This window comes from Pantherophis guttatus, chromosome 4 (assembly GCF_059756535.1).
Source record: "Pantherophis guttatus breed Tessera chromosome 4, ASM5975653v1, whole genome shotgun sequence".
In the NCBI taxonomy this organism is placed as follows: domain Eukaryota; kingdom Metazoa; phylum Chordata; class Lepidosauria; order Squamata; family Colubridae; genus Pantherophis; species Pantherophis guttatus.
The window spans coordinates 10,316,559-10,460,737 of NC_142066.1; the positions used below are offsets into that span (position 1 = coordinate 10,316,559).

General features: G+C 39.2%; 10 protein-coding genes across 10 annotated transcripts; 4 read left to right on the forward strand and 6 right to left on the reverse strand.

Moving 5' to 3' along the window:
* Positions 1-2,635: 2,635 nt before the first annotated feature.
* On the reverse strand, positions 2,636-10,319 carry LOC148113711 (vomeronasal type-2 receptor 26-like). The gene is made up of 4 exons (XM_087893305.1): positions 10,242-10,319; positions 8,362-9,213; positions 6,570-6,696; positions 2,636-3,534 (listed from the first exon to the last, which is right to left on the reverse strand). The coding sequence occupies exons 1-4, from the start codon at positions 10,317-10,319 to the stop codon at positions 2,636-2,638; spliced, it is 1,956 nt and encodes a 651-aa protein (XP_087749431.1).
* A 9,823-nt stretch (positions 10,320-20,142) lies between these two features.
* On the forward strand, positions 20,143-25,519 carry LOC117660144 (vomeronasal type-2 receptor 26-like). The gene is made up of 4 exons (XM_034408218.3): positions 20,143-20,958; positions 23,008-23,235; positions 23,832-23,958; positions 24,627-25,519. The coding sequence occupies exons 1-4, from the start codon at positions 20,158-20,160 to the stop codon at positions 25,517-25,519; spliced, it is 2,049 nt and encodes a 682-aa protein (XP_034264109.3). The 5' UTR covers positions 20,143-20,157.
* A 4,684-nt stretch (positions 25,520-30,203) lies between these two features.
* LOC117660143 (vomeronasal type-2 receptor 26-like) lies at positions 30,204-54,596 on the forward strand. Its single transcript, XM_087891737.1, has 6 exons — positions 30,204-30,494; positions 31,556-32,419; positions 33,355-33,495; positions 48,124-48,210; positions 52,318-52,444; positions 53,690-54,596. The coding sequence occupies exons 1-6, from the start codon at positions 30,204-30,206 to the stop codon at positions 54,589-54,591; spliced, it is 2,412 nt and encodes an 803-aa protein (XP_087747863.1). The 3' UTR covers positions 54,592-54,596.
* A 4,159-nt stretch (positions 54,597-58,755) lies between these two features.
* LOC132711320 (vomeronasal type-2 receptor 26-like) lies at positions 58,756-61,684 on the forward strand. Its single transcript, XM_087893306.1, has 4 exons — positions 58,756-58,893; positions 59,035-59,895; positions 61,038-61,133; positions 61,667-61,684. Exons 1-4 carry the CDS (start codon positions 58,756-58,758, stop codon positions 61,682-61,684), a joined length of 1,113 nt encoding a protein of 370 aa, XP_087749432.1.
* Positions 61,685-63,695: 2,011 nt separating this feature from the next.
* Positions 63,696-64,650, forward strand: LOC148113712 (vomeronasal type-2 receptor 26-like). Its single transcript, XM_087893307.1, has one exon. It carries the CDS (start codon positions 63,751-63,753, stop codon positions 64,648-64,650), a length of 900 nt encoding a protein of 299 aa, XP_087749433.1. The 5' UTR covers positions 63,696-63,750.
* Positions 64,651-71,935: 7,285 nt separating this feature from the next.
* LOC132711322 (vomeronasal type-2 receptor 26-like) lies at positions 71,936-79,204 on the reverse strand. The gene is made up of 6 exons (XM_060689993.2): positions 79,125-79,204; positions 77,677-77,980; positions 75,543-76,379; positions 73,976-74,203; positions 73,647-73,773; positions 71,936-72,837 (listed from the first exon to the last, which is right to left on the reverse strand). The coding sequence occupies exons 1-6, from the start codon at positions 79,202-79,204 to the stop codon at positions 71,936-71,938; spliced, it is 2,478 nt and encodes an 825-aa protein (XP_060545976.2).
* Positions 79,205-84,066: 4,862 nt separating this feature from the next.
* On the reverse strand, positions 84,067-92,914 carry LOC132711323 (vomeronasal type-2 receptor 26-like). The gene is made up of 6 exons (XM_087893308.1): positions 92,646-92,914; positions 89,943-90,153; positions 88,886-89,746; positions 86,967-87,194; positions 86,277-86,403; positions 84,067-84,967 (listed from the first exon to the last, which is right to left on the reverse strand). Exons 1-6 carry the CDS (start codon positions 92,912-92,914, stop codon positions 84,909-84,911), a joined length of 1,755 nt encoding a protein of 584 aa, XP_087749434.1. The 3' UTR covers positions 84,067-84,908.
* A 12,444-nt stretch (positions 92,915-105,358) lies between these two features.
* Positions 105,359-113,002, reverse strand: LOC148113713 (vomeronasal type-2 receptor 26-like). The gene is made up of 6 exons (XM_087893309.1): positions 112,923-113,002; positions 111,479-111,770; positions 109,333-110,196; positions 107,472-107,699; positions 107,142-107,268; positions 105,359-106,333 (listed from the first exon to the last, which is right to left on the reverse strand). The coding sequence occupies exons 1-6, from the start codon at positions 113,000-113,002 to the stop codon at positions 105,432-105,434; spliced, it is 2,493 nt and encodes an 830-aa protein (XP_087749435.1). The 3' UTR covers positions 105,359-105,431.
* Positions 113,003-118,484: 5,482 nt separating this feature from the next.
* LOC148113714 (vomeronasal type-2 receptor 26-like) lies at positions 118,485-130,743 on the reverse strand. The gene is made up of 6 exons (XM_087893310.1): positions 130,580-130,743; positions 129,406-129,681; positions 127,616-127,907; positions 122,723-122,950; positions 122,395-122,521; positions 118,485-119,460 (listed from the first exon to the last, which is right to left on the reverse strand). The coding sequence occupies exons 1-6, from the start codon at positions 130,741-130,743 to the stop codon at positions 118,559-118,561; spliced, it is 1,989 nt and encodes a 662-aa protein (XP_087749436.1). The 3' UTR covers positions 118,485-118,558.
* Positions 130,744-134,704: 3,961 nt separating this feature from the next.
* On the reverse strand, positions 134,705-142,496 carry LOC132711299 (vomeronasal type-2 receptor 26-like). The gene is made up of 5 exons (XM_087893312.1): positions 142,490-142,496; positions 140,862-141,033; positions 138,193-138,298; positions 137,121-137,247; positions 134,705-135,673 (listed from the first exon to the last, which is right to left on the reverse strand). Exons 1-5 carry the CDS (start codon positions 142,494-142,496, stop codon positions 134,772-134,774), a joined length of 1,314 nt encoding a protein of 437 aa, XP_087749438.1. The 3' UTR covers positions 134,705-134,771.
* Between the last annotated feature and the right edge of the window lie 1,683 nt (positions 142,497-144,179).

The following is a 144,179-nucleotide window of genomic DNA, read 5'->3' on the forward strand; positions in this document are numbered from 1 at the left end:
TTCTTCTGAAGAGCAACAAACAGAATACTATATCTTGTAGTGGATGGCATGCTTTTTTATGGTATGGAAGGAGTACGGTACATAGATACTTTCAACGACACTATGTGAGGAATGTCAGACTATTAATGACTGGGAAGACATAGTAACAAGGTCAGCCAATGAATAGGCATAGCAACTAAGGCAGCCAATTGGGAGCTGAGGCAGACTGGAGCCAGGGCGTGTCTTAGTCTGCAGCTTCTTTATTCTGTGCAGAGAAAGAAAAACTGAAACCAGTGTGTGCTGAGCTCTCTGCTGTACTCTGTGTGTGAACATGTCTGCTGATCTGAGCTGAAGAACCACTGTTGGTATTGTAAATATACTTTATGTGTTATTACGAATATAAAGAAGTTAATGAATCAGTTATCTGTGTGTGCTTCTGGATTTGATTTTTGCAAGAAACTCTGATAAGGAATGCTTTGCATTTCTGGTTCTCCACAATGGAAGCATTGATAATATCCAAATCTTATTAACTTGGAAAAAATGTATTTTTTAAAGACGTTTTAAATGAGAATGGTGACCTTAAAACTAGACAACAATTACAAAACCAAGGGGTGGATTTAGTTTGGTGGCCATATTTCCAAATACAATCAAGTTACCAGAAAGATGTAAAAACATGGGGTTTCTATAAAGAACCAATAACACTTGATAAGTTCTTATTAGGGACAGATGAAAAACTGATTTTAAAAATATAGAATTATTTATTAAGTTATAAAATGGAAGAGGAACAAGTCAAAGAAACAATGATTGTATGGGCAAATTTTTTTGGTTACACTATAGAATTGGATAAATGGCAAAAACTTTGGGATAGGAACTATAAACTGACAATGGCTACTGCATATAAGGAAAATCTTTATAAAATGTTTCATAGATGCATTTGCCACCGGCAAGATTGGCAAAAATGTTTAGTAATATGTCTGCCAAATGTTGGAAATGTAATCAGACCCCAGGTACTTATCATCATACATGGTGGACTTGTATGAAAGCAAGAAAATATTGGAAGAAAATACATACTTGGTTGGAAAAGGTGATTAAACCATAAATATTTTTGTTGGGTATAATAAAGGATTATGATAAAGGGACTATATATATATATATATATATATTTAATTTGATTTATATGCCGCCCTTCTCCGGAGACTCAGGGCGGCTTACAGTGCATTCAGCAATAGCCTTCATACTTTTGTATATTTATACAAAGTCAGCTTATTGCCCCCACAAACTGGGTCCTCATTTAACCTACCTTAGAAAGGATGGAAGGCTGAGTCAACCTTGAGCCTTGGAGAGATTCGAACCAGCAGTAAATTGCAGGCAGCTGTGTTAATAACAGGGTGCTTTAAACCACTGTAGTACCAAGGCTCTTTTTATATTTAGTTTTGCATGTACTGACAGCAGCAAGGATTGTATTTGAACAATATTGGAAAAATGAGAACACTCCATCAGATGAGGATGAAATTCAGAAAATATTAGATTGTGCAGAGATGGACAGATTGACTTTAAAAATAAAAGACAAAGAAGACACAGAATATTACTTGATATGGAATAGATTTTATGAGGTAAGAGGTTGAAATTAAATGAAGAAAGATTATTGCTATATATGAAATAAATATAAATATAAATATAATTATAAATATGCCAATGTAATTAACAGAATTATAAATAAGCTAATATAAAAAGAAATTTAGCCAAAACTATTCTGTTATATTATTACTATTGTTACCAGTATATGTGTTAATATTTCTTCTTGTTCTCTTTTTGTTTTTCTTTTGTAAATGATATACCCTGACAATACACCATATTCAAAATGTTCATGAAATAAATAAACAAACAAACAAACACACACACACACACACACTACATCATGATATATCCACAATTTGTTTTTTTTTTCACAATTCCATTGTGAATTGTGAAAGGTTACAGAGGAACAATGTATACCAAAGCAAATTAAATTTTATATGTACATATACGGCAAGTATATGCGTCAAATAAAGGACAAGACAGAAAGAATCCAGTTCACATCACCTCATTTCACTACATTTCCAATATTTTTAAAATCAGTTAATAGGTCACAATGGAAATAGAATGATAACTGCTTGTGACCTACACATTCAATTAAATGTACCAGATTCAGAAACTTTTTAAATTTTACATTTCAAAAGAACCTTAAACAATTGAAAACTGATATCCCATGAAACTGTACCAAATACATGTTCATGAAATGTTAATCAGCTTTTTACTTTATTGATACAGTGATTTATGAACAAAAAGTATAAAAACCATGAAAGAGTTTGGATATCCTTTGAGTCAATATCTGAAATCCCCTAACAGTATTAAAGAAATCTAGATTCTCAAAATCTTCTTCAGGTGAGGTGTTGAAGGGGTGAGAGGGGTTAGGTTAAACAATCTTCAAAAATATTTGAAAATGCAGCAGCATGAATACTCCTTTTAGAATGGGTGACATTAATAAATATTTATAATCATAATAATCTTCCAAATATCCTCCTTTCACAGAAATAACTTCTATATGTTTCATTTACACAGCAAATAGGCTTTTTATTCTTCTTTGTCAGTATAGCAAGAAAAAGTCTATGATGTACTAATTCCTCTTTATTAGTTGCTCCCTGTGGTTTAGCTGAGGCCTGAAAACAATGATGTAGCATTTTGGCAAGAATATGCATCCCAGTAAAGCAGCACTGGAGGACAAGATGGAGAAGACCTCCACAGCTACCATTGCTTTTCCTTTTGTGCTCAGATAGGCTGGAAAGAAAGAGATCCACACACTGCAGAAGGCCAACATGCTGAAGGTGATGAACTTGGCTTCATTAAAGCTGTCAGGTAATTTGCGGGCAAGAAAAGCCACAATAAAGCTAGCAATGGCCAAGATACCCATGTAGCCCAAGACACAATAGAAGAAGAGAGCTGACCCCTCATTGCATTGTAAAATCATTTCTTGGAGCTCTGAGTGCTTGTCCAACTCAGGGAATGGGGGAAATGTTGACAACCAAAGAATACAAATACATACTTGTAAAAGAGAGCATGAGAGGACAATAGAAAAAGCCAATCTTTTCCCCACCCATTTCCTCATCTGAGAACCTGGTTTAGTGGCCATGAAAGCCACAACCACAGTAATAGTTTTAGCCAGGACACTAGAAATGGCCAGTGAGAAGGTGATGCCAAAAGCTGATTGTCGGAGAAGGCAGGTCGCTTCGCCAGGTTGGCTGAGGAAGAACAAAGAGGAGAGAAAACAGAGCAGAAGAGAGACAAGGAGGGTGTAGGTGAGGGACCGGTTGTTGGCTTTGACAATGGGAGTATCCCTGTACTTAATAAAAGTTCCAAGAACCCAAGCGGTCAAGAAGAAGAAACAAAGAGCTGTTGAGGTTAAAGCAATTCCTAGGGTTTCTTCAATATTTAGAAAGACCACCGGTTTCACAATGCATTCTATCTTTTCCTTATTTGGGTAGTGATCTTCTGAACATTCAAAACAGTCATCCATATCTGGGGGGAAAAAAAAGTCAAGGAATTTGTCATCTATGCATTTCCGAGTTTTATTTCAGAGTGGGAGTCACCTGTTATTTGAGTTGTTTCCAATCATGCTCAGTTTGATCATGTTTCTATGTAAGTGCAGTTTTAATTCTATTGTATCATTTAAGATTGGCATAAAGGAGTGGTGCTGTGGCCTAGAGGTGGAGCTCTCGCTTCACAATCAGGAGGCTGAGAGTTCGATCCTAGGTAGAGGCAGATATTTCTCTCTCTGGGCACAATGAGAATATATCTGCTGAACAAATGCATTGGCGTCAGGAATAGCATCCGGTCAGTAATTACTCTGCTAGCATCATTCTGTTGCCCAAACTCCACTCCACAAAGGATTATGGGGTTGTTAAACAATGATCATGTTGATTTAAGATTGGCATAAAATAAAGTACAATTACTCTTAAAATGCAGCCGTTCTAAGATTTTTGAAAATTACTACAATGTAGACAATTTCCAAAAATGGAGAAGAAAACTCTGATGATGGGTGTAAAATTTGAATAACAGAAGCAGATGGAGAACTTATTAGATTCATTCCAATATAATTCATTTAAACCCTCTAGCTTTTTTCCTTCCTAGAGTGAGTAAACTAGGAAACATCAATATTTTTATTTTGAGCAAAGCAAAAAAAAAACATTGATTTACTTTCGATATTGCTGTTGTTCAGTTGCTAAGTCATGTCTGACTCTTTGCTACCTCATGGATCATACAACACCATCCCCCCCATCCTCCACGGCCTTCCTGAATCTGCCCAAACTCATGCCCAGTGTGTCAATGATCTTATCTAACTAACTCATGCTCTTCAGTCCCCTTCTCCTTTTGCCTTCAATCTTTCCAATGACTCCTGTCTTGTCATTTGGTGGCCAAAGTTTTTGAGCTTCAGCTTCAGTACCTGTCCTTCCAAAGAACAGTCAGGGTTGATTTCTTTTAGGATTAAACTTTTAATATAGGGGGAAAGTATATTACTGTGTTCCAATGAATTTTGTCCTGACTTTTGTGATGCTTCTGTATTCTATGAGGAGAACATTAGTAGGTAGATGGAAGGATGAAAATGAATGGATACAACAATGAATGGATGGTAAAAACCATGAATGAAAACTAATCAAGGAGAGGAGCAACCTGGAATTAGGATAAACTTCCTAACAGTGACAATTAACCAGGGGAACAACTTGCCATCAGAAGTTGTGGGGGCTTCATCACTGGAGGTTTTTAAGAAGAGACTGGACAGACACTTGTCTGAAATGGTATAGGGTCTTCTGTTTGAGCAGAGGGTTGGATGAGAAGACCTCCAAGGTCCCTTTCAGCTCTATTCTGATGTATTAATTAGGTTCTACAGGTATAATATTGTCTTATATGAATATTTGATCCATTTACAGATCTTTCCTTGTCTATTGAAGCTTCTTTTGTTTCCCATACTTTCACGTTTTCATAGAAGATAAAGTCCAGAAAATGGCAGATCAAGTGACAGTTAACAATTAATAGAGTTGGAAGGGACCGTGGAGGTTTTCTAATCCAACCCCTGCTTGGTCCTGTAACCCTATACCATTTCAGTCAAATAGTTGTCCAATCTCTTCTTAAAAGAAGGCAAGGAGCCCTGGTGGCGCAGCAGACTAAAGCACTGTTATTAACATCAGCTGCCTGCAATTACTGCAAGTTCAAATCTCACCAGGCTCAAGGTTGACTCAGCCTTCCATTCTTTCTAAGGTAGGTAAAATGAGGACCCGGATTGTGGGGGCAATAAGCTGACTTTGTATAAATATACAAAAGTATGAAGGGTATTGCTTAACGCATTGTAAGCCGCCCTGAGTCTCCGGAGAAGGGCGGCATATAAATAAATAAATAAATAAAGTTGTTCAGTTAATTGTTCTAACTATTAGGAAATTTCTCCTTAGTTCTAGGTTGCTTCTCTCCTTGATCTTGTACCAACCATAGGTCCAGGTTTATAAAACAAAAGTTTACTGAGTCTTAGAGAAAATAACAAATAATACAAATAAGTTTAAAATGATAGATAGATAGATAGATAGATAGATAGATAGATAGATAGATATTTTTATTTATTTTATTTTTTATTTTACCTCGAATTTATATACTGCACCTTCTCCTGAGGAACTCAGGGTGGTGTACAGCCAGATAAAAACATACAATATAAACATGAGATGATAGATGATAGATAGATAGATAGATAGATAGATAGATAGATAGATAGATAGATAGATATAAATGTAGATGATGTAGATATAGATGTGGATGTAGATGTAGATGTAAATAGATATATAGATATAGATAGTTATAGATTATTGAGCCATAGAGTTTATATGATGACATCAGAGGTGGGTTTCAGCAGGTTCTGACCAGATCTAGAGAACCAGTAGCACAAATTTTGAGTAGTTTGGAGAACCGGTAGTAAAAATTCTGACTGGCCCCACCCCCATCTATTCTCTGCCTCCCGAGTCCCAGCTGATCGGGAGGAAATGGAGATTTTACAGTATCCTTCCCCGCCATGCCCACCAAGCCATGCCATGCCCACCAAGCCACACCCACAGAACCAGTAGCAAAAAAATTTGAAACCCACCACTGGATGACATGATATCTATCTATCCATCCATCCATCCATCCATCCATCCATCCATCCATCCATCTATCTATCTATCTATCTATCTATCTATCTATCTATCTGCATCCATTCATCTATCTATCATTTATCCATCCATCTATTTATCATCCATCCATCCATCATCATCCACCCACCCACCCACCCACCCACCCACCCATCCATCCATCCATCATATAGAGTCTATGGTTCAATGCATGTACAGCTTGTGTTTATATAGGAAACATGATCTGCAAAAACCTCAAGGGCAAATGGATTGTGATTCACAGGTAAGGAAATAAATATTTGCCCTGAAGTATTCATAAATCTAATAATCATATGCATCCCAAAGTAACATGTTACAATTTGCTTAAGCATATCTATTGAAAGCTTCTTGGAATGTCTAACCTACCCATTTGATTTGAAATCTTCCCTTCCAAACATTGAACGCAGTCATAGCAACAGAATTTTTTTTCTTCATCTCCTTTCTTCCAATATCCAGGGGAACAATGATCATTACACCGAGAAAGTGGAAGAACCTGGTGATAAACATAAAAAGTTTTGAAAAGGGAGATCTTTAAAACAGTTTCTGATTTATTTATTTTTTTCCTTTTTGGAGGCAGATATGTTTTTACTACCCAACGGGCTGCTGAATTTTATCATCTTGGATTTATACTGTGCATTAAAAAGATGTTTGAAATTACAAGGAAGTGTAAGAGGATCTGTTTGAAGAGGGGCAGAGCAAGTAAATAAATTGGCATGATGGCAATGTTAAAATCATAATAGCAGTTTGTCAATGTTGTAAATGAACCTTTGTAACAACATGCCTTTTTTCCCCCTTTCAACAACAGAAATCAGATTTGGAAAGTGACTATCTTCAATATGGATTAACAGACAAAGAGCAATAGAGCATAATCCTATGCTCCATGGCATAGGACCTAGTTATCTTCGAGACCGCCTGCTGCTACCGACGGCCTCCCATCGACCTGTGCACTCCCATAGAGAGGGCCTCCTCAGGGTGCCATCAGCCAAACAATGTAGGCTGGTGACCCCCAGGGGGAGGGCCTTCTCTATGGGGGCACCTACCCTCTGGAATCAGCTGCCCCCAGAGATAAGGAGAATCCAAGACCTCGGTGCCTTCCGCCGTGCCCTTAAAATTTCCTTTTTCCAGCAAACCGGGCTGGCCTAACATTTTTTAAATGTTTTAATTGGTTTGTTACTGTTTTTAATTATGTGGCCAAATTTATATATATCTTTTAATGGTATTTTAATATTTGTAGTTTATGTTTTTATGTGGCTGTACACCGCCCTGAGTCCTTAGGGAGAAGGACAGTATAGAAATTCAAAAATAAATAAATAAATAATGGATCAAGATACAATTTGTGCAGGTTTTACACAATCATGATTACCTACTTCGTTAAATCCAGGGTGCCAAAGGATTGTCTTCCTCTCAATGACGAGTTCTTTTCCTTCTGGAGCATTGGATCGTAACTCCCCAACTTTAACTCTCTGAAAAGATCTGTTCGGAAAAGTGATCATGTTGACAATGTCAAAATCACCTTGACCTTCCCTTTTGTCTTTAAAGAAGACTCTTTCTCCAGCTGAGTTGTTAAAAGAAATCCTTTGAAGAAATTTGTGGAGCTACTTGAAGAAGGATAAGAAAAAGGGATTCCAAAAGAAAGCAAATTATTAGGGATAAAAGGATTAAAACTTCCATTATTTTACTCCCAGTTTCCAGGAAATGGGGGAAAAATGTCTTTCTAACTTGAAATATAGAAGAAGAAAATGTCAACCCACATTAAATGAAGTTTGGAATTCACTTTGTTTGTACAAGTAAATGATGACAAGTATTTTAAGCTCAACAATTTTCCTGGTAGTTTACGTTATGTCTAAAAACTAACATCATTTCATGAACATAGTGCACATCTACTGATAAAAAAAGAATTGTCATAGCCTTTAAATTAACAGTCCAACCACCCTGTCTCCACTAAATTGCAAAATACTAATCAGAAAAATGAAATCTCCACATTTTAGAAAAGTGTATTCTGTAACTTAGAATCACCTCTTATACCATCAGCTATGTTGCCTCAATATTTCTATTGATATGCCAGTATAGACCAGAGCAAACAAGCCATGATCAGCAGTAGAGGAGAATGACTATTCACTAAAACAAAAGATAGTTAAAGCATCTTTTGAGACATTACCTGCCAAGGCTGAAGATCTGGAAATTCAAACCTTTGAATCTCTCTCTTTTGAGATCTTGAACTCACCGCTTCATGCATAGAATGTGCCACTGCGTAGACAGCATTATAGATACTGTAGCTTTGGCCAGTCATCTGCAACTCAAACAGAGACGCAGGCTGATTCCCCAAACTCTCTTCCCCACTACAAATTTCATCATACATTAAGGATGATTCTTCATTTGAAAATGAACAGTCAAACAATTGCTCCCAAACATTTTGAAAAAAATCATTTTTGTGGGTTGAAGGTTTGATGACTTGAAGAAATTCTTTGAAGCCTTGAATGTCTCTTGAGTGCACTGTAAAGGAAAGAGCCCCGTGGAACATCTGGAGATCAAAACCTCTTTGAAATGCTGTCAGTATGAAATCAATTGGGTCCATCAGGATCCAAACCTTTCTAAAGTATGTGCTCTCTTTATCCTCTAGATCACACAGAAACACAACAGTTCTGAGCCACAAAATTGTAAATGATTCTCCATAGACGAGAAAAGCATTTGCTTTGTCATCTATCAGTTTATTACAGATAATTGAGTTTCCTTGAAGTAATTCAGACACATTTTCCAAATTAACTAATTGTGGAATATTTTGTGAGAAAGCTATGCAGATGCCACTCTGGGAAAGCAATGACTGCAGTTTCTGGAAGAAACGTTCTCCTTTATTAGTATCAAGATTGAAGACTCCTATCCACGTCCATCCAAAATGAAGAAGAAGTTGTATAACTCCAGTGTACTGATGGTCCTCATTTGGAACCATGCAATAAAGTGAAGATAACTTCGTAGTCTGGAATTCTTCTTGGGCAAAAGAGCCATAAGTCAACTAAACTAAAAAAAAGGGAGAGCCATTATTCATGAGAAGCAAGGGGGAAATAAGGGAAAAAATAATTGTTTGCCAGATGTAATTTGAATAAAGATGTCCCAACACTGAAAATTTCTCCCAGTTATAGATAGATTATGAAAGATGAACAATATAAGCAATAAAATTTCAAAATAAAATATTTTCTCACCTATGCAATACAACTGGATTATGAACAAAAATTAGCATCTTGATATAGAGTTCTCATGAACACCTGGAAGGTAGCTAAATCTGGACAGAAGCTACCTAGAAGCAACCAAGGAGAGAAGCAACCTAGAACTAGGGACACATTTCTTAAATCAACCAATGGAAGAACTTCTCTTCAAGTGGGTTCTCCATCACTGAAGACTTTCAAAAATAAACTGGACAATCATTTATCTGAAATGGTATATGGTCTCCTGCTCAAGCAGGGATTTGGATTAGAAGACCTTCAAGGTCCCTTCCAACTCTATTGTTCGATATTCTATGTTCTTTAGAGCTAGACTATTGAACTACCTTCTGCTCTTCTTTGTAGCTGCCAGAATAAAACATTTAAGCATGAAAGGCTATCCATAAGAGTCTGGAGAAACAGTTCAGTATGTTCTCCTTTACTGCTTTTTTTATAGAGATCTCCAAAAAGACCCAAGTGCACCAATCGTCCAACAATTCCAGAAAAAACAGTTGAGTTTTATAGTAAACTATTTTTATCAGACCCCAATGAAGACATAGCAAGGAGAGGTACCATCTATTGCCAGATAGTGGTCAAAAGACAAGTTTAAGGTTGTTCTCTAATTACACATTTTCCATTTTAATCTTCTGATCTGTGATCATGATAAAAGATTTTGATTTTTAAAATTGCATTACCTTGAGCCAAAACACTGCATTGTGGAATCAAATTACAGAAGGATTGCAAAGTGGACTTCGGTGAAGTCTTGCAGAAAGGCATGGAAAACATCTAATATCTAATATTCATTAGAAGTCAAAGTTTCTCTCTTGTCCATTGCCCAAATTACCTGTGGAATTTTGTAGACATTTACACTTTCTGCCATATAAGATGATGTATCTGAGCCTAATCCTCCTATGATGGCCATGAGATTCTTCTGGCTATCACATTTGTAGTTAGGGACAAATTCCTGGGATTTGAAAAGCAGGTCCAGAGTGGTGCGATAGGTCATCCTTGGATTGTGATAACTATCATAGATGTGGAACCCAAGAGTGATGTTAGGTAAGATCTGGGAGTCCTCATTGATCTCCTTCACAGCAAAGGCCAAGGCAAGGACGTGCTGGTAGAATTTGGTTATTACACTGCAAATAGGTTAAATACCCCAGTTGAAAAATGATTCTACAATTCTTGTAACATTTCTATATGAAGAAGAAGCATTTCTGTCTCTTACTGAAGTAGATAGCTGACAGGTTTTCTAAAACCCTCAATAATTAATGCAGAATTTAAATGTACTTCTTACACAATATTTCTATGATTTGCAACAGATACGTACTACAACAATATAGTAGCTTTTTTCAAGTTACCACTTTTATTGTCTATCCACATAATACAAATCTGAATATGAATAGATCATGTAGACCTTTTTAAAAATACCTTAATCTCACTAAATGTTCCTCAAAGGACTTCTTGCATACATTTTACAAGAAACCCTTTAACATAATATAATGGAAATTATTCCTTCTCCCACACCCAAATACACTTGAAAGACAAACAGGGTTAGATAACATTACAAAACCCAGCATTTATGTCCAAACAGCTTTTAGTTATAGAAGAAAGTTTTGGAGTATTTGGTTAAGATTAGAAACTGTGTGGAAAGTAAAGAAAACCCTTACAGTGGTAAGCCATAACCTTTTAAAGACGGATGCTCCTTAAATTTAATTTCATAAAAGTGGTAAACAATGTGAGACACCATCCCACCAAAGATAAGGCCACCAGGCTGGTACCACTCGTGTGGAACAAGGAAAGCATCACTTGCAGGGCAGCTCAGAGTCACCACTTTGTTCATCAGGAATACCAGAAGAAGTAACTTCATGACTCTCTGCTTGGGGAGAAAATATCTGGGTCTATCATTGAAAGAGACGTTCTGGCCGAGAAGGCAGGAGATAGAGAATGTGTGGAAGTGAACCCCAGAGATTCAGCATTAGCCCTTTCCTGCCTCCATGTGGCTCTTGAAATATTTATGTGGATTGTTTCTCACTTCCTATTCTTTTCTGCACAGATCCTTTGTTGTGTTGGCCTTCTAGAATAATGCAGTGATTTCAGTAATTCATAAGGGACATAATTACCATTGAACAATAGGCAACCTGACAATTTTCTTTATGTAGCCGATCGACATCTTTCTTTTAGATAATGTAATGCATGACTGAGACTGAACCTGTTTTGAAAATACCTGGAGAAATAGCATTGGACACTTAGTGGGTTAAGAGTTGATATTGTACTTTGTATTTTTATATTATTCTGTACATACATGCATACATACATACATGCATCCAGTATACATACTGGATTTGTAAATAATATTTTCCTTTGTATATAATATTATGTCATGGTACTTTATTGCAAACACTGTAAAACACTAGCATGCTGAAAGTGAAAAATTTGGCTTCATTGAAAACGGCAGGTAATTTTCAAGCAAGGAAAGCCACAACGAATCTTCCAATGGCTAAGAAGCCCATATATAGCATATTGATTGTGTAACTCTGTGCATTCTTGCCTCCAGCCTCAGATGTATATTTTTCTATAGCCCTTGGGATATGCTTCTTAGCTATGGAAAGTAGCAATCCCACAACCAATTGTCATTTTCCTCTGTGTGTGTGTGGGGGGGGGGGGTCTATTGGATGACATGGTCAAGTTCAGAATGAAAACTTTCCATTTGGCTTCTTGAAAAATCCATCAAGGCTTAGGGGTCGATTTTACAATTGGGATCTGCACAACTCATGCCTGTGCTGTCTTCAAGGGAAATTCGTTAGTGCTCTTTTGTTACAATGCAATGGTCTACTATGCATATTTCTGGAGACAAAACATAAATCAAGATTATATTTCTTACTCCAACTGGAAGTGGAGTAGAAGGTAATCTTAAAATTCATGAACCAAGAATACATCTTCAACCAATGCCACTTTCCTTTGTCTTTTCCTGCTCTGTCATTCAAATAGACATCTGTCTGATGTGGTTGGCTAACTCTCCCTCTTTCCCCGATTTAAATATGAACTTCATTATTGGAGAAACCATCAGGCATTGTAATGAAGGATTTTCAACAAAGTTTTATCTTGTCCTAGGCTACAAGGGCTTCCTAGCCATTGGAAGATTCATTCTGGATTTCCATGCTTGAAAATTACCTGCTGTCAGGTGTGCCTCCGTTCAAAACTCAAGAAAGGAAAACCCCAACTCCATGTTTGTAGAGAAAGGTACTTTTATTTAGTATGAACTGAATGCAATGAAAGGAAAGCAAAGTCTGAGGCAATAGGAGAGAAAATTACACATTGAAAGTATCCCCAAATCCCTCCTCCCAAGGACCCAAGTCAGCCGTGGGTTTCAAATTTTTTTACTGCCGGTTCTGTGGGTGTGGCTTGGTGGATGTGGCTTGGTGGGTGTGGCTTGGTGGGCATGGCAGGGGAAGAATACTGTAAAATCTCCATTCCCACTCCAATCCAGGGGAAGGTTACTGCAAAATCCCCATTTCCTCCCGATCAGCTGGGACTCGGGAGGTAGGAAATATATGGGGGTGGGGCCAGTCAGAGGTGGTATTTACCAGTTCTCCGAACTACTCAAAATTTCCGCTACCGGTTCTCCAGAACTGGTCAGAACCTGATGAGACCCACCTCTGACCTAAGTTGAATGTCCAATCCGCATCTTCCCAAGGTGTCATGTGGGGTGCTTCTTCAAATGGTCCCATCTATCTGGTGTGCCGGAACGGTTGACCTTGACTGCTATCAGCGCTCCCTGCAGCTGCTACAAAGACAGTGAGAATTTTCCTCCCTTTCATGAGACATCTACACCAGCTCACTTCCCCCCTCCCAAATACCCATTATAATTCCCCCTCCCATTACTATGGCAGCCGAAAGCAAGCAAGCATCATACAGGCTGACACCTGCCAGTTTCAATGCAGCCAAGTTTATCACCTTCGGCATGCTAAAGTTTTGCAATGTTTGGATATCCTCACCTACATAAGCTCCATGGGGAAAGACATGGTGGCTGTGGAGGTCTTTTCCATTTTGACTCCCCAGTACCAGGTTATTGGCTTGCATTTTTTTCTCCTAAATGCTATATCATTGTGCTGAAACCTCATATGACTCACAAAGAGCAATTACTTAAGAGAAAATAATAAATTTATTATGCCTATACAGTTATTTGCTAACCCATTTATTTGTATTTGTTTCCTTCATTTATTCTCCACTTTTCTACTCAAGGTAGTTAACAACATTTTAAGTAAATAGTTAAAAAAAAACAGAGATGATAATTAAATATCAAATAATATATAACTCATTTCATATACATTACAAAATGCTAACTTTGCTTATCTCTAATCTGGAAAGTTGACCCCCCCCCCAAATCGGGTGTCTATATTAGATTGATTGTTAAAATGAAAGGCAGAATGGCAAATCAACCTGATCTTCTAAATCCGTTTAGATAATCAAATCATAACAAATTAATGATCTTCATCTATAAAATAGACTGATTGTATAGAACTGATTTGCACATCTGTAATGGGAACTCTAAGAACCAAGATAATACTGTCAGAGAGTTTGCAGTGTGACTACTATTACGAGACAACCCAGGAGCAAAACACAGCACACAGAGACTTAGACATTTAACAGTGGTTTATATACAAGACATATACAGAAATATATGTGGTTGCAAATACCTTACAAGCAATCAATCTTCTTCTTAACTCTACATGGAGAACTCAGTAATGAATACTGGACACAAAGAGAGAGAATACGCCCTCTCCTGGCTGAAATTTATAAACACCTTTTAAAGGGGTAAAAGACTTGTGTGGACCCCTTCAGAGTCTTAAACTGGCTATACCAATGCTGATTCATTCTCATTGCATCAGCCTTACATTTCATTGGCTTTACAATTGCATTAGCCTTACATTGGCTGGTCAGCTGTAAATTACCCTGACAAATACTGTGTCTATTCCCACATAATTTCTACTGAAAATACCCTTCAGCTCATGATAGATGTGTTCATCACTTTGCTGCCAATCTATCTTTGTGATTTTTTTGTTTTGTTTTGTTTTTGGTCAACAGTTTCCAGAATTGAACTGAAAAGTGAATTAATGGATAGGGATGATATACAGCAGGCCTGGGAAATATTATAATTTGTTGCCTCAATTTGAAGAATACCTGTACAAGACTCTTGATTTTGTATATCACTGTATATCACTCCAATTGGTTGGGGATATTTCACTCTCAGACACTAGTGGACCTATATGAGCAAAGATGAAAGAAAATACTTCACTGAATCCTGGTGGAACTTAAAGGCATCAGCTCTTATAGGCTCAAAGGACTGAACTTCCCACTGCCACTTTTAACTGTTTGATTCATTAGGGTGGGTCCTTTCTCAGTTTTTTTTCCTCTGACCATTAAGCAGGGGTGAAATGCTCCCAGTTCGGACTGGATCACTCGATCCGGTAGCGATGGCAGCAGGTGGTTCAGAGAACTGGTAGCAAAAATCACTGCGCACCCCCCACCATGCCCAGCTGAGCCACATGATCATCAGAAGCTTTTTTTTTTTAAACTTTCAAAAGCATTTTTTCTACAACCTCTTCGGATGAAAAAAATGCTTTTAAAAGTAAAAAAAAAAAAAGCCTCTGATGATCGTGTGGCTCAGCTGGGATCGTCAGAGGCTTTTCAAAGCATTTTTTTCTGCAACCTCTTGGCCGAAGAGGTGGTTAAAAAAATGCTTTGAAAAGTCTCTGATGATCGCAGCTGAGTTGCCTGATCATCAGAGAGGCTTTTCAAAGCATTTTTTAAAGAGCCTCTCTGACGATCCCAGCTGAGTTGCCTGATCGGCAGAGGCTTTTCAAAGCATTAGAAAAAATGCTTTGAAAAGTATTTTTTTTTTCAAAAAAGGTTGGCCACGACCACCCAGTCACATTACCCCCCCACCACCAAGCCACGCCCACAGAACCGGTAGTAACAAATTTTACATTTCACCCCTGCCATTAAACCACTGGGGGCTTCTGGCTCTCTTATCTGATCCTTTCGTAAGGAGCATCTCTTTCCCTCATTCTCCAATTCACATTTTCCATTACACAGCAGTGGAAAGGATCAAGATGATGGTTGTAATCTCTCTCTCTCTTTCTCTCTCTCTCCCCACAACACACACACAAAAACACACATACATATATGCACAATATATACATACATGTATATACACAACTATATATATATATATATATATATATATATATATATATATATATATATATATATATATATATACATACACACACACATACTGTATGTATATGCATATGTATATGTATATGATGTATATATGTGTGTATTTCTCTTTAGCCAGGTTCTTCCTACATAAACCAAGATTTTTCTGCAGCCCTAGTTCAGTGAAATCCCAAGGGATTTAGGGATTTAGTTTCCCAAGGGAACTAGGGCTGCAGAAAAACTTGACATCACTCACATTGAGGGGCACCTCACCTCACCCAGCCTCTCCTCACCATGCCCAGCCCTGCCTCACCCCTCCCCTCCCAGCTACTCTTGCCATGCCCAGTTACTCACCCTACCGCCCAGGTGGGTAAGTGGCAGGGTGGCCAGGTGAGCAGGTGGGCGGTGAGGTGAGGAGTGGCTGGGAGGGGACGGGCGAGGCATGGCATGGCGAGACATGGCGAGGCACGCTATTTAGCCGGTTTGCCGAACTGCACAAAAAGTTAGCTACCAGTTCTACCGAACCTGTGTGAACTGGCTGAATCCCACCAATATATCTATCTGTCTATATCTATATCATCTATATCTATATCATCTATATATATCTCTCTGTTGTGTGTGTGACATACAGATTAATCTACCATTATCCGACATCAAAAGAGCAAATACGTGTGTGTGTGTGTGTGTGTGTGTGTGTGTGTGTGTGTAAGTGTGTGGGTGCATAAAATAAAATTTACTTTTATTTCCAAAAGAGGAGGAAGCAATTTCTTGGATGGGCAATTCAATTTTTTGTTTTGTTTTGTTTTTAAGCCAGTTATAGAGGAAATGTTCAGTAGACATTTTCTACTAATATTTCTAAAACCAGGGAAAATGTTTAGTAGATAATTAACTTTCCCTTGAAGAGTCCAAATTACTATAATGAGTTTACCTGCTTAAAGCTCCAGAGATTTTCCAGAAAGCAGTGAAAATTAGAAAGCATGGATGGAAGAGGTTATAAACTAATCATGGTCCCCATAAAGAACTTGGGGTGGTGGGAAAGGGGAAGAGTTAACAGGACTATTGGGTTCCTTTACTCCAACATCAGAATTGATCAGATCAATTTCAGATTTGGGTTGTAGAAATCTCAGTCATTACCCCAACAGATGTCTGTATGTCCATGGAATTTTAAGATTAATTTAGATTTAAGATTTCTCTTAGGAAGTGTGTTGGGAAAATCTAGTATGTTAAATCAGATCCATTGGTGTGGGTTGATATGTTGGAGACCTCTTTTAGAAGATTTTTGGGCTGTTGATGTATTATTCTTCCTGGTGTTCCCAGTTATCAAGGTGAATACACTCAACTGTCCAGAGGTCGACCCTTTTCCTATTCTACATGAATGGTACCAACCAGGTGATGTCATTATTGGAGGGGTGGTTTCACAAAACCTCTATCCCTTCAATGAACATTTATTCCAACGACATCCATTTCAGGAACTGCATGGAATTTCAAAGTAAGCAGGTCCTACACGTTGTTCCCTGAAATGACTACCTGTTTATGCTAAGCTTTTCTCAATGTCCACATCAGATTCTTTGATTTACAAGGGTCTTAAAGAAGGCAGCTGAAATTATAATATAGACCAAGCATTTATTGAATTTTTTGAGATTTCAAATCCCCACCTCTCTGTACTAATGAGAGAATATTTATTCTATTTTGAAATATTTATTCTATTTTGGGGGAAAAAAGTGATGCAAACATGAATTTGGATCATCAAGGGATACCTAAATTATTAATAGTAGAGAACATTTGTAGCTCAGATTCAACTGTACTGTTCTTGGTGCTCTGTTGTTTTTTGCAGCTATTTTGTTACTTGATTAGATAATATCTTTAGTGTCCTGATGAGCATTTCAAACCACTGAATATGTTACCTTCTTACTTGGCAAAATATCTGAAAGGAAACAAAAATGCTCAGAGAGCACCACAGTTTCCACAATATCTAGAATGTACAGTAGTGGCAAAAATTGTGGAAACCTTTTGGGAAAAGTGTATTTTCTAAAACTAGCTAATAACACCACTTTTTTTTTGGAGTAGTACCATAAAATTGTATATCAATGGAAAGATAATTTAATCAAGAATGTAATGCAAGAACTTTTATGAAGGATTTGCTATTAAAGTAGCAGTTACAGTATAAAGAAGAAAAGTGAAACACGTAGAAAAAAAGAGATATGCAAAAATGATCACCATAGAAAACACGAGATACCCAAAAATTATCACCATATCAGTTAATACTTAGTTGGGTAAACTTTAGCATGAATTATGGCCTTACAACATCTTCCCATGGAGTGAACCAAATCTTTTAGTTCTGCAGCTGTTATAAGGTGAAACCAAGATTGAATGATTGCTTCTATTAACTGGGTTTTATTGCTGGGTCACTTCTGACTAACAAGTTTCTAGAGTCGGTTCCATAGATTTTCAAATGGGTGAAGGTCTGAGCTATTCCCAGACCATTCCAGCAGTGGAATATGATTATCTTGAAACTCTAAAAGAAAAAAAAAGTGGCGTTATTAGACATTGAACCTCAAAAGTACACTTTTCCCAAAAGGTTTCCACAATTTTGGCCACTACTGTAAATACATGAATGTGGGAATTCATAATATAAGAAGAAAATGTTCAAAAATAGGAGCTTCCTATTATATAAAAGAAGTATAAAATGGGAAAAACGTTCTTCCCAATTACCAGATTTCCAAAGAAGGAAATGGACGGGAAAAAATGGCTAAAAGAATGGTAAAATAAAGAAGTGGAATCAGTTTAGTTTCCTCTATATGAAACAGGGCACACAATCTTTCTCATTGGTCATTAATAGAAATCCTAAAAATATTAAGTAGCCTACTTTTTAATGAATGACTTCCATAATACAGTGTATAATGCACAAGAAAATTTGAACCACGATATTTTGAAGCAATATAAAAGGAATTTAACTTGATTTAATTTAATTCCAATCACAGGTATAAATGGCTATTCTTGATGATCCACTAATTTATTCACTGCAAAATTATTTTCTAAAAGACTTTTTTATTTGCAGTCTGATCACAAAATTCTATCAACATGTCCTTTCTTTGGTCTTTACTGTCAAGGAACTCAATGAGAATCCAGAAATCTTACCCAATATTAGTCTTGGGTTCCATATCTATGACAGCTACAATGATGCAAGGCTGACTTGTCGGACCACTCTCGATTTACTTTTCAAATCAGATAGATTTCTGCCCAACTACAGATGTGGGCTTCAGAAAAATCTCCTGGCCATCATTGGAGGACTTGGATCAGATACTTCATCCCATATGGCAGAAATTGTAGCGTTCTACAAAATTCCACAGGTGGGTCAAAGGGATGAGAGAATTTTTATTCTTCTTAATTAGTTAAAAAAAATAAGAGCCTTCTTAAGTATACATTCTCATGTGTTTATCCCCACAAAAACACAATTGGAAGCAAATCTGATTGCACACTTAACAAGAGATTAAAAATAAAATATTAACTTGCACTGGTGAAGGTGGATTTAAACCTGCTGGTATTTGATCATGTTTCAATTAGAACAAACAATGACAGCCACTGAAATTCAACTGCATTCTCACAATTCTCACAATGTTTTATTGGAATTCTTTTATAAATGATAAGGTATATGGCAGTCTAGAAACATGACATATGAAATAATAAACAAACAAACACCTAGGTAAACATCCAAGAAGCAGGTAAAGATTTAAGAGAGGAATTTGGGAGGCAAGTCAAAAAAAAAAACAAGAATAGCAATTAAAGTATTGAAGCGGGCAAGGGACGATGGATAGATGATTTCTTTTTTTATTTTTATATTGTTGTTTTTATCCACTCTTCTTTTTTCTTATTTTCTTATTTTAAAGCATAGCAATTAAAGTATTGAAGCGGGCAAGAGATGATAGATGGATGATTTTTCTTTTCTGTTGTTGTTCCGAGTTGTTTTTCCTTTTCTGTCTCTCTCTCCTCCTTTTTCTTTTTTTAAGTAGGTGACTAGAAGTTAGATAAGAAAGAAAGGAAAAGTCTCTTAAGAAAGGGTGATATGATTAAAAGCTAGAATAAGTGATAGAAATAAGAAAAGGGGGAATATAATTATATACATTTTTATATCATAAAGTAATAACAAGAGAAAATGTGGAATAATTGAACAATGATAGACTATAACTTAATATAAGTATGTATTATTATTAGAAATATATAAGCGATTGAATGTAAGGATTATGATTAACTTGATTAATTTTATTTGTATTAGAATGTATGACACTTGGATGCCACACTGTTCACACATTGATTTGATATTTTGATAAAAAATAAAAAAACCTAAAACAACCACAACAAAAAATAAACAAATAAATTTGACTAGGTTTTAAACTAATTCATGAAGAGGAAGAGACAAAACAAAACAGAACACATTATCCAAATCCTCTGATGAATATTCTTTCCTTTTCTTTTAGTTGCCATATGGATCCTTTCCCCCAAAAGAATTTCGTATCAGTAGGTTATCTTCTTTTTATTTTATGGCCCCAAATGAGGGTCCTGTATACATTGGGATTATCCGATTACTTCAACATTTTGGATGGAAATGGGTTGGGCTCTTTGCTGTGGAAAATGAGAGTGGAGAACACTTTTTGAAGAAGCTACAGGTGATGCTTTCCCAGCATGGAATATGTCCAGCCTTCATAGAAAGAATCCCTCTGCTGCTTCCATTGGATGACATCCATACATTTAGCGATAAGATGAAAAGTTTGTATATACATCTCACTGACATTAAAGCAAATGTATTTATTCTCTATGGAGAGTCTTATACACTTCTCTGGCTCATATCACCCATATTTCTAAGCGATCCTGAAGATAAATTAAATGCATCCCTTAGAAAGGTATGGGTCACAACAAGTCAAGTTGACTTCATACTCATAGGAAGTCTAAAAATGTGGAATCTCCAATTGTTTGATGGGGCCATTTCTTTTCAGATACATTCAGGTGACGTTCTAGCATTCAAAGAATTTCTGAAGTCCATAAAACCTTTGTGGAGACAAAGAGATGGATTTCTAAAGGATTTTTGGGAACAAGCATTTGACTGTTTCTTGTCTAATTCAGAAATACCAGCAATGGACATGGAAAAATGTACTGGGGAGGAGAATCTGGACAGTCTTCCTGGACCTCTCTTTGAAATGCAAATGACAGGTCATAGTTATAGCATTTATAATGGTATCTATGCTGTGGCTCATTCTTTGCAAGCCTTACTATCAAAAGAATCCAGTCAGAGTAAAATATTGGTGGATAAAATCCAAGAACTTACAGATCTACCACCTTTTAAGGTACAGTTGTCCAAAAACTCTGAAAAGGTTTACTAGGAAATGGTTTTTTTTAATAAATCATTTTTTCCTAAATGATTAGTAAATCACAATTAACTTCTTGGTAAGCTAAAGATAAAATGGGATAGACAGCATTACCACCAGATGGATTTGTAACTGGCTGGCAAATCATGCTCAATGTGTAGTCCTCAACTGAAATGCATCTAGATGGAAGGAAGGAAGCAGCGAGTACCCCAAAGTTCTGTTTAAGCCCAGTACTCTTCAACCTCTTCGTCAATAATTTAGATGAGGAAATAGAAGGGGAACTCATCAAATTTGCACACTAGCCAAATGTGTTCACTATTCAAGATTCAAATGCATCTTGACAGGCTTGTACATTGGGCCCTATCTAACAAAATGGAATTCAGTGTAGAGAAAAGTAAGATTTACACTTAAGCAAGGGAGAAGAAAATCAAATACATAGCTATATGTCAGGTGAGACCTGGCTCAATATCATTAATTGTGAAAGGGATCTTGAAGTCCTAGTAGGCAATCTTTTAAATATGAGACAGCAGCGTGCAACAGCAGCCTGAAAAGCCAATGCAGTCCTAGGTTGCATTAACAGATGAATAGAATCAAGATCACATGAAGTATTAGTATTGCTTTATAAAGCCTTACTATGACCACTTTTAGAATACTGCATCCAGTGGTGGAGTCTAAAACATATTAATAATGTGGTTTGTCTAGTCTAGTGAAAAGAAGGACTAGGGGTGATATAATAGCAGTGTTCCAATGTTTGAGGGGCTGCCATAAAGAAGGGGAGGGGGTGTCAGCCTATTTTCCAACGCACCTGAAGGCAGGACAAGAAACAATGGATGGAAACGAATCAAGGAGAGAAGCAATCTAGAACCAAAGTGAAAATTCAACAATTAACCAGTGTACCAGTTTGCCTTCAGATGTTATGAGTGCTCCATCACTAGAAGTTATAAAAAGAGACTGAACAGCCCCTTGTCTGGAATGGTATAGGATCTTCTACATGTACAGGGGTTGACGTCCAAGATCCCTTCCAACGTTGTAATTCTGTTATTCTATTAAGATGAGCTTAGTCTTATTTCCAGACACAATATATCATTCAAATAGCTACGATTAAATCAATCAACATATGATAAACACATATGGAAAATACTGTTCTTCTGCATTTTGGTTAATCCTACCTGTTGTGGTCCACCAGCAGCCTGCGGACCTGGCAGCGGAGTCAGATAGTGAGGAGGCTGGGGAGGACTATGGGCCAGTCCTGGAGTCAGGGGAAGGCCCGGACGAGGGCTCTGTGTCCGAGACAGAGACGGGACTAGGGCCATTTGGGAGCGATGTGTGGCCTCTGGAGACTTCAGAAGTGGATAGCAGAGAGGCAGAGGAACAGGAGGAGCCTGTTCCTAGTGCACGCATGAGAAGAGCTGCCAGAAGGCAAGAGCAGCTAAAGCAAAAGGGACAACTTGGGAGTAAGGCCAAGAGATGATTGGCCTCTCCCAGAAGGCTTAAAAGAGGAGCAATGGCTCTTGGGATCTTTGTACAAAAGCAACATTGCTACATTTGTTTCTTGCCTGTGTCATGGGGTTTTGCCAAGAAAAGCCTTTGGCAGAGTCCCAAAGAAGACAAAGTTTTGTGATAAGGCTGAACGACTGTTTATGAAGGATTTGTTTTGGACTTAATTTGGACTAAACTGAGAATGAAGTAATTCTCAGCTGCTCTAATAAAATATGTTTGTTTAGGACTGATTATGTCTGGTAATAACTACTTGTAGGTCACAACACTACCACTGGGTTACATTCAACTTTCTACCCAAGAAAAAATATGTGAAATACTATTCACAGTAATACATTTTTTTTCTATCCATGAAAATGAAAAGCATCGTGCTCATTACTGTATATAATAATTATCTCCATGATAATTCTTGGCATTTATCATATCAAGCTGCATAAAGAAATTTGGAAAGAAGGGGGAAATGTCTCATAGAATGTTTTATCCCTCTATTTTTTTAAACTTCCTCTGTTTCTTCTTTTTTTTTTCAAGTAGCTGCACCCATTTCTTCAGAGCATTTCTTTCAACAACTCAGCAGGAGAAACAGTGTCTTTTAACGAAAAGATGGAAATTGCAGGAGGATTTGACATTGTCAACGTGATCACTTTTTCAAACAATTCCATTCAGAGAGTGAAAGTTGGAAGATTAGATCCCAATGCTCCAGAGGGAAATGAATTAATTATTAATGAAGATATGATTGAATGGCATAAAGGTTTTAACCAGGTATGGGTATTTTTGAAAGGAAAAGATTTCATTTAAAATGTTTCCAACCAATCTCTGCTGGCCACAATTCTTCTTTTGTTGTTGTTAGTTGTGAAGTCGTGTCTGACCCATCGCAACCCCATGGACAACTTTCCTCCAGGCCTTCCTGTCCTCTACCATCCCCCAGAGATGATTTAAACTTACGCCAACTGCTTCGGTGGCTCCATCCAGCCACCTCATTCTCTGTCGTCCCCTTCCTTTTTTGCCCTCAATCTTTCCCAGCATTAGGCTCTTCTCCAGTGAGTCCTCCCATCCCATCAGGTGGCCAAAGTATTTGAGTTTCATCTTCAGGATCTGGTCTTCTAAAGAGCAGTCAGGGTTGATCTCCTCTAGGACTGACCGGTTTGATCACCTTGCAGTCCAAGGGACTTGCAGGAGTCTTCTCCAGCACCATAGTTCAAAGGCCTTAATTCTTTGGCGCTCAGCCTTCCAACTTTCACAACCATACATTGCAACAAATTTTTTTATAGGATGACTAATTTGCTGTATTGTCAGCTGAAGAAAAAGCTTAACAATTTACAAATTACCGCTGCATTTGTTTTTCATGTTATCAACAGGTTCTTCCAGTTTCTCTGTGCAATCAATACTGTCACCCTGGATATTGGAGGAGAAAATCTGAAGAGAGCATTTTTTGCTGCTATGATTGTGTTCCATGTCCATGGGGAAAGATTTCAAACAAGATAGGTCAGTTATGAAGTCCTTCAATTTTTGGAGACACTGGCTGCAAAAAAATGTTTTGTCAAACAAGTTACAGATGTATGTGTCAGGGTTCTGACGGATGCCCTAATTTAATCATGAGCCTGGAGCCAAGCTTCAAAAGAAATCCAGTTATTTATTAGAAGCTTCATGTCGGCACGTTCCAAGTGAAGCCAATTCTGACCCCACATAATTTATGACCCAATCTTGACCCTGTTTCCCTCCTCCCCCCCAGGGTGTATCATCAGTCACATTCACCAACGGAGCAATTTCGCGGGTTGTAGAGATCACTCCCCTCCGGCTGCTGTGGGTAACCCTGGGAGACAGCCTTGAGAGAGATATGTCTGGAATCTGCTTTCTTTTGGTTGCTGTGCTGCTTCGCTGTTTTCCCATTCCCCTTGCCTATGGCAACTTGAGAGCAGGCCATGGATGTTTTGCGAGTTGACAGTGTGTATCTATTTTTTTTCTAAAGATGAGGTTTCCCAACCTGTAAACAAGGAAGAAGCATAATCTCTATAAACCTCAGTTAATAATAATTTGTCAAATTTGAGAATATTATGCCAACTTGCAGAATCCTAGCATTCATACATACAATCTCTTCTCTTATAACATTTTTTATGTCAGTAAATGACTTCCTTTTTGATTTTTTTATCCAGATACAGAAGATTGTTTCAAATGTCCTGAGGATCAGTATCCAAGTGAAACGCAAGATCGATGCCTTAACAAAACAATGAATTTCTTGTCCTTTGAAGAACCTTTAGGGATCAGTCTCGCCTCAGCTGCTGTTTCCTTTTCCTTCATGACAATCAGTGTGCTTGGAATTTTCCTTAAGCGTAGAGATACCCCCATTGTCAAGGCCAACAACCGAGACCTCACTTACACATTACTCATCGCCCTTCTGCTCTGCTTTCTCTCTTCCTTGTTATTCCTTGGTCAGCCAGAGAAAGTAACCTGCCTTCTACGTCAACTGGCATTCAGCATCATCTTCTCAGTTGCTGTTTCTTGTGTGTTAGCTAAAACTATTACCGTGGTTGTAGCTTTCATGGCTACTAAGCCAGGTTCTTCAATGAGAAAATGGGTGGGGAAAAGATTGGCTCTTTCCATTGTCCTTTCTTGTTCTTTTTTTCAAGCAGGTCTTTGCATTCTGTGGCTGACAACATCTCCTCCATTCCCTGAGTTAGACATGAATTCCCTTACAGAAACCATGATTTTGCAATGCAATGAAGGCTCCACCTTCATGCTTTATTGCGTCCTGGGCTATCTGGGCTTCTTAGCTATTGCCAGCTTCATTGTGGCTTTTCTTGCCCGTAAATTACCTGACAGCTTTAATGAAGCCAAGTTCATCACCTTCAGCATGTTGGTTTTCTGCAGTGTGTGGATCTCCTTTGTTCCAACCTATCTGAGCACCAATGGGAAAGCCATGGTGGCTGTGGAGATCTTCTCCATCTTGTCCTCCAGCGCTGGGTTATTGGGATGCATCTTCTTTCCAAAATGTTTCATCATCGTGCTGAAGCCAGAACTAAACACCAAGAAACAATTAATAAAATAATGTAATAAAATAAGGTTATTGAAGCATGTGAAAGAGTGGTATGGTGGCCTTTTGGTGAAGATTGATGGTGAAGGTTGAAAGTTCAATCCTAGGTAGTAACAGATACTTCTTGCCTAAGGCACAAAGACAAAAATATCTGCTGTGAACTCCATGTGGCATCAGGAAGGGCATCTGGCCAGTGAATGCTCAGCTCCATCTTGTTGCTCTAAGTCTAACCTGAATTATGCTATTACAGGGTCATAAAAAGTGAGGTTTTTCTTTTTCACGATATCACATGAAAGTTATATTTTTTCAAGGATACCGAGTTTAAATGAGATGGATATAATCAGTTAAGAGTTAATTAAATAATTAATTGGGGTTTCTGTATCTCTTAGTTTTTCATGACAAAAAGGATTACAAAACTGTCTTAGAGGAAATGAATATTTTGTCATTTCCATATACGAAACTCCAATTTTCCTTAGATAAGAAAAAGAAATGAATTGAAAATGAAACCAATTTTAATGTAGGTGGTTTGTAGTTCCACCAGCTATTTGGTACATAACATCAATTACATCACTGAAAGTCACTTAAGGAATCTCTCTTCAAAATGGCTTCTCCGTGCTGGCTTTCTTTTTGTAAAATAAATGATGGCATGGTGCAATATGTCATGTGTTGTCGTTCATCTGAGGTGGTATTTATCTACTTTTAAGAACTGCTAAGGGCCAGATAATTTGTTTGTCAGGTTCCGATTGGAAATAAGGACTCCAAACACAGAAGATGGTTAGAACCTTGTTTATCCACACAGCACATACTGACCACCACAATGGAACAAAGGAGAATATAGTTAGAGCTCCCGCTCTGTGCTTCCCACCACCTTTTAAAGTTCTCACCCCAGCATTTACTTAGCCCCACCCCCGCACGGAACCCCGGACCTCATGACCTAGAAGCACTTCCGCTCAGCTGGGTGCTACATCGTCCTGAAGCATCTGGGTCCATTCTGGGCATGCTGTGGTGACGCTGCGGCCCACACGACAGTCCTGGCCACTCCCAGATGATTGGGCATATGCAATGCCATCAGGAGGCACCTGCCTCTCACCCAGGCGTGCAGCAGCAAAAGTGCAGCTCCCAAGTCAGTCCTGGCCACCTCTTAGCTGATCGGGCCATTTGTGGTTCCTGAAGGCAGGCCCAGCAGGCGGAGGTGGTATGCAGCCACAGCCGCAGCCAAGTTGTCCCCCTGGCTAGCCCATTGCGTCCCCACTGTAATGGCAGCCTCAGACCAGACTTGCTGGGGCTAACATTGTTACTATATCCTGATGCTTAAAACCATAGAACTCAAAGAGAGTATATTCTCTTTTTCACATCATTGTACAACATATGAAACATCAAAAGAATGTATGAATATATGAGCTTCCAAGTCTGTCCAATACTTGTATTAATTCATTCAGGATTGATATTTGGGGTATGCTATAGTGTGTCATTGGTATGAAGATGACATACAGCTCCCATTCCCTGTCAGATCTGAGCCATAGATATTGTAAACACTTTGTGTGTCCTTCAACCACTTTGAGTACACAGTGAATTGCACTGTTACAGATAGTGTAGAATCCCACAACTGTCTGTAAACAGAACCAAGAAATACTATACTCATAGTTAATGCATGCAGTTCTTTGACATAAGAAATTAAACTAATTCCAATATATTTTGGAAGTGTTAAAAATGAAATTGCTTTATCTATTGTAATCCCATTTAAATGATTGAATAGGGCAGAGTGGTAGGTATAAAGGAAAATTATATGGATTGATTGGTGTTCTCGGACACAAATCCATATCCTCAAATGTCTTTGCATTCTGAATGAAGTAAAATAATTATTTTTATTTAATTATTCAAAGAAGTTTTCAATTGACTGGTACCTATTATTTGACAAAGATAAAAGGAGATGCTACCAAGTACACAAATTTACACTCAACATGAAAAGGTTGAATAGGTAATTAATTCTCCCTGGAATTGTCCAGATCAATATAATTTGTCTATCTGCTCAAAGCTCCAGAGGTTATTTAAAGATGAGAACAAACCCCCAAATATGTTATAAACTAATCTGAGTTCCATGGGGTGTTTGGAGTTCCATGGGGTGTTTGGAGTTCCATGGGGTGTTTGGTATTTGTTTTTCATTTTACCAGAAAACTGCAAGATACGAGCTCTGGAAATCTCAGTCAGTCAGTCAGGACTCAAATTGTATCTCTGCCAAAGTAACATTTTGTTTGATAATTTTCTCTTAAGAAATATGCTGAGAAAAGCCACTTTGCTAAATCAAGTAATCTGTCTTGGTTAATACAGAGAACACAATTTTTAGAAGAATTTTTTTGCTGCTGCTATGTTGTTCCTTCTGATATTTTCATCTATCATATATCTAGTGAATACTCTAAAGTGTCATGCAAATCCTTTTCTGGTTCCGTATGAATGGTACCAGCCAGGTGATATTCTCATTGGTGGGATGACTTCTCAAATCATATACATTTTCAACCAACAGTTGTTTGAAGAATATCCATCTCAAAAGCTGTTTAACATTCCAAAGTAAGCAAGAGTCTAATGTTACATTGCTTCTTGTCAGTTGCTCTGAGTACAGCAAAAATAACAAATAACAGATAACATATAACAGCTTGTGTATCTACAAATAACAACAGGCTAAAGAAGATGAATAAAGACCTTACACAACCTGATTATTTCCCAAGTTTTCCTAGAGTGTCTAAAGATAAAGATAAAGGTAAAGGTTGCCCTCACACATATGTGCTAGTCGTTCCTGACTCTAGGGGGCGGTGCTCATTTCTAAGCCAAAGAGCCAGCGCTGTCCGAAGACGTCTCCGTGGTCATGTGGCCAGCATGACTAAATGCCGAAGTCGCATGAAACACTGTTATCTTCCCACCAAAGGTGGTCCCTATTTTTCTAGTTGCATTTTTACATACTTTCGAACTGCTAGGTTGGCAGAAGCTGGGACAAGTAACGGGAGCTCACTCCATTACGCGACGCTAGGGATTCGAACTGCCGAACTGCCGACCTTTCTGATCGACAAGCTCAGAGCCTTAGCCACTGAGCCACTGCGTCCCTTTAGTTAGAATGTCTAACTCCAGACAAAGTGAGATTTTGAACTTTTATTCTTTTTTTTTTTAATTTTAAAAATGCACAAAGTGACTGTGTAGAGTTTAATTTTGGGAAGTGTTTTAGAACTTCTAATTGGTAAACATGAAGAAATTTCATACTTCATGCATACAGGGGAAATTGACTATAAGGTAAAGTATCTGTGCGTTGTCTCTCTAATCTAGTCCTCTGCCTGATTTGTTTTAAATGAATTTTGATGAGACTTCAGGTTCTTCTTTTCCATCTTTGTTCCATAAATAAGAATACTCTCTTCTTGACTTTGGTAGGATATATATTGTTAGAAACTACATTTTCTTCCTATCTTATATATTTCTGTAACTAAGACTTATGTTCTGCTAAAGTTACCAACTCCGCTTCAATTGTCTTTGCAGATGTTGGTCATCACTATTCAAATTGCCAACTAGTTGAATATGATGCGCTACTGCATAACATAAAATACTGTAAGGCTTTTAGAATTGCTAAAGATGAGTTAGGTCATGAAGAAATCAGGGATAGGGATCTGACGGATCATGGAACAGCTTGCCTTCAGTAGTTGTGGGTGCTTCATCACTGGAGGCTTTTAAGAAGAGACTGGATAGCCACTTGTCTGGAATGGTATAGGGTTTCCTGCCTGAGCAGTGGGTTGGACCTCCAAGGTCCCTTCCAAACATATTATTCTGTATTCTATTCTGCATTGTGATTCATATTAAGGTAAAGGTAAAGGTTCCCCTCGCACATATGTGCTAGTTGTTCCTGATTCTAAGGAGAGATGCTCATCTCCATTTCAAAGCTGAAGAGCCAGTGCTGTCTGAAGAAGACTCAATGGTCATGTGGCCGGCATGACTAAATGCCAAAGGTGCACGGAACGCTCTTACCTTCCCACCAAAGGTGGTCCCTATTTTTCTACTTGTATTTTTTTTTTACGTGCTTTCAAACTGCTAGGTTGACAGAAGCTGGGACAAGTAACAGGAGATCACCCTTTTACGCGGCACTAGGGATTCGAACCACTGAACTGCCGACCTTTCGATCGACAAGCTCAGCATCTTAGCCGCTGAGCCACTGCGTCCCTTGCATTCATATTACTAGATTCATATTACTAAATTCATATTACTAGATGGAAAAAAAATTAGCCATGATATCCCTCTACATTACAAAATTACAAGAGGGAAAACCATTTTAGCCAACCCAATTTTTAGAAAGACAATGAAAAAATATGTAGGAACTGGCACAAAATTCCAACTTTAAATAACATTTCTTTGAAAATAAATATGCATATATTCCCTGGGAACAGAAAATCTTCACATCTATCCTTCTCACAGAGTTAGATCTTTTCTACTGATCTTGGCCTTAAAACCTAATCCTTTATAAAATGTGCATGTATTTAATTTGCTGAAGATAATGAACTATCTTATTTTCATTAAACCATTTGGACTATTGTTAAGGGTGATGTTTAATTTTGAGATATCAAAAAAATGGTTTTCTGAATCCAATTAAAATTACAGGGGGAAATGAGACTTCAACCAATTTTCTTACTGAAGGGTTGTTTTTCCAAATGTTTCCTTTCTTTGCAGCATGATCCCAAAGTTCTACCAGCATGTCCTCTCTTTGGTCTTTGGTATAAAGGAGATCAATGAGAATCTACAAATTTTGCCCAATGTTACCCTTGGCTTCCACATCTGTGACAGCTACTACAGTGCCAGAATGACCTATCGGACCACTTTGGACCTACTTTTCAAATCAAATAGATTTCTCCCAAACTATAAATGTGTCTCTTCTAAAAATCTCATAGCCATCCTTGGAGGACTTGAGTCTGATACTTCATCCCATATATCAGACATTATAGAATTCTACAAGATACCTCAGGTTGGTTGAAAAGCAGGGAGAATTTTCTTCTTCCTTTGTAAAATAATCAAAGTGTCAACTCGCAAAGCATCCCTGGCCTGCTCTCGAGTTGCCATAGGAAAGGGGGGATGGGAAATTGATGAAACGGCATGGCAGCCAAAGACAGATGCACATTCCAGACTTATCTCTCTCAAGGCTGTATCCCAGGGTTACTTACAGCAGCCGGAGGGGAGTGATCTCTACAACTCGTGAAATTGCCCCGTTGGCAAATGTTATTGATGACACACCTTGTGGGGAGGTGGGAAAGAGGGGCATGTAAATTACATGGGGTCAGAGCTGGCTTCATTTGGGAACGTGCCAACATGAAGCTCCTAATAAATAACTGGATTTCTTTTGAAGCTTGGCTCGAGGCTCATGATTTAATTAGGGCATCTGTCGGAACCCTAATACAAAGCTCAAGCAATGTACATGGGATCCCTAATCCTAAATTTACTTACCAAAATAACAATCTCATTAGCAAGTTTCAGCTAAGACTTGAGCATTTGAAAATTCATTTAAAAGTAGAATCTCTTCCATCTTCGGGCACCAGGTCTGAACTCCAGAACTTATATCATATGATCATAAATCAATAAATTGATACTACAGGAACATATTATTTTTATTTAACTTTACATTGTGCTGACCAGTTCCTTCAATTGTTCCAATAGGCATAAAGAATAGCAATAATATATCTGTACCACATCATAGAAGATAGAATAATAGAGTTGGAAGGGACCTTGGAGGTCTTCTAGTCCAACTCCCTGATCAAGCAGGAGGTCCTATGCTATTTCAGACAAATTGTTGTCCAGTCTGTTTTTGAAAGCATCCAGTGATGGAGTGCCCACAACTTCTGAAGGCAAGCTATTGCATTGGTTGATTGCTCTCGCTGTTAGGACATTTCTTCTAAGTTCAAGGTTGCTTCTCTCCTTGGCTAGTTTCCATCCATTGTTTCTTGTCTTACCTTCGGGTGCTTTGGAAAATATTTTGACACCCTCGTCTTTGTAGGAGCCTCTCAAATATGGAATCTTTATACTTTCTTTTAGCTCACATATGGTTCGTATCCCTCAGAAAGTTTTTCTAGAAATAAGGTACCTTCGCTTTACTTCATGGCCCCAAATGAAGGTCCCCTATATATTGGGATTATCCAATTGCTTAAATATTTTGGATGGAAGTGGATTGGACTCTTTGCTTCTCTGAATGAGAGTGGCGAACAATTTTTGCAGAAACTACAGTGGATGTTTTCCCAGAATGGAATCTGTCCCGCCTTCATACAACAAATCCCTGGAATACCCCATCTGGATAACTTGGATAATTTTTTTGATACAATGTCCAGCATTTATAGACACTTCGCCAATCATAAAACAAGTACATTTGTTATGTATGGAGATACTTTGACTCTTGTGTGGTTCACATTTCTCATATTTTTTAGAGACCCCCAAAATAAAGAAAATGCATCCTTTAGAAAGGTATGGATTACGACAAGCCAAATGGATTTTATATTAACAGGCATTCAGAAGAGTTTCGATCTCCGTTTGTTCGACGGGGCCATTTCCTTTCAAATTCAGTCCAAGGAACTTCTGGGGTTCAGGACATTTCTTCAGACCATAAAACCTTATTGGAGGCACAGAGATGGATTTGTAAAAGAGTTTTGGGAGCAAGCATTTGACTGTTTCTTTCCTAATTCAGGATCGCTAACAATGGATCATGAAAAATGCTCTGGGGAGGAGAACCTGGGCAGTCTTCCTGGACCTCTCTTTGAGATGCAAATGACTGGTCATAGTTACAGTATCTATAATGGTATTTATGCCGTGGCTCTTTCTTTGCATACCCTACTATCAAGGAGATCCAGTTGGCAAAAAATGACACCGGATAAAATCATTCAACTCCAGGATCTCCAGTCTTGGCAGGTATTATCGCTATGTAACACTGTTTTGTTTTTTTTTATTCATTGGAAAATGTAGTACAAAATGATTGGGTTGGTTCAAAGTGCTAAGATTTAAGTGAATAAATCATGGTTTGATCATCTAACCGTGATGAGCAGTACACAGTTCTTTCACAGTCTGCAAACCCTATCAAGTGGATTGTGCCCATATTTCTTCTCAACATCACACACTGTTGTTTTACACATCTTCAGGGATAATACATTGTAGGTTGACAACTTGTTCTGTGAATGGAATTTGTAAAAACTTAAATGTTTAAAGAAAGAGCCAATACAGTGTAATGATTAGGACACCAAGCTAAAAAGCCCAGGAGTTCGAGTCCCAGTTTAGGCACAAAGTCAGCTGTGTCTGCCATTGATTTACTCTCAGGTCTAGGGAAAAAAAGGACAGTGAATTGTGTCCAAAAATCTTGTCGAAACTGACTTGAAGGCACATACCTCCCTCTCAAAAAATGAAGTCATGTTGCATATTGTCCTTTTTTGGTATATCAACCTGATTGATCTTTCATAGACAAAAGTATATTAAATATCTGGAAGCCTTAGTTCATTTTCTGTCATCCAGATCATGGTTGTCTCAAAGGTGCTTTTTCAAAAGGCAACTGGAATTTTTTTTTTTTTGAAGACATTTCATTTCTCATCCAAGAAGCTTCTTCGGTTCTTCTTCAGAGCCTCAATGACTCTCAGAGAGAGAGCTAATGACCAGATGAATGCAAGGAATATAAATCCTTGCATTCCTCGCCATTCAGTCAGAACTGAAGAAGCTTCTTGGATGAGAAACAAAATGTCTTCAAGGAGAAACAAAATCCAGTTGCCTTTCGAAAAGATATCTATGAGATGACTTAGCTCTTTGGTTTCCACATCACTATTCTTTCAATTCCCTGTTTCTTACTATTTTTAAAACAGCTCCATCCATTTCTTCAAGACGTATCTTTTAACAACTTAGCTGAAGAAAGAATTTTTTTTAATGACAAAAGGCAGGTAACCGGAGGATTTGACATCATCAACATGATCACTTTTCCAAACAAATCATTCAAGAAAGTGAAAGTTGGAAGATTAGATCCCGATGCTCCAGATGGATACCAATTGACTATTAATAAAAATAGAATTGAATGGCACAAAAGCTTTAATCAGGTAGGATCGATAACATACTTTGAAAAGATGTTGTCACTTTGTTCATTAGAGACCTGAAATTTCTATTTTTATATGCAATGTAATCTCATCCGCATTCAGCAGAATTATATAATACAGACTTAGTATAGGAGGTGACCAGGCTGAGCCCAAGGGAGGAGTCAAATGTGTCATAAGTCACGAGTCCCTGCATATCCACAAGAGATCTAAGTTCAGTATACTTTGAATCAGGGGTGAAATGTAAAATTTGTTACTACTGGCTTGGGGGGGGGGTAATGTGACCGGGTGGGCGTGGCCAACTTTTTTTTTTTTAACTTTTCAAAGCATTTTTTTCTAATGCTTTGAAAAGCCACGGACGATCAGGCAACTCAGCTGGGATCGTCAGAGAGGCTTTTTAAAAAATACCTCTCTGCCGATCAGGCAACTCAGCTGGGATCGTCAGAGAGGCTTTTTAAAAAATGCCTCTCTGCCGATCAGGCAACTCAGCTGGGATTGTCAGAGACTTTTCAAAGCATTTTTTTTACCACCTCTTTGGCCAAGAGGTTGCAGAAAAAAATACTTTGAAAAGCCTCTGACGATCCTAGCTGAGCTGCGTGATCATCAGAGGCTTTTTTTTTTACTTTTAAAAGCATTTTTTCGTCGGAAGAGGTTGTAGAAAAAAATGCTTTTAAAAGTTAAAAAAAAAGCCTCTGATGATCGTGCGGCTCAGCTGGGCATGGTGGGGGGGGATGGGCCGCAGGGATTTTTGCTACCAGTTCTCCGAACCACCCGCCACCATCACTACCGGATCGGGCGATCCGGTCCAAACCGGGAGCATTTCACCCCTGTTTTGAATGCCTTTCTTATCTCCCACCGATTTCTCTTGACAGTTAGTTGGTCAGATTCTTGTAGGTAGCTTAAGCTTGCAATAAATCTTTATACTCGTTTGAACTGCCCGAATCTCCTGATTTCCCCTTGATGCTTAGTGCAACATTACGTTTCTATTTTCAAAATAAAATGATCTAAAACTGTGCATGTAAAATTTGTGTATATTTAACAAGAGCTTCTTTAAATGTGAATGAGCAGTCAGATAAAAATGATTTCATAGACTAATACAGCCACATCCCTTTTTAAAACAATAATATATATTTATTAAATTTCCAAAGATTAAAATACACAGTACAAAAAGAAACATAATACACAAAAAAGCAAGAAAAAAAAAACACACACAGACACAAAACAAAAAATATAAACAACCCAAAACAAACATATCAGAATTTCAATACTAATAACAACTTTTCTGCATCAGTATCTCTAACCTATTTAATCTCTTTACACAAATTCTACTTCTAAATATCTCTATCTTAAACTTACATTTTTATTTAAATTATCTTGATTTCTATTTACAATTCGATCTTGTAACAAAAGCATCCCTTAAATTTTATATTTACTCTCCAGCCAGGAATACCATTTATTCCATAAAAAATAGTACTCGGGTGTCCTCCCTCTCCGTCATTTCCATAGATAATCTGTCCATCTCTGCACATTCGTATATATATATACGAATGTATATATAGCCACATCCCTTTTTAAAGGGATATGTAGTTTACTTCGTTTACAGATGAATAAAAGAATCAAAGCCTATCCTTATTAAACAATATTCATGTTATTTGCAGGCTCTTCCCATTTCTCTTTGTAATGAGTATTGTCACTCAGGATATTGGAAGAGAAGAATGGAAGGGGAAAAGTTCTGCTGCTATGACTGTGTTCCATGTCCAGAAGGAAAGATTTCAGACAACATGGGTCAGTTGATGGATGTTTGAAACAAATGTGTGGATCAGAATTAATAAATCATCATGCTAGGCATTTAGCTAGACCAGTGGTTCTCAACCTGTGGTCTTTGGACCCCTGGGAGGGGTCAACAATGTCATCACAGAGAGTCCACAAAGGCCTGAAGAAATGTTATGGTTTAAGTCTTGGTGGTCCATGGCCATAGTCCGTGGCATAAAAGGAGGTCCATGGCGAAGAAAAGATTGAGACCCACTAATCTAGACTATGGCTAAGGGTGGTCTTTCCCAGTCTGAAGCTCAGGAATGAATGGTAACCCACATTTTCATGTTTTTTTTAAAAAAAATAAAAATAAAAAAGTCATAGGACTTTTGAGGTTTAATTCAAATACCGTATTTTCTGGTCTGGACTGAAGAAATGGATATAGTCCTCATTTTATTTATTTATTTATTTATTTATTTATTTATTTATTTATTTATTTATTTATCTATCTATTTATCTATCTATTTATTTATTTATTTATTCATTCATTCATTCATTCATTCATTCATTCATTCATTCATTCATTTATTTATTTATTCATTTATTTATTTATTTATTTATTTATTTATTTATTTATTTATTTATTTATTTATATGCCGCCCTTCTCCGGAGACTCAGGGCGGCTTACAGTGCGTTAAGCAATAGCCTTCATACTTTTGTATATTTATACACAGTCAGCTTATTGCCCCCACAAACTGGGTCCTCATTTAACCTACCTTAGAAAGGATGGAAGGCTGAGTCAACCTTGAGCCTTGGAGAGATTCGAACCAGCAGTAAATTGCAGGCAGCTGTGTTAATAACAGGGTGCTTTAAACCACTGTAGTACCAAGGCTCTTTATTTATTTATTTATTTATTTATTTATTTATTTATTTATTTATTTATTTATTTATTTATTTTATGCAATTTATATGCCGCCCTATCTCCGAGGACTCAGGGCGGCTCACAATGATAAAATGCATAATTCCTGCCAATATAAAATTAAAATCCCAATTTAAAACATTTAAAAAATTCATTAAACACCCCCCCCCCACAGGCCAGGCTGCGGAACAACCAGGTCTTCAAATCGCGGCGGAATGAGCAAAGGTCAGGGGACATCTGGAGCTCCAAAGGAAGTTGGTTCCAGAGGGTGGGTGCACCCACAGAGAAAGCTTTCCCCCTGGGGGTCATCAGCCAACAATGTCTGACCGATGGCACCCTGAGGAGGCCCTGTCTGTGGGAACACACCAGGCAATTGGGGATTGTTGCTGGCTGCAGGGGGTCTGACAAATATCCCGGGCCTAGGCCATGAAGGGCTTTGTAGGTAATAACCAGCACTTTGAACCTCACCCAAAGGGCAACCGGTAACCAATGCAAGTCGCGCAGGAGGGGTGTAACATGGAAGTGTTGGGACGCTCCCATCACAACCCGTGCGGCCGCATTCTGCACCAGCTGAAGCCTTCGAGTGGTTTTCAAGGGCAGCCCTAGGTAGAGAGAGTTGCAGTAGTTGAGACGGGAGGTGACCAGCACATGAGTAACAGTGTGTAGGGCATCTTGATCCAAGTAAGGGCGCAACTGGCGTGCAAGGCAAACCTGGGAAATGCCCCCCTGGCCATGGTTGTTACATGATTTTCCAGAGACAACCGTGAATCCAGGAGAACACCCAAGTTGTGAGCCCTATCCACAGGGGGTAACACTTCACCCCTGATGGTCAACGATGGAAGATCTGGATAGGACCAAGATGCCAGTACCCACAGCCACTCGGTCTTGGCGGGGTTGAGTCGGAGCCTGTTCCTCCCCATCCAGGTCCATACCACTTCCAGGCAATGGGACATCACGTCGAGGGCATCACTGGCCTGGCTTGGGGTGGATATAAAAAGCTGGATATCATCAGCGTACTGATGATACAGCACCCCAAAACCACAGATGATCTTCCCAAGCGGCATTTTATTTCTGCTCTCTCCTCCATGCATTACTCTGAAGCTGTTGAGATATACTTTCGGCCAAAAATGATATATTTAAATTTTTAATACATGCAAACAATGGAAAAATGAATAAAAGAAGGGAAACTCTCTCTCTCTCTCTCTCTCTCTCTCTCTCTCTTTCTCTCTTCTATCTATCTATCTATCTATCTATCTATCTATCTATCTATCTATCTATCTATCTATCATCTATCTAACCATTTCATTATCTATCATCCATCCATCATCCATCTATCTATCTATCTATCTATCTATCTATCTATCTATCTATCTATCATCTATCTAATCTAATCTAATCTAATCTAATCTAATCTAATCTAATCTATCTCTTATTAAATATTATTTATTTATTGGTACTACTATGTTAAGAAATTGATGCTGATTTCTTCTTTTCCAAGAACAGAAGTGGAAAATGTCTCTCTGCATCATGAACCTCACAGTATTTGGGTTTTGTTCATCTTCCCCAAATAACATATAGTTGATTCCTATTTGTTATTCCAGAAAATTATTTTATTGTTTTATCTTTGTTATGAAAAGAACCACAAATGGTTACATGTAAAAGTTATCAATTTCAATAATTAATTAGCCTTAACAAACCCAATCCCATTGGTGCCATCAACCCAAAAGATGATCTTCAATGAATATTTATTTATTTAAGAAAATGTGTATGGCCACCCACTCACTTTCAGTAAGTCTGGGTGGCTTACAAAAATGAAAAAACAAAAACAAAAAACCATATACCAACAATAAAAAAGAAAAATCCATCTCTTATAACATTGGAATGTAAGGACATATGTAACTCAACCCAGATGAAGCAGATAAGTACTAGATAACACAAGAACAGAATTGGAAAGGACCTTGGAGGTCTTCTAACCCAATCCATTGCCCAATCAGGAAACCCTACACCACTTCAGACACATGTTTGTCCAATCTCTTCTTAAAAACCTCCAGTTGGAGCACCACCCAACTTCTGGAGACAAGTTGTTCCACTCATTAATTGTGCTAACTGTCAGAGAATTTGTCCTTACTTCTAGGTTGTTTCTCTCCACGATTAGTTTCCATCCACTGCTTCTTGTCCTTCAGGTGCTTTGGAGAATAGCTTGACTCCCTCTTCTTTGTGGCAGCCCCTGAGATATTGGAACACTGCTATCATGTCTTCCCTAGTCCTTCTTTTCATCAAACTGGACATACCCATTTCCTGCAACTGTTTTTATGTTTTAGCCTCCAGTCCCCTAATCATCTTTGTTGCTCTTCTCTGCAGTCTTTTTAGAGTCTCAACTCTAAAGAGGTAGCTCTTTAGAGTCAACAGGTAGCTCTTTCATTTTTATATTGTGGCGACCAGAACTGGATGCAATATTCCAAGTGTGATCTTACCACAAGGCAACCACCTAGTTATGAGACAGCTTTTCTCTGTATTTCCAGAAGTAAATAATAATCAAGAAATCTGACTTTTCTTTTTTCTTTTTTTTTACTTTTCCTCTAGAGATGGAAGATTGTTTCAAATGTCCTGAAAATCAGTATCCAAGCAAGGAGCAAGATCAATGCCTGAATAAAACAATGAGTTTCCTCTCTTTTGAAGAAACGTTAGGCATTTCTTTGGCATCAACTGCTGTTGCTTTTGCTGTGATAACAGCCTGGATTCTCGGAACTTTTATGAAGTACAAAGATACTCCTATAGTTAAAGCCAACAATCGGGACCTCACTTACGTTCTCCTTGTGGCACTTCTGCTCTGCTTTCTTTCTTCCTTGATGTTTCTTGGTCAACCAGGGAAAGTCACCTGTTGTCTTCGGCAACCAACTTTTGTCATTGTCTTTTCAGTGGCTGTTTCTTGTATTCTGGCCAAAACCCTCACTGTGGTTATGGCTTTCATGGCCACCAAGCCAGACTCTAAGATGAAGAAATGGGTAGGAAAAAGGTTGGCCCTTTTTATTGTTCTTTCCTGCTCTCTTTTCCAAGCCAACATCTGTATCGCATGGTTGGCAAGCTTTCCTCCATTCCCTGAGTTAGACACGCATTCCCTTATGGAAACCATGATTTTGCAATGCAATGAAGGTTTCACTGTCATGTTTTATTGTGTCCTGGGCTACCTGGGCTTCTTGGCTACTGCCAGCTTTGTTGTGGCATTCTTTGCCCGTAATTTACCTGACAGCTTTAATGAAGCCAAGTTTATTACTTTCAGCATGTTGGCTTTTTGCAGTGTGTGGATCTCTTTTGTGGCAACCTACCAGAGCACTAGAGGAAAAGCCATGGTGGCTGTGGAGATCTTCTCCATCTTGTCTTCCAGTGCTGCCTTATTGGGATGTATCTTCTTCCCAAAATGCTTCATCATTGTGCTGAGGCCAGAATTGAACAACAGAGAACAATTAATTAATAAAAAGAAATTAAGTCATGTAAATATCATTTACCAATAACATTGTCAGGTTTAAATGTAGAATATGAGTATCCAAATAATGCATGCAGAATTATTTTAGTTTAACCAAACTTTGAAAATCATACAGTTAAATATGTTTCCTAATGTACAAGATAATCCATTCTTCTGTTTTCAAGAAGTAGAAATTATTTTTTATGAAATTTATTTACATACATGATTTGAAGAGAAAGCAGCACATAAATTTGAATAAAATCAATAAACATTTCGTTTCTGTCTTAACTCCACCAATTATGGAATCCAACCCCCAGCATTAAACTGGGAAGCTAAAGCTTTAAAACAGAATAGAATTAATTGAATCGTTGCATTATTTCCTTTCTCCTTTTCTCTGTTGTCATGTGTATATCAGGAAGTATTAACAGAGAGAAGTCAACTAAAGGATCAGTCCAGCCTGCAGAACTCAAATAATAGAAAGTTAAAAGGTGGCATTTCAAAGAGTGGCTCTACATTGCATGTATCTTCTAGTGCCAGGTTACAGACATGACTTGATGAATAAATTTATCAAATTTATTCATCAAATTTATGTAGGTACTAATCTCGCAAAAGAGTGACTCTGAGTGGCATATAATAAAAGGTAAAGGTAAAGTTTTGCCTGTCTGGTCATGTCCGACTCTAAGGCTCAGTGCTCATCTCTATTTCTTGGCTGAAGACATTTTCCATGGTCATGTGGACAGCATGGCTATACACCAAAGGTGCATGGAACCCTATAACCTTTTAATCTACTCACATTTGCATGCTTTTGAATTGCTAGTTGGGCAGGAGGTGAGGCAAGGACAGGAGCTCACCCTGTTGTGTGGTGCTCAGGTCTCAAACCTGGATTGTCAGCTGGAGAGCTCAGCATCTTTAACCACTGATCATCATAATCAGGGGTGGCTTCAAAGATTTTAGCAAGGGGTTCTCTGCCTGGTTGCTGGGTGGAGTGGCCATGGTGGGCATGGCCGAGTCGGCCTCCAGCACCATGGTGGGAGGCGTTTTTGCCCTCCCGGGCTCTGGGGGCTTTCCTCAAGCCTCCGGGAGGGCAACAACGGAGGCTGGAAATGGGCCCATTTCTGACCTTCCTGATCTTCCAGTAGGCACATTTTTCTTCCTCCCTGAGCCTCCATGCATGCCCTGCATTTACCTGCATCTAAAATGGGCCACTTGGGGACTCCTGAGAGAGGCGGGGTGGGCGTGGCCAGCCAGGAGTGGGTTTTGGGGGGGTCTCCAAACTGCACAAAATCTTAGCTAGAGGTTCTCCCAAACCCCTGAGAACCCCCAGCAGCCCACCCATGATCATAATCTCCCCATAATAAAAATAATAATAACAGTTCAAACAATATAATTATACAGAAAAAAATTAGAAAATCATGATTAAAGGCTAAGAGAGGGTTAAGGAATAAGGAACAAGAGGACCACAAATATATGTAAAGGAGGGGAGGGGAGAAAGTGTGAACTTTAGAAGAAACTGTTGTTTCTGGTGGTGCAGTGGACTAAACTACTGTTAAAGTAGTATTTAGCTGCCAGCTGCCTGCAATTACTGCGAGTTCAATTCTCACCAGGCTCAAGGTTGACTCAGCCTTCCATCCTTTCTTTTTTTTCCTTTTTTTTTTAAGTTTTATTGACATAAACAAACATAAAACACAAATACATGTAAACACTTATACATTAACAAAGAGTCAATCGACTAACTTCTAGAAAACCTTCGCATCGGTGATTAATGTCCATTTAACCAATTTTCCTTAATCATACTATTTACAAATTCACTTGCTTATACCTTGATATATTCATTGAAGTTCAGCAGTATCTTTCTACAATCATATTAACCATTTATTTATACAATCCTACGGCTCATCTCATGTATCTATTTCTACAATTCTTGAGTTATGTTCTCCTAATGTCCTATGTTGTTGGCCCTATCCTTCTTTCTAACCATGTGTACCATTTTTGCCAAACTAAATAAAAGTCAGTGTTCTCTTTATCTTGGAGCTCTTTTGTGAGCCTATCCATCTCTGCGCATTCATTCATTCAATGAGGACCCGGTTTGTGGGGGCAATAAGCTGACTTTGTATAAAATACAACACCGCTTAGGGGCGGCCAAAAGCCCTACCAAGCAGGTATATACAAAAAGTATGAAGGCTATTGCTTAAAAGCATTGTAAGCTGCCCTGAATCTCTGGAGAACAGCGGCATATAAATCAAACTAATAAACAAACAAACAAACAAACAAATAAATAAATAAATAATAAAATGGAAATGTATGTTTCGTGTTTGTTTCTGTTTTTAAAGGAAAAATAATAAAAACATTTTAAAAAAAAACAAAAACATCTCTTGTGCTATACAGTTCAACATGAGCGACAATTGCTTTAAATTTTTAAGACGTTTCCCAGTGAAGGAATTCATTGGAAGCTCTTTTATTGTTGTAGCCATTGAAGAATCTGATAAGGAAATATACCTGAAAGAACGACCCAACAGGTCATGATTGTATTTTATGTTCTTAATTAAGAGAGTTAAACCGAATATTTCATCTTTCTTTCTGTGTCCAAGTCAGAGGTGGGATTCAGATATTGTTACCATTGGTTCGCTGTGCGTGCATGCGTCTTCCACACATGTGCCTGGCCTTCCGCGCATGCACCCGGCCTCAAAAATGTAGCTAAATAAGATGACCCAGTGCTGGGGTGGGTGGGTGGGCAAATAAGTGCTGGCAAATAAAATAACGTCTGCTACAGGTTCGGGCAAACCGATCTGAACCGGCTGAATACCACCTCTGGTCCAAGTGTATAGATTATTATTTTTTTTAAAAAAAAAAAATCTATTCATTAACGTTATTTTTGCCATGAGGAGCACTTTTCCTCCAAAGATTAGGGTAGCCCTGACCCTATTGGTTTTGAAGGGTCACTGGTGCTCAATGGAGATTGGTTGTTTCCTTGTAGACATTTCTTTTATTGGTACATGCTGGCTTTTTCTAAAGCTCTGAATATCTGGTTCTGTCCATCAGTGTGCAGTCCTATAACTTTACAGAAATATTTATTTATTTATTTATTTATTTATTTATTTATTTATTTATTTATTTATTTTATTTAATAAAATTTATATGCTGCCCTATCTCCGAGGACTCAGGGCAGCTCACAACAATAAAACAACCAGTTAAAAATATAAAATACATAATATATAATTTATATTAAAAAAACCCAAATCTAAAAACCCTCACAGTCCAGGCTGGGCAATGTAAACAACCATGTTTTTAATTCGCGGCAGAAGGTGCGAAGGTCAGGAGCCAACCGGAGCCCCAGGGGAAATTGATTCCAGAGGGTGCACCCACAGAGAAAGCTCTATCCCTGAGGGTCACCAGCCAACACTGTCTAGCTGATGGCATCTGGAACAGGCCCTCCCTGTGAGAACGCACCGGGCGATGGGCAGCTGTTGCTGGCAGCAGATGGTCTGCTAAATATCCTGGGCGTAAGCCATGTAGGGCTTTATAGGTCATCAGCAGCACCTTGAATTGGAGGGCAACCGGCAACCAATGCAAGTCGCACAGGAGGGGTGTAACATGGGAGTATCGGGACCCTCCCATCACAATCTGTGCAGCTGCATTCTGTATCAGTTGAAGCCTCCAAGTGGTCCTCAAGGGCAGCCCCATATAGAGAGCATTACAGTAGTCAATGCAAGAGGTAACTAGCACATGAGTAACTGTGCGTAGGGCATCTCAGTCCAAATAGGGGCACAATTGGCAGACCAGACAAATCTGGGCATATGCCCCCCTGGTCATGGTTTTATATGATCTTCTAAGCTCAACCGTGAATCCAGGAGGACACCCAAGTTGTGCGCCCTGTCTACAGGGGGCAAAATTTCACACCCTATAGCCAGCGATGGAATCCCTCCTTCGAACTGAGATGCCGGTATTCACAGCCACTCAGTCTTGGCAGGGTTAAGCCAAAGCCTGTTCCTCCCCATCCAGATCCTTACCACTTCCAGGCACTGGGACATCACATCGAGGGCATCACTGGGCTGGTTCGGGGTGGATATAAAAAGCTGGGTATCATCAGCGTATTGATGACACCCCACCCCGAAACCATGGATGATCTCCCCCAGTGGTTTCATATAAATGTTGAACAGAAGGGGTGAGAGAACAGACCCCTGAGGCACCCCATAGTTGAGGGGCCTCATGGTCGATCTCTGCCCTCCTGCCAACACAGCTTGCATCTGACCTGAGAGGTAAGAGGAGAACCACCGTAAAATGGTGCCTCCCACTCCCAACCCCTCAAGGCGCCGCAGCCGGATACCATGGTCGATGATATTGAAAGTCGCTGAAAGATCTAATAGGACCAGAACAGAGGAATGACCTCTGTCCCGAGCCCACCAGAATCATCCACCAGTGCGACCAATGCCATCTCCGTGCTGTATCCGGGCCTGAAACCCGATTGGTACGGATCAAGGTACTTCGCTTCATCCAGGGCCACTGGGAGCTGACATGCCATCAAGTCTCAACAACCTTCACAAGGAAGCGAAGGTTGGAGACCGGACGAAAGTTGCTCAAAACAGCTGGATCCAGGGCAGGCTTCTTGAGGAGGGGCCTCACCACCGCCTTCTTCAAGACAGCAGGAAAGCTACCCTCCTCTAAAGAAGCAGCTATCACCGCCTGGATCCAGCCACATGTCACCTCCCGAGCTGAATAAACCAGCCAGGAGGGGTGTGGGTCCAGTACACATGTGGCCGCACTCAACTTCCCCATGATCCTGTCCACTTCATCTGGGGTAACAGGATTGAACTCTTCCCAAAGCACAAGACCCGCTTCATCGTCTGACCCTGTCCAGTCAGAGTCCAAGCCATCCCAAATCTGAGCAATCTTGTCCAGCAGATACTGGCCAAACTCCTCAGCTTGCCCTCGCATTGGGTCTTCCCCCGCCCTCTGATTCAAGAGGGAGCGGGACACCCGAAACAGGGTGGTCGGGCAAGTCTCTGCGGACGCGATGACATCGGAGAAATAGCGATGTATAGATACACCTCGCCCCCATGCCTCTGGGAAGAGATCCTACATATGTCATCAGGGTCATCTACAGATTGCTAAATCAGGATCCTGCTAGAACACATGATGTTACCTAGATTGGGTAATGAAACATATGCCAGAAAAGTGGTATATGTAGAAGAGTGGGGGGCATCGTTCTGCGGTGGTTCTCCTCCTATCTCTCCGACTGGACGCAGTTGGTGTTGGCAGGGGGGCAGAAGTCAACCCCAAGGTGCCTTGTTTGTGGGGTGCCGCAAGGGTCGGTCCTCTTGCCCCTTCTGTTCAACATTTATGTGAAGCTGCTGGGCGAGATCATCCGTGGCTTTTGGGTGGAGTTCCATCAGTACGCTGACGATACTCAGCTGTACATCTCCACCCCAGGCCATCCCAATGATGCCCTTGAAGTGATGTCCCGGTGCCTGGAGGCCATGCAGATCTGGATGGGGAGTAACAGGCTTCGACTCAACCCTTCCAAGACCAAGTGGCTGTGGCTTCCGGCATCCCGATATAGCCAGCTGGTGCCATCGCTGGCTATTGGGGGCGAGTCATTGGCCCCCATGGAGAGGGCTCACAACTTGGGCGTCCTCCTGGATGCACAGCTGTCTTTAGAAGAGCATGTGATGGCTGTGGCCAGGGGGGCTTTTCATCAGGTTTGCCTGATTCACCAGTTGCGTCCCTTTCTGGATCGGGACTCCTTATGCACAGTCACTCAGGCACTCGTCACTTCCCGCCTGGACTACTGCAATGCTCTCTACATGGGGCTCCCCTTGAGGAGCACCCGGAGGCTCCAACTGGTGCAGAATGTGGCCACACGGGGGATTATGGGAGCGAGGGGGCACTCCCATGTGATGCCTCTCCTGCGTGACCTGCATTGGCTTCTGGTGGTCTTCCGGGTGTGCTTCAAGGTGTTGGTTACCACCTTTAAAGCGCTCCATGGCATTGGACCTGAGTATTTGCAGGACCGCCTTCTGCTGCCGATAGCTTCCCACCGGCCAGTACGCTCCCACAGAGAGGGACTCCTCAGGGTTCTGTCAGCCAGGCAGTGTCGGCTGGCGACCCCCAGGGGGAGGGCCTTCTCTGTGGCAGCATCTGCCCTCTAGAACGACCTGCCCCCGGAGATAATTATGATACCAGATCTCTGAGCTTTTCGCTGTGCCCTAAAAACCTTTCCTTTTCACCAAGGAGGACTGGTGTAACCCCCCCTTTTTTTTGAGATGTTAGATTTTTAACTGTCTATGGGTTTTAGTCAGGATTTTAAATTTAGGCCAAAGTTTTGTAATTCTTTTAACAAATTTTAAATTTTGTATTGGGATGTTTTTATTTTGGCTGTGCACCACCCTGAGTCCAGTAGAAGGGCGGTATACAAATTTATTTTAAAAAAAAAACAGAAAACTTCAGAGTAGCACCAAGGATCCCTCAGTTCCACCCTGAGCTACACATATTCTCCTATTTTGGTATCCTGTTCTCTGTCAGCACTTGTCCCTGTATCCTATATTCTGAATTAAAATAGTTAAATCCAGTACATCATCTTTCTTTCTGTGTCCATGTATTTATATTATTGTAAAAAATATCAACTGATCTTTAAAATTATTTTTTTATTTGAGAAAGAGGGGGAACACTTTGTCAAATTGACAATTAACAAGTAGATAGGTTTTCTAAGGCCAGCTAGGAGAAAATATTTTAATAGATAATTAACTCTTCCTGGAATTGGTTCAAATTACTATCGTGTATTTATTTGCTCAAAGCTCCAAAGATTTTCTAGAAAGCAGTGAAAAAGCAAGTTTGAAAGGGGTTATAAACTAATCCAAAGGAGACTTGGGATGGTGGGAAGAGTCCCACAGGACTATTGAGTTCAATGTCTCCAGCATCCGTTCTTTCTTTGATCAGACCTATTTCAAATCTGAGTTGTAGAAATCTCAGTCATTACTCAAGCACGTGTCATATCTCCATCAAAATGAAAAGTTTAGATTGATGCTTTGGTCTCTGGACGTGTGTTGGGAAGATCCAGAATGCTAGATCAGATCCATTGGTGTGGCGTGATATGTTGGAGACCTCTTTGGGAAGATGTTTTGGCTGCTGCTGTGTTATTCATTCTGATGTTCCTAGTGATCAAAGTGAATGCACTCAAGTGCCCAGAGGTTGATCCTATCCCAATTCCACATGAATGGTACCAACTAGGTGATCTCCTCATTGGAGAGATGACTTCACAGATCCTCTATTCCTTCAGTGAGCATTCATTTCATGAACATCCATCTCAGGAGCTCTATGGATTTTCAGAGTATGCAAATCCCACACTTTTTTTCACCTAATGATTCCTTGTTTCTTTTCTTCAGTTTTTTCTAGCTGACCACACCTGTCTCTATGAAAAAAGATCCATAAAGAAAGCAGATGAAAGCTTTATCAGATCAAGTAATCACTTTAGTTTCTGAGAGTTTCTGGCTGTAGATTTTGTTTCCCATCATTTTTATTTTAAATGTAATGTTATGTAGGTTAAACATGATGGCTAAATAGCTAGATTGCAAATCCCTAAGAATTTTTTTGAGTAAGCAAAATCCACTCTTTTCTTCGTGTAATGATTCCTTGGTTGTTTTTTTCTCAGTTATTCATATCTCTATGAAAAAAGGTCTGTGCCTTGGTAGTACTAGGGTTTAAGGCACCCTGTTATTAAGCTGCTTAAGACCAGCTGCCTGCAATTACTGCAGGGTTCGATGCTGTTGACATCGTTAATTTGTAATTTCTTTCCCATAACTACCGATATTATTGAAGACAACAGAAGGATTCTATTTAGTTGTGTCAGCTATCTTTCAGTCTTTACCATGTTCATAGCAGCCTTATGTCTGTGAGAATTGAATGAAATGAAAAATGGGTGGGAAGTCACAAGAAGATCAGTCAGGTGAGGCTTACTTAGAAAATGAGGAAGAGATCAGAGAGGGAATGTGATTTTGGAAATCTAGTTCCACATCATTTCCTAGGCTTTGTTTGACTGGGGAAAAACTTGCTGCAATTCATTTCTGTCATTTGACTATGACTCAGAAAAGAAGAATCTGACCCTTTGAATTATTCCCCCAAATGCAGAGGGCAGCAAACAGGTTCTCAAGAGGTTGGAGAAATATTCTTTCCATATATTCAGAGTTTCTCATTCAAAAGCTTACTACTACTAAGACAAAATAACTGATATCTTTCTATTCTTTGTTTTCTGTTTTTTTTTTAATTCCCAATAATATAGCTTCACAAATTTCTTAAAGGCATGAAATTCAATAATTCTCTTGGAGACGTCATAACATTTTATGATCAAAAAAACATGGAGGGTGGATTTGATATCGTCAACATAATCACTTTTCCCAATTCCACTTTCCAGAGACGTCAGATTGGAAAAGTGGATCCTGATGCTCTCAAAGGACAGGAATTAGTCATTAATGAGGACATGATAGCTTGGCATAGGTCATTTAACCAGGTATGGTTTCCAGAGGTTTTTGTGAGGAGATACCATTTTCATATGGATTGATTTGGCTTGGAAATTTACTGTTCTTCTTCTAGGCAACCCAAGAGAACTAAACAGATTAAAATGAAATGACATTTTTCCACTTTAATTGTTAAACCCAACTGCAGTAGTATTGTAAACAATATTTATTATTATTTATATTGATTATTATTATATGACCATGCTCATATGGATAAATTTGAAAGAAAATACATGCATTTAAATGACTATATTTCCTATATTTCCTTAGTTGAGTAAACCTTTGATGTGATTTAAAGCAAATTTGATTCACTCATTCCTTCTGATTAAGTGGATGAATTGATGTAATGAATCACATATTCAATTTCTGGTATCTTACAAAATTGGAAATCCAGATCTAGTATGTTCACATTCAAACAACAGATTTAAGGTTGATCTGAAATACATTCTGAAATCCTATTTATTTCTTGATCCTTTTATACATATTATGAATTGGATGTTTCTTTTTGGTCTTGGTCCGAGGGAGGCCACTGTTCCTCAGACGGCCGGATGTGAGTCCCTCCTTGTGAAGTGGGGTCATGGGGTGCAGATGGGCCTGCTGGTTACGTACCTGGCTCCCTGCCACGTGGCAGCAGCCTTGCCTGAACTACTCAACCTTATAGCCGCGGTGGCGATTGATACCCCTAGGCTTATGGTCACGGGGGACTTCAACCTGCCATCTGTCGGTGAGGCGTCTGAGGTGGCTCAGGAGTTCATGGCTTCCATGACGGCCATGGACCTGACCCAATTAGTTCATGGCCCTACTCACATGGGGGGAAACACGCTGGACCTGGTTTTTGTCTCTGGTCAGTGGTTGAGTGGTCTCGAGATAGGGGATATAGCGATCGAGCCCTTGTCATGGTCAGATCACTCCCTCCTTCGCTTTGACCTTCGAACCGCCACACCCTGCCACAGGGAGGTGGAACCTATGAGGTGGTTCTGCCCCAGGTGCCTGATGGACCCAGATAGGTTCCAGACAGAGCTTGGGCCATTTCCTGAGGCTCTGGCACATGGCTCGACTGAAGACCTAGTGGCTGCCTGGGATAGGGCGGCCGCTGGAGCTTTGGACCAGATCGTGCCTTTGCGCCTCTAACCCGGCGTCGATCTCACCTGGCTCCCTGGTTCACCGAGGAGCTGAGGGAGATGAAACGCTGGAAAACACCTGGAGAGCAGTTGGAGGGCCAGCCATTCTGAATCTGACCGAACACTGGTAAGGTCTCATATTAAGACCTACCTGGTGGCAATAAAAGCGGCAAAGTGTAACTATTTTTCCGCTCTTATTGCGTCATCAGATAATCGCCCGGCTGCCCTGTTTAGGGTGACCCGCTCCCTGCTCCACCAGGAAGCACGGGAGGACCCCTTGGAGGGTAGAGCCGAGGACTTTGTACAATATCTGTATGACAAAATCGCTCAGATTCAAGAAAATTTGGACTCTGACTGGGTAGATTCGGGAGGGAGGATGGAGGCAAGTCTTGAGAATATTACCTGGGAAGAGTTTGATTCTGTGACTCCGGAAAACGTGGATAAGATACTGGGCAGACTGAGCGCGGCCACATGTTTATTGGACCCGTGTCCCTCCTGGCTGGTGCTAGCCTCTCGGGAGGTTACACGAGGCTAGCTCCAGGGGATTATAAATGCTTCCTTGAGAGATGGTGCCTTCCCCGCCACCTTGAAAGATTTATAATATCTTATAAAGATATTAAGAATTGTTGTGCATGGCAATTTTGTAAGAAAGTGGGTGGAAATAGGTTAGTTTACTGATTGATTAGTTTAAGAAAAGGGATGTTTAAGTGATATATTTAGGGGAGTGGAGGAAATGGATAGAGTTGAATAAATGTTAAATTAGGATTTATGGGGAAGGCTGCTTTGAAATGTTATATTAATATACACAAAAGATTAAATGTTAAAGTAGGATTTATTATATAGTTTTAAAGTGGAAGGTTGTTTTGAAATGTTGTAATAATATACGGATATAAGTTTGGGGGAGGAGAAAAAGGGCAGATTATTGCTAAATTGGGAGTTATAATAATATTATGCTAAATTAGAAGTTATCATACAATGTTATAGTAGAATGCTTTTTTTGAAATGTATGGTAAAAGGGGGAAGTAACAATATTAATATTTTTAGTAAGTAAGGGTCAGTATTTAGAGGAGGGAGTAAGGGGATGGTAAAATATTATGTAATCTGTTATGAATTAGGTTTTTGTTTTGAAGAAGTCACAGGGGGGGATGGGTGGTGAGGGGGGGTTAGGGAGGAGGGGGGGGAGAAAAAAGGGGGAAAATTTGTATTTGAAAACTTTTTCAATAAAAAAAAAAAAGAAAGATGCGGTGGTGAAGCCTCTCCTCAAGAAGCCTTCCCTGGACCCAGCAGTGTTGGCTAATTACCGTCCAGTCTCCAACTTTCGCTTTGTTGCGAAGGTTGTTGAGAGTGTGGTAGCGTGACAGCTCCCCCAGCACCTGGATGAAACGACGTATCTGGATCCGTTCCAGTCGGGCTTCAGGCCTGGGTACAGCACGGAAACAGCATTGGTCGCATTGGTAGATGATCTCTGGAGGGCCCAGGACAGGGGGTGCTCCTCTGTCCTGGTCCTATTAGACCTCTCAGCAGCTTTTGATACCATCGACTATGGTATCATGCTGCACCGGTTGGAAGAGTTAGGGGTGGGGGGCACTGTGTTGCAGTGGTTCTCCTCCTTTCTCTCTGATCGGTCGCAGTCTGTGTTGACAGGGGGGCAGAGGTCGACCCCGAGGCCCCTTGTATGTGGGGTGCCACAGGGGTCGGTTCTCTCACCCCTTCTGTTCAACATTTATGTGAAGCCGCTGGGTGAGATCATCCGTGGTTTTGGGGTGAAGTATCATCAATATGCTGATGATACTCAGCTGTACATCTCCACCCTGGACCACCCCAATGATGCCCTTAAAGTGATGTCCCAGTGCCTGGAGGCTGAACGGATCTGGATGGGGAGGAACAGACTCAGGCTCAACCCATCCAAGACCGAGTGGCTGTGGTTTCCGACGTCCTGATATAGTCAGTTGGTGCCATCACTGACTATTGGGGATGAGTCATTGCCCCCCACGGAGAGGGTTCGCAACTTAGGCGTCCTCTTGGACTCATGGCTGTCTTTAGAAGAACACTTGGCGGCTGTGGCGGGGAGGTCTTTGATCAGGTTCGCCTGATTCACCAGTTGTGTCCCTTTCTGGATCAGGACTCGTTAAATACGGTCACTCATGCCCTCGTCACTTCACGCCTAGACTACTGTAATGCTGTCTACATGGGGCTCCCCTTGAGGAGCACCCGGAGGCTCCAGCTGGTCCAGAATGCGGCTGCGCGGGTAGTTATGGGAATAGTATGGCGCTCCCATGTGACCCCCCTCCTGCGCGACCTGCACTGGCTCCCTGTGGTCTTCCGGGTGTGCTTCAAGGTCTTAGTTACCACCTTTAGAGCGCTCCATGGCTTAGGACCGGGGTACTTACGAGACCGCCTTCTGCCACCAATAGCCTCTCACCACCCAGTACGCTCCCATAGAGAGGGGCTTCTCAGGGTGCCGTCAGCCAAACAGTGTCGACTGGCGGCCCCAGGGGGAGAGCCTTTTCTGTGAGGGCACCCACCATCTGGAACGAGCTCCCCCCAGAGATACAGAGGATTCCGGATCTGCGCACTTTCCGCCGTGTCCTCAAAACATTCCTGTTTCAGCAGGCCGGCCTGGCCTAACTTTCCCTTCATATTGCTTTTGATTTTATTTAAAACTGGGATTTCTTGAATTATCTAGGACCAGAGTGTTTAGTATATTTTAATTGGTTTTTTTAACGTTTGTATTAAATGTGTTTTTATCGTTCGCTGTTCACCACCCTGAGTCCCTCAGGAATAGGGCGGTATATAAAATAAATAAATAAATAAATAAATAAATAAATAAATAAATAAATAAATAAATAAATAAATAAATAAATAAATACATAAATAAATACATAAACAAATAAACAAACAGTGAAACACAATTAACAACTGATTTTTATTCAAAACAAGAAATCCTCATTTTCCAACATCTTTGATATTGAAAACCAGGTGCTCCCCATCTCTGTGTGCAATGAACATTGTCAGCCTGGTTATCAGAAAAGGAAGAATGAAGGGAAAAAATTCTGCTGTTATGATTGCATTCCATGCCCAGAAGGGAAAATCTCAAATACAATAGGTATGTTAATAACATCTCTAATTTTGTTGCCATAGAGATGAACTTGACATATCAGCCAGAGTGCCATTACAAACAAGTACCCAAACTATATGGGTATTTTTGAGAAGGTATTCTGCAGCATGCTTGACTGGTCTTTTTTCCCCAATTACTTGTTTAGGGATTATTCTACTTCTATAGCGATTATTCTCTATATTATTTATGTTGTTTTGTATTTTCTGTTGTGGATTGCACCAGGAAAGCTAAACCAATTTTGTTGTATATATTATATACAAAGACAATAAAGACTATACTGTACTGTACTATATTACACTACACTACACTACACTACACTACACTACACTACACTACACTACACTACACTATACTGAAGAATCAAAACCAGCTCTGATTTTCCCACGCAAATGTTTGCTTAGTTAAACAATAGTTTCCCATTCTCCCCATCCTCGGGTGAACACATTGTCCAATTATGAGACATTCTTTTGTTATGGAAATAGTCCACCTCTTTCTCAAGTACCTACAGTGGTGACCTTGATGTTTTCCAAGATCTCATGATCCATGCACACATTCTCAGCATTCTATTTCCCTCTTCCCTCCCCGTAGTTCATTGGCAAGTTGTAAAGCATTAGATTTGAAAGAAGCAAAGTGATTTAATCTTGACCATTTATTTAAAAACAAATAACAACAACAATAATAATAATTTATTTTAAATTCTAATTATTTCCATTTCCCAACTACATTTATTATGCTCCATTTCCATATTATGCTCTATTTGACTTCTTTGGAAAATCCTTGTTATTCACTTTTTCACCAGAGTGTGCTATATGTACATTCAGTTTTCCCCGATTATAGGAATGAACACAAAAATGAACTTTAAAAGGAATAAAGAAAGGAAAAAAATAGAAAATAAAATTATTATGTAAAAATAATATCTTGCACCATTAGAATATTTTGTTTCTGATGTAATTTGTCCTTGAAATATGTGTAAAATATTGATCTTTTTGGAATTACCTCCTTGATAGTTTGTCCTATGTTTTCACTTGAAATTTAGGGAAAACATTTCATTTTCACACATTTACTTGCTTTCAATGTCCTGGAGATCTGTAATCAAATTATAACAAAAAGGAATGCATCGGGAAAACAATTAGCGACTTGTCTTATAGAACTTTTAGGAATCAGTTTAGCCACTGTTGCTACTCTACATTTATTCACTGCAACCTGGGTGGGTTCTTTTCCCCCCAATTTCAGACATGGTAGCTTGTGTCCAATGTCCAGAAGATCAATATGCAAACCAAGAAAGAAATGGATGTCTCCTGAAAAGGATAAACTTCCTGTCTTATGAAGAACCTCTAGGGTATAGTTTAGCTTGTCTTGCTGCTGTGTTCTCCCTCATTACAACATGGGTGCTGGGAACTTTTATTAAGCACAAGGACAGCTCTATTGTGAAAGCCAACAACCGGGATCTCACTTACACCCTCCTCATCTCCCTTCTCTTCTGCTTCCTCTGCTCTTTGCTCTTTCTTGGACAACCTGGGAGAGTCACCTGTCTCCTCAGACAGTCTGCATTTGGTCTCATCTTCTCATTGTCCATCTCTTGTGTGTTGGCCAAAACCATCCTTGTTTCTCTTGCCTTCAAGGCCACCAGGCCAGGATCTCGGATAAGGACATGGGTGGGGAAAAGACTGGCTGTTTCTATTGTCCTTTTCTGTTCTCTACTCCAAGCAAGCATCTGTATTGTGTGGTTATCCACCTCTCCCCCATTCCCAGAATTAGACATGCATTCAACAACTGAAGAAATGGTCCTACAATGCAACGAGGGGTCAGTTGTTATGTTTTATTGTGTCCTGAGCTATATGGCCCTCCTTTCATTTGCCAGCTTCATTGTGGCTTTCCAGGCTCGTAAACTGCCTGACAGCTTTAATGAAGCCAAGTTCATCACCTTCAGCATGTTGGCTTTCTGCAGTGTGTGGGTCTCTTTTGTCCCAACCTACCTGAGCACCAGGGGAAAAGCCATGGTGGCTGTGGAGATCTTCTCCATTTCGTCCTCCAGTGCTGTGCTTCTAGGATGCATTTTTTCCCCCAAGTGTTATATTATTGTGTTTAGGCCTGATTTAAACAACAAGGAACAATTAATAAAGAGACATTCTTGAACATATTTTTCTTTGCTTGATTATGTTTTTAAGTTAGTAAGAGTAAGATTCATCAAAATTAGAAAATATTTTTTAAGTTATCCATATTAAAGGGTCTTTAATGTTCTGATTTACTTGTAACTCTTAAACCTGGATTTAGGGGAAATCTGCATTAGGGAAACATTTAAGCTTTTCTCCAATGATATTCTAGGATGTGTCACAAATGTAGTGTGGGAAGACTAGAGATTTTTGAGAACCAGAGAGAAACAATTTTATAATCAAGCATTGATAATTTTCCAACTGTCCTCATATATATTCTGGGCTGACACAATTACTTTTCTTGAACTATCCATTGAAAATGCGAGTATAATGATGAAATTTAAAATGTGAAGTTGAATTCACACTTCTTTTTCTAAGTGAAAAGTTAAGGGGTGTCTACTATATAGTCACAGAAGTAATATAACATAATGTAATGTAAAAAACATTTCTTTTAAAATCAGCAATTATTTTTATTAATAAAGAAAGCAAACAAAATTTATCATCCTGAATCATTATTGGCAGGATGATCTAACACATGTTTGGTTGAGTTTGTTCCTTGTTCACTACCAGCAGCAGTCTGGATATCTGTTGTCTTATTTTATCTCCTTCACAATAAGACAATAAGATCTGTTGTCTTATTTCATCCATACTTATATCCGCTTATCCATCAAGTACACATGGGTACGATCCAAACTGCATGACACAATGTATCTTATTGGTGTTGATGTTATTGTTTACTATTGTGATTGGTATTATCTTTTAATATTATTGTAAATAGATTCTTGACTCTTGCTGGTCTATGACCGTAATAAACTTTATATTCTATTCCATGAGATGTAAAACATTACATAGGTGTGATCCAATCCAGAACCTCAGTTTCCTCCCTATTCCAAGCAGTTAACGTCATGCAACTAATCAACTTAAAGAGCCTGTAGCTTTATGATACCCTTGTGGGTGCATTAGTCAACCATGGGTAGATTGATCTCTTAGATTTAGCCTCACCGCAGCTGAAAGTACCTGATGGTAATCAGGGCATAATATGACCATGACAAGAGAAACACCAAGAGGCACCACCCCCGCTCGAATTTTAGATTTTATTGTCACTACTCCAACAGAAATACCCAATCAAGTATGCCCCCACAGTCTCATTATCAGGCCCTGAATGATTTGGGATAGGCCCTCTACTAGGGAAAGCAGATTAAAATCCCCAAAGACCATGAGTTTGTCAACCCAAAAATGAAGTCAAGAAGGTCAGGTTGGGAGGCTACAACCTATAAGGGAGGCTGGTGCAGCAGCAACAATGCCTATTGATCCCAACCTATTGAACAGGTTTCACATTCAAGAATCTGTGGTGGAGCATCCTTCAAGTCTTTAGAAACTCCTGGCTGGTGATCATTATACTGCCACCCGTGCCTTAGATTTTCCATTGATGTCACACCTGAAGCTGCGCATATCTCCTAAAGTTCCACCCATCCTTCTGGACCCAGACTGGTCTAAGTAATACATGTTTCAGATGACCCAATCCCTTCTTGGGGGGAGTAATACCTAAAGGGTCCTTGCACATCATCTGGACAATGTCACTCAAATTAGCTCCATGTTGGACTTCAATTTTAAAAGCAGGATCTGTGAGGTGTGGGGGTTTGCAAGGTGATGTGAGAAGATTTTGAGCCCATGGAACCAGAGGAAATGGACAAGACCCTCTCGGCTGCTAGTTTAATCACTTCTGTATTAGCTCCATTCCCCTCCTGATTTATTAAAGCTGTGTGCAAAGGAAGATTGGATTGAGTCTGGTGAGAGTTAACTTTCCTTGATAGAAGGAGTGGTCTCAACAGCTCTTGAAGAGAGAGTAGTGTGCCCCCTCCTTAAAGGAGCATCACTCAACCCAACCAGGCTGGACAATTTTCACCAAATTTCCAACCATCTCTTTTTAGAGATCAGAGGTGGGTTTCAGCAGGTTCTGACCAGTTCTGGAGAACCGGTAGCAGAAATTTTGAGTAGTTCAGAGAACTGGTAGTAAAAAGTGTGACTGGCTTCGTCCCCATCCCCATCTATTCTCTGCCTCCCAAGTCCCAGCTATTGGGAGGAAATGGGGATTTTGCAGTAACCTTCCCCTGGATTGGGGAGGGAATTGAGATTTTACAGCATCCTTCCCCTGCCACGCCCACCAAGCCATGCCCACCAAGCTATGCCATGCCCACCAAGTCACACCCACAGAACCAGTAGTAAAAAAAATTGAAACCCACCACTCTTAGAGATGAGTATTGCAGGAGTGGTTGCATGACAACTGCAAATGATCTTGGATGAAGTGGATTATCTAGACCCCATTCTACCTGAAGGGGTGTGAAAAAATGGTCTTAAGTCACTTTTTCAGTGCTCTTGTAAGTTTGACCAGTCGCTAACAGAATGGTTGTAAGTTGAGAACTACCTTAGATGGACGTTTCAACCAAACCTTGCTTTCTTTAGAAGAAGCTACTCCTGAGCTACATCCTGTTATCTATGTATGAAATACTACAATCCCACCTAAAAAAGGCTCTGCTCTCTATATAAAATACTGGGAAATAATTCCATCGAAGTATGAACTTTACTAAAGAAATAACAACTGTAAATATGTTTCTGCGATTTGGGGTTTGGTTATTTTAAAAGCTGAATTTACAGAGACAATCTGTTTGCAAAGCTAATGATGGCTGCTCTTCCAGTAAGAAAAGATTGCTTCTGGGAGAAACTGGGAGAACAATTGTGTCTAATTTTTACTACTTCATTATTTACGTATTATATCATTTCTTTTAATGACAGATGACATTCAGAGCGAAAAATGATGCTCTCCACTGGAATTATTTTAGTGACTGTAATTTGTTCTCTTGGGTAAAGATGCAAACATCTGAAGCAGAGACAAACAATCTGTTAATGAGAATGAGAAAGTATATAAAGGTTTTATCCCCATAGAGAGTTGTGAACAAGAGTATGAACTGGGAAGGGTAGAGTCTACTTTTTCATTTGCTTCAAACTGTGGTCTTCAATAGTACCAGGGAGCCACCCTTTGAGCAAAGTGTGCTGTGGTTTTGAGAAGTTTAGTAAAGGACGTGTATCGAACTACATTCTTGTTTTATATTAGTAGTAGCAAAGTTCTTCAGAGATGTATTCAGCCAGGTTAATATTTGCTAATGCAGGATTTTGAAGACAGTGAAATCAGATCCATCCATCTGCCCAGATGTTTTTTCTTCTTCTGTTAATGATCCCAATAGTCAGAGTGAATAGTTTAGCATGTCATGTGGGGGATTCAATACCTACTCCGTATGAGTGGTACCAGCAAGGTGACGTCATTCTCGGAGGGATGGTCTCTCTGATACATTGCCATTTTAACGAAGTTACATTCAAGAAGCATCCTTCTCAAGAATTTTTTGCATTTCAAGAGTATGGATTTTCTATCTTCTCCTCTATATTAGTTAGGAATCTTTCAATGCATGAACAGAAAAAGAGAAAAGTAGACTGTTTCCTTACATAATGGCAATTTTTTCTCTCTGAAGGTGTGTCTACATCTCTGGAAATCCAGACAGCTTTTAATGAATGAAAATTCTGTCTGCCAAATGTGCAAAATTAGATCAGGTAACCTAGTTTATGTGGTGGAAGAGTGCTAGAGAGAAATAGCATGGGGTTTTCTCTAACATCAAGCCTACAAGATGAGACCAAGCTATTATATCATTATAAGACTTTATTTTCAGTTTGTAGGGTAAGAATGAAGAACCGTTTTAGGTTTTGAAATAGGAGGACATTTTATTCATGAAAACTGATGATAGGTTGATTGATTCAGCGACCATGCTATTCACAGACAATATTTCATTATGACAGAATTGTCAATTGACATAAAACATCCCTATCTAAAACATAGAGAGGGGTAGAAGTTATCAATATATTTAACTCAGCTAAAGCAACAACTGTTGTTGAGACATAAAATTTCCTTTAAAGTTAACTTCTGAAAAAGTGATTTTTTGTTAACACTTTGTAAGTTTTATTTACAGGGTCTTAACAAAATTCTACCAACATGTCCTTTCCTTGGACTTTGCTGTGAAGGAGATCAATGAGAATCCACAAATCCTGTCTAATGTCACCCTTGGCTTCCATATCCATGACAACTATTATCACCCAATGATGACGTATCGGACAACCCTGGACTTACTCTTCAAATCCCAGCAATTTGTCCCCAACTACAAGTGTGACACTATGAAAAATGTTATGGCCATTATTGGGGGACTCACCTCTGAAACGTCATCCTATATGGCAGATATTGTAGGTTTATACAAAATACCACAGGTAGACATTTGAAGAATAGACATAAAGCAGTTACCTTTCAGCTTACAATGAACTTACTAAAGAAGTTAAATATGTTACTGGCAATATCTTTCCACAAAAATGTGTTTTTCCTTTTAGCTGACTTATGGTTCATTTGCCCCTCGGAATAGTGATAACAGTGAAATGCTATCTTCATACTCCATTGTCCCAAATGAATCTTCTCAGTACATTGGGATTATCCGACTGCTTCAACATTTTGGGTGGACCTGGATCGGGATCCTTACTACTGATAATACGAATGGAGAACGTTTCTTGCAGATCATGGAAACCCTCCTTTCCCAACATGGAATCTGCTCTGCTTCCATTCAAAGAATTCCGTACTTAACACAATGGGATAAATTGTATTTCATGATTGGAAAAGCAACAGTTATTTATAACAGCATAACTGATGAGAAGATCAATATCTTTATTGTGTGTGGAGACTCTTTGACAATTGCATGGGTGACTACTTTTATATTCATTCTTGATCCCGGAGTTGGGCAGAGTTCTTTGGGGAAAGTGTGGATCATGACTGCCCAGATTGATTATGTCTTAACAGGAATCCAAATAAAGTGGGATCGACAGTTATTTGATGGTGCCATTTTTTTCACAATCCACTCAAAACAAATTCCAGGGTTCAAGGAATTCCTGAAGTCGATAAAACCTCCTTGGATTCAAGAAGATGAATTTTTTCCACTTTTCTGGGAACAAGTATTTGATTGTTCATTACCATCTCCTTATTCGATTCTAGTGGGCAATAGCACTTGTACCAGAGAAGAGATGCTGGGAGAACTTCCTGGGTCTCTGTTTGAGATGGAACTGTCTGGACACAGCTATAGTATCTATAATGCTGTCTATGTATTGGCCCAAGCTTTACATACTCTCTTCTTACTTCAATCTAATCACAGGCATTTGAGGAAACATAAATTATTAGAATATAAAGATACGCAGCCATGGCAGGTGATTTGTGTTATATATATGATTCAAACCGGGAAGAAGCAACTATTAAAATAATTCGTCCTTTGATAAAATTTATATTTATTTCTTTATTTCCTTACCTTGATATGTTTTCCATTTTACTCCCTGAACAACTTCAGAATGCAAGGATTAAGTCTTAAATAAAGTAAGATCCAGGTCCTAGTTTTTAAATTCCTATATCTTTTTAGGTATTTTTTTTAAAGAGCCTTGGTGGTGTAGTGGACTAAAGTGCTGTTAAGTAATACTTAGCTGCCAGCTGCCTGCAATTACTACGAGTTCAAATCTCACCAGGCTCAAGGTTGACTCAGCCTTCCATCCTTCCGAGGTAGGTAAAATGAGGACCTGGATTGTGGGGGCAATAAACTGACTTTGTATCAGCTTATTATAAAAAAGTATACTTTATACTTTGTATAAAAAAGAACATCGCTTAGGGGGCCCCAAAAGCCCTACTAAGCAGGTATATACAAAAGTATGAAGGCTTAACGCATTGTAAGCCGCCCTGAGTCTCCGGAGAAGGGCGGCATATAAATTGAACCAATACAATAAATAAATAAATAAATTTTACCTACCAATATTATTGAACACAACAGAGGGATTCTACTTAGTTGTGTCAGCTATCTTTCAGTCTTTACCAGCCTTATGTCTGTGAGAGTTGAATGAAATGAAAAATGGGTGGGAAGTCACAAGAAGATCAGTCAGGTGGGTCTTACTCAGAAAATGAGGAAGAGATCAGAGATGGAATGTGATTTTGGAAATCTAGTTCCACATCATTTCCTAGGCTACGTTGAAGTGGGAAAAAGAACATGCTGTAATTTACTTCATCTGTCATTTGATTATGACTCAGTCAGAGATATCTGATCCTGGAGAAATAGAGAAATAGAGTTTCTATGCTTTCAGAATTCCTCCCTCAAAAGTTTACTATAACTAAAACAAAATTACTGATACCTTTCTATTCTTTGTTTTCTATTTTTTTTTTATTCCCAATAATATAGCTTCACCAATTTCTTAAAGGCATGAAATTCAATAATTCCCTTGGAGACATCTTGACATTTTATGATCAAAAGAACATGGAAGGTGGATTTGATATCATCAACATAGTCACCTTTCCCAATTCCACTTTCCAGAGACTTCAGATTGGAAAAGTGGATCCTGATGCTCTCAAAGGACAGGAATTAGTCATTAATGAGGACATGATAGCTTGGCATAGATCATTTAACCAGGTAGGGTTTCCAGAAGAGTTTTTGTGAGGAGATACCATTTTCATATGGATTGATTTGGCTTGGAAATTTACTATCCTTTTTTTTTTTTTTTTTGCTTTAATTTATATGCCGCCCTTCTCCGGAGACTCAGGGCAGCTTACAATGCATTAAGCAATAGCCTTCATACTTTTGTATATTTATACAAAGTCAGCTTATTGCCCCCACAATCTGGGTCCTCATTTTACCTGCCTTTGAAAGGATGGAAGGCTGAGTCAACCTTGAGCCTGGTGGGATTTGAACTTGCAGTAATTGCAAGCAGCTGATGTTAATAACAGTGCATTAGTCCACTGTGCTACCAAGGCTCTTTTCTTTTCTTTTAGGCAACCCAAAAGAACTAAACAGATTAAAATGAAATGACATTTTCCCACTTTAATTATTAAAAACCAGCTGCAGTAGTATTCTGAACAATATTTATTATTATTTATATTTATTATTATTACATGACCACGCTCATATGGATAATATGGGTTCGAAATGTATTATTCTCTTTCCAGGCAGATCCTGAGGAATAACTAGATCAAAAATACATTTTTCCACTTTAATTGTTGAAAACTAACTTCACTAATATTATGTATTAGACTTAGCGAACTAAAAATATGAAAGAAAATAAATGCATTTAAATGACTACATTTCTTTAGTTGAGTGAAACTTGATGTGATTTAAAGCAAATTTGACTGACTCATTCCTTCTGATTAAATGGATGAATTGATGTAACGAATCACATATTCAATTTCTGGTAACTTACAAAATTGGAAATCCAGATCTAGTATGCTCACAGATTTAAGGTTGATTTGAAATACATTCCGAAATCCTATTTATTTCTTGATCCTTTTATACATAGTACAGATAGGATGTATCTTTTTAGTGTAACAGTGAAACACAATTAACAAATGATTTTTATTCAAAATAAGAAATCCACATTTTTCCAACAATTTTGATATTGAAAACCAGGTGCTCCCCATCTCTGTCTGCAATGAACATTGTCAGACTGGTTATCAGAAAAGGAAGAATGAAGGGAAAAAATTCTGCTGTTATGATTGCATTCCATGCCCAGAAGGGAAAATCTCAAATACGATCGGTATGTTAATAACAACTCTAATTTTGTTGCCATAGAGATGAACTTGAAATATCAGCCAGAGTGCCATTACAGACAAGTACACCATGTGGGTATTTTTGGAAAGGTATTCTGCAACATGATTTCAGCTAATTAGTTTTCAGGTTGCATATTCATTAATTTTTATTTGGAAACAGCAAAATGATGGTAAAATATAAAACATCTAGATATATTACAGTATCTGAAAATGGGATAAACAATTAGATCATCCTCTTTTCACGAGCCCATAATCCCTTCAAGGGTGAAATCTGGGCAACTGAATGGAGCTGAGTGTTTACTAGCTGGATTCCCTTTCTGTCACGAATGCAGAGTTTTTTCAGTAGATATATTCTCATTGTGCCCAGAGAGAGAAATATCTGCCTCTTCCTAGGATCGAACTCACAGCCTCCTGATTGTGAAATGAGAGCTCAACCTTTAGGCCATCGTGCCACCCAAACTCTAAACAATGAGATTTTTAGAATTTTGTTTATTTATTTAGAAATGGTATGTGACAAAAATAATAATAACAACAATAATAATATATTTTAAATGCTAATTATTTCCATTTCCCAATTACATTGATTATGCTCCATTTCTGCACTGCACTTTTGACTTCTTTGGAAAATCTTTGCTACTCATATTTTTCCTAGAGTGTGCAAAAAATGAATATAGATGAATATAGCCCTAAGTCCAGTATTTTATTTATGGGGATAAACACAAGATGAACTTTAAAAGAAGTGAAGAATGAAAAATTAGAAAATAAAATTATTAAATAAAAATGATGTTTTGTAGGATCAAAAAATTCTGGTTTTGATGTAGTTTGTCCTTGAAATATGTATAAAATATTGATCTTTTTGGAATTTCCTCCTTTTTTTTTAATTTGATTTATATGCCGCCCTTCTCCAGAGACTCAGGGTGGCTTACAATGCGTTAAGCAATAGCCTTCATACTTTTGTATATTTATACAAAGTCAGCTTATTGCCCCCACAAACTGGGTCCTCATTTTACCTACCTTAGTAAGGATGGAAGGCTGAATCAACCTTGAGCCTGGTGAGATTCGAACTTACAGTAATTGCAGACAGCTGGTGTTAATCACAATGCTTTTAGTCTGCTGAGCCACCAGGCCCGGTGATAGTTTGTCTTCTCTTTTCAATTGAAATTTGAAAACATTTCATATGCACCAAGACAAATTCCTTCTGTGTCCAATCATACTTGGCCAATAAAAAAAATCTATTCTATTCTATTCTGTTCTGTTCTGTTCTGTTCTGTTCTATTCTATTCTATTCTATTCTATTTCATTTTCACACATTTATTTGTTTTCAATGTCCTGGAGATCCATGAGCAAATTATAACAAAAAGGACTGCATCATGAAAACAATTAGTGATTTCTCTTACGGAGAACTTTTAGGAATCAGTTTAGCCACTGTTGCTACTCTACATTTATTCACTGCAACCTGGGTGGGTTTTTTTCCCCCAATTTCAGACATGGTAGCTTGTGTCCAATGTCCAGAAGATCAATATGCAAACCAAGAAAGAAATGGATGTCTCCTGAAAAGGATAAACTTCTTGTCTTATGAAGAACCTCTAGGGTATAGTTTAGCTTGTCTTGCTGCTGTGTTCACCCTCATTACAACATGGGTGCTGGGAACTTTTATTAAGCACAAGGACAGCCCTATTGTAAAAGCCAACAACCGGGATATCACCTACACCCTCCTCATCTCCCTTCTCTTCTGCTTCCTCTGCTCTTTGCTCTTTCTTGGACAACCTGGGAGAGTCACCTGTCTCCTCAGACAGTCTGCATTTGGTCTCATCTTCTCATTGTCCATCTCTTGTGTGTTGGCCAAAACCATCCTTGTTTCTCTTGCCTTCAAGGCCACCAGGCCAGGATCTCGGATGAGGACATGGGTGGGGAAAAGACTGGCTGTTTCTATTGTCCTTTTCTGTTCTCTACTCCAAGCAAGCATCTGTACTGTATGGTTGTCAACCTCTCCCCCGTTCCCAGAATTAGACATGCACTCAACAACTGAAGAAATGGTCCTACAATGCAATGAGGGGTCAGTTGTTATGTTTTATTGTGTCCTGAGCTATATGGCTCTCCTTTCATTTGCCAGCTTCATTGTGGCTTTCCAGGCTCGTAAACTGCCCGACAGCTTTAATGAAGCCAAGTTCATCACCTTCAGCATGTTGGCTTTCTGCAGTGTGTGGGTCTCCTTTGTGCCAACCTACCTGAGCACCAGAGGAAAAGCCATGGTGGCTGTGGAGATCTTCTCCATCTTGTGCTCTACTGCTGCGCTCTTAGGATGCATCTTTTTCCCTAAGTGTTACATTATTGTGTTTAGGCCTGATTTAAACAACAAGGAACAATTGATAAGAAGAAATGCTTAATTATCTTAGTATGATACTTAGTCTTATTTAATATTCATCAAAATTAGAAAATATAGAAATAGAAAATATTTTTTTAATTAGCCATATGAAAGGGTCTCTTGTGATTTACTTGTATCTCTGAAATCTGCATTAGGGAAAAGTTTAAGTTTTTCCCCAATGATAATCTAGGATGTCTCACAATTATAGTGTGGAAAGACTAGTGATTTTTGAGAACCAGAGAAAATCATTTTATAATCAAGCATTGACAATTTTCCAGCTATCCTGCTTTATTTTCTGAGCTGACACAATTACATTTCATGAACTATCCATTGTAAATATGAGTATAATGATGAAGTTTAAAATGTGAATGTGAATTCCCACTCTACATTAGAAAGTTTATTTTTTAAAAGTGAAAAATTAGCCGCGTCTACTATATAACCACAGAAGTAATGTAAGATAATGTAATGTAGGTTCAATATATACATTTCTTTTCTAATCAACCAACTATTTTAGTAGTAAAGCAAGCAAACAAAAGTTATCATCCTGAATAATTATTGGAAGGATCATCTAACACATGTTTGGTTGAGTTTGTTTCTTGTTGAGTACCAGCAACAATCTGGATGTCACTTGTCTTATTTCATCTCCTTCAGATCTTCCCTGAATCTCAGGGAGAGAAGAGATCCCTGCAAGGTGAAAGATTACATATGCATGATCCAATCCAAAGACTATTCCAAGCATTGGCCCATGGTTCATATGGACCATGCAGCTAATCAGTTTGAATAGTCCATGCTTCCATGCAGTTGATAGTGCTGCCAAAGAATCCGATGACAATCATGGCATGATATTACCAGGCAATAGACAAGGGAAACACCAATAGCCCCTGTCTCCCAAATTTTAAATCACATTGCTACTGCTCCAACAGGAACATCCAATGAAGTATGTTACCATTGTCCTATGTCAGACTCTAAATGATCAGAGATAGGCCTATGACAACCATGGTAGCCATGAACTCCTATGCCACCTCAGAACCCTCTTCTATGGAAAACAGATTAAAATCCACCAAGACCATGAGGTTGATCAACTCCACTGTCAACCCAAAAATGGAGTCCAGAAGATCAGGTTGGGAGGCTGCTACCTATGAGGGAGGCTGGTGTAGCAGCAATGATGCCAACTGATCCCCTGATCCCAACTATTGAACAGGTTTCACATTCAAGAATCTGTGGTGGAGCACCCTTGAAGTCTTTAGAAACTCCTGGCTGATGATCACTATACTGCCAACTGTGCCTTAAATTTTCCATTGAAACAGATACAGATTAAAAGAGTTGGAAGGGGCCTTGTAGGTCATCCAGTCCAACCCCCATCCAAGCAGACTCTACACCATTTTTGACAGATGGCAGTCCAGTCTCTTCTTGGAAGCTTCCAGTGATGAAGCTCCCACAACTTCACAAGGCAACTTCTGTTCCATTGGTGGATTGTTCTCATGGTCAGAAAATTTCTCCTTATTTCCAGGTTGAATCTCTCCTTGTTCAGTTTCCATTCATTATTCCTTGTCTGGCCTTCATGTGCTTTGGAAAATAGCATGATCCCCCCCCCTCCTCTCTGTGGCAGCCCCTCAAATATTGGAACACTGCTATCATGTCTCCCCTGGTCCTTCTCTTCACTAGACTAACCATGCACATTTACTGCAACTGTTCATCGTATGTTTTAGCTTCCAGTCCCCTAATCATCTTGGTTGCTCTTCTCTGCACTCTTTCTAGAGTCTCAACATCTTTTTTTATAGTTTGGTGACCAAAACTGGATGCAGTACTCTAGGTGTGGTCTTACTAAGGCTTTATAGAGTGGTATTAGTACTTCCCTTGATCTTGATTGTATCCCTCTGTTCATGCAAATTAGGATTGCATTGGCTTTTTTGGCTGCTGCCACATACTTTTGGCTCATATTTAATTGGTTGTCCACTAAGACTCCAAGATCCCTCTCACATTACTGCTATTAAGCCTGGTTTCACCCAGTCTATATGTATACTTTTGGTTTTTCTTGCCTAAGTGTAAGACTTTACTTTTCTCTACACTGAATTTCATTTTGTTAGATAGGGCTCAGAGTTCCAGTCTGTCAAGATCCATCTGGATCTTGAACCTATCATCTAGGGTGTTGGCTATTCCTCCCAGTTTAGTAGCATCTGCAAATTTGGTAAGTTCCCCTTCTATTCCCTCATCTAAGTCGTTTACGAAGATATTGAAGAGTACTGGGTCAGGACATAACCTTGTGGTACCCCACTGCTTACTTCCCTTCATGTAGACTACTCATATGTACAGATTGTCAGCCAGTTACAAATGTCACACCCGAAGCTGGATATAACTCCTAAAGTGCACCAGTTGTGCCCATTCCTGGGCTAAGAGCAGGGGTGGATTCAGTATGGTATAAATAATACATGTTTCAGGTGACTCAGTCCCTTCTTGGAGGGAATAATACCTAAAGGGCCATTGGACATCTTCTGAACAATGTCACTCAAATTAGCTCTATGTTGGACTCCAACTTTAAAGCAGGATCTGTGAGGTGTGGGAGCTTACAAGATGACCTGGGAAGAGTTTAAACCCAGGGATTCTGAAGTAGTGGACAAGGCCCTGTCAGCTGCTAGTTTGGTGACTTATTTATTAGATCCATTCCCCTCCTAGCTTATTAAAACTGTGTGGAAAGGGATGCAGAATTGGGTTTGTGTCTGGATGGGGTGAAACCAGATCTGACTCAATCCTAGTAAGATGGAATGGCTGTGGGTACTTGGATCTTCTGGAAACAAGGTTCTTCCATCTCTAGTTTCTGGATGAGGTGGCATACCCAGACAGTCCCATTGCTTCTCCTAGACTCACAGCTCCAACTTGAGGAGCAGGTGGCAACTGTGGCTGGGAAACCTTTTATACACCTTTAGGAAGTGGACCAGTTGTGCCCCTTCCTGGGCTAAGAGCAGGAGTGGGTTCTACTTATCTTTACTGCCAGTTCGCAATGGGAGCCCGCTTGGGTGCGTGCTTCTGTGCAGAAGCTTCTGCGCATGCACAGACCACCCATGATGACATTGTGATGGGTCGGCAGAGCCTCCCACCAGTTTTACTATTGGTTCTAAAGAACCGTACCGTACCAGAAGCAACTCATCACTAGCTAAGAGGCCTTGCTCACCATCACCCATGCCCTTGTAAGCTTCTGGTTAGATTACTGTAATGTGTTCTACATGGGCCGAGCTGAGGATTTTGTACAGTATCTGGATGATAAAATAACTCAGATTCGGGAAAACTTGGCCACTGACTGGGTTAGTTCAGACAAGATGACTGAGGCAGGCCTTGAGAATGTTATCTGGGAGGAGTTCGATCCTGTGGCTCCCGAGGACGTGGACAGGATCTTGGGATGGCTGAACGCCACCACATGTTTATTGGACCCGTGTCCCTCCTGGTTGGTGCTGGCTTCCCGGGAGGTTACACGAGGCTGGCTCCAGGGAATTATCAATGCTTCTTTGAGTGAGGGTGTCCTGCCGGCCGCCTTGAAAGAGGCGGTGGTGAGGCCTCTCCTCAAGAAGCCATCCCTGGATCCGGCTGTTTTGGCTAACTATCGTCCAGTCTCCAACCTTCGCTTTATTGTGAAGGTTGTTGAGAGTGTGGTGGCGCGACAGCTTCCACAGTACCTGGATGAAGCTGTCTATTTGGATCCGCTCCAGTCCGGTTTCAGACCTGGGTACATCACGGAAACGGCATTGGTCGCATTGGTGGATGATCTCTGGAGGGCTCGGGATAGGGGTTACTCCTCTATCCTGGTCCTGTTAGACCTCTCAGCGGCTTTTGATACCATCGACCATGGTATCATGTTGCGCCGGCTGGAGGGACTGGGAGTGGGGGGCACCGTTTTGCGGTGGTTCTCCTCCTATCTCTCTGACCGGTCGCAATCCGTGTTGACAGGGGGGCAGCGGTCGACCCTGAGGCGCCTTGTTTGTGGGGTGCCACAAGGGTCAGTCCTCTCGCCCCTCCTGTTCAACATTTATGTGAAGCCGCTGGGTGAGATCATCCGTGGTTTTGGGGTGGAGTTCCATCAGTACGCTGATGATACTCAGCTGTACATCTCCACCCCAGACCATCCCAACGATGCCTTGGAAGTGATGTCCCAGTGCCTGGAGGCCGTGCGGGTCTGGATGGGGAGAAACAGGCTTCGACTCAACCCTTCCAAGACCGAGTGGCTGTGGCTGCCGGCGTCCCAGTATAGCCAGCTGACGCCATCGCTGGTTATTGGGGGTGAATCATTGGCCCCCACAGAAAGGGCCCGCAACTTGGGCGTCCTCCTGGATGCACGGCTGTCCTTAGAAGGGCATATGACGGCCGTGGCCAGGGGGGCTTTTTATCAGGTTCACCTGATACACCAGTTGCGCCCCTTTCTGGATCAGGACTCCCTACGCACAGTCACTCAAGCACTCGTCACTTCTCATCTGGACTATTGTAACACTCTCTACATGGGGCTCCCCTTGGGGTACACCCGGAGGCTCCAACTGGTGCAGAATGCGGCCGCGCGGGGGATTATGGGAGCGACTGGGCGCTCCCATGTGACTCCTCTCCTGCGCGAGCTGCATTGGCTTCCGGTGGACTTCCGGGTGCGCTTCAAGGTGTTGGTGATCACCTTTAAAGCGCTCCATGGCTTAGGGCCAGGGTACTTACAGGACCGCCTTCTGCCACCAATAGCCTCCCACCGGCCAGTTCGCTCCCACAGAGAGGGCCTCCTCAGGGTGCCGTCGGCTAGACAATGCTGGCTGGCGACCCCCAGGAGGAGAGCCTTCTCTGTGGTGGCACCTACCCTTTGGAACAATCTACCCCCAGAGATACGAGTGATCTCCGACCTCCGGACCTTTCGTCGGGCCCTAAAAACTCATCTCTTTCAGTTAGCCGGTCTCTCTTGATTTTATGATTTTATGGTTGGTTTTAAATTTTGATATGGATTTTAAATTGATAAATTTTAAATTATGGGCCAAATTTAATTATTTTAAATCTATTTTTAATCGTATTTATGTATAAATGTTTTTATTTTGGCTGTTCACCGCCCTGAGTCCGAAAGGAGAAGGGCGGTATAGAAATTCGAATAATAAATAAATAAATAAATAAATAAATAAATAAATAAATAAATAAATAAATAAATAAATAAATAAATAAATAAATAAATAAATAAATAAATAAATAAATAAATAAATGTGGCTGCTCTTGAAGTGCATTTGCACATCGACCTCTACTCTGTGAGTTGTACTACTTGCAAGTGTATTTGTAGATACAATTCAAGGTGGTATATTTGTCATCTTTAAAGACCTACATAGCTTGGGACAGGATTATCTGAAGAATCTTTTTTTCCCCCAAGAGATTCCCATTCAATACAACAGATTAGGCATGCTGCAGATTCCTTAAAGATATGGTCAGCCTCTATGATACTTGCTTGCTATCTGCTGCCATAGTGACGGGGAGAGGGGAGGTTGGCTTTTGGGTGGGGGAATGTGAGCTGGAGAGAGATTGCCCTGTGTGAAGAAATAGGGAGGACTGCTCCTATGTTCTACTGTGGACTTGTTTATGCCCAGTCAAGGTCAACTATCTTGGAATACCAGATGGATGAAAACATCTGGAGATGCTGCCCACATGACACCAATTGGGATGGGGATTGGATATTTACCCTGGGTCTTTGGGGGAGGAATTTGGGGATACTTTCAATATGTAACTTTCGCACCTTTTGCTTCAGATCTTGCTTTTCTTTCGTTGCTATCAGTTCAAATTCAGTAAAAGTACCTTTCTCTACAAAAATGGAGTTGGGGTTTTCCTTTCTTGAGTTTTGAATGGAGGCACACCTGACAGATATACTCCATAATATACTGAGTATGTATACCATAGTATACACTCAGATATTAAATTGGATCCATGTTGGTTTTTTGCAAAGCTTTAAAAATATGAATATGTATCCTGGGACTAAGAAAGTGTTAAGAGATGCATTCCTTGGCTTTACTAGTAGTTGTTTAATCATCAGGGCTGCTATTTGTAATTATTTATTTTGCAGATGTTTTTATTATTTCAACTCTTTTAAAAATTGTTTAAATGTTTCAGAATGAATGAATAAATAAATATAAAAATGAGATGATCTATCAAATCACTTGTTTTCATTAAACTCCACTACTCTTCCCTTAACTACCACTAGTTTTAAACTCTTGGCTGCAGTGCTTTCATACTCTACCAAATGAAGTACCACATTCACACATTTTTTTTATGATGCTAACTTTCTAAGTGCTTCTATTTTTTTAATCCAATAAATTAAGCAAACAATAAAAATAAATTACACCTTGTTAACTTATTTTAAACCAAGGGAGAGTCACCAACTCAAAATCTATGTCTAGACTTTGTCCTTTTACTAGACATTAAAAGAGGATCCAAAAAGAAGATCCTTGAATAATAATAAAAAAGAAAAAAATAATATTGTATTTCTGTTTATTAAATTTGCATTAAAATCTGATTTTATAGAATGGAAATAGAACAGCATAGCAAAAAAGATTTATGTTTCAGACATAGAAAAACATGTTTCAGAAATTTTATGTCTTTCTTTCTTTCTTCATTCTTTATAAGACAATCTGAACTGAGTGCACAATTAGTGCTTACATATTGTATAATGTAAGAACTTGGCAATACACTGAGAAAAATATATCATCAGAGTTATTATGAATAAATAAATGCTGAGGCAATAAATTTTATAAATAAATAAAAATATTTTATTATTACTTTTATTAATTGCTCCCTGTTGTTTATCTTAGGTCTCAGCACAATTAGAAACATTTAACAGAAAAAGATACATGCAAGTAAAGCATCGCTGGAGGTCCAGTTGGAAAAGATCTCCACAGCTACCATGAATTTTCCTTTTGTGCTCAGATATGTTGACGGAAAGTTGACCCACATCCTGCAAAAGATGAACATGCTAAAAGAACGTGGATTATCAGAAGCTGACAGATAATTTAGAGGCAACAAAATCAATCATGAAGCTGCCCAGGACCACAAGGCCTATATGCTGGCCCTTACCAACAAGAAATGGTAAAAAATGAAAATTGACCTCAGTTGCATTGTAGAAAATTGACCTTTGTTGTATTCTCTTCTTCAGTAACTGGGGGCACAACTAATTTAGATAATGGAGGAGAGATCACAGCCAGAAAAAAGAAATGTTGATATGGAATGGAGGATAGGAAGGAAAATTGAAAAGACCAATCTTTTATTTTCCTTTGCTAATTTATTTCTCCTGTAAGTGATAAAAATGTAGACCTAATTTAATTATTTCGTTTGATTAGTTGGTGTCTTCTATTAAGTTCTGGCTTCAACACAATGATGAAGCATTTTGGGAAGAAAATGCATCCCAATAACCCAGCACTGGAAGACAAGATGGAGAAGATCTCCACAGCCACCATGGCTTTTCCTTTGGTGCTCAGATAGGTTGGAACAAAGGAGATCCACACACTGCAGAAGACCAACATGCTGAAAGTGATGAATTTGGCTTCATTAAAGGTGTCAGGTAAATTACGGGCAAGGAAAGCCACAATGAAGCTGGCAATAGCCAAGAAGCCCAGATAGCCCAGGACACAATAGAACATGAAGATGGAGCCTTCATTGCATTGCAAAATCATGGTTTCTGTAAGGGAATTCATGTCTAACTCAGGGAATGGAGGAGATGTTGCCAGCCACAGAATGCAAAGACCTGCTTGAAGAAAAGAACAAGAAAGGACAATGGAAAGAGCTAATCTTTTCCCCACCCATTTTCTCATTGAAGAATCTGGCTTAGTAGCCATGAAAGCGACAACCACGGTAATAGTTTTAGCTAACACACAAGAAACAGCAGCTGAGAAGATGGTGCCGAATGCTGGTTGCCGGAGAAGGCAGATTATTTTCCCTGGTTGACTAAGGAATAACAAGGAAGAGAGAAAGCAGAGCAGAAGGGCAATGAGTAGTGTGTAAGTGAGGTCCCGATTGTTGGCCTTGATGATGGGGGTATCTCTACGCTTAAGGAAAATTCCGAGCACACTGGTTGTCATGAGGGAGAAGAAAACAGCAGCTGAGCCCAGACTGATCCCTAAAGGTTCTTCAAAGGACAGGAAACTCATTGTTTTGTTAAGGCATCGATCTTGATCCTTGCTTGGATACTGATCTTCAGGACATTTGAAACAATCTTCTGTATCTGGATAAAGGAACAAAAGAAAACTCACCTATTTCCCACTTACCACTTTTTAATAAATATTTTATGTACTGTTTGAAGACTGATAATACATTTCATGATCTTTTTCCTCTGTAGCTATATTCCAAGGGTTATTCCAAAATATTTACCAACTATATCAAAAATCAATTATTTACTCAGGTGTGCTTTGTCACGTTGCATATGGAACTTTTCCGTTCAATTTTACAACAATTCAGTAGAGAATTTTCAATTTTCTCCCCCTTGATATTCATTAGATTGTTGTCTAATGCTTTGGATGACCATGTCAAGTTTCCGAAAGATGCCCTAATTAATTCATGAGCCATGATCCAAACTTCAAAAGAAATATAGTCATTTATTAGGAGCACCATTCCGGCAATACTGGGATGCAGTCAGGATTGATCCCACATAGATTTACGTTCCCCTATGACCCTGTCTCTCCCCTCCTCTCTGGCCATGTCATAAATCACATTCTCCAATTAACCACTTTGGCTGGCTGTGAAACCTAATGCCCTCCTTCTGATTGCGGTCAGAAGAATGTATGGAATTCACTTCAGTTCTCCCTCCCTCCTGCTCATGGCAACTTGAAAGCTTTGCAAGTTGACAGATCATCATATATAGTATTGTTGGGCTACGATACAGTCCTGGTCTACATATGACATCTGTAGGACCTCCCAAAAATTAATCATGTTAGAAAACATCAATTTTAAGAAGAAATAAATTTCTTGTAACATTTGATGAAACAATTCCTTTACTGCTCAATGTTCTCAAATTGTTGCAGTTTCATAACTGACCTATCTTGCTTGAAATCTTCCCTAGTCGACATGGAACACAATCATAGCAGCAGAAGCTTTTCTCTTCAGATTTTCTCTTCCAAGATCCAGGGCGACAGTGTTCATTGCACAGAGAAACTGGAAGAACCTGCTCATAACATGAAAAAGTTTGCACAGGTAATTGCCAACTTATTCAGCTCCTTCATCAGTTGAAAATACAGTCAACTAGTCATACTATAAAGAGAATCATGACCAGCAGAGATCAGTTGGAGACATTTTAACTGAAATCTGTTCCGTTATTTAAAGAAGTTGTAAAAAAAAATATACTCTACATTTGTGCAGTTCCATACCCGATTAAAACCTTTGTGCCATTCTATCAGATTTTCATTAATGATCAATTCATTTCCATGAGATGCATCAGGATCTAGCTTTCCAACTTTCACACTCCGGATAGACTTGTTTGGAAAAACAATCACGTTGATGAGGTCAAATCCTCCTGCAGCTTCCCTCTTCTCATTAAAAGACACTCCTTCTCCTGCAGAGTTGTTGAAAGAAATGTCTTGAAGAAATGGGTGGAGCTACTTGAAAAAGAAGAAGAAAGCAATGAAGTTGAATTCACAATGATAAGAGAAATCAACACATTAGAAGTTCCATGTTTTGGTTCCCAAATTTGTTATTCACTTTCATTGGACAAAATGCCAATTCAAAACAAAGACTATAGATGGCAAAGAATTTCATAATCCCAGTTTTCCTCAACAGATCAAGAAGTCAACCTACAAAGTATTATCAGTGAATAACATATGCAGAATTCCTTGAGACAGAAAACAGAATACATCAGCAGCCAAAATGGAACAAACTGTTTACCCTCCAAGAGTTCAAAATATAGAAGAGAAAAAAGAGAAAGTTATCTTAAAAATGATGAAAGACCCACAGAAGATGACTCTAGAGATCCAACAACAAGAGATAGGTCACGTGGCAGATGAAAATACTAAGATTAAATAAATCTGATGTAAGGAGCTACAAGATCCCAAGGGAGAAACATGAAAGATTTACCAAAAAGTCAATAAGAGTTGAAATTCTAAAAAGGGCAAGAGATGATGGATAGACATAGAATACTTCCGAATAGGGTAGTTATTTTATTAAGAGTTAGAAAATAGAGGTAGAAGTTAGAAATTGGGATAATAGTATTATGTATATTGATATAGAATAGAATACATTATAACTAATATGTATACAAAAATGTTAGAAGTTGAGAAATTATGATTATATATATCTAAACAATATTACTATTATTACTACTGTGTGTAAAATATATTAACCCAGACAATACTTTGTCCAACAAGTACCTATGGATGTTAAAGAAAAAAATCTATAAATAAAATTATAGATAGATAGATGATAGATAGATAGATAGATAGATAGATAGATAGATAGATAGATAGATAGATAGATTAGTCTATATGCCATATCAAACCACAAGGTTAAAACCCATATCACCACTAAAATCTTATACAAACAATTTAAAATAAGAGTGAGGTAAAATACAATAATTATAGGATAAGATACAATACAATTTAATACATAAATATGTAAAATAGAATAGAAGGGCTGTAGAAAAATCTTGGCTATGTAGGAAAAACCTGGCTAAAAGAAAAACACACATAAAACCTACGAAAAAGTAAGAAAATCTAGATAGATAGATAGATAGATAGATAGATAGATAGATAGATAAGAATTCCTTGAGAAGAATGTTAAGTGAAATCTAATTGGATCAGACAAATTCAATAAGTATTTTTATCATAGCTATTTGAACAATAGATTGTGCCTGGAATTAAAGCTTAGCTCATTTTGTGAGCTAAATTATTTTGAAATATGTTTTTATTGAAATGAAAAAAAATATTTGCTGGGATATGTTACCTTAAAAGGTTGTAGTTTTGGAGATTTAGGAATTTCAGCTGCCATTTTTTTTCTTAAATTGGATCCCTTGGATAGCATGCTATGCAAGGAATGAGCCACAGCATAAACCCCATTGTAGATACTGTAGCTGTGACCTGTCACCTGCAATTGAAACAGAGATTCAGGAAGGTTTCCCAGGCCTTCTTCCCCAGTGCATTCTTGACTTCCCAAGGATGATAATCCCGAATTAGGAAAGAAACAGTCAAATGCTTGCTCCCAAAAATGGCTTCGAAATCCATCTCCATGGATTGAATGTGGCTTTATGGACTGAAGAAATCCCTCGAATTCCAGATTTTCACTGGAATGGATTTGAAAGGCAATGGCCCCATCATAAAACTGGAGATTCCATTCCCTCTGAGATCCTGGTAGCATGAAATCGATTTGGCTAGTGGTGATCCACACCTTGCTTAATGATGCATTTCCCTGATTTGCAACTTCCCATAAAGATTTGAGAGCTGTCAGCCAGGCTAAGGTCAAAGATTCTCCATAGATGATGCATGTATTTGTTTTAACGTCTGTGAAATGTGTATAAAAATGAAACATGATATCGTTAAATTTACCCAAGTCATCCAAACGCAATAATTTTGGAAATCTTTGTATGAAAGCTAAGCAGATTCCCTGCTGGAAAAACAAGGGCTCCAATTTCTGCAAAAAATGTTCTCCACTTTCGGTGTCTGCAGCAAAGAGCCCAATCCATTTCCATCCAAAACGCTGAAGCAATTGGATAATCCCTACATATTGAGGAACCTCATTAGGGGCCATAAAGTAAAGTGAAGATGATCGACAGATATCAATTTCCTCCAGGGGAAATGATCCATATGTGAGCTAAAAGAAAACATCAAGACGTGGTACATGGTTTTTGTTTTGGTCATGGATTTTTATGGATCTCTTCAGAAATTGGTTTGACAGATTAGAATTGAGACCTGATCCACAATTTCTCAAATTTTGAGAATATGCTTAAATTCCTGGGCATCAATGTTTTTTTTCAACAAATGTGTTAAAATATCATCGGCATTCACCAAGAAGAGTCTAGGCCAACTCACCACAGCTAACTCCTCTCAGGAAAAGATTCTTATTAAAGAAAGGATGACAAAGGAGGGACAAAATGAAACGTGAACGACAAAAATTAAAATATTTTTTAAATTATTGAAAACGGTTAAACTGAATTCTTGAATTGTCCTGTGGCGATTTGTCCTCCTGCGAGTTGGCCATGATGAGTTGTTGCATTCTGCACCAAGAAATCTTTTTTAGAATAGAACAGAATAACCTAGAAGGGACCTTGGAGGTCTTGTAGTCCAACTCCCTGCTTAGGCAGGAAACACTACACCACTTCATGGTGTAGATATCTACATGGTGTAGATATCAAGATGTTGGATAAATGGTTATCCAACATCTTCTTAAAACCTTCCAGTGTTGGAGCATTCACAACTTCTGGAGGCAACTTGTTCCACTGATTAATTGTTCTAACAATTAAATCAGGAAATTTCTTCTTAGTTCCAAGTTGCTTCTCTCCTTGATTAGATTCCACCCATTGCTTCTTGTCCTACCCTCAGGTGCTTTGGAGAATAGCTTGACTCCCTCTTCTTTGTGGCAACCCCTGAGATATTGGAAACTGCTATCATGTCTCCTCTAGTCCTTCTTTTCATTAAACTAGACATACCCAGTTCCTGCAACTGTTCTTCATATGTTTTAGCCTCCAGTCCCCTAATCATCTTTGTTGCTCTTCTCTGCACTCTTTCTAGAGTCTCCACATCTTTTTTACATCATGGTGACCAAAACTGAATGCAATATTCCAAGTGTGGCCTTACCAAGGCATCATAAAGTGGTATTAACACTTTTAACATGATCTTAATTCTATCCCTCTGTTATGCAACCTAGAACTGGGTTGGCTTTTTTGGGCAGCTGCTGCACACTGCTGGCTAATATTTAAATGATTTTCTTAATGGTTTTTAAATGGTTTTAAGTGATTTAACAATAACTTGTTAAATCTTAGATGGGATTTATGAGAAAGAAGACTTAAGGATGCTTTTGGGTACATTTAATCAATTGATTAATTCTTTAAATCGGTTAACAGAAACAAGATAAACCCCCTGACCCCTGGACCCACCTGTGGGATTTTGTAGAGCTCTAGAATTTCTGCCATATGAGATGAAGTATCTGATCCAAGTCCACCAATAATGGCCAGGAGAATTTTCCGAAGTCCACATTTGTAGTTGGGGAGAAATCTATCTGATTTGAAAAGTAAGTCCAAAGTGGTCCGATAGGTCATTTTAGGGTTGTTGTAGCTGTCGTAGATGTGGAATCCAAGGGTAGCATTGGGCAAGATTTGTGGGTTCTCATTGATCTCCTTGACAGCAAAGGCCAAGGAAAGGACATGCTGGTAGAATTTTGTGATCACACTGCAAATAAAGAAAGTCTTTTGTGAAACAATTGTACAATGCATAGAACAGTATTGAGAGGTATATTCATACATACATACATACATACATACATACATACATACATACATTTAAATTTATCACATTTATTGGCTGCTCACCTTATCATGGGCTAACTCTGCCTTGAACTCTCTAAATATATTTGTATGTCTATATTTCAAATAATATCAGACTGAAATTAGATGCTTGTCCCATTTTTGATTCATTTTCACTCTTTCACAAAAAAGTTTTTTTTTAAATTGTAGGAATCTTCATCCATCATTTCTTAAGTGTCATGATATTCTGTAACAATCCATAATCTCACCCCTTCTTCCCCTTCCAAGTATTATGATATTTTAGTGGAAGAACAAGCTTTCACATTTCGTATGGAGTGAAAACTGTTCAGAAAATTCATGAAAGAAATGGGTTAATGGGTCAACCAATTATCTATTATTTATAACAGGAAATTTTATCATGATTTATGTTACACCTGGGAAATTACTCCTCAAATATTGAAGGCAATGATGAATTAGATTAAGTATTATTAATTATTTCTAATCAGGTGGAGTAGAAAAAAATCTGCCTATTTTCATTGCTTCTAGCACTGTTATACTTTAAGAAAAAAAATCAAAATTCAGATGAGAATTTTTTGAGAACCGTGTTTTATGCAGATTTGTTTTCTAAATTTACTCAGTTATAATCTTTTCAGTTATAAACTGCATCCTAGGTAAATTTTTAATTTTATATTTCAAATAAACTTATCTAAATTAGATGGTAATGGTCCTTCTTATGGATATATTTCCCTTCCTGGAAAAAAATAATTCTATTCTTTTATTTCATAATAAAGGGACCATATATTTTAAAGTATTTAAAATACTTCATCTTACTAAATCCCCTTTCTTAGGGATTTGCAATTTAACCATCATATTTAGACTACATAACATTTTATTTGAAATAAAATTGATGGGAAAGAAGAGTCCTTTTTAACCTACAGAAACTCTCAGAAACTGAAGCATTTACTTGATCTGCTTCCTTTATGAACCTTTTTTCATAGAGATATGAATAAGTGGGAAAAGAACAACAACCAAGGAATCATTACGTGAAGAAAAGAGTGGATTTTGTTTACTCTGAAAGTCCATAGAGCTCCTGAGATGGATGTTCATCAAACAAATGTTCACTGAAGGCATAGAGGTTCTGTGAAGTCATCCCTCCAATGATAAGATCACCTGGTTGGTACCATTCATGTGGAATTGGAATAGAATCAACTTCTGGGCACTTGAGTGCATCCACTTTGATCACTAGGAACATCAGAATAAATAACACATCAGCAGCCAAAACATCTTCCCAAAGAGGTCTCCAAAATATCAAGCCACAACAATGGATCTGACCTAGCATCCTGGATCTTCCCAACACATGTCCAGAGACCAAAGCATCAATCTAAATTTTTCATTTTGATAGAGATACAGTCACGTGCTTGAATAACGACTGAGATTTCTTCAACTGAGATTTGAAATTGGTCTGATCAAAGAAAGAACAGATGCTGGAGAAATTGAACTCAATAGTCCTATTCGACTCTTCCCACCCCTCCACCCCCCCGAAGCTCTCCATTGAACCAGGATTAGTTTATAACCTCTTTCAAACTTGCTTTCTACTTTTAACTGCTTTCTAGAAAATCTCTGGAGCTTTGAGCAAATAAACACATGATAGTAATTTGGACCAATTCCAGGAAGAGTTAATTATCTATTGAAATTATTTTCCCCTAGCTGGCCTTACAAAACCTACCTACTTGTTATTTGTCAATTTGAAAAAGTGTTTCCCCTCTTTCTGAAATAAAAAATAATTTAAAAAATCACCTGAATTTTTTACAATATAGATACATGGACACAGAAAGAAAGATGATGTATTGGATTTAACTCTTTTAATTCAGAATATAGGATACAGGGACAGGTGCTTACAGAGAACAGGGTACCAAAAAAGGAGAATATGTGTAGCTCTGGGTGGAAATGAGGGATCCTTGGTGCTCTCTGCGTTTTGCTGTTTTCTGGCATATGTTTCATTACCCAATCTAGATAACATCATGAGTCCTAGCAGGATCCTGATTTAGCAATCTGTAGATGACCCTGATGACATATGTAGGATCTCTTCCCAGAGGGATTGGGGCGAGGTGTGTCTATATTTCTGTAAAGTTATAGGACTGCACACCAATGGACAGAACCAGATATTCAGAGTTTAGAAAAAGCCAACATGTACCAATAAATGAAATGTCTGCAAGGATCCTGATGTATTCTATTATTTAATATTTTTTTCATCCTATTTGCAATTATGCCCATAAAAATTTTATAATCGGTATTTAATAAGGAGATCGGTCTATAATTTTTTATTAATGTTGTATCTGCTCCCTCTTTCGGTATCAGGGAAATATATGCTTCCCTCCATGTATTTGGTAACTTTGCCTCCATCAATGCCTCATTATATATTTCTAATAGTATCTCATTTAGTGAGTCCCCTAAACTTTTGTAAAACTCCATTGGTAGGCCATCGGTCCCTGGCGTTTTGTTATTTTTTTTGTCTCTTCAATGCTTCTTTTAACTCCCCCATAGTAATTTCCTTATCTAATGATTCTTTTTCTTCCTCTGTTAATATTGACATCCCTTCCCCACTTAAGTATTGTTCTATTTCCTCTGTTGTTACTTCATCTTTCTCATAAAGCTCTTGATAGTATTGAGTTATTATCTCCTTTAAATAATATAATACTTTAAATACTTTAAATAATAGAATACATCAGGATCAAAACAGTTTCTTGCCTACAAGACAAATAAAAAATAATATAAGAATGGTAATAAATGTTTTAGAATACTATGAGATGCATCCAGAAAGACAGGTAGCACTGATATTTCTGGATGCACAAAAAGCATTTGACCAAGTTAATTGGCAGTTTATGACACACCAAATTAAAAATATGAAATTCGGAGAGAAATTTACAAGAATGATATCGTCAATATATAAGAATCAAAAGGCTAGTGTATTAGTAAATGGGGACCCAACAAAATTCTTTGGAATAAATAAAGGAGTAAGGCAGGGCTGCCCATTGTCGTCCTTACTTTTTATTATGACTCTGGAAAACTTGCTAATCAGAATCAGGTCAAATAAAGAAATAAAAGGATTAAAAGTAAAAAAAGAAGAATACAAGGTCCTAGCCTTTGCGAATGACCTTGTCTTCTTCATAGAAGATCAAATAAAAATAACACCCAAATTAATAAAAGAAATTGAGGAATTTGGAAATGTAGCCAATCTAAAAATTAATAAGGAGAAGACTAAAATGATAACAAAAAATATAACAGCAAAACATGTAGAGAAATTAGCAAAAGATTCAGGATTGCAGGTAGTCAGAAAAGTGAAATACCTAGGAATATATATGGCAGCCAGAACTACAATGATAAAAGAGAATAACTATGGACCTTTGGTCCAAAAAATAAAAGAAGATTTGGAAAAATGGGGAAAATTAAAATTGTCATTTCTGGAGAGAATTGCAACAATAAAATCAAATATACTGCCAAGGCTCCTTTATTTATTCCAAACAATCCCAATAAAATTAGATAAGAAATTTTTTAGCAATTTGGATAAAATAGCTACAAAATTTGTGTGGGAGGGGAAAAAATCAAGAATTAAATTAAGTTTATTACAAGATGACAAAACTAGAGGTGGATTTGGACTCCCAGCATGGGAAAAATATTATAAAGCCTCAAGTTTAACATGGATTAGAGAATGGGTAACCCTGGAAAATCAAAGATTATTTATAAAATTTATCAATTTTTTTTCACTACTGGTTCTGTGGGTGTGACTTGGTGGGCATGGTATAGCTTGGTGGGCATGGCTTGGTGGGTGTGGCAGGGGAAGGATACTGTAAAATCTCAATTCTCTCCCCAATCAAGGGGAAAGTTACTGCAAAATCCCCATTTCCTCCCAATAGCTGGGACTTGGGAGGCAGAGAATATATGGGGACGGGGACGGGGCCAGTCACACTTTTTACTACCGGTTCTCTGAACTACTCAAAATTTGTGCTACCAGTTCTCCAGAACTGGTCAGAACCTGCTGAAACCCACCTCTGATCTCTAAAAAGAGATGGTTGGAAATTTGGTGAAAATTGTCCAGCCTGCTTGGGTTGAGTGATGCTCCTTTAAGGAGGGGGCACACTACCCTCTCTTCAAGAGCTGTTGGGACCATTCCTTTTATCAAAGAAAGTTAATTCTCACCAGACTCAATCCAATGTTCCTTTCCACACAGCTTTAATAAGTCAGGAGGGGAATGGAGCTAATACACAAGTGGCTAAACTAGCAGCCGAGAGGGTCTTGTCCACTTCCTCTGGTTCCATGGGCTCAAAATCTTCTCAGATCACCTTGCAAACCCCCACACCTCACAGATTCTGCTTTTAAAATTGAAGTCCAACATGGAGCTAATTTGAGTGACATTGTCCAGAAGATGTGCAAGGACCCTTTAGGTATTACTCACCCCAAGAAGGGACTGGGTCACCTGAAACATGTATTACTTAGACCAGTCTGGGTCCAGAAGGATGGGTGGAACTGTAGGAGATATACCCAGCTTCAGGTGTGACATCAGTGGAAAATCTAAGGCATGGGTGGCAGTATAATGATCACCAGCCAGGAGTTTCTAAAGACTTGAAGGATGCTCCACCACAGATTCTTGAATGTGAAACCTGTTCAATAGGTTGGGATCAATTGGCATTGTTGCTGCTGCACCAGCCTCCCTTATAGGTTGTAGCCTCCCAACCTGACCTTCTTGACTTCATTTTTGGGTTGACAAACTCATGGTCTTCGGGGATTTTAATCTGCTTTCCCTAGTAGAGGGCCTATCCCAAATCATTCAGGGTCTCATAATGAGACTGTGGGGGCATACTTGATTGGGTATTTCTGTTGGAGTAGTGACAATAACATCTAAAATTGGAGCGGGGGTGGTGGCTCTTGGTGTTTCTCTTGTCATGGTCATATTATGCCCTGATTACCATCAGGTACTCTGGCAGCACTTTCAGCTGCAGTGAGGCTAAATCTAAGAGATCAGTCTGCCCATGGTTGACTAATGCACCCACAAGGGTATCATAAAAGCTACGGGCTCTTTAAGTTGATTAGTTGCATGATGTTAACTGTTTGGAATAGGGAGGAAACTGAGGTTCTGGACTGGATCACACCTATGCAATGTTTTGCATCTCATTGAATAGAATATAAAGTTTATTATGGTCATAGACCAGCAAGAGTCAAGAATCTATTTACAATAATATTAAAAGATAATACCAATCACAATAGTAAACAATAACATCAACAACAATAAGATACATTGTGTCATGCAGTTTGGATCGTGCCCATGTGTACTTGATGGATAAGCAGATATAAGTATGGATGAAATAAGACAACAAATCTTATTGTCTTATTGTGAAGGAGATAAAATAAGACAACAGATATCCAGACTGTTGCTGGTAGTGAACAAGGAACAAACTCAACCAAGCACGTGTTAGATCATCCTGCCAATAATGATTCAGGATGATAAATTTTGTTTGCTTTCTTTATTAATAAAAATAATTGCTGATTTTAAAAGAAATGTTTTTTACATTACATTATGTTATATTACTTCTGTGACTATATAGTAGACACCCCTTAACTTTTCACTTAGAAAAAGAAGTGTGAATTCAACTTCACATTTTAAATTTCATCATTATACTCGCATTTACAATGGATAGTTCATGAAAAGTAATTGTGTCAGCCCAGAATATATATGAGGACAGTGGGGAAATTATCAATGCTTGATTATAAAATTGTTTCTCTCTGGTTCTCAAAAATCTCTAGTCTTCCCACACTACATTTGTGACTCATCTTAGAATATCATTGGAGAAAAGCTTAAATGTTTCCCTAATGCAGATTTCCCCTAAATCCAGGTTTAAGAGTTAAAAGCAAATCAGAACATTAAAGAGCCTTTAATATGGATAACTTAAAAAATATTTTCTAATTTTGATGAATCTTACTCTTACTAACTTAAAAACATAATCAAGCAAAGAAAAATACGTTCAAGAATGTCTCTTTATTAATTGTTCCTTGTTGTTTAAATCAGGCCTAAACACAATAATATAACACTTGGGGGAAAAAATGCATCCTAGGAGCACAGCACTGGAGGATGAAATGGAGAAGATCTCTACAGCCACCATGGCTTTTCCCCTGGTGCTCAGGTAGGTTGGCACAAAGGAGACCCACACACTGCAGAAAGCCAACATGCTGAAGGTGATGAACTTGGCTTCATTAAAGCTGTCAGGCAGTTTACGAGCCTGGAAAGCCACAATGAAGCTAGCAAATGAAAGGAGGGCCATATAGCTCAGGACACAATAAAACATAACAACTGACCCCTCGTTGCATTGTAGAATCATTTCTTCAGTGATTGAGTGCACATCTAATTCTGGGAATGGGGGAGAGGTTGACAACCACACAATACAGATGTTTGCTTGGAATAGAGAGCAGAGAAAGACAACAGCCAGTCTTTTCCCCACCCATGTCCTCATCCGAGATCCTGGCCTGGTGGCCTTGAAGGCAAGAGAAACAAGGATGGTTTTGGCCAACACACAAGAGATGGACAATGAGAAGATGAGACCAAATGCAGACTGTCTCAGGAGACAGGTGACTCTCCCAGGTTGTCCAAGAAAGAGCAAGGAGCAGAGGAAGCAGAAGAGAAGGGAGATGAGGAGGGTGTAGGTGAGATTCCGGTTGTTGGCTTTTACAATAGGGCTGTCCTTGTACTTAATAAAAGTTCCCAGCACCCATATTGTAATGAGGGAGAACACAGCAGCAAGACAAGCTAAACTATACCCTAGAGGTTCTTCATAAGACAGAAAGTTTATCCTTTTCAGGAGACATCAATTTCTTTTTTGGTTTGCATATTGATCTTCTGGACATTGGACACAAGCTACCATGTCTGAAATTGGAAAAAACAAACAAACACTCATGTTTCAGTGAATAAATGTAGAGTAGCAACAGTGGTTAAACTGATTCCTAAAAGTTCTCCATAAGACAAGTAGCTAATTGTTTTCATGATGCATTCCTTTTTGTTATAATTTGCTCATGGATCTCCACGACATTGAAAGCAAGTAAATGTGTGAAAATGAAATAGAATAGAATAGAGTAAAGTAGAATAGAATAGAATAGAATAGAATAGAATAGAATAGAATAGAATAGAATAGAATAGAATAGAATAGAATAGAATTGAATTGAATTGAATTGAATTGAATTGAATTTTTTTATTGGCCAAGTATGATTGGACACACAAGGAATTTGTCTTGGTGCATATGAAATGTTTTCAAATTTCAATTGAAAAGGGAAGACAAACTATCAAGGAGGAAATTCCAAAAAGATCAATATTTTATATCTATTTCAAGGACAAACTACATCAAAACCAGAATTTTTTGATGCTACAAAACATCATTTTTATTTAATAATTTTATTTTCTAATTTTTCATTCGTCACTTCTTTTAAAGTTCATCTTTGTGTTTATCCCCATAAATAAAATACTGGACTTAGGGCATCAAAAAATGGTATATATATATATATTCATTTTTTGCACACTCTAGGGAAAATATGAGTAGCAAAGATTTTCCAAAGAAGTCAAACAGTGCAGAAATGGAGCATAATAAATGTAATTGGGAAATGGAAATAATTAGCATTTAAAATATATTATTATTGTTGTTATTATTATTATTGTCACATACCATTTCTAAATAAATAAACAAAATTCTAAAAATCTCATTGTTTAGAGCTTGGGTGGCACGGTGGCCTAGAGGTTGAGCTCTCACCTCACAATCAGGAGGCTGTGAGTTCGATCCTAGGTAGAGGCAGATATTTCTCTCTCTGGGCACAATGAGAATATATCTACTGAAAAAACTCTGCATTCGTGACAGAAAGGGAATCCAGCTAGTAAACATTCAGCTCCATTCAGTTGCCCAGATTTCACACTTGAAGGGATTATGGGCTCGTGAAAAGAGGATAATCTAATTGTTTATCCCATTTTCAGATACTGTAATATATCTAGATTTTTTATATTTTACCATCATTTTGCTGTTTCCAAATAAAAACTGATGAATATGCAACCTGAAAACTAATTAGCTGAAATCATGTTGCAGAATACCTTTCCAAAAATACCCACATGGTGTACTTGTCTGTAATGGCACTCTGGATGATATTTCAAGTTCATCTCTATGGCAACAAAATTAGACATGTTATTAACATACCAATCGTATTTGAGATTTTACCTTCTGGGCATGGAACGCAATCATAACAGCAGAATTTTTTCCCTTCATTCTTCCTTTTCTGATAACCAGGCTGACAATGTTCATTGCAGACAGAGATGGGGAGCACCTGGTTTTCAATATCAAAGATGTTGAAAAAATTAGGATTTCTTATTTTGAATAAAAATCAGTTGTTAATTGTGTTTCACTGTTACACTAAAAAGATACATCCTATCTGAACTATGTATAAAAGGATCAAGAAATAAATAGGATTTCAGAATGTATTTCAAATCAACCTGAAATCTGTGAGCGTACTAGATCTAGATTTCCAATTTTGTAAGATACCAGAAATTGAATATGTGATTCATTACATCAATTCATCCATTTAATCAGAAGGAATGAGTCAACCAAATTTGCTCTAAATCACATCAAGTTTGACTCAACTAAAGAAATGTAGTCATTTAAATGCATTTATTTTCTTTCACATTTTCAGTTTGCTATTTGGGGGATGTCTAATAAATAATGTACATAATATTAGTGAATTTAGTTTTCAACAATTAAAGTGGAAAAATGTCATTTCATTTTAATCTGTTTAGTTCTCTTGGGTTGCCTAGAAGAAGAACAGTAAATTTCCAAGCCAAATCAATCCATATGAAAATGGTATCTCCTCACAAAAACTTCTGGAAACCATACCTGGTTAAATGATCTATGCCAAGCTATCATGTCCTCATTAATGATTAATTCCTGTCCTTTGAGAGCATCAGGATCCACTTTTCCAATCTGACGTCTCTGGAAAGTGGAATTGGGAAAAGTGACTATGTTGACGATATCAAATCCACCTTCCATGTTCTTTTGATCATAAAATGTTATGACGTCTCCAAGAGAATTATTGAATTTCATGCCTTTAAGAAATTGGTGAAGCTATATTATTGGGAATTAAAAAAAACAGAAAACAAAGAATAGAAAGATATCAGTTATTTTGTCTTAGTAGTAGTAAGCTTTTGAATGAGAAACTCTGAATATATGGAAAGATTATTTCTCCAACCTCTTGAGAACCTGTTTGCTGCCCTCTGCATTTGGGGGAATAATTCAAAGGGTCAGATTCTTCTTTTCTGAGTCATAGTCAAATGATAGAAATGAATTGCAGCAAGTTTTTCCCCAGTCAAACATAGCCTAGGAAATGATGTGGAACTAGATTTCCAAAATCACATTCCCTCTCTGATCTCTTCCTCATTTTCTAAGTAAGCCTCACCTGACTGATCTTCTTGTGACTTCCCACCCATTTTTCATTTCATTCAATTCTCACAGACATAAGGCTTCTATGAACATGGTAAAGACTGAAAGATAGCTGACACAACTAAATAGAATCCTTCTGTTGTCTTCAATAATATCGGTAGTTATGGGAAAGAAATTACAAATTAACGATGTCAACAGCATACAAAGAAAACCTGTACAAAATGTTTTATAGATGGCATTTGCCACAAGCAAGAATAGCAAAAATCTTCCCGAAAATGTCACCAGGGTGTTGGAAATGTAAACAAGTACCAGGATCCTACTATCATATGTTGTGGACCTGCCCAACGGCAAAAAAATATTGGTCAAAGATAAAAAGATGGTTAGAAGGGATGACAGCACAACAAATAGATCTAAAACCAGAACTATTCTTACTAGGTATAATACAAGGGGAAATACAATAGAAGAATTACATACTTAATGTTACATGTAATAACAGCAGCTAGAATCACATATGCACAAAATTGGAAAAACAAAAGTACACCTATAGACAAAAAGGTAATAAAGAAAATATTAGAATGTGCCGAATTGGACAGGTTAACGATGGAACTTAAAGATAAAGAGGAATTACAGTATTACTTAAGAGTGTGAGTTTAGAGTTTATTAGATGTCTATACCGCCCTTCTCCCGATTAACATGGGATTCATTGTACAAATGGTTAGATATCAGGTGCAGAGATTAGTAACTTAATAACGAAAGAAGATTAACAAAATAAAAATAAATACAGTTATATAGATATAAATAAGAATATATATTATAAGCAATAATACTATTGGATGGTACGTGACTATAGATTAAAACATATAGAGTGATAAATGTATAGAGCGTTATGGTACAGCTATGCAAATAATGGTTATAACTATGACATACAATATGATGTATTGAAAAGAGACTATACTCGTATGACTACGAGAATAATGGTTATAATCAGGGTGTATAATATTATGTACACTTAAAAAGGATGATACAACCAGTACACTGTCATTACAAACCTGGAAATGTGATGTATAATAAAGGAAAATGTATAATAAAAATATTTTTAAAAAAATAATAATATCAGTCAGTGAAATGCCTAAAAAGCTATAGGAATTTGAAAACCAGGACCCGGATCTCACTTCATTTAAGTCTTAATCCTTGCATTCTGAAGTTGTTCATGGAGTAAAATGGAAAATATATTGAAGTACGGAAATAAAGGAATAAATATAAATTTTATCAAAGGATGAACTTTTTGAACAGTTGCTTCTTCCCTGTTTGAATCATATAGTCTAACTTTGTATTTACCATAGTTTCATATAATATATTTTTACAACACAAATCACCTGCCATGGCTGTGTATCTTCATAGTCTAATAATTTATGTCTCCTCAAATGCCTGTGATTAGATCCAAGTAAGAAGAGAGTATGTAAAGCTTGAGCCAACACATAGACAGCATTGTAGATACTATAGCTGTGCCCAGAAAGATGCACTTCAAACATAGACCCAGGAATATCCTCCAGCTTTTCCTCTCCAGTACAAATATCGTTGTCCTCTGGGGTCGAATGAGGTGATGGCAATAAACAATCAAACACTTGTTCCCAGAAAAGTGGAAAAAATCCATCTTCTTGAATCCAAGGAGGTTTTATCGACTTCAGGAATTCCTTGAACCCTGGAATTTCTGTTGAGTGAATTGTGAATAAAATGGCACCATCAAAGAACTGGCGATCCCATTTTCTTTGCATTACTGTTAAGACATAATCAATCTGGGCAGTCATGATCCACACTTTCCCCAAGGAACTCTGCCCAACTCCAGGATCAAGAATGAATATAATAGTAGTCACCCATACAATTGTCAAAGCATCTCCACACACAATAAAGGTATTGATCTTCTCATCAGCTATGCCATTATAAATAATTGTTGCTTTTCCAATCATTTCATACATTTTATCCCATTGTGTTAAATACTGGATTCTTTGGATGGAAGCAGAGCAGATTCCATGTTGGGAAAGGAGGGTTTCCATGGTCTGCAAGAAACGTTCTCCATTCATATTATCAGTAGTAAGGATCCCAATCCAGATCCACCCAAAATGTTGAAGCAGTCGGATAATCCCAATGTACTGAGAAGATTCATTTGGGACAATGGAGTATGAAGATGGCATTTCACTGTTATCACTATTCCGAGGAGCAAATGAACCATAAGTCAGCTAAAAGGAAAAACAAATTCATCCTTTTGAAAGATATTGCCAGTAACATATTCAACTCCTTTAGTAAATTCATTTTAAGATGAAATGTAACTTATGTCTATTCTTCAAGTGCCTACCTGTGGTATCTTGTATAAACCTACAATGTCTGCCATATAGGATGACGTTTCAGAGGTGAGTCCCCTATAATGGCCATAACATTTTTCATAGTGTCACACTTGTAGTTGGGGACAAATTGCTGGGATTTGAAGAGTAAGTCCAAGGTTGTCCGATAGGTCATCATTGGGTGATAATAGTTGTCATGGATATGGAAGCCAAGGGTGACATTAGACAGGATTTGTGGATTCTCATTGATCTCCTTCACAGCAAAGGCCAAGGAAAGGACATGTTGGTAGAATTTTGTTAAGACCCTGTAAATAAAATTTACAAAGTGTTAACAAAAAATCACTTTTTCAGAAGTTAACTTTAAAGGAGATTTTATGTCTCAACAATAGTCCTTACTTTAGCTAAGTTAAATATATTTATAACTTCTGTTTTCGAACTGTCATAATGAAATATTGTCTGTGAATGGCATGGTCACTGAATCAATCAACATATCATCAGTTTTCATCATCAGTTTTATCACCGTGTCTGTTAATACGTAACCTTTAAGTATTAACTGACATGGGTACCCTTTACTATGAGCCTTACCCCATCCCACTGGGTTCACAACCCCTAGTGACCACAGAAAAGGAAGTGCAAGACCTATTTCACAGATAAAAGCCAGGAAAAGCTCCAGGCCCAGACAAGATAACTTCTTCTTGCTTAAAAGTCTGTGCTGACCAATTGGCCCCCATCTTCAATAAATCTATGCTATGTTCCTTCTTGCTTCAAATGTTCTACTATCATCCCAGTGCCCAAGAAGCCCACCATCAAGGAACTGAATGACTACATACCAGTTGCCTTAACATCTGTCATGAAAACCTTTGAAAGACTAGCGCTGTCCCACTTGAAAACCATCACGGATCTGCTGTTAGACCCCTTGCAATTTGCATATCGAGCAAATAGATCGACAGATGATGCTGTTAATATGGCTCTGCACTACATCCTACAACATCTTGAATCTCCAAAGACCTATGCAAGGGTCCTCTTTATAGACTTTAGTTCAGCATTTAATACCATCATTCCAGACAGACTTCTAACTAAGCTAAACCAGATACAGGTACCTGAACACACTTGCAAGTGGATCATAAGCTTCCTAACAAACAGGAAGCAGTAGGTGAAGCTAAGCAGAATTGCATCAGATAGCTGTACAATTAGCACAGCCCCCCACCCCACCCCAAGGCTGTGTGCTCTCCTCACTTCTCTTCTCTCATATACCAATGACTGCATCTCTAACAATCCATCTGTTAAACTACTGAAATTCGCAGATGACAAACAGAGATCGGTCTCATTTGAGACAATGATGAATCCACATATAGACAGGAGGTTTAACAAGTAGCCTCGTGGTGTGACCGGAACAATCTGGAACTGAACACACTCAAAACCGTAGAAATGGTGGTAGACTTTAGGAGAAAGCCTTCCATATTTCCACCTCTCACAATACTAGACAACCCAGTATCAACAGTAGAGACCTTCAAATTTCTAGGTTCTACCAAAGTGCAAGATCTAAAATGGACAGCTAACATCAAAAACGTCATCAAAAAAGCAGAACAAAGAATGTTCTTTCTGCACCCACTCAGAAAGCTCAAACTGCCCAAGGAGCAGCTGATACACTTCTACAGAGGAATTATTGAGTCTGTCATCTGCACCTCTATAATTGTCTGGTTTGGCTCTGCAACACAACAAGACAGACACCAACTTCAGAGGATAACTAGAATCATTGAGGATAATTAATCCATTGAGGAAGGCAGGTTGCTGGGTCACTTCTGACTAGTCGGAACTTCTTTAGTCGGCTCCATAGATTTTCAATTGGGTTAAGGCCTGGGCTATTCCCAGGCAATTCCAGTAGTGGAATCTGATTATATTGAAACTCCCCCCCAAAAAGTGGTGTTATTATGTCAAACCTCAAAAATACACTTTCCCCAGAAGATTCCACAATTTTGGCCACTCCTATACTGCAACAAAAAATAATAATAATAATAATCAAAATTCAGATGAGAATTTTTTGAGTACCGTGTTTTATGCAGATTTGCTTTCTAAATTTTCTCAGTTATAATCTTTTCAGTTATGAAGAGCATCCTAGGTAAATGTCTAATTTTATCTTTCAAATAAACTTATCTATATTGGATGTTAATTGTCCTTCTTATGGATATATTTCTCTACTTGGAAAAAATAAATTAATTCTATTCTTTTATTTAATAATAAGGGGACCATATATTTCAAAGTATTTCTTCATTTTATTAAATCTCCTTTCTTAGGGATTTTCAATTTAGCCATCATGTTTAGCCTACATAACATTTTATTTAAAATAAAACTGATGAGAAAGGAAAGTCTTATTTAACCTTCAGTCAGAAACTCTCAGAAAATGAAGCTTTTACTCGATCAGATAAAGCTTTCCATCTACTTTTGTAATGGACCTTTTTTCATAGAGATATGAATAACTGAGAAAAAAACAACCAAGGAATCATTACACGAAGAAAAGAGTGGATTTTGCTTACTCAAAAAATTCTTAGGGATTTGCAATCTAGCTATTTAGCCATCATGTTTAGCCTACATAACATTAAATTTAAAATAAAAATGATGGGAAACAAAATCTACAGCCAGAAACTCTCAGAAACTAAAGTGATTACTTGATCTGATAAAGCTTTCATCTGCTTTCTTTATGGATCTTTTTTCATAGAGATAGGTGTGGTCAGCTAGAAAAAACTGAAGAAAAGAAACAAGGAATCATTAGGTGAAAAAAAGTGTGGGATTTGCATACTCTGAAAATCCATAGAGCTCCCGAAATGGATGTTCACGAAACGAATGCTCGCTGAAGGAATAGAGGATCTGTGAAGTCATCTCTCCAATGAGGAGATCACCTAGTTGGTACCATTCATGTGGAATTGGGATAGGATCAACCTCTGGGCACTTGAGTGCATTCACTTTGATCACTGGGAACATCAGAATGAATAACACAGCAGCAGCCAAAACATCTTCCCAAAGAGGTCTCCAACATATCACGCCACACCAATGGATCTGATCTAGCATTCTGGATCTTCCCAACACACATCCAGAGACCAAAGCATCAATCTAAACTTTTCATTTTGATGGAGATATGACACGTGCTTGAGTAATGACTGAGATTTCTACAACTCAGATTTGAAATAGGTCTGATCAAAGAAAGAACAGATGCTGGAGAAATTGAACTCAATAGTCCTGTGGGACTCTTCCCACCATCCCAAGCTCTCCATTGGATTAGTTTATAACCCCTTTCAAACTTGCTTTTTCACTGCTTTCTAGAAAATCTTTGGAGCTTTGAGCAAATAAATACACGATAGTAATTTGAACCAATTCCAGGAAGAGTTAATTATCTATTAAAATATTTTCTCCTAGCTGGCCTTAGAAAACCTACCTACTTGTTAATTGTCAATTTGACAAAGTGTTCCCCCTCTTTCTGAAATAAAAAAAATAATTTTAAAGATCAGTTGATATTTTTTACAATAATATAGATACATGGACACAGAAAGAAAGATGATGTACTGGATTTAACTATTTTAATTCAGAATATAGGATACACGGACAAGTGCTGACAGAGAACAGGGTACCAGAAAAGGAGAATATGTGTAGCTCTGGATGGAAATGAGGGATCCTTGGTGCTACTCTGAAGTTTGCTGTTTTCTGGCATATGTTTCATTACCCAATCTAGGTAACATCATGTGTCCTAGCAGGATCCTGATTTAGCAATCTGTAGATGACCCTGATGACATATGTAGGATCTCTTCCCAGAGGGATGGGGGCGAGGTGTGTCTATACGTCACTATTTCTCCGATGTCATCGCATCCACAGAGAATTGCCCGGGCACCCTGTTTCGGGTGTCCCGCTCCTTCTTGAATGAGAGGGCGGGGGAAGACCCGATACGAGGGCGAGCTGAGGAGTTTGGCCAGTATCTGCTGAAGAAGATCGTTCAGATTTGGGACGGCTTGGACTCTGACTGGACAGGGTCAGACGATGAAGCGGGTCTTGTGCTTTGGGAAGAGTTCGATCCTGTTATCCCAGACGAAGTGGACAGGATCATGGGGAAGTTGAGTGCGGCCACATGTGTACTGGACCCACGCCCCTCCTGGCTGGTTTATTCAGCTCGGGAGGTGACATGTGGCTGGATCCAGGCGGTGATAGCTGCTTCTTTAGAGGAGGGTAGCTTTCCTGCTGCCTTGAAGAAGGTGGTGGTGAGGCCCTTCCTCAAGAAGCCTGCCCTGGATCCAGCTTTTTTGAGCAACTTTCATCCGGTCTCCAACCTTCGCTTCCTTGTGAAGGTTGTTGAGACTTGATGGCATGTCAGCTCCCAGTGGCCCTGGATGAAGCGGAGTACCTTGATCCGTACCAATCAGGTTTCAGGCCCAGATGCAGCACGGAGACGGCATTGGTCGCACTGGTGGATGATCTCTGGAGGGCTCAGGACAGAGGTCATTCCTCTGTTCTGGTCCTATTAGATCTTTCAGCGACTTTCAATATCATCGACCATGGTGTCCGGCTGTGGCGCCTCAAGGGGTTGGGAGTGGGAGGCACCATTTTACGGTGGTTCTCCTCTTACCTCTTGGGCCAGATGCAAGCTGTGTTGGCAGGAGGGCAGAGATCGACCATGAGGCCCCTCAACTGGGGGGTGCCTCAGGGGTCGGTTCTCTCACCCCTTCTGTTCAACATTTATATGAAACCACTGGGGGAGACCATCCGTGGTTTTGGGGTGGGGTGTCATCAATACGCTGATGATACCCAGCTTTTTATATCCACCCCGAACCAGCCCAGTGATGCCCTCGATGTGATGTCCCAGTGCCTGGAAGTGGTATGGATCTGGATGGGGAGGAACAGGCTTTGGCTTAACCCTGCCAAGACTGAGTGGCTGTGAATACCGGCATCTCAGTTCGAAGGAGGGATTCCATCGCTGGCTATAGGGGGTGAAATTTTGCCCCCTGTAGACAGGGCGCACAACTTGGGTGTCCTCCTGGATTCACGGTTGAGCTTAGAAGATCATATAACAACCGTGACTAGGGGGGCATATGCCCAGATTCGTCTGGTCTGCCAGTTGTGCCCCTATTTGGACTGAGATGCCCTACGCACAGTTACTCATGTGCTAATTACCTCTTGCGTTGACTACTGTAATGCTCTCTATATGGGGCTGCCCTTGAGGACCACTTGGAGGCTTCAACTGATACAGAATGCAGCCGCACAGATTGTGATGGGAGGGTCCCGATACTCCCATGTTACACCCCTCCTGTGCGACTTGCATTGGTTGCCGGTTGCCCTCCAATTCAAGGTGCTGCTGATGACCTATAAAGCCCTACATGGCTTACGCCCAGGATATTTGGCAGACCATCTGCTGCCAGCAACAGCTGCCCATCACCCGGTGCGTTCTCACAGGGAGGGCCTGTTCCAGATGCCATCAGCTAGACAGTGTCGGCTGGTGACCCTCAGGGATAGAGCTTTCTCTGTGGGTGCACCCTCTGGAATCAACTTCCCCTGGGGCTCCGGTTGGCTCCTGACCTTCGCACCTTCTGCCGCGAATTAAAAACATGGTTGTTTACATTGCCCAGCCTGGACTGTGAGGGTTTTTAGATTTGGGTTTTTTTAATATAAATTATATATTATGTATTTTATATTTTTAACTGGTTGTTTTATTGTTGTGAGCTGCCCTGAGTCCTCGGAGATAGGGCAGCATATAAATTTTATTAAATAAAATAAAATAAAATAAATAAATAAATAAATAAATAAATAAATAAATAAATAAATAAATAAATAAATATTTCTGTAAAGTTATAGGACTGCACACTGATGGACAGAACCAGATATTCAGAGCTTTAGAAAAAGCCAGCATGTACCAATAAAAGAAATGTCTACAAGGAAACAACCAATCTCCATTGAGCACCAATGACCCTTCAAAACCAACAGGGTCAGGGCTACCCTAATCTTTGGAGGAAAAGTGCTCCTCATGGCAAAAATAACGTTAATGAATAGATTTTTTTTTAAAAAAATAATAATCTATACCCTTGGACCAGAGGTGGTATTCAGCCGGTTCAGATCGGTTTGCCCGAACCTGTAGCAGAGATCACAGGTGGGCCTACCCACCCACCCCAGCACTGGGTCATCTTATTTAGCTACATTTTTGAGGCCGGGTGCATGCACATGTGCACATATGTGGAAGACGCATGCACGCGCAGCGAACCAATGGTAACAATATCTGAATCCCACCTCTGATTTGGACACAGAAAGAAAGATTAAATATTCGGTTTAACTCTCTTAATTAAGAACATAAAATACAATCATGACCTGTTGGGTCACTCTTTCAGATATATTTCCTTATCAGATTCCTCAATGGCTACAACAATAAAAGAGCTTCCAATGAATTCCTTCACTGGGAAGCGTCTTAAAAATTTAAAGCGATCGTCAGAGGTGTTCATGCTTTGGAAATAGCTCATGTTGAACTGTATAGCACAAGAGATTTTTTTTTTATGTTTTTATTATTTTTCCTTTAAAAACAAAAACAGAAACAAACACGAAACATACATTTCCATTTTATTATTTATTTATTAGTTTGATTTATATGCCGCCCTTCTCTAGAGGCTCAGGGCTGCTTACAATGCTTCATACTTTTTGTATATACCTGCTTAGTAGGGCTTTTGGCTGCCCCTAAGCTGTGTTCTATTTTATACAAAGTCAGCTTATTGCCCCCACAATCCGGGTCCTCATTTTACCTACCTCAGAAGGATGGAAGGCTGAGTCAACCTTGAGCCTGGTGAGAATTGAACTCGCAGTAATTGCAGGCAGCTGGCAGCTAAATACTACTTTAACAGTAGTTTAGTCCACTGTACCACCAGAAACAACAGTTTCTTCTAAAGTTCACACTTTCTCCCCTCCCCTCCTTTACATATATTGTGGTCCCTTTGTTCCTTATTCCTTAACCCTCTCTTAGCCTTTAATCATGATTTTCTAATTTTTTCTGTATAATTATATTGTTTGTACTGTTATTATTATTATTATTTTTATTTTTTTTATTGAAAAAGTTTTTCAAATACAGATTTTTCCCACTTTCCCCCCCTCCTCCCTAACCCCCCTCCCCCTCCCCTCCCCCCATGGCTTCTCCAAAATAAAATCCAATTTAACATCAAATTATATAATACTTTACCATCCTTTTACACCACCCCCCACATGCTAACCATTTCTTTCTAACATTGTTATTATATCCCCCTTATACTATACATTTCAAAGCAACCTTCAGCTATAAAACTATATAATAAATCCTAATTTGGCATTTATTCAACTCATAATCTACCCATTTCCTCCACTCCCATACATATATCTCTTAATTCAAATCTTTTACGTATATTAATATCTGAACCTAACATCCCTTTTCCTAAACTAAACAATCAGTAACCTAACCTATCTCCACCCATTTTCCTACAGGTCTACCATACATAATATTTTAATATCTTTGTTCTTCTGCCCACACCACACCACTAAAAAATATTTCCATATATAAACAAAATCCTCAAATGACTTTAAGTTTGTAATCCATATATCTTCTGTAATGTCTTTCAGCTAGATTATTAATTCTATCACCCATGTTAGGGTAACATCAAGTTCTATTTCCAACAGTATATTCAGTATCTTCAATTACCATCTGCCCCCATCAATAATAAATGTTTTCGTATATAAAAAACCACCCGAGTGAACTTTATATTTATATTCCATATAATATCTTCTGTAGTGTCTTTCATCTAGATTATTAATTCCAATCACCATGTTATGGTAACAACCAGATCTTCTGCATACCCCACCATAATACTCGTGCCTTATAGCTCAACATATACGTAATCCATTTTTCAAAGAGTCCAAAATAGAAAGTTCCAATCCACTCAATTAGAGGCCTTCTTCCACATCCCTAAAGCACAGCACTGCAGAGATCTGTTATTCTTCTCAAAATAGTACAAGTCAATAATTTGCCTCAGCTATATTTTCATCTATCAGCCATCTATAAATCCCACTTATTATATTTAATCGTCTCTTAAGTAATTGGCATTAGACTGTTGTTTAGTCTAAAAAAATTTTAGTTTTGTAGGACCTGCTTCTTCTTTTCTTAACTTTTTGTGGTTTAGATCTCCATCCTGGTTGCCTTTCTAGGACTTGTATATCAGCTGATTGATTTCCATGCTGGTCTATAACTTGATGAAACATCACATTAAAATCCAAAGCCGCCTCTCTTGTATTTATAGGTAATCCAGCTATAACCTCTAAAGGAGAATCCAAAAGCGACTCGTCCGAAAGGGCCTCTGTGACTTGTTGTTTTTCCATTACCTCCATCTCCATCTGCTTAGCCTGGGTTTCAGTCTCTTGTTCATTTTGCATTTCTTTATTCCCCTCCTGTGTTCCTAACACTGATGGCATACATGGAGATGTTAAATCCATTTTAAGAACCTTGTAGTAAAATTCTTCTGCTTTTTCAACAGTATTTAATTGATATCTTTCTCCTTGATATCTCAATATTATACCAACTGGAGCATCCCACCTAAATGGGATGTTTTGTTTCTTTAGCCCAGTCACCAAAAATCCAAATTCCTTTCTATCTTTTAACATCTTGGACGGCAGCTCTTTATATATCCAAATCTTCCTTCCATTCATTTGTAGAGTGGAGTTAAAAGACTTTTGCACAATATCATTTCTTATTCCTTTATCAGTAAAGTAAATCACCACATCTCTAGGCAACTGCCTTTGCTTTGCAACCCAAGAATTTATTCTGTAGGTCTTATCAATCTTGCAGGATACCTCTTCAGGACTAACCTTTAAAATCACAGCCAGAACTTCAGCAGACATCTTTCTCAAATCATCTCTATTATTTTCCTGTAGTCCCCTCATTCTGACCGCAAATTCCATGGACCTGTATTGCATCATTGTAACTTCTTTTTCAATCCTTTGTTTTATATTATCTGCATTGTAAGTCTCGTGATCAACTTCCTTTTTAGACTTTACTTCTGAGCTATTGTCTTGAATATTTATCAAATCATTTTCAATTCTTTGTATTTTATTGTCCAGATTATAAATCTTATGATCAACTTCCTTCATTTTAGACTCTAGTTCTAAGTTAATATCTTTATCCATCTTTATAACTATTTCTGAAAAAGTTTTCAAAGCTGTTACAAACTGTTGTTTCAGATTGGCATATTTTTGTTGTACCAACTCTTTAATTTCCTGCCTGAATTTTTCAAGATTCTGGTTCACAATCTCATCATGTCTTGCCATCTCCTCCAAGACAAATTCTTTTAGGTCTTTAAAGCCATTCTTCTGAGTCTGCAAGTTCAAAACTTGTTCATATGGTTTGTAAATAGGGGACCCCCCCCCCCCCGCTGCTTGTTTGTCTGGCTTTATCAGTTTTAACACCATCCTGCCACACAGGCAAACTCTTTTTAAAGAAAAAGACTTCTCTCCAAATGGTATCAATATCAAGTCTCCAAGAAGGAAGAAACATAAAGTAGAAATTTTTCTTTTCAATTCTAGCCAGCGCTATTATTTCTGCTACTTTATAACGTGTTAAACTATTCAGGCAGAAGGACTTTCGCTTTCAGCTTTCTTCTTCTCAAGCCTCAGCCAGTCACCATTTTAAACTTTTTTTTTCTTTGCTTTTAAAATCACTTATAAAATTGTTAGAAATACTTGCGATTTAGGGTCCAAAGTCCGGATTTCATCCTATTTGTTTAAACAATCTGTTGATTTTCATTAAATGGATTGGTCCCGTCGCCTGGCTCTGCAAGAAGCAGAGTTCCCTCGAAGCCCGGAGCAGCGGCGAGCTGGATAGGGAGCCACATTCTGCTTCCTCCCCAAGAGTAATAAAAAACTCTGGGGAGTTCGCAGAGGGCTCTACCTGTCCTTGCCGGCTCTATCTCATGTCTCCTCAAGGAGACGGAGTTTTTCAAGCCATCTCTCAGCTGTAGAGATGGCTCTTTACAGGCAACGAGGCTGGCAGTCTCATTGGCGGCAACGGAAGCCAAACCGGAAGCTGTTATTATTATTTTTATGATGGGGGGATTATGATCACGGGTGGGCTGCTGGGGGTTCTCAGGGGTTTGGGAGAACCTCTAGCTAAGATTCTGTGCAGTTTGGAGACCCCCCCAAAACCCACTCCTGGCTGGCCACGTCCACCCCGCCTCTCCCAGGAGTCCCCAAGCAGCCCATTTTAGATGCAAGTAAGTGCAGGGTGTGAATGGAGGCTCAGGGAGGGAGAAAAATGTGCCTACTGGAAGATCAGTAGGTTCCGAATGGAGCTTGGGCCATTTCCTGAGACTCTGGCGCACGACTCGATGGAAGACTTGGTGGCCGCCTGGCATAGGGCTGACTATTGGGGGCGAGACATTGGCCCCCACGGAGAGGGTGCGTAACTTGGGTGTCCTCCTGGACGCACAGCTGTCTTTAGAAGAGCATATGACGGCCGTGGCCAGGGGGGCTTTCTATCAGGTTCGCCTGATACGCCAGTTGCGCCCCTTTCTGGATTGGGACTCCCTGTGCACGGTCACTCATGCCTTCGTCACTTCCCGCCTCGACTACTGCAATGCTCTCTACATGGGGCTCCCCTTGAGGAGCACTCGGAGGCTCCAACTGGTGCAGAATGCGGCCGTGCGGGTACTTATGGGGGCGACATGGCGCTCCCACGTGACACCTCTCCTGCGTGAGCTGCATTGGCTTCCAGTGGTCTTCCGAGTGCACTTCAAGGTGTTGGTTCTCATCTTCAAAGCGCTCCATGGCTTAGGACCCGGTTACTTACGAGACCACCTTCCGCCTCCGATAACCTCCCACTGGCCAAAACGCTCCCACAGAGAGGGCCTCCTCAGGGTGCCGTCTGTCAGGCAATGTCGGCTGGTGACTCCCCGGGGGAAGAGCCTTCTCTGTGGGGGCACCCGCCCTCTGGAATGAGCTACCCCCAGGGATACGACTAATCCCGGACCTCCGGACCTTCCGCTGGGCCCTGAAGACTTTTTTATTTCAGCAAGCCGGGCTGGGTTAACAATTTTTTAATTGGGGAATTTTATGGGTAAGAGGTTTTAAATTGGAGAAGCCAAAGACAATTTAATTTTGTTTTAATGTATTTTAATATTTGTATTGTGTGTTTTTAATTCTGGCTGTTCACCGCCCCGAGTCCTTCGGGAAAGGGGGCGGTATAAAAATTTAATAAATAAATAAATAAATAAAATCAGGAAGGTCAGAAATGGGCCCATTTCCAGCCTCCATTTTTGGCTTCCCGGAGGCTTGAGGAAAGCCCCCAGAGCCCGGGAGGGCAAAAATGCCTCCTTCCACGGTGCTGGAGGCTGACTCGGCCACGCCCACCATGGCCACTCCACCCAGCAACCGGGCAGAGAACCTCTTGCTAAAATCTTTGAAGGCCACCCCTGATTATGATGACTCAGCGGTTAAAGATGCTGAGCTCTCCAGCTGACAATCCGGGTTTGAGGCCTGAGCACCACACAATAGGGTGAGTTCCTGTCCTTGCCTCACCTCCTGCCCAACTACCAATTCAAAAGCATGCAAATGTGAGTAGATTAAAAGGTTATAGGATTCCATGCAAATTTTATAAAAATTAAAATAAAAAAAATCATTAAAAATTAAAAATTATAGATAGAATAGGTAAATAAATCACTGTTTGTATATATGTGTTTATATAATCACATGTATTTAGTTTGTTAGTGTAATTGTGGATTGAAAATGTAATTTTAAGATTGAGAAAATTTGTATATTTTCTCTTTTTTTAAAATATTTTTAAATAAAGTTTGTTTTTTATTTTTTTTTAAAAAAAGAAATGTCTGCAAGGAAACAATCAAGCTCCATTGAGCACCAATGACCCTTCAAAACCAACAGGGTCAGAGCTACCCTAATCATTGGAGGGAAAGTGCTCCACATGGCAAAAATAACGTTAACCAATAGATTTTTTTAAAAAAATGTATACAGTTGGGTCAGAGGTGGTATTCAGCCGGTTCGGACTGGTTCACCCAAACTGGTAGCAGAAATCAAAGCTGTGCCCACCCACCTGCCCCGGCACTATGCTATCCTATTTAGCTGTGTTTTCAAGGCCAGGTGCATGCGCAGAAGATGTGCGCGAGAACAAAGTGCTTGCGTAGAAGGCCAGACGCATGCACAGAAGGCTGGGAACATATGCGGAAGATGCATGCAGGCGTAGCAAACCAATGGTAACAATATCTGAAATCCACCTCTGACTTGGACACAGAAAGAAAGATGAAATATTCAGTTTAACTATATTAATTAAGAATATAAAATACAATCATGACCTGTTGAGTCATTTTTTTCAGAGATATTTCCACATCAGATTCCCCAATAGCTTCAACAATGTCTAAGTCTAAGAAATATATGTTTCAGGTGACTCAGTACCTTCTTCGAAGGAGTAATACCTAAAGGGTCATAGTACTTCTGCTGGACAATGCCACTTAAATTAGCTCTATGTTGGACTGCAACTTTAAAGCAGGATCTGTCAGGCATGGGGGTTTACAAGATGACCTGGAAAGAGTTTGAGACCAGGAAGCTTGAGAAAGTGGACAAGGCCCACTCTGCTGCTAGTTTGACTTATTTATTAAATCCATTACCATCCTGGCTTATTAAAGCTGTGTCGAAAGGAATGCAGAATTGGATCTCATAATAGTTAATTCATCCTTGAAACAAGGAGTGGTCAAAACAGCTCTTAAAGAGACAGTGTTCTGCCCCCTCCTCAATCCAACCAAGCTCAACAATTTTCACCCAGTTTCCAATCTTCTATGTTTAGAGATGAATATGGAAACAGTGGTTGCATGACAACTGCAAATGACCTTGGATGAAGCGGATTATCTAGAACCCATTCTTTCTGTCCCAAGACTTGGGACTGAGATGACATTGATTGCACTCATGAATGACCTGAGGAGATGGGCAAGACCATCTAAGCTGCTCGTTTGTCAACTTGTTATTCATAGTTATTCATAGTCATAGTATCAGCCTGGGTCAGCTCCGGGAGTTCTGGTTGAGTGGTACTGTGCTGGTTCTCCTCCTTCCTCAGAGGTGGCTTTAGTTGGTGTTGATAGGCAAGGAGAGATCCTGGCCATGACCCCCAAGACCCTCAAGACTTGGTGATTTCTCCTGTCATATTTAATATCTATATGTGTGAGGTGATTTATCAGTTTGGGGTGAGATATCATCAATATGAAGATGATACCCAACTTTATATCTCTACTCCAGGCCCCTGTGAAATGTTTAATTAAATTTTAATTTCTATTTTGTAGCTGTAATCTCTCCTCCAGTTCCTGAATTAGTTGTGCCTTCAGTTACTGAAGAAGTAAATACAACAAAGATCAATTTTCATATTTATTTATTTATTTATTTTATTTTATTTTATTTTATTTTATTTTATTGCAATTTATACGCCGCCCTTCTCCCGAAGGACTCAGGGTGGCTTAAAAGATAAAAATTCAACAATATGAATTAAATATAAATTAAAATCCAATTAAAATTAATTAAAATTATTGCAACATAAAAACCCCCCTCAACGGGTCAGTCCATTTGATGAAAAAGCCACGTCTTCAGTTCGCTGCGGAAGGAGAGGAGGTCGGGGGCTGTCCTAAGCCTGGTGGGCAAACCATTCCAGAGGATCAGTGCTCCCACAGAGAACGCTCTCCCCCTGGGGGCCGCCAGCCGACATTGTCTGACTGACGGCACCCTGAGGAGGCCCCTCTGTGAGAGCGCACAGGACGATGGGAGGATGACAGAAGATGGTCCTGCAAGTACCATGTAGGGCTTTATAGGTGAGCACCAGCACCTTGAAACGAACCCGGAGGACCACTAGCAGCCAGTGCAGCTCACGCAGGAGAGGTGTTACATGGGAGTAATGAAAGGCTCCTGTAACAACCTGCGTGGCCACATTCTGGACTAGCTGAAGCCTCCGGGTGCATCCCAAGGGCATGTGGGTGTTACAGTAATCCAACCGAGAAATAACAAGGGCATGATTGACCGTGGCGAGGGCATCCCAGTCTAGGAAAGGGCGTAACTGGCACACCAGGTATACCTGTGCAAAAGCCCCCTTGGTTACAGCTGTCAAGTGATCTTCTAAAGACAGCTGTGAATCCTGGAGGACACCTATATTGCGAACCCTTTCAGAGGGAGTAAGTACCTCACCTCTAAACACGAGTGAAGGAGCCACTAGATCCCAAGATGCCACCATCCACAGCCACTCAGTCTTGGATGGGTTGAGTCTGAGTCTGTTTCTTCCCATCCAGGCCCGCACCACTTCCAGGCAGCGGGACTTCACAGAAAGGGCATCCCCAGGATGGTCTGGGGTGGAGATATAAAGCTGAGTATCATCAGCATATTGATGATACCTCACCCCAAAACTGCAAATGAACTCACCCAGCGGCTTCATATAGATGTTAAACAGCAGGGGGGAGAGAACTGATCCCTGAGTCACCCCACATGTGAGGGGCCTCGGGGAGGATCTCTGTCCCCCCGCCCATACAAACTGCAAGTGACGCAAGAGGTAGGAGGAGAACCACCATAAAACAGTGCCTCCTATCCTCAGCCCCCCAAGTCGCTGCAGCAGGATACCATGGTCGATGGTATCAAAAGCCACTGAGAGATCAAGTAGGACCAGGATGGAGGAACAGCCCCCATTCCGGGTCTACCAGAGATCATTCACCAGGGAGACCAATGCCGTTTCCATGCTGTGACCGCGCCTGAAACCTGATTGGTATGGGTCAAGGTAGCCCGTTTCCTCCAGGAATTGAGGGAGTTGTAGTGCCACCATGGACTCGACAACCTTCGCTATAAAGCAAAGGTTGGAGACTGGATGATAGTTGTTAAAGGAGTCTGGATCCAGGGTAAGCTTCTTAAGCTGGGGTCGAACCACTGCCTGTTTAAGTGTGGCGGGGAAGACCCCTTCCTTTAAAGAAGCGTTGACAACAGCCTGGATCCAGCCTCCAGTCACCTCTCTGGCTGCAGAAACAAGCCATGAGGGACAAGGGTCCAATAAACACGTGGAGGCACCGAGCCGACCCACAATCATGTCCACTTCATCCACTAAAACAGGCTCAAACCCAACCCAGATGTTACCTTCAAGACAAGCCCTTGTCTCCTTGATAGACTCTGCCCAGTCAGAGTCCAACGCAATCCGGATATGAGCGATTTTATCTTGCAGAAACTGTACAAAACTCTGCCCTGCAAGGGGTCCTCCCTCGCTCCATGATTGAAAAGAGAGCGGGTCACTCTAAACAAGACTGCTGGGCGGTTTTCTGCAGATGCAAAATATTGGCGTTTTGCCGCTTCCATTGCCAGAAGATAAGACCTAATATGGGTTCTTAACTGTGTTTGGTCAGATTCCGAGTGGGAGGATCTCCAACTGCCCTCCAGGCATCTTTTCCGATGCTTCATTTCCCTAAGCTCCACGGTAAACTATCTTTCCCATGGAAGAGAGGATAGGAAGAAAAATTGAAAAGTCCAATCTTTTATTTTCCTTTGCTAATACTCTTACAGTGTAAGTCATAAAAAATGTAGACCTAATTTAATTATTTCGTTTGACTAGTTGGTGTCTGCTATTAAGCTCTGGCCTGAACACAATGATGAAACATTTGGGGAAAAAGATACATCCCAATAACCCAGCACTGGAAGACAAGATGGAGAAGATCTCCACAGCCACCATGGCTTTTCCTTTGGTGCTCAGATAGATTGGAACAAAGGAGATCCACACACTGCAGAAGACCAACATGCTGAAAGTGATGAATTTGGCTTCATTAAAGGTGTCAGGTAAATTACGGGCAAGGAAAGCCACAATGAAGCTGGCAATAGCCAAGAAGCCCAGATAGCCCAGGACACAATAGAACATGAAGATGGAGCCTTCATTGCATTGCAAAATCATGGTTTCTGTAAGGGAATTCATGTCTAACTCAGGGAATGGAGGAGATGTTGCCAGCCACAGAATGCAAAGACCTGCTTGAAGAAAAGAACAAGAAAGGACAGTGGAAAGAGCCAATCTTTTCCCCACCCATTTTCTCATTGAAGAACCTGGCTTAGTAGCCATGAAAGCGACAACCACAGTAATAGTTTTAGCTAACACACAAGAAATAGCGGCTGAGAAGGTGGTGCCGAATGCTGGTTGCCGGAGAAGGCAGATTATTTTCCCTGGTTGACTAAGGAATAACAAGGAAGAGAGAAAGCAGAGCAGAAGGGCAATGAGTAGTGTGTAAGTGAGGTCTCGATTGTTGGCCTTGACGATGGGGGTATCTCTACGCTTAAGGAAAATTCCGAGCACACTGGTTGTCATGAGGGAGAAGAAAACAGCAGCTGAGGCCAGACTGATCCCTAAAGGTTCTTCAAAGGACAGAAAATTCATTGTTTTGTTAAGGCATCGATCTTGCGTTTTGCTTGGATACTGATCCTCAGGACATTTGAAACAATCTTCTGTATCTGGATAAAGGAACAAAAGAAAACTCACCTATTTCCTACTTACCACTTTTTAATAAATATTTTATGTACTGTTTGAAGACTGATAATACATTTCGTGATCTTTTTCCTGTGTAGCTATATTCCAAGGGTTATTCCAAAATATTTACCAACTATATAAAAGATCAATTATTTACTCAGGTGTGTTTTGTCAAGTTGGATATGGAACTTTTCTGTTCAATTTTACAACAATTCAGTAGAGAATTTTCAATTTTCTCCACTTGATATTCATTAGATTGTTGTCTAATGCTTTGGATGACCATGTCAAGTTTCCGAAAGATGCCCTAATTAATTCATGAGCCATGATCCAAACTTCAAAGGAAATATAGTCATTTATTAGGAGCACCATTCCGGCAATACTGGGATGCAGTCAGGACTGATCCCACATAGATTTACATTCCCCTATGACCCTGTCTCTCCCCTCCTCTCTGGCCATGTCATAAATCACATTCTCCAATTAACCACTTTGGCTGGCTGTGAAACCTAACGCCCTCCTTCTGACTGCGGTCAGAAGAATGTATGGAATTCACTTCAGTTCTCCCTCCCTCCTGCTCATGGCAACTTGAAAGCTTTGCAAGTTGACAGACCATCATAAATAATATTGTTGGGCTACGATACAGTCTTGGTCTACATATGACATCTGTAGGACCTCCCAAAAATTAATCATGTTAGAAAACATCAATTTTAAGAAGAAATAAATTTCTTGTAACATTTGATGAAACAATTCCTTTACTGCTCAATGTTCTCAAATTGTTGCAGTTTCATAACTGACCTATCTTGCTTGAAATCTTCCCTGGTCGACATGGAACACAATCATAGCAGCAGAAGCTTTTCTCTTCAGATTTTCTCTTCCAAGATCCAGGGCGACAGTGTTCATTGCACAGAGAAACTGGAAGAACCTGCTCATAACATGAAAAAGTTTGCACAGGTAATTGCCAACTTATTCAGCTCCTTCATCAGTTGAAAATACAATCAACTAGTCATCCTATAATGAGAATCATGACCAGCAGAGATCAGTTGGAGACATTTTAACTGAAATCTGTTCCGTTATTTAAAGAAGTTGTAAAAAAAATATATACTCTACATTTGTGCAGTTCCATACCCGATTAAAACCTTTGTGCCATTCTATCAGCTTTTCATTAATGATCAATTCATTTCCATGAGATGCATCAGGATCTAGCTTTCCAACTTTCACACTCCGGATAGACTTGTTTGGAAAAACGATCACGTTGATGAGGTCAAATCCTCCTGCAGCTTCCCTCTTCTCATTAAAAGACACTCCTTCTCCTGCAGAGTTGTTGAAAGAAATGTCTTGAAGAAATGGGTGGAGCTACTTGAAAAAGAAGAAGAAAGCAATGAAGTTGAATTCACAATGATAAGAGAAATCAACACATTAGAAGTTCCATGTTTTGGTTCCCAAATTTGTTATTCACTTTCATTGGACAAAATGCCAATTCAAAACAAAGACTATAGATGGCAAAGAATTTCATAATCCCAGTTTTCCTCAACAGATCAAGAAGTCAACCTACAAAGTATTATCAGTGAATAACATGCAGAATTCCTTGAGACAGAAAACAGAATACATCAGTAGCCAAATGGAACAAACAGTTTACCCTCCAAGAGTTCAAAATATAGAAGAGAAAAAAGAGAAAGTTATCTTAAAAATGATGAAAGACCCACAGAAGATGACTCTAGAGATCCAACAACAAGAGATAGGTCACGTGGCAGATGAAAATACTAAGATTAAATAAATCTGATGTAAGGAGCTACAAGATCCCAAGGGAGAAACATGAAAGATTTACCAAAAAGTCAATAAGAGTTGAAATTCTAAAAAGGGCAAGAGATGATGGATAGACATAGAATACTTCCGAATAGGGTAGTTATTTTATTAAGAGTTAGAAAACAGAGGTAGAAGTTAGAAATTGGGATAATAGTATTGTGTATATTGATATAGAATAGAATACATTATAACTAATATGTATACAAAAATGTTAGAAGTTGAGAAATTATGATTATATATATCTAAACAATATTACTATTATTACTACTGTGTGTAAAATATATTAACCCAGACAATAATTTGTCCAACAAGCACCTATGAATGTTAAAGAAAAAAAAAATCTATAAATAAAATTATAGATGGATAGATAGATAGATGATAGATAGATAGATAGATAGATAGATAGATAGATAGATAGATTTATTGATTAGTCTATAGGCCACATCAAACCACAAGGTTAAAACACATATCACCACTAAAATCATATACAAACAATTCAAAATAACAGTGGGGTAAAATACAATAATTATAGGATAAGATACAATACAATTTAATACATATATATGTAAAATAGAATAAAATGACATAAAATTATATTTCAGTGTCAGCCTTACAATCTACCCCAATCAGTCCCACGTACGCAGATCTCAACCAAACCATTTTGTTTAAATACTGTGCTGTGTGTTAAATATTATTTTCAGGTTCTGACCACACATAAAGTAAGTTGTTTTGATATGGGGATGCCAATGGGTCATTTGTTTGGTATATAGACCAAGGTACCTGTATCTCACCCCCTTATACAAGCAACAATCAAATCTATAGATAGATAGATAGAATAATAGATAGATAGATAGATAGATAGATGATAGATAGATAGATAGATAGATAGATAGATAGATAGATAGATAGATGATAGATAGATATAGATATAGATATAGATATAGATATAGATATAGATATAGATATAGATATAGATATAGATATAGATATAGATATAGATAAGAATTCCTTGAGAAGAATGTTAAGTGAAATCTAATTGGATCAGACAAGTTCAATAAGTATTTTTATCATAGCTATTTGAATAGATTGTGCCTGGAATTAAAGCTTAGCTCATTTTGTGAGCTAAATTATTTTGAAATACGTTTTTATTGAAATGAAAAAAATATTTGCTGGGATATGTTACCATAAAAGGTTGTAGTTCTGGAGATTTAGCCATTTCAGCTGCCATTTTTTTTCTTAAATTGGATCCCTTGGATAGCATGCTATGCAAGGAATGAGCCACAGCATAAACCCCATTGTAGATACTGTAGCTGTGACCTGTCACCTGCAATTGAAACAGAGATTCAGGAAGGTTTCCCAGGCCTTCTTCCCCAGTGCATTCTTGACTTCCCAAGGATGATAATCCCGAATTAGGAAAGAAACAGTCAAATGCTTGCTCCCAAAAATGGCTTCGAAATCCATCTCCATGGATTGAATGTGGCTTTATGGACTGAAGAAATCCCTCGAATTCCAGATTTTCACTGGAATGGATTTGAAAGGCAATGGCCCCATCATAAAACTGGAGATTCCATTCCCTCTGAGATCCTGGTAGCATGAAATCAATTTGGCTAGTGGTGATCCACACCTTGCTTAATGATGCATTTCCCTGATTTGCAGCTTCCCATAAAGATTTGAGAGCTGTCAGCCAGGCTAAGGTCAAAGATTCTCCATAGATGATGCATGTATTTGTTTTAACGTCTGTGAAATGTGTATAAAAATGAAACATGATATCGCTTAATATGCCCAAGTCATCCAAACGCATTTGTTTTGGAAATCTTTGTAGGAAAGATAAACAGATTCCATGCTGGAAAAACAAGGGCTCCAATTTCTGCAAAAAATGTTCTCCACTCTTGGTGTCTGCAGCAAAGAGCCCAATCCATTTCCATCCAAAACGCTGAAGCAGTCGGATAATCCCTACATATTGGGGAACTTCATTAGGGGCCATAAAATAAAGTGAAGATGATTGACTGCTATCAATTTCCACCAGGGGAAATGATCCATATGTGAGCTAAAAGAAAACATCAAGATGTGGTACATGGTTTTTGTTTTGGTCATGGATTTTTATCGATCTCTTCAGAAATTGGTTTGACAGATTAGAATTGAGACCTGATCCACAATTTCTCAAATTTTGAGAATATGGTTAAATTCCTGGGCATCAATGTTTTTTTTCAACAAATGTGTTAAAATATCATCGGCATTCACCAAGAAGAGTCTAGGCCAACTCACCACAGCTAACTCCTCTCAGGAAAAGATTCTTATTAAAGAAAGGATGACAAAGGAGGGACAAAATGAAACGTGAACGACAAAAGTTAAAATATTTTTTAAATTATTGAAAACGGTTAAATTGAATTCTTGAATTGTCCTGTGGCGATTTGTCCTCCTGCGAGTTGGCCATGATGAGTTGTTGCATTCTGCACCAAAAAATCTTTTTAGAACAGAATAAAATAACCTAGAAGGGACCTTGGAGGTCTTGTAGTCCAACCCCCTGCTTAGGCAGGAAACACTACACCACTTCATGGTGTAGATATCTTCATGGTGTAGATATCAAGATGTTGGATAAATGGTTATCCAACATCTTCTTAAAACCTTCCAGTGTTGAAGCATTCACAACTTCTGAAGGCAACTTGTTCCACTGATTAATTGTTCTAACAATTAAATCAGGAAATTTCTTCTTAATTCCAAGTTGCTTCTCTCCTTAATTAGATTCCACCCATTGCTTCTTGTCCTACCCTCAGGTGCTTTGGAGAATAGCTTGACTCCCTCTTCTTTGTGGCAGCCCCTGAGATATTGGAACACTGCTATCATGTCTCCCCTAGTCCTTCTTTTCATTAAAGTAGACATACCCAGTTCCTGCAACTGTTCTTCATATGTTTTAGCCTCCAGTCCCCTAATCATCTTTGTTGCTCTTCTCTGCACTCTTTCTAGAGTCTCCACATCTTTTTTACATCATGGTGACCAAAACTGAATGCAATATTCCAAGTGTGGCCTTACCAAGGCATCATAAAGTGGTATTAACACTTTTAACATGATCTTAATTCTATCCCTCTGCTATGCAACATAGAACTGGGTTGGCTTTTTTGGGCAGCTGCTGCACACTGCTGGCTAATATTTAAATGATTTTCTTAATGGTTTTTAAATGGTTTTAAGTGATTTAACAATAACTTGTTAAATCTTAGATGGGATTTATGAGAAAGAAGACTTAAGGATGCTCTTGGGTACATTTAATCAATTGATTAATTCTTTAAACCGGTTAACAGAAACAAGATAAACCCCCTGACCCCTGGACCCACCTGTGGGATTTTGTAGAGCTCTAGAATTTCTGCCATATGAGATGAAGTATCTGATCCAAGTCCACCAATAATGGCCAGGAGAATTTTCCGAAGTCCACATTTGTAGTTGGGGAGAAATCTATCTGATTTGAAAAGTAAGTCCAAAGTGGTCCGATAGGTCATTTTAGGATTGTTGTAGCTGTCATAGATGTGGAATCCAAGAGTAGCATTGGGCAAGATTTGTGGGTTCTCATTGATCTCCTTGACAGCAAAGGCCAAGGAAAGGACATGCTGGTAGAATTTTGTGATCACACTGCAAATAAAGAAAGTCTTTTGTGAAACAATTGTACAATGCATAGAACAGTATTGAGAGGTATATTCATACATACATACATACATACATACATACATACATACATACATACATACATTTAAATTTATCACATTTATTGGCTGCTCACCTTATCATGGGCTAACTCTGCCTTGAACTCTCTAAATATATTTGTATGTCTATATTTCAAATAATATCAGACTGAAATTAGATGCTTGTCCCATTTTTGATTCATTTTCACTCTTTCACAAAAAAGTTTTTTTTTAAATTGTAGGAATCTTCATCCATCATTTCTTAAGTGTCATGATATTCTGTAACAATCCATAATCTCACCCCTTCTTCCCCTTCCAAGTATTATGATATTTTAGTGGAAGAACAAGCTTTCACATTTCGTATGGAGTGAAAACTGTTCAGAAAATTCATGAAAGAAATGGGTTAATGGGTCAACCAATTATCTATTATTTATAACAGGAAATTTTATCATGATTTACGTTACACCTGGGAAATTACTCCTCAAATATTGAAGGCAATGATGAATTAGATTAAGTATTATTAATTATTTCTAATCAGGTGGAGTAGAAAAAAATCTGCCTATTTTCATTGCTTCTAGCACTGTTATACTTTAAGAAAAAAAATCAAAATTCAGATGAGAATTTTTTGAGAACCGTGTTTTATGCAGATTTGTTTTCTAAATTTACTCAGTTATAATCTTTTCAGTTATAAACTGCATCCTAGGTAAATTTTTAATTTTATATTTCAAATAAACTTATCTAAATTAGATGGTAATGGTCCTTCTTATGGATATATTTCCCTTCCTGGGAAAAAATAATTCTATTCTTTTATTTCATAATAAGGGGACCATATATTTTAAAGTATTTAAAATACTTCATCTTACTAAATCCCCTTTCTTAGGGATTTGCAATTTAACCATCATATTTAGACTACATAACATTTTATTTGAAATAAAATTGATGGGAAAGAAGAGTCCTTTTTAACCTACAGAAACTCTCAGAAACTGAAGCATTTACTTGATCTGCTTCCTTTATGAACCTTTTTTCATAGAGATATGAATAAGTGGGAAAAGAACAACAACCAAGGAATCATTACGTGAAGAAAAGAGTGGATTTTGTTTACTCTGAAAGTCCATAGAGCTCCTGAGATGGATGTTCATCAAACAAATGTTCACTGAAGGCATAGAGGTTCTGTGAAGTCATCCCTCCAATGATAAGATCACCTGGTTGGTACCATTCATGTGGAATTGGAATAGGATCAACTTCTGGGCACTTGAGTGCATCCACTTTGATCACTAGGAACATCAGAATAAATAACACATCAGCAGCCAAAACATCTTCCCAAAGAGGTCTCCAAAATATCAAGCCACAACAATGGATCTGACCTAGCATCCTGGATCTTCCCAACACATGTCCAGAGACCAAAGCATCAATCTAAATTTTTCATTTTGATAGAGATACAGTCACGTGCTTGAATAACGACTGAGATTTCTTCAACTGAGATTTGAAATTGGTCTGATCAAAGAAAGAACAGATGCTGGAGAAATTGAACTCAATAGTCCTATTCGACTCTTCCCACCCCTCCACCCCCCCGAAGCTCTCCATTGAACCAGGATTAGTTTATAACCTCTTTCAAACTTGCTTTCTACTTTTAACTGCTTTCTAGAAAATCTCTGGAGCTTTGAGCAAATAAACACATGATAGTAATTTGGACCAATTCCAGGAAGAGTTAATTATCTATTGAAATTATTTTCCCCTAGCTGGCCTTACAAAACCTACCTACTTGTTATTTGTCAATTTGAAAAAGTGTTTCCCCTCTTTCTGAAATAAAAAATAATTTAAAAAATCACCTGAATTTTTTACAATATAGATACATGGACACAGAAAGAAAGATGATGTATTGGATTTAACTCTTTTAATTCAGAATATAGGATACAGGGACAGGTGCTTACAGAGAACAGGGTACCAAAAAAGGAGAATATGTGTAGCTCTGGGTGGAAATGAGGGATCCTTGGTGCTCTCTGCGTTTTGCTGTTTTCTGGCATATGTTTCATTACCCAATCTAGATAACATCATGAGTCCTAGCAGGATCCTGATTTAGCAATCTGTAGATGACCCTGATGACATATGTAGGATCTCTTCCCAGAGGGATTGGGGCGAGGTGTGTCTATATTTCTGTAAAGTTATAGGACTGCACACCAATGGACAGAACCAGATATTCAGAGTTTAGAAAAAGCCAACATGTACCAATAAATGAAATGTCTGCAAGGATCCTGATGTATTCTATTATTTAATATTTTTTTCATCCTATTTGCAATTATGCCCATGAAAATTTTATAATCGGTATTTAATAAGGAGATTGGTATATAATTTTTTATTAATGTTGTATCTGCTCCCTCTTTCGGTATCAGGGAAATATATGCTTCCCTCCATGTATTTGGTAACTTTGCCTCCGTCAATGCCTCATGATATATTTCTAATAGTATCTCATTTAGTGAGTCCCCTAAACTTTTGTAAAACTCCATTGGTAGGCCATCGGTCCCCGGCGTTTTGTTATTTTTTTTGTCTCTTCAATGCTTCTTTTAACTCCCCCATAGTAATTTCCTTATCTAATGATTCTTTTTCTTCCTCTGTTAATATTGACATCCCTTCCCCACTTAAGTATTGTTCTATTTGCTCTGTTGTTACTTCATCTTTCTCATAAAGCTCTTGATAGTATTGAGTTATTATCTCCTTTAAATAATATAATACTTTAAATACTTTAAATAATAGAATACATCAGGATCAAAACGGTTTCTTGCCTACAAGACAAATAAAAAATAATATAAGAATGGTAATAAATGTTTTAGAATACTATGAGATGCATCCAGAAAGACAGGTAGCACTGATATTTCTGGATGCACAAAAACCATTTGACCAAGTTAATTGGCAGTTTATGACACACCAAATTAAAAATATGAAATTCGGAGAGAAATTTACAAGAATGATATCGTCAATATATAAGAATCAAAAGGCTAGTGTATTAGTAAATGGGGACCCAACAAAATTCTTTGGAATAAATAAAGGAGTAAGGCGGGGCTGCCCATTTTCGTCCTTACTTTTTATTATGACTCTGGAAAATTTGCTAATCAGAATCAGGTCAAATAAAGAAATAAAAGGATTAAAAGTAAAAAAAAAAAAGAATACAAGGTCCAAGCCTTTGCGGATGACCTTGTCTTCTTCATAGAAGATCAAATAAAAATAACACCCAAATTAATAAAAGAAATTGAGGAATTTGGAAATGTAGCCAGTCTAAAAATTAATAAGGAGAAGACTAAAATGATAACAAAAAATATAACAGCAAAACATGTAGAGAAATTAGCAAAAGATTCAGGATTGCAGGTAGTCAAAAAAGTGAAATACCTAGGAATATATATGGCAGCCAGAACTACAATGATAAAAGAGAATAACTATGGACCTTTGGTCCAAAAAATAAAAGAAGATTTGGAAAAATGGGGAAAATTAAAATTGTCATTGCTGGAGAGAATTGCAGCAATAAAATCAAATATACTGCCAAGGCTCCTTTATTTATTCCAAACAATCCCAATAAAATTAGATAAGAAATTTTTTAGCAATTTGGATAAAATAGCTACAAAATTTGTGTGGGAGGGGAAAAATCAAGAATTAAATTAAGTTTATTACAATATCACAAAACTAGAGGTGGATTTGGACTCCCGGCATGGGAAAAATATTATAAAGCCTCAAGTTTAACATGGATTAGAGAATGGGTAACCCTGGAAAATCAAAGATTATTTATAAAATTTATCAATTTTTTTCACTACTGGTTCTGTGGGTGTGACTTGGTGGGCATGGTATAGCTTGGTGGGCATGGCTTGGTGGGCATGGCAGGGGAAGGATACTGTAAAATCTCAATTCTCTCCCCAATTCAGGGGAAGGTTACTGCAAAATCCCCATTTCCTCCCAATAGCTGGGACTTGGGAGGCAGAGAATATATGGGGACGGGGACGGGGCCAGTCACACTTTTTACTACTGGTTCTCTGAACTACTCAAAATTTGTGCTACCAGTTCTCCAGAACTGGTCAGAACCTGCTGAAACCCACCTCTGATCTCTAAAAAGAGATGGTTGGAAATTTGGTGAAAATTGTCCAGCCTGGTTGGGTTGAGTGATACTCCTTTAAGGAGGGGGCACACTACCCTCTCTTCAAGAGCTGTTGGGACCATTCCTTCTATCAAGGAAAGTTAATTCTCACCAGACTCAATCCAATGTTCCTTTCCACACAGCTTTAATAAGTCAGGAGGGGAATGGAGCTAATACACAAGTGGCTAAACTAGCAGCCGAGAGGGTCTTGTCCACTTCCTCTGGTTCCATGGGCTCAAAATCTTCTCAGATCACCTTGCAAACCCCCACACCTCACAGATCCTGCTTTTAAAATTGAAGTCCAACATGGAGCTAATTTGAGTGACATTGTCCAGAAGATGTGCAAGGACCCTTTAGGTATTACTCCCCCCAAGAAGGGACTGGGTCACCTGAAACATGTATTACTTAGACCAGTCTGGGTCCAGAAGGATGGGTGGAACTTTAGGAGATATACCCAGCTTCAGGTGTGACATCAGTGGAAAATCTAAGGCATGGGTGGCAGTATAATGATCACCAGCCAGGAGTTTCTAAAGACTTGAAGGATGCTCCACCACAGATTCTTGAATGTGAAACCTGTTCAATAGGTTGGGATCAATTGGCATTGTTGCTGCTGCACCAGCCTCCCTTATAGGTTGTAGCCTCCCAACCTGACCTTCTTGACTTCATTTTTGGGTTGACAAACTCATGGGCTTCGGGGATTTTAATCTGCTTTCCCTAGTAGAGGGCCTATCCCAAATCATTCAGGGTCTGATAATGAGACTGTGGGGGCATACTTGATTGGGTATTTCTGTTGGAGTAGTGACAATAACATCTAAAATTGGAGCGGGGGTGGTGGCTCTTGGTGTTTCTCTTGTCATGGTCATATTATGCCCTGATTACCATCAGGTACTCTGGCAGCACTTTCAGCTGCAGTGAGGCTAAATCTAAGAGATCAGTCTGCCCATGGTTGACTAATGCACCCACAAGGGTATCATAAAAGCTACAGGCTCTTTAAGTTGATTAGTTGCATGACGTTAACTGTTTGGAATAGGGAGGAAACTGAGGTTCTGGACTGGATCACACCTATGCAATGTTTTGCATCTCATGGAATAAAATATAAAGTTTATTATGGTCATAGACCAGCAAGAGTCAAGAATCTATTTACAATAATATTAAAAGATAATACCAATCACAATAGTAAACAATAACATCAACAACAATAAGATACATTGTGTCATGCAGTTTGGATCGTGCCCATGTGTACTTGATGGATAAGCGGATATAAGTATGGATGAAATAAGACAACAAATCTTATTGTCTTATTGTGAAGGAGATAAAATAAGACAACAGATATCCAGACTGTTGCTGGTAGTGAACAAGGAACAAACTCAACCAAGCACGTGTTAGATCATCCTGCCAATAATGATTCAGGATGATAAATTTTGTTTGCTTTCTTTATTAATAAAAATAATTGCTGATTTTAAAAGAAATGTTTTTTACATTACATTATGTTATATTACTTCTGTGACTATATAGTAGACACCCCTTAATTTTTCACTTAGAAAAAGAAGTGTGAATTCAACTTCACATTTTAAATTTCATCATTATACTCGCATTTACAATGGATAGTTCATGAAAAGTAATTGTGTCAGCCCAGAATATATATGAGGACACTTGGAAAATTATCAATGCTTGATTATAAAATTGTTTCTCTCTGGTTCTCAAAAATCTCTAGTCTTCCCACACTACATTTGTGACTCATCCTAGAATATCATTGGAGAAAAGCTTAAATGTTTCCCTAATACCAACCTGATTGGTATGGGTCAAGGTAGCCCGTTTCCTCCAGGAATTGAGGGAGTTTCTGTGCCACCACGGACTCGACAACCTTCGCTATAAAGCGAAGGTTGGAGACTGGACGATAGTTGTTAAGGGAGTCTGGATCCAGGGAAGGCTTCTTAAGAAGGGGTCGAACCACCGCCTCTTTAAGTGCGGTGGGGAAGACCCCTTCCTTTAAAGAAGAATTGACAACAGCCTGGATCCAGCCTCCAGTCATCTCTCTGGCTGTAGAAACAAACCATGAGGGACAAGGTCCAATAAACATGTGGCGGCACAGAGCCGACCCACAATCATGTCCACTTCGTCCACCAAAACAGGCTCAAACCCAACCCAGATGTTACCTTCAAGACAAGCCCTTGTCTCCTCGATTGACTCTGCCCAGTCAGAGTCCAACCTAGTCTGGATCTGAGCAATTTTATTTTGGAGAAACTACAAAATCTTCAGCTCTGCCCTGCAAGGGGTCCTCCCTCGCTCCATGATTGAAAAGAGGGCGGGTCACTCTAAACAAGGCTGCTGGGCGTTTTTCTGCAGATGCAATGAGAGCAGTGAAATAATGGTGTTTTGCCGCTTCCATCGCCACAAGGTAAGACCAAATATGGATTCTTAACTGTGTTTTGTCAGATTCTGACTGGGAGGATCTCCAACCGCCCTCCAGGCATCTTTTCCGATGCTTCATTTCCCTAAGATCCACTGTAAACTATCTTTCCCATGGAAGAGAGGATAGGAAGAAAATTTGAAAAGTCCAATCTTTTATTTTCCTTTGCTAATATTCTTACAGTGTAAGTCATAAAAAATGTAGACCTAATTTAATTATTTCGTTTGATTAGTTGGTGTCTGCTATTAAGCTCTGGCCTGAACACAATGATGAAACATTTGGGGAAAAAGATACATCCCAATAACCCAGCACTGGAAGACAAGATGGAGTAGATCTCCACAGCCACCATGGCTTTTCCTTTGGTGCACAGATAGGTTGGAACAAAGGAGATCCACACACTGGAGAAGACCAACATGCTGAAAGTGATGAACTTGGCTTCATTAAAGGTGTCAGGTAAATTACGGGCAAGGAAAGCCACAATGAAGCTGGCAATAGCCAAGAAGCCCAGATAGCCCAGGACACAATAGAACATGAAGATGGAGCCTTCATTGCATTGCAAAATCATGGTTTCTATAAGGGAATTCATGTCTAACTCAGGGAATGGAGGAGATGTTGCCAGCCACAGAATGCAAAGACCTGCTTGAAGAAAAGAACAAGAAAAGACAATGGAAAGAGCCAATCTTTTCCCCACCCATTTTCTCATTGAAGAACCTGGCTTAGTAGCCATGAAAGCGACAACCACGGTAATAGTTTTAGCTAACACACAAGAAACAGCAGCTGAGAAGATGGTGCCGAATGCTGGTTGCCGGAGAAGGCAGATTATTTTCCCTGGTTGACTAAGGAATAACAAGGAAGAGAGAAAGCAGAGCAGAAGGGCAATGAGTAATGTGTAAGTGAGGTCCCGATTGTTGGCCTTGACGATGGGGGTATCTCTACGCTTAAGGAAAATTCCAAGCACACTGGTTGTCATGAGGGAGAAGAAAACAGCAGCTGAGCCCAGACTGATCCCTAAAGGTTCTTCAAAGGACAGGAAACTCATTGTTTTGTTAAGGCATCGATCTTGATCCTTGCTTGGATACTGATCTTCAGGACATTTGAAACAATCTTCTGTATCTGGATAAAGGAAAAAAAAAACTCACCTATTTCCTACTTACCACTTTTTAATAAATATTTTATGTACTGTTTGAAGACTGATAATTCATTTTGTGATCTTTTCTCTGTGCAGCTATATTCCAAGGCTATTCCAAAGTATTCACCAACTATATCAAAAATCAATTATTTACTCAAGTGTGATATGAAAATATATGAAGTTATAAAAATTCATTGAAATGAATAATTTAAATTTAAATGGTGCAGAATGTAGTTTCTGTTATTGATATTATAATTTCATATTTGTCAAGCTACACAGAGTTTTTTAGGGTTGTGTAGTCTAGAAATGTGTTTGTTTATTTAATTAATTAGTTAATAGACAGTGATCTATAGATAATATTGATTGTTGTGTTATTTTTCATTTAATTTTACAAGGAACATATCAGCAGTTCAAATGCTTTCTTAAATGTACTTGTTTGCATTTCCACACAATTTTGTCCATAATTGTTGTGGCTCCTACATGGCCTGTGCAGCTAGTAGCTGAATCAGACAGCGAGGAGGCTGGTGTGGTGCTATGCCAGCAGCCTGTGCAGCTGGCACTCGAGTCGGACTGTGAGATCTGTCCTTTCTTTTAATATCCCAGTTTGTATTTTACTGAAATCTTGAGGAAGTGTTTGAAACATCCATGATTTCACACGGTGCTCTCAAGATTTTGAAAGCTACTACGATATTTAGTAGTATTTGGGGAATACCACTAAATAAGATTAACATTATTTAGCAGAACTTCCTGCACCACAGTATCACCTCCATAATACTGATGAAACCATTTTGTAGACAGTGTCATAAAATATGGAATATCTTATCGTATCGTATCGTATCATATCGTATCATATCGTATCATATCATATCATATCATATCATTTATAGGTGCTGGTTATCACCTATAAAGCCCTACATGGCTTAGGTCTGGGGCACCTAACTGACTATTTGCGGCCAGCGACAGCTCCCCATCGCCTGGGGTGTTCCCACAGGGAGGGCCTTCTTGGAGTGCCATCGGCCAGGCAGTGCCGACTGTCGACTCCTAGAGAATGGGCTTTCTCTGCGGGTGCACCCACTTTATGGAATCAACTCCCCCTGGAGCTCCGGGTGGCCCCTGACCTGCACTCCTTCCACCGTGACCTTAATACATGGTTATTTCACCAGGCTGGATGGGACTGAAGGAGTTTTTAAGGGGAATTTTAATAATTTTAACATTTAAATTTTGATTCTTGCTTGTAAAAACTTATTCCTGAGTCTTGTCGGAGAGAGGGCAGCATACAAGCTTAATTAATAAATAAATAATAAATAAATAATATAAAACTATTATAAAACAATATAACAGTTTCATCATGTTGGATATTGTACTTTTCCATTCAATTTTAAAACAATTAAGTTGATAATTTTCAATTTTCTTCCCCTTGATGTTCATTAGATTGTCGTCTAATGCTTTGGATGACCATTATTATTATTATTATTATTATTATTATTATTTATTAGATTTCTATACCGCCCTACTCCCGAAGGACTCAGGGCAGTGCACAGCCAAACAATAAAAACACATACAATACAAAATTTAAAAAATAGAATAAAATCAAATTAAATAATTTTGGCCCCGACAAATTTAAAACCCCAAACTTTTAAAACCAATTTAAAATTGAATATATAAATACTAAAAAATATTTAAAATTTTAAAAATCTTTTATAAAAGAGGGGGAAAATTAGGCCAGGCCGGCCTGGTGAAATAGTAAGGTCTTTAAGGCGCGGCGGAAGGTGCACAGATCCGGGATCCTCCGTATCTCTGGGGGGAGCTCGTTCCAGATAGTAGGTGCCCCCACAGAGAAGGCTCTCCCCCTGGGGGCCGCCAGTCGGCATTGTTTGGCTGACGGCACCCGGAGGAGCCCCTCTCTATGGGAGCGTACCGGCCGGTGGGAGGCTATTGGTGGTAGTAGGCGGTCCCGCAAGTACCCGGGTCCTAAGCCATGGAGCGCTTTAAAGGTGGTAACCAAAACCTTGAAGCGCACCCGGAAGACCACCGGGAGCCAGTGCAGCTCGCGCAGGAGAGGTGTTACATGGGAACGCCATGTCGCTCCCATTACCACCCGCGCAGCTGCACTCTGCGCCAGTTGGAGCCTCCGGGTGCTCCTCAAGGGGAGCCCCATGTAGAGAGCGTTGCAATAGTCCAGGCGGGAGGTGACAAGGGCATGAGTGACCGTGCGTAAAGAGTCCCGATCCAGAAAGGGACGCAACTGGCGAATCAGGCGAACCTGATGAAAAATCCTCCCGGTCACGGCCGTCAAGTGCTCTTCTAAAGACAGCCGTGAGTCCAGGAGGACGCCCAAGTTGCGAGCCCTCTCCGTGGGGGCCAATGATTCGCCCCCAATAGTTAGTGATGGCGTCAACTGACTATATCGGGACGTCGGAAACCACAGCCACTCAGTCTTGGATGGGTTGAGCCTGAGCCTGTTCCTCCCCATCCAGATCCGTACGGCCTCCAGGCACCGGGACATCACTTCAAGGGCATCGTTGGGGTGATCCGGGGTGGAGATGTACAGCTGGGTGTCGTCAGCGTACTGATGGTACTCCACCCCGAAACCACGGATGATCTCGCCCAGCGGCTTCACATAAATGTTGAACAGGAGAGGCGAGAGGACCGACCCTTGCGGCACCCCACATATGAGGGGCCTCGGGGTCGACCTCTGTCCCCCTGTCAACACAGACTGCGACCGGTCAGAGAGAAAGGAGGAGAACCACCGCAACACAGTGCCTCCCACCCCCAACTCTTCCAACCATCTTATACCTCCCCAAATTAATCATGTTAGAAAACATCAATTTTAATAAGAAATAAATTTCTTGTAACATTTGATGAAACAATTCCTTTACTGTTCAATGTTCTCAAATTGTTGCAGTTTCATAACTGACCTATCTTGCTTGAAATCTTCCCTGGTCGACATGGAACACAATCATAGCAGCAGAAGCTTTTCTCTTCAGATTTTCTCTTCCAAGATCCAGGGCGACAGTGTTCATTGCACAGAGAAACTGGAAGAACCTGCTCATAACATGAAAAAGTTTGCACAGGGAATTGCCAACTTATTCAGCTCCTTCATCAGCTGAAAATACAGTCAACTAGTCATACTATAAAGAGAATCATGACCAGCAGAGATCAGTTGTAGACATTTTAACTGAAATCTGTTCCGTTATTTAAAGAAGTTGTAAAAAAAAAATACTCTACATTTGTGTAGTTCCATACCCGATTGAAACCTTTGTGCCATTCTATCAGATTTTCATTAATGATCAATTCATTTCCATGAGATGCATCAGGATCTAGCTTTCCAACTTTCACACTCCGAATAGACTTGTTTGGAAAAACTATCACATTGATGAGATCAAATCCACCTGCAGCTTCCCTCTTCTCATTAAAAGACACTCCTTCTCCTGCTGAGTTGTTGAAAGAAATGTCTTGAAGAAAAGGGTGGAGCTATTTGAACGAGAAAGAGAAAGCAATGACATTGAATTCCCAATCATAAGAGAAATCAATACATTAGAAGTTCCATGTTTTGGTTCCCAAAATCGTTATTTAGTTTCATTGGACAAAATGGCAATACAAAACAAATACTGTAGATGGCAAAGAATTTCATAATTCCAGTTTTCCTTAACAGAGCAAGAAGTCAACCTACAAAGTCAACCTACAAGGTCGACCAGGTTAAAGCAATAGACCTAATTTACATAAACTTCTGCAAAGCTTTTGATTCAGTGGTACACAACAAACTACTGTTAAAACTAAGCTCTTACAGTATTTCAGGATCCCTTCACAAGTGGATAGCCCTGTTCCTGTCAAATAGGCAAAATGTAGTCAAAATAGGGAACGCCCTATCAAACCCGGCACCAGTTAACAGCGATGTCCCACAAGGCAGCATTTTAGGACCCACACTCTTTCTGCTTTACATAAATGACCTTTGTGATCATATTATAAGGAGCTCTGTCCTCTTCGCTGATGACATAAAACTATTAAACACCACCAACAATACTGCTGCCTACAAAGAGACCTTGACTATGGGTCTGAATGGTCGTGCAATTGGCAACTCCAAATCTCAACTAACAAATGCTTTGTCTTACACATTGGCAACAAAAATCAGAACACCAAATACAGGCTGGTGGTTACAAACTCACTTTTTAAGGACCTAGGAGTAATCATCTCAAATGATCTAAGCCCCAGAGCTCACTGTAACAGCATTGCCAAAAAGGCATTAAGAGTTGTTAAGCTAATTTTGCGAAGCTTCTTCTCCGGTAACATTGTACCAATAACTAGGGCATGCAAAACCTTTGCCAGACCAATTCTTGAATACAGCTCATTTCCCTGAAATCCACACGGTATATCGGACATTAATACAATTGAGCGAGTCCAGAGGTATTTCACAAGAAGAGTATTCCACTCCTCTACATACAATAGAATACTTTATGCCACCAGGCTCTAAATTTTGAGTTAGAACCAGAAATATTTTTGTTAGGAATGCTTAAACAAAACATTAGAAAAGAAAAAAAGTACCTAATATTACATATAATTACGGCAGCTAGGTTAGCCCTAGCACAATCTGGAAAATAGATCAATTGCCAACGGAGCAGCAAATAATTCAAAAAAATTATACATGTGCAGAAATGGATAGACTAACATTGAAATTGAAAGATAAGGAAGACTCACAGTATTTTAAGATATGGGACAGTTGGTATGAGTGGATAAACCAATGGAAAAGAAGGTAAAGTCAAAATTTAGTAAGAAATTAAAAGTAATAATTATACAACGTCATTAAGGAAAAAAAGGAAATAAGTCACTGTGTATATTTTTACTTATATACATTATATATACTTATTTTGTTTGTTGTTTGTTGATACTGTTGATTGTATTTTAAGGTTGTGAATGTTTTATACAATTTTATTTTTTTAAACTCTAATCAAGTTTGTTTTTTAAAACCAAAAAGAAAAAAGAAAAAGAAAAAAGAAAATCTATGGAGCCGACTAAAGAAACTTGTTAGTCAGAAGCGACCTAGCAATAAAACCCAGTTAATAGAAGCAATCATTCAATCTTGGTTTCACATTATAACAGCTGAAGAACTAAAAGACTTGGTTCACTCCATGGGAAGACATTGTAGGGCCGTAATTTATGCTAAAGGTTACTCAACTAAGTATTAACTGATATGACGATAATTTTTTTATATCTCATTTTTTTTCTACATGTTTCAATTTTCTTCTTTATACTTTAACTCCTATTCAAATAGCAAATCCTTCATAAAAGTTATTGCATTACATTCTTGAGTAAATGATCTTTCCATTTATATGTAATATTATGGTACTACTGCAAAAAAAAAAAAGTGGTGTTATTAGCTAGTTTTAGAGAATAAACTTTTCCCAAAAGGTTTCTTCAATTTTGGCTGCTACTGTAGCTCTTTGAACAATAGATTGTGCCTGGAATTAAAGATTAGCTGATTTTGTGAGCTAAATTATTTTGAAATAAGTTCTGAAACCCTTTGCTGGAGATATGTTACCTTAAAAGGCTGTAGTTCTGGGGATTCAGCAATTTTATCTGCCAAGATTTTTTTCAGATTGAATCCCTTGGATAGCATGCTATGCAAAGCATGAGCTACAGCATAAACCCCATTATAAATGCTATAGCTGTGACCTGTCATCTGCAATTGAAATATAGATTCGGGAAGATTCCCCAGTTCTTCGTTCCCAGTGCATTTTTGTCTGTCCTCTGATGACAATTCTGAATTAGGAAGGAAACAGTTGAATGCTTCCTCCCAAAAATGATTTCGAAATCCATCTTCATGAGTTGAATACGGCTTTATGGACTGAAGAAATTCCTCAAATTCCAGATTTTCACTGGAATGGATTTGAAAGGCAATAGCCCCATCATAAAACTGGAGATTCCATTCCCTCTGAGATCCTGGTAGCATGAAATCAATTTGGCTGGTGCTGATCCACACCTTGCTTAAAAATGCATTTCCCTGATTTGCAGCTTCCCACAGAGATTTGAGAGCTGTGAGCCATTCAAGTGCAAAAGATTCTCCATAGATTATATATGTATTTGTTTTAACGTCTGTGAAATGTGTATAAAAATGAAACATGATATTGCTTAATATGCCCAAGTCATCCAAACGCATTTGTTTTGGAAATCTTTGTAGGAAAGCTAAACAGATTCCATGCTGGAAAAACAAGGGCTCCAATTTCTGCAAAAAATGTTCTCCACTCTTGGTGTCTGCAGCAAAGAGCCCAATCCATTTCCATCCAAAAAGTTGAAGCAATCGGATAATCCCTACATATTGGGGAACTTCATTAGGGGCCATAAAGTAAAGTGAAGATGATTGACTGCTATCAATTTCCACCAGGGGAAAGGATCCATATGTGAGCTAAAAGAAAACATCAAGACGTGGTACATGGTTTTTTGTTTTGGTCATGGATTTTTATGGATCTCTTCAGAAATTGGTTTGACAGATTAGAATTGACACTTGATCCATAAATTCTCAAATTTGGAGAATATGGTTAAATTCCTGGTCATCAATGTTTTTTTCAATAAATGTGTTAAAATATCATCGGCATTCACCAAGAAGGGTCTAGGCCCATTATGGCGATGATTTCCCAAAGAGCCTTCTCTGTGGGAATGTGCACCATTGGTTTCTGGTGTGCATGTGTGCGCCAAGCCAGCTGGTCTTCATGGATACTGGAAAAATGGGCCAAAAATGGGCCAAAAAACAGTCATGTGTGTGCCAGCCAGCTGATCTTTGGGTTTCTGGTGCTCCAATGCGTGTGGCCATCACGTATGTGCGTGCCAGAAACCCGAAGTCTAGCTGGCTGACATGCCTGTGTTTTGGCCATTTCTCGGGTTGCTTTCAGGCCATTTTCCAGTGCCCGCATGGGCACTGGCCAACTGGTCTTTGGATTTTCACCACTCTAGCATGCGCACATGCACACACATTCACGTACATTCTAATTTGGGCACTCGGTGCCAAAAAGGTTCACCATCACTGGTCTAGGCAAACTCACCATGGGTAACTCATCTCAGGAAAAGATTCTTATAGAAGAAATGTTGGAATCGAATCATTAAAGAAAGGGTGAAAAAAGGAGGGACAAAGTGAAATGTGAACAAGAAAAAATAAAATATTTTTAAAAATTATTTAAAACAATTAAATTGAATTTTTGAATTGTCCTCTGGCGACTTGTTCTTCTATGAGTTGGCCATAATGAATTGTTCCATTCTGCACCAAGAAATCTTTTTAGAATAGAATAGAATAGAATAGAATAATAGAGTTGGAAGGGACCTTGGAGATCTGCCTGTCCAACCCCCTGCTTAGGCAGGAAACCCTACACCACTTCACGATGTCGATATCTACATGGTGTAGGTATCAACATGTTGGATAAATGGTTATCCAACATCTTCTTAAAACCTTCCCGTGTTGGAGCATTCACAACTTCTGGAGGTAACTTGTTCCGCTGATTAATTGTTCTAACAATTAAATTGGGAAATTTCTCCTTAGTTCTAAGTTGCTTCTCTCCTTGATTAGTTTCCACCTATTGCTTCTTGTCCTACCCTCAGGTGCTTTGGAGAATAGTTTGACTCCCTCTTCTTTGTGGCATCCCCTGAGATATTGGAAACTGCTATCATGTCTCCCCTAGTCCTTCTTTTCATTAAACTAGACATACCCAGTTCCTGCAACCTTTCTTCATATGTTTTAGCCTCCAATCCCCAAATCATCTTTGTTGCTCTTCTCTGCACTCTTTCCAGAGTCTCCACATCTTTTTTACATCGTGGCGACCAAAACTGAATGCAATATTCCAAGTGTGGCCTTACCAAGGCATTATAAAGTGGTATTAACACTTTTAACATGATCTTAATTCTATCCTTCTGTTTATGCAACCCAGAACTGTGTTGGCTTTTTTGGGCAGCTGCTGCACACTGCTGGCTAATATTTAAATGGTTTTCTTAATGGTTTTTAAATGGTTTTAAGTGATTTAACAATCACTTGTTAAATCTTAGATGAGATTTATGAGAAAGAAGACTTAAGGATGCTCTTGGGTACGTTTAATCAATTGATTAATTCTTTAAATCGGTTAACAGAAACAAGATAAATCCCCTGATCCCTGGACCCACCTGTGGGATTTTGTAGAGCTCTAGAATTTCTGCCATATGGGATGAAGTATCTGATCCAAGTCCACCAATGATGGCCAAGAGAATTTTCCGAAGTCCACATTTGTAGTTGGGGAGAAATCTATCGGATTTGAAAAGTAAGTCCAACGTGGTCCGATAGGTCATTTTAGGATTGGTGTAGCTGTCATAGATGTGGAATCCAAGGGTAGCATTGGGCAAGATTTGTGGGTTCTCATTGATCTCCTTGACAGCAAAGACCAAGGAAAGGACATGCTGGTAGAATTTTGTGATCACACTGCAAATAAAGAAAGTCTTTTGTGAACAGTATTGAGAGAAATATTCATTCATTCATACATACATACATTCATTCATACATACATTTATTTAAATTTATCACCTTTATTGGCTGCTCATCTTATCATGGGCTAACTCTGCCTTGAACTCTCTAAATATATTTGTATGTCTATATTTCAAATAATGTCAGACTGAAATTAGATACTTGTTCCATTTTTGATTCATTTGTTCATTTGTTCCATTTTCACTTTTTCACCAAAAAAAGTTTTTTTTTTCATTGTATGAATCTTCACCCATCATTTCCTAAGTGTTTTGCTATTCTGTAACAATCCATAATCTCACCCCTTCTTCCCCTTTCAAGTATTATGATATTTTAGTGAAAGAACAGCTTTCACATTTCGTATGGAGTGAAAAGTGTTTAGAAAGTTCATGAAAGCAATGAGTTAATGGGTCAACCAATGGGTCAATAGTCCCCAGGAGCAGGACAAGGAGCAATGGATGGCAAGTAATCACGGAGAGCTCCAACCTAGAACTAAGGAGGAATTTCTTAATTCAGTGGAACACAGAGAACACTGCAATACACAGCATGATTTCTGAAGCTGGCTTGGGAAAGAACAGGAATCTGAGAGGGAGACCAACAGTAGAGAATACAGTGTGAAATTCTCCAGAATCCTTGAGAAAATTATTCTTCAGTGGGTGACTTAGTTGAGAATGAAAAATCCCAGTTTCTGCCTATGCTACGAAAGAAAGTTTAACATTTCTTTATAGTATAATGATCTTTAATTTAACTAAAGTTGATCTATTATTTATAACAGGAAATTTTTATCATGATTTACATTACACATGGGAAGTTATTCCTCCAATATTGAAGGCAATGATGAATTAGATTAAGTATTAATAATTATTTCTAATCAGGTGGAGTAGAAAATAATCTGCCTTTTTTCATTGCTTCAAGCACTGTTATACTTTAAGAAAAAAAATCAAATTTCAGATAAGAATTTTGGAGCACCGAGTTTAATGCAAATTTGCTTTCTAAATTTCCTCAGTTATAATCTTTTCAGTTATGAAGAGCGCCTAGGTAAATTTTTAATTTTACTGTATCTTTCAAATAAACTTATCTATATTGGATGTTAATGGTCCTTCTTATGGATATATTTCTCTTCCTGGAAAAAATAAATTAATTCTATTCTTTTATTTCACAATAAGGGGACCATATATTTTAAAGTATTTCTTCATCTTATTAAATCCCCTTTCTTAGGGATTTGGAATTTAGCCATCATGTTTAGCCTACATAACATTTTATTTAAAATAAAACTGATGGGAAAGAAAAGTCTTATTTAACCTACAGTCAGAAACTCTCAGAAACTTAAACATTTACTCAATCAGATAAAGCTTTCCATCTGCTTTTGTTATGGACCTTTTTTCATAGAGATATGAATAAGTGAGAAAGAAAATAATCAAGGAATCATTACATGAAGAAAAGAGTGGATTTTGCTTACTCTGAAAGTCCATAGAGCTCCTTAGATGGATGTTCATCAAACAAATGTTCGCTGAAGGTATAGAGGATATGTGAAGCCATCCCTCCAATGACGAAATCACCTGGTTGGTACCATTCATGTGGAATTGGGATAGGATCAACTTTTGGGCACTTGAGTGCATTCACTTTGATCACTGGGAACATCAGAATGAATAACACATCAGCAGCCAAAACATCTTCCCAAAGAGGTCTCCAAAATATCAAGCCACACCAATGGATCTGACCTAGCATCCTGGATCTTCCCAACACAGGTCCAGAGACCAAAGCATCAATCTAAATTTTTCATTTTGATGGAGATACAGACACGTACTTGAATAACAACTGAGATTTCTACAACTCAGATTTGAAATAGGTCTGATCAAAGAAAGAACAGATGCTGGAGAAATTGAACTCAATAGTCCTGTTGGACATTTCCCACCATCCCAAGCTCTCCATTGAACCAGGATTAGTTTATAACCTCTTTCAAACTTGCTTTCTACTTTTCACTGCTTTCTAGAAAATCTCTGGAGCTTTGAGCAAATAAACACATGATAGTAATTTGGACCAATTCCAGGAAGAGTTAATTATCTATTAAAATATTTCCCCCTAGCTGGCTTTAGAAAACCTACCTACTTGTTAATTGTCAATTTGACAAAGTGTTTCCCCACTTTCTGAAATAAAAATAATTTTAAAAATCAGCTGATTTTTTTTTTACAATAATATACATACATGGACACAGAAAGAAGGATGATGTATTGGATTTAACTATTTTAATTCAGAATATAGGATACAGGGACAAGTGCTGACAGAGAACAGGGTATCAAAAAAGGAGAATATGTGTAGCTCTGGGTGGAAATGAGGGATCCTTGGTGCTCTCTGAGTTTTGCTGTTTTCTGGCTTATGTTTCATTACCCAATCTAGGTAAGATCATGAGTCTTAGCAGGATCCTGATTTAGCAATCTGTAGATGACCCTGATGACATATGTAGGATCTCTTCCCAGAGGGATGGGGACAAGATGCGTCTATATTTCTGTAAAGTTATAGGACTGCATGCACCAATGAACAGAACCAGATATTCTGTTCCTCAGATAGGCAGGTGTGAGTCCCTCCTTCTGAAATGGGACCCTGAAGTTCAGTTGGTTCTGTTGGTTACGTACCTATCTCCCAGTGTTGTAGCCTCAGTCCTGCCCGCACTACTAGATGTCCTGGCCGAATTGGCGGTTGAACTCCCCAACCTTCTGTTTGTGGGAGATTTCAATTTGCCATTGGCCAGGGAGACATCTGAGTCAGTCCGGGAGTTCATGGCCTCCATGATGGCCATGGATCTAACTCAGGTTGTACAGGGCCCAACTCATAAGGGAGGACACACACTCGACCTGGTTTTTCTCTCTGGACAGTGGATAAACGATCGTGGTAGGGAAAACTTATCAACCTATCCCCTGTCATGGTCCGATCATTCCCTCCTCAGGCTGGACTTTCTCTCTGTCATCCCCCGCTGCTGGGAGGTGGAACCAGTGAGATTGTTCTGCCCCAGGCACCTGATAGGCCTGGAAGGGTTCCTGATGAAGCTTGGGTCTTTTCCCGCTTCCTTATCCCACAATTTGTCTGAGGCCCTGGTCGTGGCCTGGGAACAGGCCGCGGTGGGGGCCTTGGATCGAATCGCGCCTCTGCGGCCTCTGACCCGACGCAGATCCCAGGTGGCTCCCTGGTTCACCGCGGAGCTCAGGGAAATGAAGCGTCGGAAAAGACGCCTGGAGGGCGGTTGGAGATCCTCCCGATCCGAATCTGACTGAATACAGTTAAGAACCCATATTAGGTGTTATCTTGTGGCAATGGAAGCGGCAAAGTGCCAATATTTTGCCGCTCTCATTGCATCTGAGAAAATCGCCCAGCCGCCATGTTTAGAGTAACCCGCTCTCTCCACAATCGTGGAGCGAGGGAGGACCCGTTGCAGGGCAGAGCTGAGGATTTTGTACAGTTTCTGCAAGATAAAATCACTCAGATTCGGACTGGGTTGGACTCTGACTGGGCAGAGTCTGACGAGTCGACAGGGGCCTGTCCTGATGGTAACATCTGGGTTGAATTTGAGCCTGTTACGATGGATGAAGTGGACAGGATTATGGGTCGACTGGTGCCTCCACATGTTTATTGGACCCTTGATCTTCCGGGCTCGTTTCTGCAGCCAGGGAGGTGACTGGAAGCTGGATTCAAGTGGTTGTCAACGCTTCTTTCAGGGAAGATAATAACTTAATAACTATCATCCAGTCTCCAACCTTCACTTTATAGCGAAGGTTGTTGAGTCTGTGGTGGCACAGCAGCTCCTCCATCCTGGTCCTTCTTGACCTCTCAGCGGCTTTCAGTACCATTGACCATGGTATCTTACTGCAGCGACTCGGGGGGTTGGGGGTGGGAGGCACCGTTTTATGGTGGTTCTCCTCCTACCTCTCGGGCCGCTTGCAGTTTGTGTGGACAGGGGGAGAGAGATCCACCCCGAGGCCCCTCACTTGTGGGGTGCCTCAGGGGTCAATTCTCTCCCCTCTGGTCTTTAACATGAAGCCACTGGGTGAGATCATTCAGGGTTTTGGTATGAGGTACCATCAATATGCTGATGACACTCAGCTTTACATCTCCACCCTGGATCACCCTGGGGATGCCCTTTATATGATGTCCCGCTGCCTGGAAGTGGTGCAGGCCTGGATGGGAAGAAACAGACTCAGACTCAACCCATCGAAGACTGAGTGGCTGTGGATACTGGCATCTCTTGATCTAGTGGCCCCATCACTAGCGATGGGAGGGCAGATCCTTACTCCCTCAGAAAGGGTCCACAATCTGGGAGTCCTCCTGGATTCATGGCTATCCCTAGAAGATCATTTGACGGCTGTGACCAGGGGGGCCTTCGCACCGGTACGCCTTGTGTGCCAGTTGCTCCCTTTCCTAGATCAGGATGCCCTTGCCACGGTCACTCATGCCCTTGTTACGTCTCTGTTGGACTACTGTAATGCCCTCTACATGGGGCTGCCCTTGGGATGCACCCAGAGACTACAATTAGTCCAGAATGCGGTCACGCAGATTGTTACGGGGGCTTCTCGGTACTCCCATGTGACACCTCTCCTGCGTGAGCTGCACTGGCTGCCAGTGGCTCTCTGGGTTCATTTCAAGGTGCTGGTGCTCACCTATAAAGCCTTACATGGCTTAGGCCTGGGGTATCTGCAGGATCATCTCCTGATTTCCTCCCACTGTCCGGGGCACTCACACAGAGCGGGCCTCTTCAGGGTGCCATCAGCCAGACAATGTCGGCTGGAGGACCCCAGGGGGAGAGCGTTCTCTGTGTGAGCACCGACCCTCTGAAATGGGTTGCCCACCGGCCTCAGGACAGCCTCGAACCTCCTCTCCTTCCACTGCGAATTGAAGATGTGGCTTTTTCACCAAATGGGCTGAATCCGTAGGGGTGACTTCAAATAATTTTAATAATTTTTAATTGGTTTTAATTTAATTTTAAACTAATTTTAATTGTTTATGTAATTCTTTGTTTTGTTTTTGTAAGCTGCCCTGCAGCTGGGAGAAGGGCAGCATATAAATTACATAAATAAATAAATAAAAATAAAATATTCTGAGTTTTAGAAAAAGCCAGCATGTACCAATAAAGGAAATGTCTGCAAAGAAACAACCAAGCTCTATTGAGCACCAATGACCCTTCAAAACCAACAGGCTCAGGGCTACTCTAATTGTTGGAGGGAAAGTGCTCCTCATGGCAAAAATAACATTAACGAATAGATTTTTTTAAAAAAAATAATAATAATAATCTATACATTTGGACCAGAGGTGGTATTCAGCCGGTTCGGACCAGTTCACCCGAACCAGTAGCAGATATCACAGGTGGGTCCACCCACCTGCCCTGGTACTATGCTGTCCTATTTAGCTATGTTTTTGAGGCCGGATGCATGCGCAGAACGTGTGCGCGAGAACAAAGTGCTTGCACAGAAGGCCGGACGCATGCACCGAAGGCTGGGAGCAATATGCGGAAGATGCATGCAGGCGTAGCGAACCAATGGTAACAATATCTGAAATCCACCTCTGACTTGGACACAGAAAGAAAGATGAAATATTTAATTTAACTATCTTAATTAAGAATATAAAATACAATCATGACCTTTTGGGTCATTTTTTCAGAGATATTTCCTTATCAGATTCCTCAATAGCTTCAACAATGTCTAAGTCTAAGAAATATATGTTTCAGGTGACTCAGTACCTTCTTCGAAGGAGTAAGACCTAAAGAGTCATAGCACTTCTGCTGGACAATGCCACTCAAATTAGCTCTATGTTGGACTCCAACTTTAAAGCAGGATCTGTCAGGTGTGGGGGCTTACAAGATGACCTGGAAAGAGTTTGAGACCAGGGAGCTTGAGAAAGTGAACAAGGCCCTCTTAGTGGCTTGTTTGGTGACTTATTTATTAGATCCTTTCCCCTCCTGGCTTATTAAAGCTGTGTTGAAAGGAGCATGGGATATAGTATGGCAGTAGTTAACCTACCTTTGAAAAAGGAGTGGTCCCAACAGCTCTTAAAGAGATTATGGTGTGCCCTCTCCTTAAAGGAGCATCACTCAACCCAACTAAACAGGACAATTTTCACCCAGTTTCAAATTTTCTATGTTTAGAAATGAAAACGGCAAGAGTGGTTGCATGACAACTGCAAATGACCTTGGATGGATTGGATTATCTAGGCTTCATTCTGTCTGTCTCAAGATTTAGGACTGAGATGGCATTGATTGCACCCATAGATGACCTCTGATAGGAGTGAGATGGAGGTGGAGCATCCATCCTGACTCTTCTTGACCACCGAAAGGCATTCAACAACATCAATCATAGTATAAGTCTAGGCCAGCTCCGGGAATTGGGGGGTGAGTGGTACTGTGCTGGTTGTCCTCCTTCCTCTGCAGTGGCTTCAGTTGGTGTTGATATTCAAGGAGAGATCCTGGCCATGATCCCTTCTTTGAGCATGCCTCAAGACTTGGTGATTTCTCCTGCTATATTTAATATCTATGTGTGTGAGGTGATTTATCAGTTTGAGGTGAGATATCATCAATATGATGATGATACCCAACTCTATATCTCTACTCCAGGCCCCTGTTAAATGTTTAATTAAATGTTTAATTTCTATTTTGTAGCTGTAATCTTTCCTCCAGTTCCTAAATTAGTTGTGCCTTCAGTTACTGAAGAAGTGAATACAACAAAGGTCAATGTTCATGTTTCCCATGGAAGAGAGGATAGGAAGAAAAATTAAAAAGACCAATTTTTTATTTTCCTTTGCTAATATTCCTACAGTGTAAGTCATAAAAAATGTAGACCTAATTTAATTATTTCGTTTGATTAGTAGGTGTCTGCTATTAAGCTCTGGCCTGAACACAATGATGAAACATTTGGGGAAAAAGATACATCCCAATAACCCAGCACTGGAAGACAAGATGGAGAAGATCTCCACAGCCACCATGGCTTTTCCTTTGGTGCTCAGATAGGTTGGAACAAAGGAGATCCACACACTGGAGAAGACCAACATGCTGAAAGTGATGAACTTGGCTTCATTAAAGGTGTCAGGTAAATTACGGGCAAGGAAAGCCACAATAAAACTGACAATAGCCAAGAAGCCCAGATAGCCCAGGACACAATAGAACATGAAGATGGAGCCGTCATTGCATTGCAAAATCATGATTTCTGTAAGGGAATTCATGTCTAACTCAGGGAATGGAGGAGATGTTGCCAGCCACAGAATGCAAAGACCTGCTTGAAGAAAAGAACAAGAAAGGACAATGGAAAGAGCCAATCTTTTCCCCACCCATTTTCTCATTGAAGAACCTGGCTTAGTAGCCATGAAAGCGACAACCACGGTAATAGTTTTAGCTAACACACAAGAAACAGCAGCTGAGAAGAAGGTGCCAAATGCTGGTTGACGGAGAAGGCAGATTTTTTTCCCTGGTTGACTAAGAAATAACAAAGAAGAGAGAAAGCAGAGCAGAAGGGCAACGAGTAGTGTGTAAGTGAGGTCCCGATTGTTGGCCTTGACAATGGGGGTATCTCTACGTTTAAGGAAAATTCCAAGCACACTGGTTGTCATGAGGGAGAAGAAAACAGCAGCTGAGGCCAGACTGATCCCTAAAGGTTCTTCAAAAGACAGAAAACTCATTGTTTTGTTAAGGCATCGATCTTGATCCTTGCTTGGATACTGATCTTCAGGACATTTGAAACAATCTTCTGTATCTGGATAAAGGAACAAAAGAAAACTCACCTATTTCCTACTTACCACTTTTTAATAAATATTTTATGGTACTGTTTGAAGACTGATCATTCATTTTGTGATCTTTTCCCTATGTAACTATATTCCAAGGGTTTTTCCAAAGTATTTACTAACTATATCAAAAATCAATTATTTACTCAGGTGTGATATGAAAATATACAATGTTGTAAAAATCATTACAATGAATAATTTAAATTTAGATGGTGCAGAATTTAGTTGCTGTTATTGTTATTATAATTTCATATTTGTCAAGATACACAAAGTCTTTTGAGATTGTGTAGTCTAGAAATGTTTTTGTTTAGTTAATTAATTAATTAATAGACAGCAATCTATAGATAATATTGATTGTTCTGTTATTTTTCTTTTAATTTTACAAGGAACATACCAGCAGTTCAAATGCTTTCTTAAATGTACTTGTTTGCATTTCCACACAATTTTGCCCATAATATGGGTTGCCTTCTGGCAACATGGGTGGCAAACAAATTTAAGAAATAGACAACTACATACACAAAAAAGTCCCCAGTTCCTGTGAGATATAAGCATATATAGTTTCCAAATGGAAACCCTAAGTCTAAAATGTATTAAAAATAATTATTTTCTGTCCTTTCTTTTAATATCCCAGTTTGTATTTTACTGAAATTTGGAGGAAGTGTTTGAAACATCCATGATTTCACATGGTGCTCTCAAGATTTTGAAAGCTATTACGATATTTTCAAATTTTGGGGAATACTATTAAACAAGATTAACATTATTTAGCAGCACTTCCTGCACCACACAATCACCTCCATAGTAAATAATTTTGATGAAACCATTTTATAGACCGTATCATAAAATATTGAAGGATTTCATATAATACATACAAGTATAGTATAGTATAGTACTGTACTGTACTGTACTGTACTATGCTATAATATAATATATAAAACTATTATAAAACATTATAACAGTTTTATCATGTTGGATATTGAACTTTTCCATTCTATTTTACAACAATTAAGTAGCTAATTTTGCCATTTTCTCCCCCTTGATATGCTTCTTAATGCTTTGGATGAGCAGTATATATAGTATGGTTGAGCCACAATACAGTCTTGGTCTACAGATGCCATCTGTAGGACCTCCCAAAAATTAATCATGTTTTTATTCCACTTTACATTCTTACATCTGGCACAAAAATGCTGTAACAAAAGAGACGTTGTATGGTTTACAGGATTCTGCAGGATGTATTATTTTAAAACCTGGGTGATTATTACTAATTGAGATTAATAATAACTGAGATTCGTAGGGGTTACCCATATTCCTTGCTTTATAGGCTAGAAAACTTTAATAAGAAATAAATTTATTGTAACATTTTATGAAACAATTCCTTTACTGCCCAATGTTCTCAAATTTTTGTACAGTTTCATTACTCACCTGTCTTGCTTGAAATCTTCCCTTGTTGACATGCAACACAATCGTAGCAGCAGAAGCTTTTCTCTTCAGATTTTCTCTTCCAAGATCCAGGGCGACAGTGTTCATTGCACAGAGAAACTGGTAGAATCTGCTCATAACATGGAAAAGTTTGCACAGGTAATTGCCAAGTTATTCAGCTTTTTCATTAGCTGAAAATACAGTCAACTAGTCCACCTATAAAGAGAATCATTATTTATTTATTTTATTTATTTGTTGAATACGTATTAGATAATATATATATAAATATAAGCATGAATTGAATACATAAAATGAATCCAATTAAAGAGGACATTAGGACAGGAATGTTAGGCACGCCCCTTACAGATCTCTTAGGAATGTGGTGAGATCAAAAGTAGCCAGTCTAAGGTTAAAATTTTGGGGATTTTGGGATGAAACCATATAGTCAGGCAGTGCATTCCAGGCATTGACCAGTTGGTTACTGAAGTCATATTTTCTGCAATCGAGTTTGGAGCGGTTCATTTTAAGTTTGTATGTATTGTGTGCTCCTGTATTGTTGCGGTTGAAGCTGAAATAGTCATTGACAGGTAGGACATTGTAGCAGATGATTTTATGAGCTATGCTTAGGTCAGACCGAAGGTGGCGTAGTTCTAAATTTTCTAAGCCCAAAATTTCAAGTCTGATGGCATAAGGTATTTTGCTGCAAGCGGAGGAGTGGAGGACTCTTCTTGTAAAATATTTCTGGGCACATTCAATTGTATTATTGTCCGATATGCAGTGCGGGTTCCAGACAGATGAGCTGTATTCGAGAATTGGTCTAGCAAATGTTTTGTATGCTCTGGTTAGTAGTGTAATATTACCAGAGAAGAAGCTACACAAGATTAGGTTTACAAATCTTAATGCCTTTTTGGCGATGTTGTTACAGTGGGCTTTGGTACTTTGATCATTTGATATGAGTAATCCAAGGTTCTTGACATGACCAGCAGAGATCAGTTGGAGACATTTTAACTGAAATCTGTTCCGTTATTTTAAAAAGGTTGTAAAAAAAATATTCTACATTTATGCAGTTCCATACCCGATTAAAACCTTTGTGCCATTCTATCAGATTTTCATTAATGATCAATTCATTTCCATGGGAGGCATCAGGATGTAGCGTTCCAACTTTCACACTCCGGATGGACCTGTTTTGAAAAGCGATCATATTGATGATGCTAAATCCACCTGCAACTTCCCTCTTCTCATTAAAAGACACTCCTTCACCTGCTGAATTGTTGAAAGAAATGCCTTTAAGAAATAGGTGGAGCTACTTGAAAGAGAAGAAGAAAGCAATGAAGTAGAATTCACAATGATAAGAGAAAGCAACATATCAGAAGTTCTATGTTTTCCTTCCCAAAATCGTTATTCAGTTTCATTGAACAAAATGCCAATACAAAACACAGAACTATTGTATATGCAGTTTTCCACAACAGAGCAAAAAGTCAACCTATCAATGAATAACATACAGAATTGTGTGATGCAAACTTTGTTGAGAAGAAACTTTGAATCTAATTGGAGCAGATAAGGTCAATAATTGTTTTTATCATACAGTAGTGGCCAAAATTGTGGAAGCCTTTTGAGAAAAGTGTATTTTTGAGGTTTGATGGCTAATAACACCACTTTCTTTCTTTCTTTCTTTCTTTTTTTGGAGTTTCAAAATAATCCTATTCCACTGCTGTAATGGCCTGGGAATAGCCCAGACTTTCACCCAATTGAAAATCTATGGAGCCGACTAAAGAAACTTGTTAGTCAGAAGCGACCCAGCAATAAAACCCAGTTAATAGAAGCAATCATTCAATCTTGATTTCACATTATAACAGCTGCAGTATTAAAAGACTTTGTTCACTCCATGGGAAGACATTATAAGGCTGAAATTCATGCTAAAGATTACTCAACTAAGTATTAACTGACATGGTGATAATTTTTGTATATCTCATTTTTTTTCTACATGTTTCAATTTTCTTCTTTATACTGTAACTGCTATTCTAATAGCAAATCCTTCATAAAAGTTATTACATTACATTCCTAATTAAATTGTCTTTCCATTGATATATAATTTTATGGTACTACTGCAAATAAAAGTGGTCTTATTAGCTAGTTTTAGAAAATACACTTTTCCCAAAAGGTTTCCACAATTTTGGCTGCTACTGTAGCTCTTTGAACAATAGATTGTGCCTGGAATTAAAGATTAGCCGATTTTGTGAGCTAAATTATTTTGAAATAAGTTCTTCATTGAAAGGAAAAAAAAAAACTTTGCTGGAGATATGTTACCTTAAAAGGCTGTAGTTCTGGAGATTCAGCAATTTTATCTGCCAAGATTTTTTTCAGATTGGATCCCTTGGATAGCATGCTATGCAAAGCATGAGCTACAGCATAAACCCCATTATAAATGCTATAGCTGTGACCTGTCATCTGCAATTGAAATATAGATTCGGGAAGATTCCCCAGTTCTTCATTCCCAGTGCATTTTTGTCTGTCCACTGATGACAATTCTGAATTAGGAAAGAAACAGTTGAATGCTTCCTCCCAAAAATGATTTCGAAATCCATCTCCATGAGTTGAATATGGCTTTATGGACTGAAGAAATTCCTCAAATTCCAGATTTTCACTGGAATGGATTTGAAAGGCAATGGCCCCATCATAAAATTGGAGATTCCATTCCCTCTGAGATCCTGGTAGCATGAAATCAATTTGGCTGGTGCTGATCCACACCTTGCTTAAAAATGCATTTCCCTTATTTGTAGCATCCCACAGAGATTTGAGAGCTGTGAGCCATGCAAGTGCAAAAGATTCTCCATAGATGATATATGTATTTGTTTTAACATCTGTGAAATGTGTAAAAAAATGAAACATGATATCACTTATTATGGCCAAGTCATCCAAGCAGAATAATTGTGGAAATCTTTGTGTGAAAGCTAAGCAGATTCCATGCTCAGAAAACAAGGACTCCAATTTCTGCAAAAAATGTTCTCCACTCTTGGTGTCTGCAACAAAGAGCCCAATCCATTTCCATCCAAAAAGTTGAAGCAATCGGATAATCCCGATATATTGTGGAACCTCATTTGGGGCCATAAAGTAAAGTGAAGATGATTGACAGCTATCAATTTCTTCCAGGGGAAATGATCCATATGTGAGCTAAGAGAAAACATCAAGACATGGTATCGAGGAGATCTAGACAAACTGAATGATTAAATTGTCCTGTGGTGAATTGTCCTGCTGCAGGTTGGCCACAGTGAGTTGTTTCAATCTGCACCAAGAAATCTAACTTTTATTTTGAATCATAGATGAGATTTATGAGAATGAAAAGCTATGGATGCTCTTGGGCATACTTAATCAATTGATTAATTCTTAATATATATTTTTCTTCCTGGAAAAAATAATAATTCTATTCTTTTATTTAATAATAAGGGGACCATATATTTTAAAGTATTTCTTCATTTTATGAAATCCCCTTTCTTAGGGATTTGCAATCTAGCTATTTAGCCATCATGTTTAACCTACATAACATTAAATTTAAGATAAAAATGATGGGAAACAAAATCTACAGCCAGAAACTCTCAGAAACTAAAGTGATTACTTGATCTGATAAAGCTTTCATCTGCTTTCTTTATGGATTTTTTTTCATAGAGATAGATGTGGTCAGCTAGAAAAAACTGGAGAAAAGAAACAAGGAATCATTAGGTGAAGAAAAGAGTGGATTTTGCTTACTCTGAAAGTCCATAGAGCTCCTGAGATGGATGTTCATGAAATGAATGCTCACTGAAGGCATAGATGATCTGTGAAGCCATCCCTCCAATGAGGAGATCACCTGGTTGGTACCATTCATGTGGAATTGGGATAGGATCAACATCTGGGCACTTGAGTGCGTTCACTTTGATTACTGGGAACATCAGAATGAATAACACATTAGCAGCCAAAACATCTTCCCAAAGAGGTCTCCAACATATCAAGCCACACCAATGGAGCTGATCTAGCATTCTGGATCTTCCCAACACACGTCCAGAGACCAAAGCATCAATCTAAACTTTTCATTTTTATAGACACGTGCTTGAAGAACGACTGAGATTTCTACAACTCAGATTTGAAATAGGTCTGATCAAAGAAAGAACGGATGCTGGAGACATTGAACTCAATAGCACTGTTGGACATTTCCCACCACCCCAAGCTCTCCATTGAACCAGGATTAGTTTATAACCTCTTTCAAATTTGCTTTCTATTTTTCACTGCTTTCTGGAATATCTCTGGAGCTTTGAGCAAATAAACACATGACAGTAATTTGGACCAATCCCAGAAAGATTTAATCATCTATTAAAATATTTTCTCCTAGTGGACTTTTAAAAAAGTCATCTACTTGTTAATTGTCAATTTGACAAAGTGTTGCCCCTCTTTCTGAAATAAAAGTAATTTTAAAAATCAGCTGATTTTTTTTACAATAATATGCAAACATGGACACAGAAAGATGGTGTATTGGATTTAACTATTTTAATTCAGAATAGAGAATACAGGGACAGGTGCTTACAGAGAACAGGGTACCAAAAAAGGAGAATATATTTAGCTCAGGCTTGAAATGAAGGGTCCTTGGTGCTCTCTGAGCTTTGCTGTTTTCTGGCATATGTTTCATTACCCAACCTAGGTAACATCATCAGTTCATTTAACAATTCAGAGGTGACCCTGATGACATCTGTAGGATCTCTTCCCAGAGGGATGGGGGTGAGGTGTGTCCATATTTCTGTAAAATTATAGGATGTCACAACAAATGGTTGTTAATACAATCAGGAGAATGGACCCTTTACATTCTCCTGATTGTATTCCACAGGACTTCAGACTGATGGATAGAACCAGATATTCAGAGCTTTAGAAAAAGCCAGCATGTACCAATAAAGGAAATGTCTGCAAGGAGACAACCAAGCTCAGAGAGCGCCAATGACCAGGGTTGGGATTCATATGGTTTGGAGCAGTCCAAGCAAACCAGTTGTTAAATTTTTGCACAGATTGGAGAAACGGCAAATTGCGCCACTGGTTTTTTCAGCAGCATCCACCCACCTATGATGCCCCACCTTGCCATGAGTGATGTCAAGTTTGCCATGGCTAGTCAGTCATATAATCCCAGCCACGCCCACCCAACCTGTTACTAGGAGGAACCGGTTGTTAAATTACTTGAATCCCATCACTGCCAATGACTCCTCAAAATTTAATTTAATTTAATTTAATTTAATTTAATTAATTAAATTTATATGCCGCCCCTCTCCGAAGACTCAGGGTGGCTAACAATACATTTTTAAAAATAATTATAAAAAAACATTGAAAAATTAAAAACATTAAAAACTCATTCACACCATTCATGGCGGATCTCGCCATATCATAAGAGCGAGATCAACGGCCCCAGGCCTGCCGGAAAAGCCAGGTCTTCACCGCTTTTCGGAGGGCCAATAGGGTGGGGATGGTCCAGACCTCAGGAGGTAACTGGTTCCAGAGAGCTGAGGCAGCCACAGAGAAGGCCCTCCCCCACGGGCCCGCCAGCTGGCATTGTTTAGCTGACGGGACCCGGAGGGGACCAACTCTGTGGGATTTTACCGTCGTTGGGAGTTATGCGGCAGAAGGTGGTCTCGAAGATAACCTGGCCCTGAGCCATGTAGGGCTTTAAAGGTAATAACCAACACCTTGAATTGTGACCAGAGACCAATAGGGAGCCAGTGCAGCTCGCGGAGAATTGGTGTAATGTGGGTGTACCTAGGTGCACCCACGACAGCTCGCGCTCTGAGTTCTGGACCAACTGTAGTCTCCGAACACTTTTCAAGGGTAGCCCCATGTAGAGCGTGTTGCAATAATCTAACCGTGAGGTGACAAGGGCATGAGTGACCGTGTGCAGAGCCTCCCGATCCAAATAGAGTTGCAATTGGTGCACTAGGCAAACCTGTGCAAAGGTCCCCCTAGTCAAAGTTATCAGATGTTGCTCTAATCTTAGCTGTGAGTCTAGGAGGATACCCAAATTGTGAGCCCGTTCTAAGGGGGACAATTTCTCCCCCCCCCCCAGAACCAAGGATGGACAATTGACATAGTCTTTAGGAGGCAACACCCACAGCCACTCGGTCTTCTCTGGGTTAAGTCTGAGCCTGATGACTCCCATCCAGACCCTCACAGCCTACAGGCACTGGCACATCACATCCACCACATCACTGAATTGACGCGGGGTAGAGATATACAGCTGGGTATCATCCGTGTATTGCTGATACCTCACCCTGTGTCACTGGATGATCTCACCCAGCGGCTTCATGTAGATGTTAAATAGGAGGGGAGAGAGGTCCGAGCCCTGAGGCACCCCACAAACGAGGGGCCTAGGGGTCGACCTCTGTCCTCCTACCAACACCGACTGTGACCGACCAGAGAGATAGGAGGAGAACCACCGTAACACGGTGCCTCCCACTCCCAGCTCCCTCAATCATCCCAGAAGGATACCATAGTCAATGGTATTAAAAGCCGCTGATAGGTCAAGTAGCACCAAGATGGAAGAATGACCCCCATCTCGGGCTCGCCAGAGATCATCCATCAGCGTGACGAAAGCAGTTTCCATGCTGTAGCCAGACCTGAAACCAGACTGAAAAGGGTCTAGATAATCCGTTTCCTCCAATGACCGCAGAAGCTGAAGTGCCATCACTTTCTCTACAACCTTTCCCACAAAGGGTAGGTTGGAGACTGGATGAAAGTTCTTTAATTCTGCTGGATTCAGGGAAGGCTTCTTGAGGAGGGGCCTTACAACCACTTCCTTTAATAGTTGCGGGAAGGCCCCTTCCCTCAAGGACGCATTAACTAAACCCTGGAGCCAGCCTCATGTCACCTCCCTGCTGGCCAAAACCAGCCAGGAGGGGCATGGGTCCAACAAACAAGTGGAGGAACTCATCGCTCTTACAGCCTTGTCCACTTCCTCAGGAGTCACAGGCTCAAACTCATCCCACACAATGGTACTGAGACCTGCCCCCGTCATCTCCAAATCCTTGGATAGAAAGTGCTGAATATTAACAAATAGAT

Bases quoted from the DNA above. Each gene is read 5' to 3' on its own strand.
- LOC117660144 (XM_034408218.3), top strand. From the start codon at position 20,158: ATGGCCCCAAATGAGGGTCCTGTATACATTGGGATTATCCGATTACTT. The intron at 20,959-23,007 runs GTACAGTTGTCC...TTTTTCAAGTAG, and splicing joins CAGATCTACCACCTTTTAAG to CTGCACCCATTTCTTCAGAG. The intron at 23,959-24,626 runs GTCAGTTATGAA...TTTTTTATCCAG, and splicing joins AAAGATTTCAAACAAGATAG to ATACAGAAGATTGTTTCAAA.
- LOC148113711 (XM_087893305.1), bottom strand. From the start codon at position 10,319: ATGGCCATCATAGGAGGATTAGGCTCAGATACATCATCTTATATGGCA. The intron at 9,214-10,241 runs GTAATTTGGGCA...TTTTTAGTTTAG, and splicing joins ATGTCTACAAAATTCCACAG to TTGACTTATGGCTCTTTTGC. The intron at 6,697-8,361 runs GTAATGTCTCAA...GTTTATCACCAG, and splicing joins CAGATCTTCAGCCTTGGCAG to GTTCTTCCACTTTCTCGGTG.
- LOC132711322 (XM_060689993.2), bottom strand. From the start codon at position 79,204: ATGACTTCACAGAACCTCTATGCCTTCAGTGAACATTTGTTTGATGAA. The intron at 74,204-75,542 runs GTAACATATCCC...TTTTTCAAGTAG, and splicing joins CAAAACTACAACCTTTTAAG to CTCCACCCATTTCTTCAAGA. The intron at 73,774-73,975 runs GTATGGAACTGC...TGTTATGAGCAG, and splicing joins GGCACAAAGGTTTTAATCGG to GTTCTTCCAGTTTCTCTGTG.
- LOC148113713 (XM_087893309.1), bottom strand. From the start codon at position 113,002: ATGACTTCACAGAACCTCTATGCCTTCAGTGAACATTTGTTTGATGAA. The intron at 111,771-112,922 runs GTAAACAAAATC...CTTTATTTGCAG, and splicing joins GAGCTCTATGGACTTTCAGA to TGTGATCACAAAATTCTACC. The intron at 110,197-111,478 runs GTGGGTCCAGGG...GTTTTCTTTTAG, and splicing joins AGCTCTACAAAATCCCACAG to CTCACATATGGATCATTTCC.
- LOC148113712 (XM_087893307.1), top strand. From the start codon at position 63,751: ATGGTAGCTTGTGTCCAATGTCCAGAAGATCAATATGCAAACCAAGAA.
- LOC132711323 (XM_087893308.1), bottom strand. From the start codon at position 92,914: ATGCTAGATCAGATCCATTGGTGTGGCGTGATATGTTGGAGACCTCTT. The intron at 87,195-88,885 runs GTGATTTGTGTT...CCAATAATATAG, and splicing joins AAGATACACAGCCATGGCAG to CTTCACCAATTTCTTAAAGG. The intron at 84,968-86,276 runs GTATGTTAATAA...TTCCAATTTCAG, and splicing joins TAAAATCTCAAATACGATTG to ACATGGTAGCTTGTGTCCAA.
- LOC132711320 (XM_087893306.1), top strand. From the start codon at position 58,756: ATGACGTATCGGACAACCCTGGACTTACTCTTCAAATCCCAGCAATTT. The intron at 58,894-59,034 runs GTAGGTTTATAC...TTTTCCTTTTAG, and splicing joins CATCCTATATGGCAGATATT to CTGACTTATGGTTCATTTGC. The intron at 59,896-61,037 runs GTGATTTGTGTT...TCCACTTTCCAG, and splicing joins AAGATACGCAGCCATGGCAG to AGACTTCAGATTGGAAAAGT.
- LOC148113714 (XM_087893310.1), bottom strand. From the start codon at position 130,743: ATGGCCATCATGGAGGCCATGAACTCCCGGACTGACTCAGATGTCTCC. The intron at 129,682-130,579 runs GTACGTAACCAA...TGTGTTGGGAAG, and splicing joins GCTACAACACTGGGAGATAG to ATCCAGGATGCTAGGTCAGA. The intron at 127,908-129,405 runs GTAAGCAAAATC...CTTTATTTGCAG, and splicing joins GAGCTCTATGGACTTTCAGA to TGTGATCACAAAATTCTACC.
- LOC132711299 (XM_087893312.1), bottom strand. The intron at 138,299-140,861 runs GTAAGCAAAATC...TTTTCAAAACAG, and splicing joins GAGCTCTATGGACTTTCAGA to GTCCATCCGGAGTGTGAAAG. The intron at 135,674-137,120 runs GTGAGTAATGAA...TCCTTTATCCAG, and splicing joins GAAGATTTCAAGCAAGACAG to ATACAGAAGATTGTTTCAAA.
- LOC117660143 (XM_087891737.1), top strand. From the start codon at position 30,204: ATGATCCCAAAGTTCTACCAGCATGTCCTCTCTTTGGTCTTTGGTATA. The intron at 30,495-31,555 runs GTTGGTTGAAAA...ACTTTCTTTTAG, and splicing joins AATTCTACAAGATACCTCAG to CTCACATATGGTTCGTATCC. The intron at 32,420-33,354 runs GTATTATCGCTA...TTTTTAAAACAG, and splicing joins AGGATCTCCAGTCTTGGCAG to CTCCATCCATTTCTTCAAGA.